The sequence below is a fragment of the Lynx rufus genome, unplaced genomic scaffold (assembly GCF_022079265.1).
Source record: "Lynx rufus isolate CCGP_SWC_20201006 ecotype Redwood Valley unplaced genomic scaffold, mLynRuf1.p SCAF_5, whole genome shotgun sequence".
Taxonomy (NCBI): Eukaryota; Metazoa; Chordata; class Mammalia; order Carnivora; family Felidae; genus Lynx; species Lynx rufus.
The window spans coordinates 10,372,394-10,516,572 of NW_025814867.1; the positions used below are offsets into that span (position 1 = coordinate 10,372,394).

General features: G+C 47.1%; 2 protein-coding genes across 2 annotated transcripts; one reads left to right on the forward strand and one right to left on the reverse strand.

Annotated features, from left to right (window-relative positions):
- The first annotated feature begins 539 nt into the window (after window positions 1-539).
- GASK1A (golgi associated kinase 1A) lies at window positions 540-62,287 on the forward strand. The gene is made up of 5 exons (XM_047099616.1): window positions 540-545; window positions 41,957-43,228; window positions 59,432-59,554; window positions 61,300-61,403; window positions 62,077-62,287. Exons 1-5 carry the CDS (start codon window positions 540-542, stop codon window positions 62,285-62,287), a joined length of 1,716 nt encoding a protein of 571 aa, XP_046955572.1.
- Window positions 62,288-79,239: 16,952 nt separating this feature from the next.
- On the reverse strand, window positions 79,240-81,555 carry POMGNT2 (protein O-linked mannose N-acetylglucosaminyltransferase 2 (beta 1,4-)). The gene has a single exon (XM_047099775.1). The coding sequence runs from the start codon at window positions 81,454-81,456 to the stop codon at window positions 79,714-79,716; it is 1,743 nt and encodes a 580-aa protein (XP_046955731.1). The 5' UTR covers window positions 81,457-81,555; the 3' UTR covers window positions 79,240-79,713.
- Window positions 81,556-144,179: the final 62,624 nt, after the last annotated feature.

Consider the following 144,179-nt stretch of genomic DNA (forward strand, 5'->3'; position numbering starts at 1 on the left):
TGGAGTTGTGGGGACCAGAGGCCAAGAGCTGGTCAATAGGAGGTTACACTCTCTCCAATGCTCATAGGTTTCTTTCTCAAGCTGCTATAAAGAGAGAGAAATAATGGAATCTTAAGGTTGAAAGGGGGGAGTTGGGGCACCTGGGTGGCTCAGTTGGTTAAGCGTCTGACTCTTGATTTCAGCTCAGGTCATGATCTCATGGTTCGTAAGTTCGAATCCCACCATTGGGGTCTGCCCTGACAGTGTGGAGCCCGCTTGGGATTCTCTCTCTCCCTCTCTCTCTTCTCCTCCCCAGCTCACGTGTGTGCACTCTCTATCTCTCAAAATAAATAAACGTCAAGAAAAGGAGGTGTAATCAGAGGTACAGGATGTGAAACTGAAAAGTATGGAGATTTTTTTACTGCAAAATTCCACGTTCAGGGGCAAAAGTATTGCCAGAAGAGGGTAGGGGCCAAAGCCATCAACTCAGAGGGTTGTTACAGGTCTGCAGGAGTCTCTTGATTTTAAAGGTGTGTGTGACAGCATTCAGGCTGCTTGCGATGGAGGTGAGGTGAGCAGAGAGAGAAAGTACCTGCTGTCTGCTCTAGCAGCCTAAGGATGCATCAATGTTTGCTCCACTGCCCGTGTGGGCTTCCTATCCTTGCAAGCCTATAGTCTCCTGGCTTCTCATCCTTAGTTAGGAAGAGGACTTGAGTCCGAATTTCATTTGAGTCAGGGTCCACCTGCCAGAGAGAGGGGGTGGCCTGATAAGCAACCTCTGGCAGCAAAATGGCCTTGGAGATCTGAAGGTTTCTTTTGCTTCAACCTCTGAAGGAAGGGTCCTGTGGTCCAGAGGCTGGGGGCCCAAGGTACAGCCCATCACTGACCAGAACAAGCACTGGAGGAGGTGGGGGGCTGATCCTTTGGGAACTTCAGTTTCTTCTTCTGTAAAATGAGAGATTGAAGTAGATGTCCTCTGAAGTTCCATTTAGCTTCAAAAGTAGATGGTACGTGAATCATTTTGAGGTTGGATCCCAATCTGATGTTGACTTCTCAGCATGTACAATTATGATGGTGCTAGGGAGAAGTGGCTCTCAGCCCTGGCTCAGACTGCTCCCCAGACCAAATCCAGACCAGAACCAGACCAAGGGATTTGTTTTTAAGGCTGCCCAGGTGACCCTAGTGTGCAGCCAAGACTGAAAAGCACAGGGCTAGAAGGCTGAGGGAATAGGAACTGCACTTCCCCAGATATCCCTGAATCTGTAGAGCTGCCATCCCTTGAGATAGTCCTAAAATAGAAGGTGTCAGTGAACTTCATCTGCAAATGATACATCTAATATGTCCCTCTTGCAGGATCGTTCCACAGAGAAACCTCTCATAATTCATTAAAACCGAGATGTGAACTTCCCCAACGTGTTTGAATATGGTAGACTTTATCCAGTAATTCCTTAACACTGTCATATTACTGATCCAAGGCACGTCAAACGAGAAACTCCGGGTTAGAAATATAAAGCTGAAAGTCTGGTGTCCTTAGATGTCTTTTTGCCAAAGTGAACACTGAGCTGCAGGACCTGTGAGGGTATTTTTTGATCATCCTGAAGGGGTGTGGGTCTAAGATTGGGAGACACTTGCTATCTTTCCTTACAATGATGGCAGGTGACTTGGTGTGTGTCACGACTCAGAACTCGGATGAAAAATATTGATAGAAGAAGTTAAGATTATTATTGCCAACTTTAAAAAATGTTTTCTTCCTGGGGTGCTTGGGTGGCTCAGTCAGTTAAGCATCCGACTTTGGCTCAGGGCATGATCTTGTGGTTCATGAGTTTGAGCCCCACGTCGGGCTCTGTGCTAATAGTTCAAAGCCTGGAGCCTGCTTTAGATTCTATGTCTCCCTCTCTCTCTGCCCCTCTCCTGCTCATGCTCTGTCTTTCTCTCTCTCAAAAATAAATAAACATTAAATAAAATTTTTAATAAAAAAAATAAAAATAAACTGTTTTCTTCCTGATCATATATATGCCCATACTGCCAATTTCTATAGGTAACCATGTATCATTTTGGCATATTTCCTACTCTGATTATTATTATTATTTTTTAAATGTTGAGAAAGAGACAGAGCATGAGTGGGGGGTGGGGAGGTTGGGGGGGTGCGGACAGAGACAGGGAGACACAGAATCCAAAGCAGGTTGTCTGAGCTGTCAGCACAGAGCCGGACTTGGGGCTCAAACTCACTGAGATCATGACAGGAGCTGAAGTTGGATACTTAACCAACTGAGCTACCCAGGCGCCCCTGAGTATTATTTTAAAGAGATGAGATTATACCAAACATGCAGTTTTTTAGTTTGATTTGTTTTACTCCACTTTTTGTCAAAACACATTCCATGTCTGCATCTCCAAAAAATACTCAGAACCATACTTTCAATGCTCAGCACCACGGTTTTGATAATCATCTCTCTGCTTGTGGACTTTAAGTTGTTCCCACTTTGGAGCTGTTTTCAGTGGTGCGTGGCCAGCTTCTGATTATCCGTGGACTTGGGGATATCCAGGACTGAGTGCCTGGATAAGTGGAAATCAGACAAGCTCACAAGAACAAATTATTTTAGCCTCTTTAGAAAAGATCTTACTGCAGTTACCTTCAAGGGCCCAGAGTGTGGGTGTGGGAGGCATTTCCTCTTGTCTGTCTTCACTCTACACTGCAGTATGTCATCAGACAGGCAGCCATGGAGGGAAGAGGGTCCCAGGAGAACTCACACATGGGTCAGTTCTCCTCAAAGGAACCAAGAGCTAAAATCGCTGGTGGTTAAGACTTAGAAGGGAATCTCTAGGGGAAGGAGCTGAGATCAGAGAAGGGATGTGACCTTCTCAGGGTTACTCAGAGCTCTGTTAGAGCCCAGTTCTCCTAGTCCTCCATAGCCTCTTCATGTACTTGAGGCATTTGGTGCAGCTTGGAGTGGCAAAGGAAAGGACACAGGGTTTAAAATCAGAATGAGGTTTGTGCCAGGCTAGGCTACCACACGGCCCTGGGTAAGCACTCCAGTACTCTGAGCTGCAGGCCCCTCTGTAGCATGGGCTTATAATAACAGACTGTTACAGGGGCACCTGGGTGGCTCAGTCGGTTAAGCGTCCGACTTCGGCTCAGGTCATGATCTCGCTGTCTGTGAGTTCAAGCCCCGTGTCCGGCTCTGTGCTGACCGCTCAGAGCGTGGAGCCTGCTTCGGATTCTGTGTCTCCCTCTCTCTGCCCCTCCTCCACTCACTGTCTGTCAAAAAAAATGAACAAATGTTAAAAAAAATTAAAAAAAAATAATGGATCATTACAAGGAGCAAATGGAATCAACAAAAGTAAAACGCTTGATGCCCCAAAGGTGCTTTAAGAATGAGGGCCTTAAAGAAGATCCACAAAATAGTTTTCTTTTTGTTAGAACCTAAATAAAACAAATGGTGAGGAAGTTGCTGATGCATTTTCGTCCACGACTAGTCAAAGAGGGGCTACTGGGACACTTCTGTAACTATGGATCATATGCAGACAGATTCTATTCTAAAGCAGTTCTCTTGCTCCTTTAAGGAGGAAATACCCAGCCTTCAGGAGATACTTGCCCAGTTTGTGTGCCCTGGGCCTCCTTGCTGAACACTGGATGAGCATGCAGTCCCCACTCAGCCACAGGCCCCTGAGGTCTAATGCTGGGGTGCTCCAGCCAATCACCTGGCCCAAGTTTCTCAGGCTCACCTGAAGAAAAGAGGTGAAACTCATTTTGGAATCAGAACTGGGAACAGTGACATTCCAGCCCTTGGAGCCCATGGGGAATTTGATACCCTTTCTCTTGTGGGCACCCCTGTAACCTGCTGCATAGATGAGCCAGGCTCTGCACAGGACTGGCCAGGGAGCAGAGGGTTGTAAATAATCCACTGGCCCTAATTAGCTGAAGAAGAGGCTGGTTCACAAAGCAGTCGGTTGGCAGTGGGGGTGGGGAATAAGCTTCACAAAGAGATGAGTTCATTAGTTGTTTCAAGGGCCAGAGAAAGAAATGTGCTTCAAACAGGCTTCAAAGATGGCGACAGCCCCCTCAGAACAGACTTGGGAGGCCCAGCCCTCCCTCCCACCCAGAGTACCAGTGTAGAAACAGAGTGCATCAGGGTTCTTCAAGGCCCAGGTGCTGTGAGAAACCTGGGCCGTCTTTGCTTGGATCCCTTTTTGATGTGATTGTGGATGTGTTTCCATCTGGGGAGCTTGGGGTGCCATCCCCCTGTTGTCTGGATGGGCCTACACAAGTCTGCCTCTGAAGGACCATCTGGCCCGAGAGTGAGGATAAAACAGTGGTTTGTGGGTGAGCCCCCGGCTGCCCTTCTTCTCTGTGTGGGCCCCCACCCCCAACACACACATACAGATACAGACCCTATTCTTTGAGGTGGCCTGGGATATGGCTGTATTCCCCGGGGGCCCAGCCAGGTGGCCCTGGAACTGCTCACTGAGTGGAAGCTGGAAAGTGCTTTATGATAGCAGCTGGTGAATTCAGTGGTGACTGGGTGTTAAGAGTGAAAGGGAGGGAGAAGGGGAAGTGGAGGGTGAGGAAACAGCAGGAGCCTTACACTGTTCTCTAGGCCTTGACTGGTTCTCAATGAACATGTATCTCTTCTAGGCAGGGCTTGAGTCTGTCCCAGTGGCTTTGGAATTCTCAAGTGGCCCATCTAGAAGGCCATGAAAGAGGAATTCACAATCTTCTGTTACGAGTGTATCCGTGTTCTCCCTCTCTCTTTGCTGCCGTGCCGTTCATCCATCCATTCAGAAAATACCCGCTGTAAGCCAGACATAGTGCTAGGGCAGAAAATTCAAAGACGAGTGACAGAGACCCTGTCCCTGGGGAGTATGTGGTCTGGTGATGCCATCTGTGTGTGCGTGCCCATGTGGGTGTATATGTGGGGCACAGCAGATGGTAAGTTCAGGGCGGAGGGAGGCACAAAGAAATGTTTCTGTCCTGTGAGCTAAATGCTCTGATGCGGAGGCAGAGAAGGGCGCTTCTGAGGAGTGGGGAGGCAGGGGGAGTGTCTAAGGATGGCTGAAGAAAAGAGAAGCCATGATTATCTATTAGAATAGCTAAACAGCAAAACGCCCTAACAATTTCAAGTGCTGGCCAGGATGCGCAGTAACTGGAATGCTCACACGTTAAAGGTAGATACGTACGGTGATAGAACCACACCGGAAAACAGCTTGTCAGTTCCCTGTAAAGTTACATACGCACTTCCCACAGAATCCAGCAACCCTCTTCCTGTGTATTTACCCCAGAGGGATGAAAAACATATGTCTACACAAACACCTGGATCCAAATGCGTACACTAGCTTTATACATAATTTCCCCGAACTAGAAGCAAACCAAATGTCCTCAACTGTAGGTTGGACCAACAGGGTGAGATCCAGCCATACTGTGCAGTAAAGACAGCAATCTACTGCTACACACAACAACGGGATGAGTCTCAAAGGCACTTGCTGTGCGGAAGAAACCCATCTCAAAAGGTTACCTACTGTGTGATTCCATTTATCTGACATTCTGGGCGACATGAAGCCACAGGTAGTAGAGAACAGGTGATGGCTGCCGGGGGCTGGGGATGGAGAGGCTGTGACTCCAAAGGCAGGGCACGAGGGAGGCCTTTGGAGGTATGGAACTGTTGTCTCCTGATTGTGGTGGTGGTTCTATACATGTGTGTGAAAACTCCTAGAACTGTCCACAAAGATTTTAGTTGTACTGTACCTTAATATAACAGAACAACAAGAAGGGAAGGCAGTCTAGCAGAAGGAACAGCATGTGCAAAGCTCTGGAGGCAAAAGTGAGCTGTCAAAAGTTGGCTGAAAGTGAGTTAGGGGGAACCTCCTGGAAATAGGGCTGGAGACAGAGTTTGGCTCTTGGGCATGGGTGGATTTGTGTTAATTATCCGGAGGGCAGCGGAGGGCAGCGAGGCCAATGGAAGAGCTTTTGAGCATGGAGAGGTGAGATGGGTTTGCATTTTAGAGAGCAGTTTCAGAGGGAGGGGAGGCTACAGGGAGTGGAGGGGAGTGTCTGGGAAAGGAAGGTGATCTGGAAGGACATGAGGGAGGATGGACCCTGTGACTGGCCGGGAGGGAACAGGTGAGAGGGATATATTTGGGCTGGAGAACCGCTAGTCCTTGGTAACCTCAGATAAGGAGCCTGGGCAGGTCAGGAGTGACTTGTTTCTTGTTCAGGCATGTAGGTATACAGGCCTCTTGTCTGCCGTCTTTCTCTCTCTTCATTTTCATTTTTATTTATCTGATGGTGCCCTTTAGTCACACTCAGAAGTAATCATGATGTAGAAGTAACTGACTTAAAAATGATGCCAATCATTTTAATTCTAGAAAACACATTACTATGTTATATTCTTAAGACCTACAGTGAAGTGTTTGACTTTTCTCCCCTAACCTTCTAAATTGGTTCTGCCCTTATAATCATCAAAGTAGGGTAGGGGCAGTCGCAAGAATAAATGAGTATGGTATTGGCTCTGTTGTCCCCGCCACCTTGCCTGTGGTCCTCAGTGCTCCCTGCCGGCCAGTGTGTGGCTCCTTCATCTCTCCGTCCCCAACTTCCCCTCCTGCCACGGGCTTGACTTTGGGTTTCTACTAAGTGGCTGCAGGAAGGGGCTATGTCACATGCTGTTTACTTGTGGGCAGTTTTTGTTTGGCTTTCGAGGGTGTTTGCTTGCAATGAGCAAACAGCCTCTTCCAGAGAGCCATCTGGAGAATTCAAATGCTTTCATTTTGGCTCGGGCAACAGGTTCATGGCTCCATGTATAAAAGCCAAGTCAGATAGGGATTCTTTCAGAAATGTTATCAGCCAGAAAACTGGTGGAAGACATCAGAGGGGAGAGGACTAGAAGAGAGAAAGGGAGAGAAAAAGAGAAGCGTCAACGCCAGAGACGTGTGGATGTGAGATGAGGGGACTGAGGCTCAGAGACAAAAAGGACTGGCCCCATGGGGGAGCAGGCAAGAGCTCCTCACAGCCTGTGATCCTGGCGCTCAGGGGACGCAGGGCCCTGGGGCTGTCTCGGGCACGGTGTCCTGGGCTGCTTTCAGCAGTGTGTTGCCCTCTGGCAGAGCAGTGATGTTTTCCACTGTCCTGGCCGACGAAGTCTCACTGACACCGTCTCTCTCCGTGCTTCACATGCCGGGCATCAGCCCCGTGCTCCTGCTGTGGGGGGCGGGGGCGGGGGCGTTAACAGCAGAGCAAACCCGGCTGATCCAGTGGCTGGCCTTGCCTCCGTCCAGACTGGTTTTGCACCAGTGCTGGGCATTCACTCCCAATGCATCAGGCACTGGCGAATTGTCAAGACATTCTGTCTCTTATATCTCATTTTCCACATTTCCTGGAAAGAGATTGTCCATGTGAATCTACTCCTTCATATACATAAACGAGCAGCATATACCTCCTTCAATAATCTCTACAATCCAGCTAAGTACTTAGGCGGGCAGTGTTGTCTATGGCCATCTTCCCATCCGGACTGTAAACTGAGGGCAGTAATTTAAAAACTTTTTAAGATCGCTTTAGTACTTTTAAATGCTTGGTGCCATGCTTGAGGTGGGAAGAGAAGACCCAAATATAGCCAAATCAAATATAGTCAATATCAGAGGGTCATAATTTCAAAAAGCAGGGCACCGAGCGTGGCACCGGCTCACTCTTTTCCCCAAAGGAGATGAGCGAATTCCAGCCCCAGGGAAAACGTGATCACCGATGACCACCCAGATGGAAGGAAGCAGGGGAGGGAGGTCAGGTAGGGAGGAGCAAAAGTCTCAAGCTGTGCCCAGGCTGGGGTGGGGCTCGGGGTTGTGTTGTCTGGGATTCTGGACGCACTGGAGGTGGCGGCTGTAGGCAGTGTGAGGGCTCGAGGCTGGGATGGCTAGTGAATGGGCCATTTGGGCGTCCATCCCTGTGCTCTGAGGAAGGTGGGCAGGGCACACACGCTTCTTTCTCTAGGACAGAGTGGCTCTGTTGTCTGTCCATACAGAGGCTCAGTGTGTACCTCCTGGGGGAACTGGACCCCGGCTCAGGGACTGGCTGGCGGCAGGGGTGGCCTCCTAGACAGTCTGAGCACTCCCTCCCGGCCTCCCTGTGCACCAGCCACTGTCTGCAGGGCCCCGGGCCCAGTCAGCTCACGCAGTCAGTCACCGAGTTCTGTCTCGCCCTCCTCCCCCTACTACCCTCGCTTCGCCTGGCACTCTAGAGATCCTGTTGCAACTACAAAGACGCTATTGTATTCCTTTTTTCCCCCCCAGAACATTCTCTCTTGAAACTCTAGTTAAAATCCCATCATTTCCCTTTGGGGTGGGGGTGCAGATGGCTGACTGGGCAATGCCACTCTGTTTAGTCACTTCACTGAGAGGGGGGAAAGGCTCCTGGCCCTTTGTTCACATGCACTCACCCCCCTTGCAGTGGCGCTCACTCCCAGGGTGGATGGGTTTAAACTGTAATTGTCGCAATAGCTTACTTGATACGGTTTTAAAGCACGAAGGGTTCAAAGGGTGCTTTTCCCCCTCAGATTTTTATTTAAATTCTAGTTGGTTAACATACACTGCAATATTGGTTTCAGGAGTAGAAGTCAGTGATCCATCACTTACATGCAACACCCAGTGCTCATCACAAGTGCCCTCCTAATACCCATCCCCCATCTAGCCCATCCCCCACCCACCTCCCTCCACCAATCCTCAGTTTGTTCTCTATTGTTAAGTCTCATGGTTGGGATGCCTGGGTGGCTCAGTCAGTTAAGCATCTGATGTCCGCTCAGGTCATGATTTCATGGTTCATGAGTTTGAGTCCCCCTGGTGAGCTTGAGCCCCGCTTCGGGTGAGCTCTGCTTCTCTCTCTCTGCCCCTTGTGGGGTTCTCACTCTCTCTCTCTCTCTCTCTCTCTCTCTCTCTCCCCCTCTCTCTCTCTCTGCCCCTCTCTCACTTGTGCCCTCTGTTTCTAAAATATATATATATATATATCTATATCTCAAGGTTTGTTTCCCTCTCTCTTTTCTTCCCCCCTCCCATATGTCCATCTGTTGAGTTTCTTAAATTCCATGTATGAGGGAAATCATATGGTATTTGTCTTTCTCTGACTGACTTATTTCGCTTTGCACAATATGCTCTAGTTCCATCCATGTTATTGCAAATGGCAAGGTTTCATTCTTGTTGATGGCTGAGTAATTACATTGCATATATATATACACCACATCTTTATCCATTCATCAGACGGTGGACATTTGGGCTCTCTCCGTAGCTTGGCTCTTGATGATCCTGCTCTAAACATCGGGGTGCAAGTTTCCCTTCAAATTTGTATCTTTGTATCCTCAAAAGGTGATTTGTAATCGGAATTAAATTCAAACCCTGCTTACTACCTTGGGCAAGTCACTGGACCTTTAACCTCAGCCTCAGTTTCCCCACGAACATAATACCATCCCCTTGTGAGATTGTGTGTTTGACGCTATAATGAGGAAAAAGCATTTCATATCATGGTCATCAGCATATACCAAGTGTGCAATTAATGAGAGCTGTGATTACATAGTTCCTAGACAACAGACAGGGCTGCAGAGGCCTGAGCCTCTACAACTGTTAGTAGGATCCCTCAGTGCCTCAAGGGGAGTAGGAGTGGGGAGTAGCCTTGGACCCTAGCTCCAATGCATAAAGGGTTCTAGAATGCGGGGGTATATGCTATAAAGGGGATTCCGTTATATCAGCCCTCCCTACAGTGGTGAACTAGAGAAAGATGGAATCAAGTGGTAGAAGTAAAAGGGTACGTCGTTCGAGGGTTCTTGACCCTAGTCCCTAGTCTATGTATGGACCCGAGTCCATACATAGAATTCAGGGGAGCCCTACACCTGACTGAAGAAAAGTTACATCTTTACTTTTACTAAGGAAACCCCTAACTGAAATGCAGTGTTTCTTTAATAAGGAATCTAGGCACGAACCAGAATAGTGTTAGCAGAACATGTGACCTTGTCACCAGGAGGAATCACGGATATTTCATGTCATGACAGTGGAGACACGGACTTTGAAGCATATTCTTTTCTCCTGACTGCTTTGAAAGTGCACTTGTTATTAGATGTGCTGGTAGATATGTTATTTAACGTATTGATAAAGAAGAACGTGTATTATTATACCATACATTTATTTTTTAGGTGACTGTCCTAACTTTATTTCAGCATATAGTATATTCAATACAATGTATTCAATATAATTGATTGCCTTTGGAACCCTATGTCTTTTATTTTGTACATTTAAAAAAAGCATCCTGAGAAGGATCCATGGCTTCACTAGGTGACTAGAAGCGTCTTTGGTGCTAAAAAGATTCAGAACTCCTGCTTCTGTGTAGGCATTCATCTGTGTGATCTGATCTTGGCAGTGTGCTAACGGCCCCCTTTGCCTAAAAGTATCTTCTCTCGGCCTCTACTCCAGGATCACTTAAAAAATAATTTTCAACAAACTTCTTGTGTGTACTAGGCACTCTCCTGGGTGTCAAAATATAATTTCCTCTCAGTACTAATAACAACATATATTTGCACTGGGCTTTGTGGCTTTCTTATAGATTATCTCGTTGAATCCTTAATCCTTCAACTGTTAAGGCTGGTGTCATTAAACCCATTTTAGAGATCAGTAATAGAGTAATTTAGAGAACACTGATGCTGAGTAATGGCCAGGTCACACAGTTACCAATAGGAAGGACTTCACGGCGGGCCCTCCAACCACCGATGCGACTGTTTCCAATCGATTAGCCTGAAAATTTTCACAATTTAGATGTTTCACCTTGATACCTGGTCTTTGGAAATTTTCTGTTAAAAGGAAATATCCTTGGAAATTAGTTCGTTGTGGAGAGTGTTGTGCTGAGAATCTGAGTCCCAGGTATATCGTCTTCAAATATAGGAGAGCCCTGAGGGTGGGCTGGGTGCGGATTTGGGAAGGCCTGGGAGCAGGACCGCCTTGGGGAATGGTGTGTGGGGGCAGGAGACACAGGTGTGTTAGAGCAGGGTGTTGGGGATAAGGGAGGCCAGTGCTGAGCGAAGGAGCCCCGACACTGAGGGGGAGCTCTTAAGCCCAACTCGACTCTCTCTGTGTGTTTAGCTTGAGGAGCCTCCAAAACATGGGGGGCCGAGCCCCCAACATCTAAGCAGCATCTCCACGAGGACACAGGGAATCCCTGTTTCTGGACCAAGAGCACGTGCGATGGACAAGCAGAGTGTTTCTTTGTATCGTGAGACTTGCTCCTGTTCTGGAGCACTGAGAGGGTCCTTGAGGCACCCCTGGGCACTTCCTGTTGTCTCTTGTCCCTGCCTATGGCTTTCTGCCTAGTTTGTGAGCCCCAGGAAGACAGCAGCTCTCCTGTAGCACCCAGTGTGGATGCAGAGGAGGTGCTCAGCAAGTGTTTTAATTGGGTGGTAGCCTCCCATATATCACATTTAAGTCTTTCCAGAGCTGTCCAATATAAATTCTGGAGGTGATGAAAATCCTCTATTCTGTGCTGCCCGTCATGGGAGCCACTACCCACGGTGGCTGTTGAGTACCTGAAATGTGACTAGTGTGACCAGGAATGAAGATTTCAAATTTTAATTAATTTAAATGTAAACAGTCACATGTGATCAATGGCTCTTATATTGAGTGGTACAGCTCTGAACCAATTAAGTATAAACTGATGTGCAGATAGAACCCAGGCTGCTGGCACAGTGAATGAAGTAAGCTGGGTATAGTGGAAAAAAAAATCAATCTGCTTTGTTTTCTCAAGTTTTATTGAGCCATGGTCAAAGAAGTGTTTATCTTCTATGAAAGACAATAAAGCTAGTGAGATCCCAAAGGCAAAGGTCTTTCCTCCTCGGTGTTAGGAGACAATAGGGAATGGCGGGGCCTGCAACGAACTGTAGAGAGCATGTTGTTGAAAGCGAGCCGTACTCTACTCCATCTGTGCGAGAACATGGGCCCAAGCTGTGGCTGGAACTTCCTCTTTTCAAGGGAAGCCCCAAATCTGGATTTTTTTATGTGAAATATCCTGGTTTTTAAACATTGGTTTGAATTTAGTAAAAATACTTCAGGCCAGGCAAAACACATCTGTAGGCCAGATTTGGCCCATGGTCCCAGTTTACAAAGTCTCCTCTACGCCTTATCCTGAAGACGTCCATTTGACCTGCTACAACTGGGATTGATTTTTTTTTTTTTAATTTTTTTTTCAACGTTTATTTATTTTTGGGACAGAGAGAGACAGAGCATGAACGGGGGAGGGGCAGAGAGAGAGGGAGACACAGAATCAGAAACAGGCTCCAGGCTCTGAGCCATCAGCCCAGAGCCCGACGCGGGGCTCGAACTCACGGACCGCGAGATCGTGACCTGGCTGAAGTCGGACGCTTAACCGACTGCGCCACCCAGGCGCCCCAACTGGGATTGATTTAAGACAAGACTGAGGTGGAGTCTTCCCTTGGTGTCTTTGTTGGCTCAGTTTCCCCTGTTGTCATGGGTTTGGCCAGAGAGGGGAGAAGTGTGTCTGGAAAACCGAATCCCCCCCACCCCCCACCTCTGCCCCTTCTCTGGGGTTGTGTCCTGTCTTCTGAGCAGCCAGGGAGTAGAATACTCTTGAAGGCTGGAATGGGATGGCCTAGAGAAAAACTTGATGTATGTTTTTAAGCAAGAACTCCCGGGGCGTCTGGGTGGCTCAGTCAGTTAAGCGTCCAACTTTGGCTCACGGTCAGATCTCACGGTCTGTGGGTTCGAGCCCAGCATCGAGCTCTGTGCTGCCAGCTCAGAGCCTGGAATCTGCTTCGGATTCTGTGTCTCCCTCTGTCTCTGCCCCTCACCCACTCACACTCTGTCTCTCTTGCTCTCAAAAATAAACATTAAAAAAAAAAAAAAAAGAAAGAAATCCCTACTCCTTTCCCACCCCAGCTCCACTCCTGGGCCTGAGAGCAAAATATATGGCAGTTAATACAAGGGCAGCCAGAGAAAATTTCTAACAAATGACAGGGTCTCCAAAATTCCATCTGGCCTGTGGTGTTTCCCACACTGGTGCTCTTGTGAGCTGGAACAAAATGGTAATTCAGTTATGGATACAGAGAGGACTCTTGGGGCCAGCAGGACTGCAAAGGCCCCATCGTAGAATCAATGTAGAGACAGCAGAACAAGGGCGAGCAGGGAGGGAGAGGTAAAGGACTATGTTTAACTCCCTCTCAACTCAGGAGTGGGCAGAGGCTTTACACCCCAACCTATAGGGCATGCATTCTCCGTGCAGATTCCAGAAGCCCTACCATGGAGGTAACCCCATGGGTGTTGCTAGAAAATTATGAGACTAGTAATAGTAAAAATGTTAACACTGATCGAACATAGCTAGGTGTCAGGCTTTGTTTTGAATGCTTTGCCTACAACAGCTCATATAACTCTCGCGGTGCTCAGTAGAGTGTTTTTATTTTTACGAAGTCACATTCTTTTCCCACCAGAATGCCACCATCATAAGGGTAGTGACTTTTGTCTGTTTTCGTCACGGCCTGTCTCTTCTGCCTGGAGGAGTACTTGGCTCAGGAGGTTCTGCTAAATGAGCTAATGAATCGTCCACCTTACAAAGGAGGTAGTCTTCTTATTGCCGTTATACAGATGAGGAACTTGAGGCCCAAGGTGACAGCAATGACACAGTGGAGCTGGAATCAAAATCCAGGCAGTCTGGCTCCGAGCCCATGTGTTACTAACAGACTGGTGATGGCAGGCCAGCCTGGTAAACGGTTGCCTCCCTCTGGGCCCAGAGAGGACACTTGTCAAACAGCTTGGGGACTCGAGAAAGGTTGTGGTGGGCACATTTGTTCTGGGGGCTGGTCCTGCGGTTAGGGGCTGAGTGCGGGTCTCGGGGACCATTTGGACGTGGGCTGCTCAGTCCCTTTCTTAGCCTATGCCCGTGGTCTGGGGCCATCCATACCGAGCCTGAGGACTTGTGGAGTCCCTGGAGAATGTGCACAAACCCTGAGAGACTGTTTGTCTTTCGATGACAGATAGGTCACTCTGTCCCTGGAGCAGAGACCTGGCGGCTGCATGTGTTACAACCCTATGTAGAACCTCACATTCCATGCTTCCTTCATATGCTGAGCAGTGAGTCAGAGCTGAGGTTAGAACTTGGGCTAGAATCCTGTTCCCTCAGGGGCAGGGCTGAGGGTCCCTGTGGTGGGCAGCTCCGTGAGCCAGGGTTCTTTGCTTGGGGCAGGAGGCACAGAAGTTTTCCTTCTTGTCCAGCCTCCGCCCTCTAAGATCCGTACCTTAGGTGACCAACTGCAACCGCCTGTGAGAGGGTCACAGGAATGTAGTTTTGTGTGTGACCCACAGAAGTGTTTCAGATTGAGCAACAACATTGTTTTCCAAAAATACACTCCCTTGGGCTTGTCGTCCATGGGCTGCTCTGACCCTCACCCCACAGACTCTTCCCTCTCCAGCTGAACCTCACGTGACACTGCCCAGGGAACACGCCTCCCCCTCCTCCCAGCTGACATTTATTGAGCATCTACTAGGAGCCTGAAATCCTTGTAAGCATTTGACGTTTGTCTCACTGAATTTGCCTAACTGCCCTATAAGGCCGTGTCTTAGGTTGGCTTCTCCCCAAAGCAGACCTTGAGACAAGGATTCCAATGTGAGTAATTTATCTGGAAGATGGCAGTATAAGACAGCAGCAGGTGAGGCTGAGGGGTTGGGGAATGGAGAGTGAGACCAGGAGGCAGCTGATGCAGGGTGCTGGAAGGAGCAGGTTACCGCTGTGGCCTGGAGCTTGTTCCTGCTGGGGACTTCAGGGGGACTGTGTAGAACATGCCTCAGAGTCGTCCTACCTGACAGCTGAAGCAGATGGGAACTTTACCCACCAGTTCCTGTCTGTCATGGGTTGACGGCTGATCCTGGGGGGTATTAACTTCCTGGCGGGCATATTCCAGCATCCAAAGCAAGCCTGAAGGCAGAGAGTCAAAGCCGCTTGTGGGAGGGGATATGGGCAAGGCACGGATAGCACCCACTATAGGTAGGTATGTCTATTTCCCCCATTTTACAGGTGAGAAAATGGCAAGTTCCATATTAGTGGGTCACTACCAGATTATTTTTTAAGAGAAGGGAAAGGAAGAGAAGGAAAGAGAAGGGAGAAAGACAACATGAGTCATTCCATTGCTTAAGGGTGTCATTTCATGAAGCTTTTATTTCAGTTATACACACACACACCCACACACTTTGGGTCACGTTGTCAAATGTATTTCTGTGCATATTGGTGAAAAGAAAGTTTGAAAGCCAGCGGGCAAATGGCATAGCTGTGGCAGTCAGGACCTGGTAAGAAGCAAAGAAGGTGAGTAACTTGCCCAGGGCCACACAGCAAGTAGGCAGTATTGCTGGGATGACGGAGCCTCTGTGCTGAACTGCTGTGCTGTTACTGATCACTTCTGAAGTCCTTTAAGTGGTCCTGGTCATCTCCTGGTTGTTCATCTCTGTGGGAGGGCGCTGGCTGTGAGCACAATTCTGTAGAAGGAACACCTGGAAGACTCAAAATTTCAGGAGTTGGTTGGATGAAGGACCAGCTGTGGACTGTCCTGGGGACCTGAACCCCAGAATGAGAAGAGGCTGTAGGAGAAGAGGTGGGGATGGGAGAGGGGAGGGGGAGGGGAGGGGAGGGGCAGAAGAGGTGGGGGGCAGGGGAGGGGTGGGGAGGGGCAGTGCCAGCAGGACAGGCATGGTTCTGAAACCAGTCCTCCTGAGAGAGGTAATGGCTGCTGCATGGCATCTAGAGGTTGGACCTGTAGGGAGTTCTTCAGCCCAGTTTCTCCTTTGTCGTGGTCCGTTCTTCACAGGATAATAATAATGGCAGCTACCGTCTTTTGAACTGTTGCTGTGTCCCTATGATTTCTTTATGAGTTTTAGACACATTAGCTCATTAAACACCCTCATCAGTCCTGGGAGATAGGTGCCATTGTCTCTACTGTTGTAGAAACAAGTGAAGAGCTAGGACACCCTGGCCTTCTCCCCCAGCTGGGCCTGAGGGCTAATGTGATACGCATGGCTCTGTAGGGTGACTCCTACTGATGGCTCTTCCTCTCTACTGGTTCACCACCCCCTCCCCATGACTTTGGTGCTAACCTGGGGGTTTCTGGTGCAAATTCACCTGATACCAGCTCTCTGGCCATGACTGGCCCTGATTTGGTCTCTGTGGCCATCGATGATGCCCAGATTTTCGGGAGGGGGACTCTACCATCATTGTCGGCTTTCTTAGGACATGAACTCAGGGAAAAACCTGTGGTTTCTTACCGCGTCCTGACTGCCACAACTATGTCATTGAACGCATTGGCTTTCAGACTTTTCTTTTACTGATGTGCTTAGCAATATATTTTGCATTGCGACTCCACATGTGTGTATGCATGTAACTCATAGGTTTTTTGAAATGATACTTATCCCTGTGAGATACATTAACTCATGTTTCCTTTCTCTCTTTTCTCTTTTATTCCTTTCCTTTCCTTAAAAACAAAATCTGATAGTGACCCAGACACTACATGGATTTCAGCCCACAAGGTGACAGTCTATTGAACTCCCCCCTCATTTTAATATGGCCATTCCCCCCTTCTTGAGCTTGGTTTAGTTTCCCAGGAATGAGGCCAATTTTGGAGGCAATGTGCCTGTTGTTGCATTTTCAAATCACTGTGCCACCCTGCTGACATCTACTCTGAATTCTGGACGGAGCTGGTGCACACTGATGCTTCTCCACGGGCCAGTGCCCTCCACCTGCAGCCAACCCCAGGGTGAAGGTGGTCAGGAGCCCCTGACCTGGACCAGCTGTCAGGGCCAAGGCCATCTCCCTGCTGTTCCATCTGGGGTAGGGTAGGAGGTGGTCCTTTGAGTCTTCTAGGCTGCCTCCACCAACTGCCTACCCTGACAGAGACACTTAGATTCCCAAGGTGGGCATGCTGGACATGGCCTTCTTAGAACTGGGCTGCCCAGGGACTTCTGCAGTGGGAAGACATCTTAAGGAAGGCCATATGGCCAATCTCTACAGCAGACAGTGTGGAGGTTGTATTAATTTCCTCTTGCTCCTGTCTCAAATTACCACAAACTTGGCGGCTTAACACAGCGTCCATTTGTTCTCTTACAGTTCTGGTCAGAAGTCTGAAATCAGTGTCACTGGGCTCAAGTCAAGGTGTCGGTGGGGCTGCTTCCTTCTGGAGGCTTTAGGGGAGAAGCCGTTTCCAGCTTCGCTTAGCCACTGCATTTTTTGGCTTGTGGCCCCTTCCTCTACCTTCAGATAGCATCACTCCTATCTGCTTCACTCATCACATTGCCTTCTTTTCTGTAGTGAGATCTACCTCTGCCTCCCTCTTGTAAAGACACTTGCTGGGGCGCCTGGGTGGCTCAGTCGGTTAAGCGTCTGACTTCAGCCAGGTCACGATCTCGCGGTCCGTGAGTTCGAGCCCCGCGTCGGGCTCTGGGCTGATGGCTCAGAGCCTGGAGCCTGCTTCCGATTCTGTGTCTCCCTCTCTCTCTGCCCCTCCCCCATTCATGCTCTGTCTCTCTCTGTCTCAAAAATAAATAAACGTTAAAAAAAAAATTTTTTTAAAAAGACACTTGCCGTTCTGTTTAGGGCCCACCAAGTAATCCAGGATAATCTCTCCATCTCAGGATCCTTAATTCAATCACACCTGCAAAGCCCTTTCTCTTTCTTTCTTTTTCTTCAAAGTCCCCCTTTTCAACACAAACTCCGCAGTTTCAAGGGATTAGGTCCTGGATATCTTAGGAGGCCATTACCACGTTTACCACAGTAGTCATCCAACCTCCACTTTGAGGACTGTGAGTTACTCTCTGTCATCAGCTGGCCCAGTCCTGCGCGGTCGGGCTAGGGCTGTGTGCTCCTGAGGGTCAAGTGAGACCAATGTGACCTTCAGATGCTTTCCCACTCCCATATACCAAAACAAGGCAAATCAATAGTTACTCGTTATTTAACAAATAAATGCTGTGTTCTACTACTTCCAGAGTTAGGATTATAGCTCTTTAATTAAGTTCCTTTTCGGGTCTGTGGAAATACAGGGAGCTGCAGAATCTCAGAAGTGGAAATAATTTAGAGCTTGTATAATCCAGGGGTTTCAAACTGGTGGCCCCTGGGTCAAATCAACTAGATTCTCCAGGTTTGGCCTTTGATGCTAAAGAGGGAGGTGAAGGAGCCTAGGAAATCTCTCAAGACAGAAGCTATGCATACAAGTCCATGAATTTCCACATAATTCTATTTTGCATGTCAGAAAGTGAACTTTGGTCCAGCCATTTGCATCTCTTCTTTAACACAATGAATTTCTGAGAGCTAGGGAGGCTTTCCTGCTAGCTCTGACACTCCCAGGTACAGGTAAGTGGATAAGCTTCACACAGTCCTCAGGAATGCAAATAGGAAAAACACATTAATACTTGGTAAACACTGCCGTTCTTAACATTTGTTGTTTTACAGTGCTACTCCCATGAGATTAACTGTATAATCATCCAACAAGTGTCTGGGGTTATAGACAATTTAGTTTTAGTTGTACTGGGGGGCAAAATGGGGCAGAGAGGACACTGAAGACTACTTTCTCTTGGTTTCATAGTTTTACTTTTTAAAGTCTTCTTCTGGACCCATTTCCTGAACTGAATATTACTTTTTTTTGAAGACAGGGAAATTTCCATTCTTTTGGACCCCACAGCACCACGGTGCACCAGTAGAGGTACCCAGTAGATGCCTGTCACAGGAGACAAATGGAGTTTAGCCTACATTTTCCTGCCTGGGAGAGCTCTCTCCTTGGCTCTTCATCCCCCTTTCCACCTCTGCCCCTCCCCTGCCCACCAGATACACCATTCCAGATGCCCCAGTGTTGGGAACGCCCAGCATTGGATATTCACGTTGACAGAACTCTGTCTGACCAGAGCTCTGGCATTGTGGGACCAGTCCAGAAAGCCTGTCCTGGGTCATATGCAGAGAGAAGTTGTACTTCATGACACAGGAGAGGAGCAGAACCTTTCCAGTGTCTCTTCTTGGTGGAACTTGGTGGGGATACACAGTCCAGGATAAGAGATCATTCCTTCTAACACTCGATGCAACTCAATCCAAACAGCATGTGGTCACATCAACCCCGAAATGGGTTTGGCCCCACCAGACCAGGGCAGGAGGCCAGGACAGAGGAAAAGGAGCCAGATGTTACGAAATACTGCTCTGTGCTCAGAGGGCTCACATAGCCCTTAGCAAGTATATGGGCAGGGATACAGTGGTTGTTTATATATTTATGAACACCAAGCTGCAGATGGGGAAACATTGATCGACCCGATCCCTTTCACAAGAGAAGAACTGAGATTCAAGTTGCAGGAGGCGAGGGGTTGTTGGTGGTGTATAGCTGACTTCCAGGAACACCTACTTTTGCCAAGAGCCTCGGTGAGAAATTAGAGAAGGTGAGGAAGGTAGGGGCGAAGGTGGGAACAGGTGGGCCTCTGGGGGTGTAATTAGACCGTGGGCACTGGGGACCTTTGGGGCAATCATACATGTACTTTAAATTTTGTGTGACAAAGAGAGGGCAGTCAAACTTGCTTTGGAGAAAGAATTTCTGAGAGCTGGGGAGGCTTCCGCACCTTGGGTCCTCTTACCCTGGAGGCTGCAGGGATCAGGCCTGCTGCCTCTCCCCTCAGCCACCCTCTCTCCCACCTGAATTGTTTCCTGCCGCTCTCGATGCAGCTCCCTGACCTGTTTTTCTCTTGTTACACACACCTTCCTTTCCGTTTTGGATTCTTTTTACTACTAGAAACTTCGCTGATTAGAAATCTGGTGTTAATTATTGCTAATCTCCTTCCAAATGTTAATGGAACGAGGTAGGTCTATGTTCAAACTTTCCTCTCCCAGAATCCCCTGTAGATGGTCTGGTGTGTGTCTCAAGGCTGAGTGTGCTACAAGAATTTCCCAACTTGAGACCAAACACTCAACATCTGTTCTAATGTTGAAGGAAAAACTGATGTGTATTAGTTTCCTTCTTAAGGGATTTTCAAGGGTAATTTTGATCAAGACTTAATTTTTGCCTACTTTGCTCTATTAGAATCTAACTTTCCTGGAAATTGGAATGCCACCCTACTACAAATTGTATGCTTGCCTTTGTGTTTGGATTTACAGTTGTGTTGATCTAAGTGATACGGTGCTGTTTATCCTTTAGTATAGCATTTCTCTAACACTGTAGACTCCTGGGGTTCCAAGAATCTATGCCTCAGTTCAGATCTGTGCTGTTCAGGATGGTAGCCACCAGACACATATTGAAATGTGGCTGGTCTGAACTGTGATGTGCAGTATGTGTGAAATACACGTTGGGTTTCAAAGATGTATTACGAAAAATGTAAAATAACTCAATTTTATATTGATAAAATGTTGAAATGATAATATTGCAGATGTATTTGGCTAAGTAAAAAATATTATTAAAGTCAGTATCACCTGGCTCTTTCCCCTTTTTATTTAGTTATTAAAAAACTTTTTTTTTAATGTTTATTTTTGAGAGAGAGAGAGAGAGAGAGAGAGCGAGCAAGTAGGGCAGGGGCAGAGAGAGGGAGACACAGAATCCAAAGCAGGCCCCAGGCTCTGAGGTGTCAGCACAGAGCCCGACGCGGGGCTCAAACTCATGGACCGCGAGATCATGACCTGAGCCGAAGTCGGATGCTTAACTGACTGAGCTACCCAGGTGCCCCTCCCCTTTTTAAAATGTGGCTACTAGAAAATTTAAAATTCCATACACAGTTAGCATTATATTCTTATTAGACAGTGCTGAGTTGAATAAACACTGGCTCACAGCAGAATCTCATTGTTCAGTTCTTCCATTATTTTCGTTTTGAGAGAGAGGACGAGAGTGCGTGAGCGGGGAAGAGGGGCAGAGGGAGAGGGAGAGAGAGAGAATGTTAAGCAGTCTCCATGTTCAGTGCGGAGCCTAACACAGGGCTGGAATTCACTATGGTGAGATCATGATCTGAGCTGAAATCAAGAGTCAGATGCTTAACCGCCCCAGTTCTCATATTCTTAATAGTCAAAGCCAACAATTCCCAATCTCTTGTTTCCTAACCTTGTTTCCCCTGATTTTCATTTCTGAACATTTGAGGACTACAGGTGTTCATTAGACTCTGATTTTCTCATTCAAATGTACCTGTTCTCTGATTCATTTATTTCTGACAAGAGTCTCTAGATTGTTGACCTCAATCTTGGTGATTTGCCTGATTTACACAAGAAAATATTTATTTTATTTGGTCCCATATCCCCTTCAAATCATCTTCAGTACACTGGGGGGTAAGTATGCATTTTTAAAAAATAACAGATGAGCGTAGTCAAACTCAGATTACTCCTTGCCAGAGTCATTTTTTGTACGAAGAAACAGACTATTTCTAGATTAGAGGTCTCCAGGGCGGGGCTTATGCACCTCAGGGATACACTAGATAATTCACTGTATTACAGTATAAAAAATATTAAAACTTCTGTTTACACTTGTTTTACCTGATCCTTTTCAAATTTTTCATTTCTTGTTCATGTTTTACAATGAACATATTCATTTAGCACTACCTGCTTACAGTTTGTAAATATTGGGTAAACTAATGTGGGAAGTATTAGAGGGATGTGCTCAAAATGTTTACTAGTAAGTGTATGTCATCAAAAGGTTTTGAGACTACTGGTCCAAAGAAGGTAATTTCCCCCCTAGTGTACATTGAATCCCACCACTGTGTTAGTGACTCTTTTGAATATATGCAATTCATTCATTCATTCATTCATTCATTCTTGAGGATCTACTAGGCAGCTGTTGCTTTGGTCCTGTAATTTACTTGACTTCTGGGAGCCTGGATTCTGAATCTGTTGTTTTCCTACCGGCCTCATGGCTGGCAGAAGTTTTGGCAGGCCTTGAGGTGTTTGGGGGTGAAAGAATGAGTGACAGAGGCCTTTTTTCCTGGGCTTGCCAAGATGGTCTTGTAGTGCTTAGCATATTTTCACCGAGGACTAATGTCTGCCATTTCTAAATTTAACATTCTTCTCTTTACTTTTTTTGTAAGTTGTGTTTTCTGGGGCCCTTCTCCCTGTTTCAGTTCTTTTCCTAGCTGAGAACCATCACTTGTTGCAACTTATTTGGTCTTCATTCCCATCCCAAGCACAAGCTGTTGTTATTCGTGCAACCAGGAGGTTTCTGTCACATCGCAAGGTGATTGCATCCCTGAAGTTATGTTATGGAAGCTAAGCAGCAGAACTGGCCAGACATTCATGGAATCATGTGCCTGGGGCGAACTAGACTTAAATCCGAGCCTCACAAGAGCTTCAAGTCACCTCCAAGTAACCTTCAGTCCCCATCTCAGCCATAAATCCCCCAAGGTCAAATATCTATGGTGCCTTTACCTGTTCAAAATGCTTTTCTTCAGGGGCGCCTGGGTGGCGCAGTCGGTTAAGCGTCCGACTTCAGCCAGGTCATGATCTCACGGTCCGCGAGTTCGAGCCCCGCGTCCGGCTCTGGGCTGATGGCTCAGAGCCTGGAGCCTGCTTCCGATTCTGTGTCTCCCTCTCTCTCTGCCCCTCCCCCATTCATGCTCTGTCTCTCTCTGTCCCAAAAATAAATAAACGTTGAAAAAAAAATTAAAAAAAAAATGCTTTTCTTCAAAGGTGCCAAAGAGAGCATTTACCTGGGCAGGTTAAGGAAGGGCGGGAGGACATAAAAAGAGATTTTCATTTTGAAGAAGGACTTTTCTCCGTCCTTAAGAACCCACTGTGTAGACCACCACTTACAAGACTAAGCTGGCTTATTGGACTTCACATCCACCGAACTGCTGCAAATAAAGATTGTGTGAAGCCAAAGGACGTTGTTGAAAGGGGCACAAAATCCCAGGTTCCTTTGCCATGCTTATCCCCTCCCTAAACTCACTTCTATCTCCCAGGGCTTCCTTCATCATTCTGTGGTAGAGTGAAAAAGTACGTGGGTTTTGGGAAAAATTCAAATCCCGTCTGCCACTGACTGGCTTTGTGACCTTGAGCAAGGTCCTTCTCTAAATCTTTCTCTACCGTTCTGTACAATTTCTATAATTGTAAAAATCATCACATTAGTACATACACTGTGGGGAGTGGCTATTATTAATCGAATCTACTGTATTCACCTCTCGAGTCAGATATGCTCAATTTCCTGGCTATAGTCTTTTATTTTTTTACTTGAGATATAGCTGACACACAATGTTATGTTAGTTTCAGGTGCCCACCATTGTACCTCAACAAGTCTATCCCTTATGCTCGCCGCAAGCGTATTCCTAGCTACACTCCTAAGAAAGCTTGAGCTGGAAGAAACGTGGGCACCACCTGGTTCTGGAAGGAGCAGGAGGCTTAGAACCTGTCTGGTTTTGAGATTAAGACATAGACCTAATTTAAGGAAAACAAATTTTTTATTATTTTTAAATTTATTTTAGAGAGAGAGAAAGAGTGCCGAGCAGGAAAGAGAGAATCCCAAGCAGGCTCCACCCTCAGCACAGAGCTCGACTCAGGGCTCGATTCCATGACCCTGGGATCATGACCTGAGCCGAAATCAAGAGTCAGATACTTAGCCAACTGAGCCACCCAGGTGCCCTGAGAATAAGAAATTATTAGAGAACTGCTTCTGATGTTCCCTCTCAAGTATGCACAGATCTGAGTGGGTCAAATGGTGGCATTCTCTCACTGATACTCTTTTATTTAATGAAGTAGGACATGAGATAAAGTTATTTTCACTTTGAAAGAAAAGTAAACGTAGCCTGGAAATGTTTTTATTTTCCCTTAATTTTCCCCATTGAGAAAAGGCTGCCATCTACCCTTGATCTCACACAAGCCTTATTTCACAGGTGAACTGAGCAGTCTCAAAGGGGTGAGCCTCCTTCGAACGCAGGGCCTGCCCCAGGGACCCAAAGGCAGTCTTTTACGACCCGGGCTGGAGCAGAGGCGTTAGGTGGCAGCCTCTTCCCAGAGTGGCACAGTGATTAGGTCAGTGGTTCTGGAGCCAGACTGCCTGGGTTCACGTCCTGGTGCTGTCCTTGCTGGCACTGTGAGCTTTGGGTCACCCTGATTCTCTATGCCTTGTTTTCCTCGCCTGTAAAATGGGACAGTAATACTAATACCTATCTTATAAGACTGGCATACAGATTAAATGAGTTAAGAGAAGTAAAGTTCCTCACACAGCCCCAGGCACACAGTGAACCCTGAATAAATGTTAGTCATCATTGCTTTTTTTTCTTTTCTTTTTCCTGGAAATTGGCTGGGCCAAAAATTACAGGGGCAAAAGTGCTTTCTTGCCTTGAAGTTGCTGATGTGGAAGGAAAATCACAACTCTCCAATGAAGCTGAGCAAGGGGGCCTGGCTAGGTGGTGGCTTAGGAGACAGGCAACCTGGGCTTCTGCCCACAGTGGTACAAAGAGCTCCAGGCCCCCAGGACCTAGCAGATCTTACTGGGAGAGGGACGCTGTGTGCCTAGAAGTTCTAATGGGCTGTGCCTGTCGCCTTTGCCCCCAGAGGCTTATGCCAGATCAGTTTCCCCCGCCTGGAGCCTGACTCTGGGTTCAGCCAAGGAAAGCAGAATTTGACCAGGTCTAGCATGCAGTATGACTCACAGGACTGACATGTGGTTTTAATCCGGCCCTCTGAAAATATGCTTATGTATTCCCTTTCACTCTACTCATGGTTTTGTTATGAAAATTATTCAACTGTTCTTTAAAAAATGGAACAGAAACTCCAAATTCAAAATCTCTGCCAGTCTTAACTCAGAGCCTGAGTGATGAGGAATCAGTGATCAGCCGGTAGGGATCGTTTTGTTTAGAAGAGAGCAGAGGTCAGAGGGCAGAATGGAGGGGTCTTTCACACCTTCATTTATTTTATTTTTATTTTTATTTTTTTTTAATTTTTTAATGTTTTTATTTATTTTTGAGACAGAGAGAGACAGAGCATGAGCAGGGGAGGGGCAGAGAGAGAGGGAGACACAGAATCGGAAGCAGGCTCCAGGCTCTGAGCTGTCAGCACAGAGCCCGACGCGGGGCTCGAACTCACGGACCGCGAGATCGTGACCTGGCTGAAGTCGGATGCTTAACCCACTGAGCCACCCAGGCGCCCCTCACACCTTTAATAATGATTCCGGAACCAGGGCCAAACATGAGTTTTATTAAACGTGCGCATGGGTGCGTGTGCACACACACGCACATGCACACACGCACACACACACACACACAATCACATGGCTTCCTTCTGCCTGTTCTCCCACCAAGGAACACTTTACAAATACTTTGTAATTTTATCTGTTTTGATGGAGAGAGGAACCTGTGACTTCTGTCTTCTCTCCACCTCTCCTGCTCAGTGTGTTATTCCATCACCCGTGGCAGTTGAGTGGAGGACCAGGGTTTTGTCGTCCTTTTCTGACATCTGGGAGTTGAGAAAAGATGGCTTTGCCTCTGTCTCTGTCAGTTGGTTCCCATGCAGCAGCCGGTGGGAATCACAGTTGTTAAGCACAGGGGGACGTCAGGGTTCAGAGCGGGGAATTCTGGGAAGTGGTCTGGGGTAGAGAGGGCTAGGGCCCAAAAGTAAATCCTGACAGGATTTTCTCAAAGTAGAACATTCCTTTCTCTGTGACCCTTTAGAAATGAGAAAAAGTCTCCTGCTGGCTGTTACAGTACAAACTGTAATCGAGTCTTTTCCTCTAGTGTCCTTGTTTCTGAAATTGACTCTGTGCAAAGGCCACCAGTTTGTACTGGAATTCTTCAAAAAAGTCCTTCTCAAAGGTCTCTCCGGTTTCCATCTCACAGAAGGCTCCCTCAATGCCATCTGCCCATCTTATGGAATAAACTTGTTCCTGGGATGTGTTTGTGACCAGGGTGTACTGTCATTATCTTCATCACAGCCTGAGTCCATCTGTAGTGACAGCACTACGCCCTTATTAGTCAAGGGAAAAGCACTGCACTTCATTACTAAACTGCCTTGCTGTTATCTGACCAGGGGCACACATGGAGCCCAACAGAAACCACTAAAAAATATGTATTAGTTAAGTTTTGCTGTGATAATGCTGCATAATGAACAACCTTACAATCTCAATGGCTTACGATATACACCTACAGCTTGGTTCAAGGTCTATGTGTAGTTCAGGCCCAGTGGGTATGGCTGGTTTAGCTCCAGGCGGGGGATGGGGTTCAGGTCCCTTCCAGGTGCCTCATCTGGGGCCTATGCCTCTCATACTGGAGGACAAGTTTGCAAGGAGGAAGGTCAAACCACACAAGCACATTCGAAGCATCTATTAGGATGTGGCATATGTGATGTCCACTAATATTCCACTGGCAAAGCAAGTCATGTGGCCAAAGTCAAAGACGGTGGGTGGGGAGGTATATTCTCTTTTCAGTGAAACCATGGCAAGGTGAGGAGGAAGGAAGAATAGTGAAGAAATATCACCAATATCACTGCCTTTCATGTTGAAGGGCTATTTTCCACCCTCTATGGAGGCAGTGATAGGGAGTTTGGGGGTGGCTCCTGTCCCCAGCACAGCACTTTCCTGTGGCCTGGGTTCTTTTCTACTCTCCTGGCTTTCAGTGGCCTGAGCTCTTTTCTACTCTCCTGGCTTTCCTTCCCACAGTTGCTGTGGAACCCAAACCCCCACTCTTGTCAAAATCTCAGTCTGTTCCTTTTAGTCCCTCTACATATTTCCTTTCTGGCTCCTACCCTTTCTCTCCTCACCTTCCAACATGTTTTTTTTTTTTTAATGTTTATTTATTTTTGAGAGAGAGAGACAGAGAGTGAGTGGGGGAGGAGCAGAGAGAGAGGGAGACACAGAATCCAAAGCAGGGTCCAGGCTCTGAGCTGTCAGCACAGAGCCTGATGTGGGGCTTGAACCCATGAACTGTGAGATCATGACCTTAGCCGAAGTTGGACGCTTAACTGACTGAGTCACCCAGGTGCCCCTTCCAATGTGTTTTTAAGCCAAGCAATTCCTTCCTGTTCCATCCTTGATATCTTTGGATGGACAAGACCTTTCCCATTGCCAAGGTGGTCTCCTCTTAACTTACATTTGTAGTTTTATGATGAAAGAGTTTCTCTTTCAGCCTCTGCCTTGAACTGTGCTCCCAAATATCCCATTTCTTACTCTGACATTACAATATGCCAAGTGCAGGAAAAGGGATGGGTATATTTTTCAGATCCCAGAAAGGTAAAGGGTGTTCAGAGAGTGGAGGCAGAAACATCGATCCCATGACTCATTTAAATGTACTAAGCTGGGGCCCCTGGGTGGCTCAGTTGGTTGAGCATCTGACTTCAACTCAGGTCATGATCTCACCGTTCATAGGTTTGAGCCCCACGTCAGGCTCTGCGCTGACAGCTCAGAGCCTAGAGCCTACTTCAGATTCTATGTCTCCCTCTCTCTCTGCCCTTTCCTGCTTGTGTTCTCTCTCTCTCAAAAATAAATAAATAAACATTTTTAAAAAATAAATTTAAAAAATAAACGTACCAGGGGCGCCTGTGTGGCTGTCAGTTAAGCGTCCGACTTCAGCTCAGGTCATGATCTCACGGTTTGAGAGTTCGAGCCCCACGTCGGGCTCTGTGCTGACAACTGGAGCCTGCAGCCTGCTTCAGATGCTGTGTCTCCCCCTCTCTCTGCCCCTCCCACTCTCATGCTGTGTCTCTCTCTCTCAATAATAAATAAACGTTAAAAAAATAAATAAATAAATAAATAAATAAATAAAAATAAATGTACCAAAGCATGTAGTAGACCCTTTACATATTTTGACTCATTTATTTCTCATGGCAGTCCTTGGAGAGAGGAATTATCTCATTCTCTGACATTTTGTGACTGAGGAAACAGGGCAGAGAGGTTGCATAACTTGCCCATTGTCACACAGCTCAAAAGGGCAGAAACTGATTTAGAACTCAGCTGTGTTTTCCCCAAATCCTCCTGTTTAGCTACCCCCTTTTTTCAGTCCTCTTCCTCTGCAGCTGTGAGTGGACATGACTGCCAGGCCAGCGGGCATCTTCTCCAAGGAATAACGAGTGAGGAATGGAGGTTTGCGGAGGGGAGGAGAAACAGAGCAGCTGTAGAAATAGACAGTGAAGGTCACACCATTCCTCTTTCCAGGCCGCCAGCATCACTGCAGAACAGAAGAGATGGGGTGTGTGTGTGTTTTGGATGGGGAGTTTGGGGGCGGGCTCAGCTGGCAAGTATGTAGCAAGGGCATCCGTTGGTTGGGTCCCATCAGCGGACTTTCTAGCATATCTTGCTTCATTCCCCTTTCCCCTTCTCTACCGTAGTCTTTGTTATTCAGCTTGATATTTCTCTTCTCAGAAAGTTTTTTCAGTTTGATCAAAGCTGCTTTTCTTTTCCCAGAGCTTTACTTGGGTGGCCCTGTGGGGACATCTGCTCATGGCCGTTTTGAACTTTCTCTGTGCACAGCCGCACAATTGCCAACTTTCCCCAGGTTGTCGGAAGCCAAGTAAGGCCGAAAAGAGGATCAAAACAGTCTGCCTTCTTCAAACATTTTTTAAAAGATGATTTATTTTTCTCTAACGGTATCCCAAAGTTTAAGAATACAGATTATGAATCCAACATGAAAACATATTTTTCTTTTTAGAAGAGAAAAAAAACCCAAACAGACTTCTTTTTCTCTGCCCATTTCTCTTTTTCATTTTAATTAAAAATATTGGTATTCTTGCCAATTGTGGGACCCTGGGCAAATGTTAGCACTCTGGATCTTTCTGTTTTCTCAGCTGTAAATTAGGAATGAAATAATTCCCATGTTCCTCATCTGCATGAGGATTAAAGGAGATAATAACTGATACACGATGAAAAGTTAGTATCAGTAAGAAGTGGGACCCAATGGTTTCATTTCTTGGTGTCTCCTCTATAGAAATCCTCATAGTTTCCCCAGAGCTGTATGTCCTGTGTGGTCGGTGCAGCACTGTTTGGCTCTAATAAAAATTGGGAATGATCTAAATATTCCCCCTGTAGAGAAACGATTAAAGAAATTATGGCATCTTCTCCCTGTGAACTATTATGCAGCAAGTTAAGTAACTCTACATAGACAGATACAGAAAAAGCTTCAGGACATATTGTTATGTCAACAGGCAAGTTGTGGATCGGTCTTCTCTTTTATGCTCAAAATAATTATCACATATGGTGGACGAAAAAATAATCTCCCAAAAGACATCCATATCTTAATCCCTGGAACCTGTGACTGTTACCTTATTTGGAAAAAAAGACTCTCTGCATATCTCAGTTAAGCATCTTGAGATGGGGAGCCTATCCTGGAGCCTATTATCAAGCAGGCCCCCAGTGACATCGCATGTGTTCTTTTAAGAGGGAGGCAAAGAGGGGCGCCTGGGTGGCGCAGTCGGTTAAGCGTCGGACTTCAGCCAGGTCACGATCTCGCGGTCCGTGAGTTCGAGCCCCGCGTCAGGCTCTGGGCTGATGGCTCAGAGCCTGGAGCCTGTTTCCGATTCTGTGTCTCCCTCTCTCTCTGCCCCTCCCCCGTTCATGCTCTGTCTCTCTCTGTCCCAAAAATAAATAAACGTTGAAAAAGAAAATTTTAAAAAAAAAATAAAAAAAAAAAGAGGGAGGCAAAGAGAGATCTGATACACACAGAAAAGGAGGAGCACAATGGCCACAAATTAGAGTGATGGCGCATCAATCAGGCCGAAGAATGCCAGCGGCCTCCAGAAGGTGGACGAGTTCTCCCCTAGAGCCTCCACAGGGAGCATGGCTCTGCTGGCACCTGGATTTCACCTTCGTGAAACTGATAGTGAACACATTTCTGATGTTTGAAGCCGTCAAGTCTGTGGATGTTGATTATGGCAGTCACAGGAAGTTAATACACCGTGATATATGTGCACGTTTCGATGCAAAGAAAAGAAACAGACCTGGGAAGATGGTACATCCAGATTGTTGACTGCGGCTCCCCTCTGGGGAGGTGAAAAGATGTTCACATTTTGTTTGATTGTCTTAATATTACTTGGGTTTTTCACAGTGTTTATGCATGTATTGTGTGTGTGTGTGTGTGTGTGTGTGTGTGTGTGTGTCTTTTAAATAGTAATAAAGACCAAATTAAAATATATCTAATCAGGACAAAATTTAGAATCTCACGTCAAAAGGATTATCAGATAAAGACATCTTAGGGGGTGACAAGAATCATTTGTTTCATGGAAAAAAGGCTCATTTCCACTGGAGACATTCTGTGGAACCATGTAGAATGCCTCTCAGAATTGTCCCTCTGAATGATGGAGACTGGGCATTTATCCACTGACTTTTGTCCCATTTGGGCTGAGGGTTGTCACCAAAGGCCTTAACTTCCCCTGTGCCTCCCTGAGAGCAGGCAAGAACATCGAGAGTGAATCAGGCACTTGAGGTGGGAAGCTGGCAGTGTGCAAGGGGATTGTCCACTGTAGGGGGCAGCTGGAATCAGTCATCAGTCGGCCAAGAGGACCATAACATGGGACACAAAAAGCATCTTCCATAGAGAGAAAGCTCCTGGAGCCCCAAGCAGGGAAGAACCCCAGAACTGGAGGAGCCCTTCTCACCAGCAGACATGCAGTGCCCTAGGCCAGGGAGCGGTGTTTGTCCCTCTCTGAAAACCCCTCTTGTCTGAGGGCCCATTTCATACAGAGCTTCCTGTGTGGCAGGCACTGTGATAGTCCCAAGACACAACAGCACATGAGCCGATGTCTCACTTGTGTGAATCAGTAGACTTTATATGATCAAATATAGTAAAGAATGAAAGGGTGTGCTCAGGGAGGAGCAGCATATTATGGGAGCACATAGCTAAGGCATCCAGCCCATTGAGAGGCCTCTGTGGAAGGCTTCCCAGGGAGGTAGTGTCTGAACTGAGACCTAAATAATGAGAATGGAGGGAGAGGAGTGTTCCAGGCAATGGAACAGCATGGGTAAAGTGTAGATAGAGAGGGTCTGGCACTGTCTAGGAAATGAAAGACATTCAGTGTGGCTTAACCACTCCAGGCACTTAGACCTTCTCCAAAGAGGCTTTGAAGGATGTGACCCAGTGTGTAGAGAGTGGATTGCAGAGGAGCAGAGCTGGAGGGAGAGACCAATTAAGTATCCTAGCAAAGAAGAGGGTGTCTGGGCCTAGGGAGACAGAGTGGCCATTGAGAACTGAACTGATTCAAGAGATGTTTAGGAGGGAACATTTGCAGGACTTGGATATAGGAGGCAGAGGCAAGGGTGGAGTGGAGATCAGGCCCACATTTCTGGCTTGGATATCTGGGTGGATGGTGCTACCTTTCAGCAGGTTGGAAACTGAAGGAGGGACATGTTTAGAGGTGGGGGAGATGGTGAGTAAATTATATAAAGTAGAGAACTTCTGGTTGACCTAGTGATCCCTTCCCCTCTCTCTGACTTCTAGAAATCTGTGGGAGGTGGGCCACCTCTCTTCCTGTTCCACGGCACTCTTTAAGGGTGGTGTCTTGGGGGTGCTAAGTGGTCAGCATACCTGGAGGAGGCATCCAGTTTCCACAAAGCTAGTGAATAGATCTTGTGAAAATGTACAGAGGGAGCAAAACTCTTGGACTTCCCAGAGCTGTTTGGGTACTGTGGCTCCTGACCACAGACATTGGAAAAAGTTGGTTGTTCTGTGGCCTGCCCTAGTCACTGCATTCTGTTAGGGCATGTTCCTTTCTTCTTAAAAATGTGCCACCAAGGCCTGTTACTATCAACGTGGCTGCATAAACTGCATACTTGCCACTGTCTCCTGGAAACCATCTGAAAGCAACAAAGAGAATGGAAGACGAAATGAAAATTCCTTTTAAGGCTAACTCAGGAGACACCAGAATCCTTGGGAGCTGTGTAAAAAAGCGGTCAATTTCATGCAGAGCGGTGTTGGGAGATGTGAGAGAGGGGAGGAGAGAGCCTAGGGGTGGCAGATCCCAGAAAGCACCGATACAAATATAGCTGCGAAGCAAGGTCTCTATCTCGTCTTGTCTGCAAAAGAGGCTGTGAAGATGAGGGTGACTGTGGTTGCCCAGCAGTTCCACCTGGACCATTAAGATGAGAGAGGCAGAGGACACATGAAGAACCATGCTCACAAGGCTGATTTGCAGGAAGCAGCCTGGCCACGATTTCAACTTCATCTCAGGCCCGTCTATAGGAACCTCTTTCAATGGACTCATCCAACTTATAAGAAGAGTTTGGCATCCATATGGAGACACTGTAAGGAAAAAAGGAAACAATGAACAGCAAAATTTATGAACAGATGAAGGTCAGTCACCCTGAAACAGGTGAAAATTTTGAGCAATCGCTTCACTATGAATTTGTAAAATTCAATGAAAAAAAAATCCTCTCTGAAGGAACACTACAAAAGAGAAATGCAAGAACTCACGAAAAAAATGGTAAGATAGCAGGAAGAGGTGAAATATGATCTGGGAAGAAATGGGGAAAACTAGAAATTAACTGGAATTAAGTAGAAATTAGAAAGTACTCAAGGAAGGGGCGCCTGGGTGGCTCAGTCGGTTGGGCATCTGACTTCGGCTCAGGTCATGGTCTTGTGGTTCGTGAGTTCAAGCCCCACATCAAGCTCTGTGCCGACAGCTCGGAGCCTGAAGCCTGCTTCGGATTCTCTGTCTCCCTCTCTCTCTGCTCCTCCCCTGCTCATGCTCTGTCTCTCACTCTCTCTCCTTCAAAAATAAATAAAAACATTAAAAAAAAGAGAAAGTACTCAAGGAGAAAACACAATAAGCCAGACAGAATACAGACATGAGAAACATGAACAAACTGAAATGAAAATAGTTAGAAAGAGATCCAACATATATGTAATTAAAGAGCCTGACAAAAAAAATAAAAATAAAATAGTGGAATGGAAATCATACTTCAAACTTAGTCTAAGAAAACTTTGGCGAGGGAGGAGGGGAAGATGGCGGCGTAGGAGGACGCTGGGCTCACCGCGCGTCCTGCTGATCACTTAGATTCCACCTATACCTGCCTAAATAACCCAGAAAACCACCAGAGGATTAGCAGAACGGAGTCACCGGACCCAAGTGCAGACGAGAGGCCCACGGAAGAGGGTAGGAAGGGCGGCGAGGCGGTGCGCGCTCCACGGACTGGCGGGAGGGAGCCGGGGCGGAGGGGCGGCTCGCCGGCCAAGCAGAGCCCCCGAGTCCGGCTTGCAAAAGCGGAGGGGCCTGATGGACTGTGTTCCGACAGCAAGCCCGACTTAGCGTCTGGGAGGTCATAAGTTAACAGCTCTGCTCGGAAAGCGGGAAGGCTGGAGGACAAAGGGAGGGTGAGCTGCGGAGCCCCCGGACGACAGAGCTCAGTTTGGCGGGGAACAAAGGCGCTCGCCAGCGCCATCTCCCCCGCCCATCCCCCAGCCAAAATCCCAAAGGGAACCGGTTCCGGCCAGGGAAATTGCTCGCTCCGCGCAAACACCCAACTCTGTGCTTCTGCGGAGCCAAACCTCCGGCAGCGGATCTGACTCCCTCCGGCTGCCACAGGGCCCCTCCTGAAGTGGATCACCTAAGGAGAAGCGAGCTAAGCCTGCCCCCCCTGCCGCCGTGCACCTTGCCTACCCACCCTAGCTAATACGCCAGATCCCCAGCATCACAAGCCTGGCAGTGTGCAAGTAGCCCAGATGGGCCACGCCACCCCACAGTGAATCCCGCCCCTAGGAGAGGGGAAGAGAAGGCACACACCAGTCTGACTGTGGCCCCAGCGGTGGGCTGGGGGCAGACATCAGGACTGACTGCGGCCCCGCCCACCAACTCCAGTTATACACCACAGCACAGGGGAAGTGCCCTGCAGGTCCTCACCACACCAGGGACTATCCAAAATGACCAAGCAGAAGAATTCCCCTCAGAAGAATCTCCAGGAAATAACAACAGCTAATGAGCTGATCAAAAAGGATTTAAATAATATAACAGAAAGTGAATTTAGAATAATAGTCATAAAATTAATCGCTGGGCTGGAAAACAGTATACAGGACAGCAGAGAATCTCTTGCTACAGAGATCAAGGGACTAAGGAACAGTCACGAGGAGCTGAAAAACGCTTTAAATGAAATGCAAAACAAAATGCAAACCACCACGGCTCGGATGGAAGAGGCAGAGGAGAGAATAGGTGAACTAGAAGATAAAGTTATGGAAAAAGAGGAAGCTGAGAAAAAGAGAGATAAAAAAATCCAGGAGTATGAGGGGAAAATTAGAGAACTAAGTAATACACTAAAAAGAAATAATATACGCATAATTGGTATCCCAGAGGAGGAAGGGAGAGGGAAAGGTGCTGAAGGGGTACTTGAAGAAATAATAGCTGAGAACTTCCCTGAACTGGGGAAGGAAGAAGGCATTGAAATCCAAGAGGCACAGAGAACTCCCTTCAGACGTAACTTGAATCGATCTTCTGCACGACATATCATAGTGAAACTGGCAAAATACAAGGATAAAGAGAAAATTCTGAAAGCAGCAAGGGGTAAACGTGCCCTCACATATAAAGGGAGACCTATAAGACTCGTGACTGATCTCTCTTTTGAAACTTGGCAGGCCAGAAATCTTGGCAGGCGAGATTTTCAGTGTGCTAGACAGAAAAAATATGCAGCCGAGAATCCTTTATCCAGCAAGTCTGTCATTTAGAATAGAAGGAGAGATAAAGGTCTTCCCAAACAAACAAAAACTGAAGGAATTTGTCACCACTAAACCAGCCCTACAAGAGATCCTAAGGGGGACCCTGTGAGACAAAGTACCAGAGACATCACTACAAGCATAAAACATACAGACATCACAATGACTCTAAACCCGTATCTTTCTATAATAACACTGAATGTAAATGGATTAAATGCACCAACCAAAAGACATAGGGTATCAGAATGGATAAAAAAACAAGACCCATCTATTTGCTGTCTACAAGAGACTCATTTTAGACCTGAGGACACCTTTAGATTCAGAGTGAGGGGATGGAGAACTATTTATCATGCTACTGGAAGCCAAAAGAAAGCTGGAGTAGCCATACTCATATCAGACAAACTAGACTTTAAATTAAAGGCTGTAACAAGAGATGAAGAAGGACATTATATAATAGTTACAGGGTCTATCCATCAGGAAGAGCTAACAATTATAAATGTCTATGCACTGAATACCGGAGCCCCCAAATATATAAAACAATTACTCATAAACATAAGCAACCTTATTGATAAGAATGTGGTAATTGCTGGGGACTTTAACACCCCACTTACAGAAATGGATAGATCATCTAGACACACAGTCAATAAAGAAACAAGGGCCCTGAATGAGACATTGGATCAGATGGACTTGACAGATATATTTAGAACTCTGCATCCCAAAGCAACAGAATATACTTTCTTCTCGAGTGCACATGGAACATTCTCCAAGATAGATCATATACTGGGTCACAAAACAGCCCTTCATAAGTTTACAAGAATTGAAATTATACCATGCATACTTTCAGACCACAATGCTATGAAGCTTGAAATCAACCACAGGAAAAAGTCTGGAAAACCTCCAAAAGCATGGAGGTTAAAGAACACCCTACTAACGAATGAGTGGGTCAACCAGGCAATTAGAGAAGAAATTAAAAAATATATGGAAACAAACGAAAATGAAAATACAACAATCCAAACGCTTTGGGACGCAGCGAAGGCAGTCCTGAGAGGAAAATACATTGCAATCCAGACCTATCTCAAGAAACAAGAAAAATCCCAAATACAAAATCTAACAGCACACCTAAAGGAACTAGAAGCAGAACAGCAAAGGCAGCCTAAACCCAGCAGAAGAAGAGAAATAATAAAGATCAGAGCAGAAATAAACAATATAGAATCTAAAAAAACTGTAGAGCAGATCAACGAAACCAAGAGTTGGTTTTTTGAAAAAATAAACAAAATTGACAAACCTCTAGCCAGGCTTCTCAAAAAGAAAAGGGAGATGACCCAAATAGATAAAATCATGAATGAAAATGGAATTATTACAACCAATCCCTCAGAGATACAAACAATTATCAGGGAATACTATGAAAAATTATATGCCAACAAATTGGACAACCTGGAAGAAATGGACAAATTCCTGAACACCCACACTCTTCCAAAACTCAATCAGGAGGAAATAGAAAGCTTGAACAGACCCATAACCAGCGAAGAAATTGAATCGGTTATCAAAAATCTCCCAACAAATAAGAGTCCAGGACCAGATGGCTTCCCAGGGGAGTTCTACCAGACATTTAAAGCAGAGATAATACCTATCCTTCTCAAGCTATTCCAAGAAATAGAAAGGGAAGGAAAACTTCCAGACTCATTCTATGAAGCCAGTATTACTTTGATTCCTAAACCAGACAGAGACCCAGTAAAAAAAGAGAACTACAGGCCAATATCCCTGATGAATATGGATGCAAAAATTCTCAATAAGATACTAGCAAATCGAATTCAACAGCATATAAAAAGAATTATTCACCATGATCAAGTGGGATTCATTCCTGGGATGCAGGGCTGGTTCAACATTCGCAAATCAATCAACGTGATACATCACATTAACAAAAAAAAAGAGAAGAACCATATGATCCTGTCAATCGATGCAGAAAAGGCCTTTGACAAAATCCAGCACCCTTTCTTAATAAAAACCCTTGAGAAAGTCGGGATAGAAGGAACATACTTAAAGATCATAAAAGCCATTTATGAAAAGCCCACAGCTAACATCATCCTCAACGGGGAAAAACTGAGAGCTTTTTCCCTGAGATCAGGAACACGACAGGGATGCCCACTCTCACCGCTGTTGTTTAACATAGTGCTGGAAGTTCTAGCATCAGCAATCAGACAACAAAAGGAAATCAAAGGCATCAAAATTGGCAAAGATGAAGTCAAGCTTTCGCTTTTTGCAGATGACATGATATTATACATGGAAAATCCGATAGACTCCACCAAAAGTCTGCTAGAACTGATACATGAATTCAGCAAAGTTGCAGGATACAAAATCAATGTACAGAAATCAGTTGCATTCTTATACACTAACAATGAAGCCACAGAAAGACAAATAAAGAAACTGATCCCATTCACAATTGCACCAAGAAGCATAAAATACCTAGGAATAAATCTAACCAAAGATGTAAAGGATCTGTATGCTGAAAACTATAGAAAGCTTATGAAGGTAATTGAAGAAGATTTAAAGAAATGGAAAAACATTCCCTGCTCACGGATTGGAAAAATAAATATTGTCAAAATGTCAATACTACCCAAAGCTATCTACACATTCAATGCAATCCCAATCAAAATTGCACCAGCATTCTTCTCGAAATTAGAACAAGCAATCCTAAAATTCATATGGAACCACAAAAGGCCCCGAATAGCCAAAGGAATTTTGAAGAAGAAGACCAAAGCAGGAGGCATCACAATCCCAGACTTTAGCCTCTACTACAAAGCTGTCATCATCAAGACAGCATGGTATTGGCACAAAAACAGACACACAGACCAATGGAATAGAATAGAAACCCCAGAACTAGACCCACAAACGTATGGCCAACTCATCTTTGACAAAGCAGGAAAGAACATCCAATGGAAAAAAGACAGCCTCTTTAACAAATGGTGCTGGGAGAACTGGACAGCAACATGCAGAAGGTTGAAACTAGACCACTTTCTCACACCATTTACAAAAATAAACTCAAAATGGATAAAGGACCTAAATGTGAGACAGGAAACCATCAAAACCTTAGAGGAGAAAGCAGGAAAAGACCTCTCTGACCTCAGCCGTAGCAATCTCTTACTCGACACATCCCCAAAGGCAAGGGAATTAAAAGCAAAAGTGAATTACTGGGACCTTATGAAGATAAAAAGCTTCTGCACAGCAAAGGAAACAACCAACAAAACTAAAAGGCAACCAACGGAATGGGAAAAGATATTTGCAAATGACATATCGGACAAAGGGCTAGTATCTAAAATCTATAAAGAGCTCACCAAACTCCACACCCGAAAAACAAATAACCCAGTGAAGAAATGGGCAGAAAACATGAATAGACACTTCTCTAAAGAAGACATCCAGATGGCCAACAGGCACATGAAAAGATGTTCAGCGTCGCTCCTTATCAGGGAAATACAAATCAAAACCACACTCAGGTATCACCTCACGCCAGTCAGAGTGGCCAAAATGAACAAATCAGGAGACTATAGATGCTGGAGAGGATGTGGAGAAACGGGAACCCTCTTGCACTGTTGGTGGGAATGCAAATTGGTGCAGCCGCTCTGGAAAGCAGTGTGGAGGTTCCTCAAAAAATTAAAAATAGACCTACCCTATGACCCAGCAACAGCACTGCTAGGAATTTATCCAAGGGATACAGGAGTACTGATGCATAGGGGCACTTGTACCCCAATGTTCATAGCAGCACTCTCAACAATAGCCAAATTATGGAAAGAGCCTAAATGTCCATCAACTGATGAATGGATAAAGAAATTGTGGTATATATACACAATGGAATACTATGTGGCAATGAGAAAAAATGAAATATGGCCTTTTGTAGCAACGTGGATGGAACTGGAGAGTGTGATGCTAAGTGAAATAAGCCATACAGAGAAAGACAGATACCATATGGTTTCACTCTTATGTGGATCCTGAGAAACTTAACAGGAACCCATGGGGGAGGGGAAGGAAAAAAAAAAAAAAGAGGTTAGAGTGGGAGAGAGCCAAAGCATAAGAGACTCTTAAAAACTGAGAACAAACTGAGGGTTGATGGGGGGTGGGAGGGAGGGGAGGGTGGGTGATGGGTATTGAGGAGGGCACCTTTTGGGATGAGCACTGGGTGTTGTATGGAAACCAATTTGTCAATAAATTTCATATATATATATATAAAAAAAAAAGAAAGAAAACTTTGGCGAAAAAAACTATTTAAATCTACCTTTTCTAACAAAGTGTATCACACCAAGAAAAACGGACCCAGGAAAGTCAACACCAAGATATATTCTAGTAACATCACAGGACCTCAAAGAATACAGAAGATCACCTCACACCTGTCAGAATGGCTCTTGTCAAAAAGACAAAAGATAACAAATGCTGGGAGGATGTGGAGAAGAGGGAACCCTTCTGCACCGGTGATGGGATTGTAAATTGGTGCAACCACTGTGGAGAACAGAATGGAGCCTCCTCAAAAAGCGAAAAAAAAAATGGAACTATCAGACAATCCAGGCATCTCACTTGTGTGTATATATCTGAAGGAAATGAAATCAATGTCTTGAAGAGATATCTCCACTTCTATGCTCATTGCAGCATTATTCAGAATAATCAAGATAGGGAAACAACCTAAGTGTCCACTGACAGATGAACGGATAAAGAAAAAAAATATATATATATAATATATATTATACACAACACAATATTATTCAGCCATAAAAAAAGAAGGAAATCCTGCCATTTGTGACAACATGGGTGGACCATGACCATTATGCTAAGTGAAATAGACCAGACAGAGAAAGACAAATACTATATGGTATTTGTATGTGGAACCTAAAAATAAAATGTCAAACTCATAGAAACAGAGTGGAATGATGGTTGCCAGGGCTGGGAGAGGGAGGAAATGGGGAGATGTTGGTCAAAGAATATAGAGACTTTCAGTTATAAGGTGACTGAGTTCTGAGGACCTAATGTACAGCAGGTGACTGTAGTTAAGAATACCATATTGTACACTTCAGATTTGCAGAGAGTAGATCTTAAGCATTCTCAACACACGCACACAAAGGTAACTATGTGAGGTGACAGGAGTGCTAAATAACTTGGCTGTGGTGATCATTTCATAATGTATATGTATATCAAAGTATACACTTTAAATATATACAGTTTTATTTGTTAATTATACTTCAATAAAGCTGGAAAAAATGTAGAGGAAAAGAAAATTCTTATGGCAACTAGACGGGGTAAAACATCCATCTATTCAGTGGAGCAGGACCCACAAGCCATTCAGAGAAACTGTGACAAAATATTTTATTTCTAGTCAAGATTTCCTTCAGGTATGAATGCTATAGAAAAACGATTTTGAACATGAAGGAACTCAGAGAATTTTGTTCACATGCGCACTGCTTAAGAAAATTATGGAGTTTTGGCTTCAGCTAACCAAGAAATAATGAAAAACTAGGGCAAAGGGGAAGGGAGCATGCAAAGAATGTATTTCACTGAAGAGCTAAGACCTGAACACATATGAGTATTGGACTAGTGGGATAGAAGGTACAAGTTTTATATTCTAACAATTTAAAAATAATACAAATATACAAATTTGGAAGGGGGAATCCAAGAAAAGGTGGCAGAAAGAAAAAACATGCTCTTCATTAGTAACAGCTGAGAACCAAGGGATATCATTTAAAGCTGCCAGATGTAGTAGAAATGTAAGCATATTTAATTGTACAAAGACAAACATTAAAATAGATAATGCAAGTGATTAATATTGAATAACAACAGAGTGGTAGGGGACAGAGGAGAGGGCAGGTACTAATTTTATGGTTGTTCATACTAGGGATTCAGAGCTACTGTTCAAAGAGGTAGATGATTAAGGGCAAACGATCAACAAGGTGTATACCACAAAACAAAAGTAAAGGTAACTGAAAACCTACTGAAAGAATTCCAAATTAGAAGTACGAAAATATGCCATAAAAATTTATGACAAAACAAAGACTAAACATGTACAGTATATCAAGCAACATAAATGGACCAAACCTACCTAGTGAAAGAACACAGAGCTATTTTGGTGGAAGTGTGTGTGTATGGATGCATGTATGTGTCTATGTATATTTGTGTACGTATGTGGGGGTGGGGAGGTACAGAGCACACAAAGTCCTCTCCTCAACCTTTAGCCTATGGTAGACCATGAAGAGGAGAGAGATTCCAGATGGACTCCAGGTTTTGATAGCCCACATTTATGAGGAAGATCTTCTCTAGGCTTTGTCTCCCTGCCCTGTGTCCCTTGACTAGAGTGGAGAGAAATCAGAAACCTGCTTTCATCTGATTTCCCCACTGTGATTAAGCCTACTGGTCCCCACCCTGTCGTGCCTCAAGCAGGGTGTTCAGCCTTGGGGCTGCATGGTCCTGGGACATAGACCTACCTGCTGGCTCACAGCAGTATAGGTACCTTGGAGTCTGGAGAAGAGGGGTGGGGCCTGAGAACTTCCCTTTCTGACAAGTTCCCAGGGATACTGATGCTACTGGTCCAGGAACAATGTGTTTAAAAATCACTGTCCCAGGGGTGCCTGGGTGACTCAGTCGGTTAAGCATCCAACTCTAGATTTCAGTTCAGGTCATGATCTCACATCTCATGAGTTTGAGTCCCGCATCAGGCTTCATGCTGACAGTGCAGAGCCTGCTTCGGATTCTCTCTCCCTCTCTCTCTCTTCTTCCCCTGCCCCCACCATGAAAATAAGTAGATAAACTGAAAAAAAAAAAAATCACTGCCCAGAGTGTGTCCTTGCCCGCACATGTGGAGCAGGTGCTACCACGTCGGTGTGCCAAGAAAGCCAGGGCATCCAACTTCCTTTTGAGCAGGTGGTGCAGGCAGAAGTGCCTAGGCAAGGACTTAGTCACATGGTTACACCTGGCTGCAGGAGAGGCTGGGCAATGGCGCCTGTAGTGGGGCAGTCTGTGCCCTAAAAAGGGAAAAGGGAAAAGCTTGCTTGTGGGAGACGATTAGAGGTTTACGGAGTGGGCCCTAGGATTCACATGGAGATGAAGAGAGAGGGTCCAAGCACTCAGTGGTGAGGGACGGATGTGAAAAAAAGATGCTTACGGTGCTTGGTTCTTAGTGTCATAGCGGCCCTTTATTCAAGGGGGAGGAGCCCAAGGCGGCCTGCAGGCATCAGCAAAGGCCGCCCGGGAAGGCAAGGCAAGAGCTCAGCTTTGAAGCAGGACTGCACTTGGCTGTGGTTGCCCATTCCTGCCTCGAAGACAGCTAGGTGTACTCCGCCATCTTTGCCCTCTTTGTGCCCCCAAGATGTTCATTCACTGTCCCTGTTGTTTTGTGGGTTGGGCCGGATGTTTTCCCAGGTCTCAGACTCTCTTTTTCTATCCTGTCCCCCAGGCGTCTTGGCTCTGGAGAAAGCTGCGTGGCAAAAGGCGGCTGGTGATGGCATTCTGCCTCCTGATGACTCTGTCTGCGGTGGCTGTCACTCGCTTCCCCCCACAGCATCCTGCTACTGGCCCAGACCCTGGTCCCATGGAGCCCCAGGAGGTAACGGGTGCCCTTGGCCCCCACAGCCGGCAGGCTCTGAGCTCCAGCTGGAGGCAGCGGGCAAGAGACCTAGGGCTCTGGAGAGGCTGGGCCTTGCCTAGCCCCATGTGTGCTGGGGAGCAAGGCCACAGAGGGCCAGTGGACAGAAGCAGGAAGTCCCTGGGAGGGGACAGCAGGCGTCCAGGGAGGGTCAGGAGGGACATTACTTTGGCATCTCTAGGAGATTTGAGACTCAGTACCCGGCGTCTTGTGCTCCTGGGGGAGGATGAAGTTAGGAGTCCAGGAGCCAAAGACTTGGGTCCCCCCTGGCATGATGGTCTCATCAGAGAGGCACAGAATGAAACTGGCACCCTGGTTGGCCCCCTCACAGGACATGGCATGACGGCTTTACAGGCTTGGAAAGCTACCGCTGGACCGACCCTCCGGTCCCACCCAGCAGAAGGCAGGAATCTTCCAGGATTGACTGGTGGGCGACAAACAGGGCATCCCACACCATCTGCAGGGGCTCGTCGGTGGCCTGGCTCTGTTGGGGAGCTGCAAGGATCTGTCTGGTGTGAGGCTGAGGCCCCTGGTCTGTTGCCCGGCTTGAGGACCAGTGGGCAGGCTCCCCCGTGGCTCACAGAGCATGATGTGCAAATGCTCCGGCTGTTGGCCCAGGGGGAGGTGGTGGGCAAAGCCAGGGTGCCTGGCCATGGGCAGGTGCTGCAGGTTGGCTTCTCCAATGCGGGTGCCTCTCGGGACATGTCTTCTGGGCTCAGCCATCTCTGCTCCCAGGGGCTCTGCGGCCTGATCAAGAGGCCTGGGGACCTGCTGGAGGTCCTGGCCTTCCACGTGGACCGTGTGCTGGGGCTGCACCGGAGCCTACCTGCTGTGGCCCGGAACTTCCGGAGCTCCCTGCTGCCCTACCGATACACAGATGGCAGCACAAGGCCCGTCATCTGGTGGGCGCCCGATGTGCAGCACCTGGGTGATCCAGACGATGACCAGAACTCTCTGTCCTTGGGCTGGCTCCAGTACCAGGCCTTGTTGGCACGTGGCTGCAGCTGGCCAAGCCAGGCCCCCTGCCTGAGCCTCCACCACGCCGAGTGGGCACGCCTGGCACTCTTCGACTTCCTGCTGCAGGTAGGCGGGGCTGGGCATGGTGAGGCTGGAGAGCAGCAGAAGCAGGGGATTGGGGATGAATTGAGACACTGGAGTTGCCCGCTTGAGGATGGTTGGTGACTCCCCCTCCAACCTTTGTGTTTTGACCACCACGCACCTGTTTTTGTTATTTTTCTGCTTTTGCATTTATTCATCCAGTGGTATGCTGGAACCAGCTCATGTGGGCTTACAAGAGCTGACTGCTAAAATTTTTAGGAATTTTGTGAGCTGGTTGAGAAACACAGGCATTATTAAACATTAAATTCCATCAACTAACAATATGATAAGTTATTGTTGAAAAAAAGGTAATAAATGCTCAGAACCCATTAATTCCTAATGATTTCACTGTATTTTACTACAACCTATGCTTTTTAGGTTATTTGCATTTATATAGTAAATATTGTATGATGGTGAGCTACTGCACATCTCCTGTCAACTCCACATTCGGTCATGTTGGTAGCTTGAAATTGGCCAGGGTGGGAGTATTTACACCATGGGAGTCAGCAAATCCTACAAATATGGACTCCCCACTACTTCCAAGAGCTGGTTGTTAAACATTTATCTGCACATCACTGTTGATAACGTTATATCCTTGAATCAACTAGGATTGAAGGTGGTTGCCTAGTTTAAAAAAGAAAGGAAGTAATGGGGAGAGGGAGAGACATAGAAAGATAAAGGGATGATACTTGGGCACTGAAAAATGAGAAAGGACTCCAACCACAAGGTCAACTGAGGTCCTTCCTCTGCCAGAAGTTAACCCTGGAGTTTCTGGGGATCCTAGGGAAGGATTGGGCAGTCAGGACACAGGAGTTAACTGGGGGACTGCAGGCATTGCCTATTTACTAACTGTAAACAGCATGGCTATTCTGGGGCCTGTGCACTGGATGTCAGCTGAGACATACGTGTGGAAATGTGTCCAGAAGGATATAAAGACAAAAAGGAAAGACAAAAAGCTCAAAATGGGTGAATATGTGTACTAGATGCAGACTGAGCCAGCCCCCGTTTCTGTAGCGATGCCTATTGAAGAAAGACACCAACATGAGCCCTAGATTCACCTACTGGGGTGAGTGGATGAGCCACAGGACAGGATTCAGGCAGCCAGGGGATGTCATGCTGTATTTGGTCCACACAGGGTTGGCCCACAATATGTTTTCAGAAAATTCTTAGACAACATGTAATACTTTGGAGATTTCCCATAAAAATCCAGCTTCCTTTGAAACACTGGATGGTTTAGTAACATTGGGCCTCCCTTCCCATATGGCAGTAATCAGCCTGAGCTGAGTAGTCATGCCATGCTCTCCTTTTGGCCATAGGCCCTACCTCCCTATTTTCTGACATCCACCTCCTGCCCCTTCCCCAGAACCATGAATGCTACCTGTCAGTCAGTGGATATTTGTTTCCAGTCAGTGAGCTAACTGGTCTCCTGAGGTACTTCAGGCTCCTCCAGTCTGTGTCTCTAAGCTTTGTGGAAAGAGGAGTGTGGAGCTCAGTGATCAGTATGGGCTGATAGATAGACCTGGGCTTGAACCCCTCACTCCCAGACCCCTTCCTGCTGTATGACACTGAGCAGATTACTTTGCCTCTTAGACATTCACTTTTCTTACATCTAAAATGGGACTGGATGTCCTGACCTCACTCCCTTGGACCTGATCATTATAATGTGTGGTAGCTTCTAATTGCCAGCACCTGCATCTGTGGGCTTGCTCTGGGTGACATGTGACAGGCTGGGTGCTGGGGAATTAGCGCTGTCCAGATAGTGTGGTCAACCAACCAGGTTGGGAAGGAGGTATTTCTCAGACATAGGACTTATAGCCTGGGGCAAACAGGGAAGACTGGTCATGCTACTTCTAGGAGCAGCCTCCGGGGACTGATGGGAGCCAGTGTATAAAGAAAGCCCTGGCTCCCTGGCTGGGATGGCTCTTCAGTGTGTGTTATAAGTGTCTCAGAGTTCCCTGCAGTGGTCATTGTTCACCCTCTCTGTCTTACTTCTCTGCTCCCTGCTTATGTTTCTGGATTAGCTCACACACACAAAAATGGTTATCGCTTGAATCCTTGTCTTGAGGTCTGTCTCTGGGAGAGCCTGGCCCATGTCAGACAGTAACACTGACCTTGTGTGGTTTCTGCATGCAAGATGGTTCATGTAATACAGTGCCCGGAGGGTGGCACATGCGCAATTATAAGCAGGCACTGTCCCCAACACTTTATAGGAATTAACTCATCCAATCCTCATAGCAGCCTTACAAGTGATATACATTTATTCCTATTTAAAGTTGAGAAATTAAGGTCCGAGAGGTTAAATTACTTGCCCGAGGTCATGGCTGCTGAAGTTGACACAAAGCCTAATGGTTGCCTAATGGTCTGCCTCCAGAGCTCACCTTCTTAATCACAGAGTCACTATTCAGCTGGCCATGAATGAGGCAGGAAGAGGGGACCCTTGCAGGGATGCCTTGGAGCTGTGAGACTGGAGGCGCCTCCTCGCACAGCCCCAGCCGAAGTGCACGCAGCAGTCTTCTGCTCTACACAGAGCTCCTCTGTCCATCTCCTGGAGTTGCGGTGTGGGACCCTTCCTCAGCTGCCAGGTCCTGTCGTAGGGACGGAAGTCTTGGCAGCCAAGGCACACGCTGGTTGGGTGTGTGGTCTGACGCTACCTGGCTGGCCTTGTGCCACCTCTTCCTTGGTTTGCTGAACACCAGTCAAGTCAAACACCCCTGTCTGGCTGACGCTGCCTTCCTAGAAGCCACTGGCAAGTCAGAGGGAGGCGAGGTTTCAGGATGTGGGTTTCCCAGCACGGGAACCTGAGGTGCCTCCTGACTGGGGACTGAGCACAAACTCCATGTACAGTCCACTCTGTGGTATGTTTGCTTGTTTGTTTTGTTTTATCTAATATAAACCCTTGCTTTTTTGTGTCTGTGTATCACAACATACCATCTACCCAGACACAAAATACACAAGCACTGCACACATACACATTCTTTATACTCCCCACAAATCATACCCTGTGCGTTGCAAATCCCATCTAAAACCTTGCATTAGTTAGTGATTGCTGAAATAATGCTAACAAACTTCTCTAAAATCAATGGCTTAAAACACCAGCTCTTTAATTCTTTCTCCAGGGTCTGTGGGTCAGTTGGGCTCAACTGAGCTTAGCTGTAAGCTGTGGGGGGTGGGTTCACGTCTGCCCTTGGTGTCTCATTCTGGAGTGCCGGCTGAAGGGGCACCAGTTCCCCGGGGCAAACCCTTCTCCTGGGAAATGGAAGAAACCCTAGAGTTCAACCACATTGCAAAAGCACATTTAAGGCCTCCACTAACATCACTTCCTCTAGTATTCCGTTGGTCAAAGCAAGTCAATGTCAGGGAAGGGAAGTACAATCTGCCCAGACTGGAAGGGAAAGAGGAGCAAATATTCGTTGGGCAAAAATGAAATCAGTTACACATACCCCAAACGCATACATTGTACACTTCTAAATGAACCTTATGTCCCCACATATTCCATAGCCACCCACACATGCATACCATTCACATGAACCATACACCCACATATACTCCATATGATGCCCAAACACTGCTGTGGGCAAGTGGGGCTCAATCCTGTGGAGAACTTTGAGCGAGTGTGTAGAATGTGCACCAGAGTTGTCTCACTCAAGGGCCAAAGCTGGGCTATTCACCCCCTAGCTCCCAACTGTCAGAGGTTGAGACTGCTCCTAAGGGCATTGACCTCCTAGGAGCACTAGCAGCCTGGCTCATGTGCTGGCCAGACAAACAGGATCCTTCAGCCAGAAAGGAGCTAAGGCAGACAGCCACGGCACTTACTGTAGAAAGCCATCGATATGTACAGGAATAGTGAGTGCCAGGGGGTAGGGGTGGGATACTAACAGCATCTTCTACTCCTAATGAATAAATCAAGAACATGTTTTGGAGGCCAGTATGACCAGGAGGATGCTCTCAGTTTATAAGCTGGTCTCTCTAAGAAAGATACAGTACTAATAGTGAGTAGGTACCCTCCACTGCACCCCGGGCTGTGTCATAGGAAGAAGTAGGACTAAGAGAGAGCTCACCACTTCTGAATAGATCAGTGAGAAGCTGCTTCTACTCAGGTGGACAAAGTGGGTGGGAGAGTGTGTATGTGTGTTTGGTGGGTGGGGCTCACAAAACTCTGCTTAATGTCAGGGGCCACCTACAGCCAGAGTTGCATTCAGTCTGGTAAAAGGTAGAAAGTCCTTCTCCTCCTGGGACAGTGATGATGGAACAGCCAAGCATGGTCAGGAAAAGCTAATGACCATCACATTCACTGTAAGTCAAATTCAACCTGAGAGGAGTTGTGCCTGGGACCTAAAAGAGCCTTCTACTCAGTGGCCAGAGTCAGGGTAGGAAGTGCTGGGTTGTTGGGCACATTTCTTTTTTTTCTTTTTTAAAGGGCCTCTGTCTCACACTGTGCTTCCTCTGAGAGGGCGTGTGATTGGCTAGATGGTGGGCGAGTTGTGGAAAACTCAGACAGACTGAGAGTTGGTGATGTTGGCTCATAAAAGTCTTTCTGCAACTTCTGCTTATGAAGGGTCTTCACGTCCCCAAGAGTTGATATCCGAGAAAGCCTTGCCTGCCACCATCCTGGCCCAGGCCATCATCTTTTCTTACATGGACTAACACAACAGCTCCCTGATTTGTCTCCCTCCCTTCACTTATGTCCCCTCCAATCCAGTCTCCTTACAGAAGACCTCCCCCAGGCAGACCCCGAGTCTAGGATTCCAGTGCGGTAGTTTATCTGAGAGACGATCTCAAGAAACACCCATAGGGAGATGGGAAGTGACATGGGAGGACAGACAATCAATAAAGGGCATGATATAAAGTAGGTCACCACTGTGAGTGACTAGGGAGGGCTTAGTTCCACAGAAAATTTCTGAGAAATGGTATGAAATACATGTTCAGAATTAGCCCACCAAGAGGTGAGGGACTCAAGGCATTTATAGCCAAATATCCCATCAATCTTTGGTTGAAGGCTGCTTCTGGAGATACGGATTCCCTAGAGTCTGGAGAAAGCCCCCAGACAAAGCTATACAGCAGCTGGAATTTGGAAGGTGAGCTCTGAAGTTCATAAAGAACCGTTCAGACACAGAAAGCATGCTTCTTTTACAATCATAAATCAGATTGTGTCACACTTCCCCATTAAAATAAGGTAAGGCCTCTCAATGCCCTCGGTATCGGGTTCTTCAAGGGCCCATGTTCTTCAAGGACCCTAGCATCTGTCCCCAGTCGCATCTCTTGGCACTGAGCCGTGGTCAGTTTCTAAACACACCCAGCTCCTTCTGGTGCAGGGCTTCTTGCTTGGACTTGCTTCTGACTCTTCCTCCCCAGGTTTCAACTCTCCTGACCACCCCTTATAATTATTATTATTCTCTTTCTCTTTCATGGCATCCTGTCGATTCCCTTTCTGATTCCCAGCACAGTTTGTAAATATTTTATTTATTTGTTCATGTATTTACCATATGTCTGTGTTTTGTTCACCACCACATCAGCATCTAGCACAGAGCCAAGGTCTTGGTTTGATCCTAGATAAGCACTATGAATGAATGAATGAATGAATGAATGAATGAATGAATGAATGAATTAGTGATGAGTGAACTCCCAAGATCTCTGTATGATTTCCAGTCTGGGTGCTGCTGTGTTTTTCTTCCTCAAGTACCACTTCTTCCTCTATACGGAAAGGAAGCCCAAAGCTTTCTACATTTCTTATAGGGTCCAGAACAGAACCACAGAGGTAGAAAACAACATTTGCCATGATCTTGCCTTCTAGCTGTTAATGAACTTGCACTCCCAGAACAGATGACAATGTGTAACGTTGCCTGATGCCCTCAACCACTGTTCCAGCACTTGGCATGTGTTCATGCATGACAACCCTTAGAGGCAGAAAATATTCTTAGCTTCATTCTACAGATGGGGAAACTGAGGTTTAGAAGAGCTAAGGAGCTTGCCCACAGTCACAACCTGTTTCATCCAGGGCAGTCTGGCCACAGAGTGCATGTTCTTGCCCTCTTTGCTGTACCGAACTGGCTCTAAAGAAATATTTATTGAGTCTCTTCAATATTTATTGGTCCATTTCCTTCCCAAGGAACCTGTTTTCATTTATTTGTGATCCTGTGTGCATTCTTTATTTTGAGTCCAAATCTATGTCTTCAATTCATGTGTACCCCTCTGGCTTAGTCTCCTGGGACATGAGGTATTCTGTCAGTTAGAGAGGATCCCAGAACTGTGATCACTGCCGACCGTTCAGGCTTCCAACCAGAGATGTGACATATCATAGTACCTACCATTTATGAAATGCCTACACCTGTGTGGCAATGTCTACTGCAAACCACACCCATGAGTTCATTTAAATCCTACAACAGGCCCAACAGATGGGAGCTATGTTCCTCCCCATTTCACAGATGGCACAGCCAACTATGGAGGACTGAAACACCTGCCTGGATGAAGGTGTGTAAAGGGTGACATTGAGGATCCTTACATATATTTAAAAGCAGGACCTCCATCAGGGTGAGGTATGAGGGGCAGAATTCTACGTTGGTCCCCAAGGCTCCCCACTCCACTGGCATTAACCCCTGCCCTTGAGTATGGGTGAGACCTGTGAATATGATGGAATAGCACTCCAACGACCAGGTTGCCAATCATTTATCCTTGAGTTGATCAAAAGGAACATTATCCTGGGTGGGTCTGACCTAATCAGGGGAGTCTTTCAAAGGAGATGAAGCATCTAGAGAATTTCCGAAAGTACACAGCCATGCTATGAACTATCTGGTGGAAGGGGAGGCCTCTAGAAGGACCCTGAGATCCCTGGGACCTAGTGCTACGACCAGAAAGAATGGTTTCTGCCAACAACCTGAAGGAGCTTAGGAGATGGCCTTGAGCTACAATGTGACATGGCCCCTGGCCGACACCTGGAGTTCAGCCTGGTGAGAACCTGAGCAGAGAACCCGGCAAAATTGTGATGGACTCCTGACCCACAGAAACTGTGACATAATAATGGGTTCTTCGAAGCCACTAAGCCCCTGGTAATTTGTAATGCAGCAATGAAAAATGAATTTATGAGCCCAAGGCACATACATTTTGGGTGTAGGGCCGGTGCTGCGTGACCTGGACAGTGAGCGCCTCCCTCCGTTTCTTCAGCCTCACCCTAGTCCTGTCTCTGTCCAGATTTTTTTAACTTGTTTTTTCTTTAATTGTCTGTTCATATTCTTTGCCCCATTTTCTTTTGGATTATTGGTCTTTTTCTTAATGATTTCAAGAGCTTTTTCTTGAGGAAGGCAATTAGCCTTTTGTTTTTGTTATATTGTAACATTTCTCTCAGGTTCATCTGTCATAAGCTTTATTTAGAGTCTGCTGTGCAGAAATTTTAAAAAATGTATGTTGTTAAAATTATCAAGCTTTTCTTTTGTGATTTCTAGGTCAGTATATGCTTTAAAAGGCCATCCTCACTTCAGGGTTATTTTTAACTTCAGTCTTCCATGTGTTTTCATCTCTCTTTGATCCATCTGGAAGTTATTTTGGAGTAAGAGATAAGATGCAAAACAACGATTTTTTTTTTTCAGATAGCAACCCAAATGTCTCAGCACAATTGTCGAATAATCAACCTTCCCCCCCCAATCTGAAATGTTGCCTTTACCATATAGCCAATTTCCATATGTATGTAGGTCTATTTCTGGACTCTGTTCTGTTCTACTAAAGGTTCTGTCCATTTATATGCCAAAATCACAGTTCTAATTGCTGGGCTCTATATTTTGTGTGGATAACCAGTAGGGATTGCTCTTCCTCATTTCTCTTTCTTAGAATTCTCCTGACATCCTTGCAGGGTATCTACTGTCATATGAAATTTAGAGTCCGCTTGTTACTCCTCCTTCCCAAGTCCTTTTGGGATTTTATTGGGATCAAATTATATTTGTGTGGACTAATGTAGAGGGAAATTACATCTATATTAAAATATAGCGTCATTCTAGCCACGAATTGGATACTGTTGGTTCGCAACCCACTTTGGACCTTCCCGGGAGTAATCTGAAACTAGCCCCTCTATGTGGAAGGCACTGAGGGACCAAAGAAAGAGGCAGGCCACTCCAGGTTGGTAGGTGGCAGGTTTAATAAACAAAGAGACCTTACAGACAAGGCTTGTCTTGGGCAACAACAAGACAGTGGATCCTGGTGTCCACCTGCCGAATCTTAGAAGTTCATAAAGAGGCCTTACCTGGGTTCCGTCATGTATACTGCGCAGGTGTTCTCATCACCACGTCACCATCTCAAGGCAATGTCCCTGGAGCAGCCTCTGGGAGCAGGAGAGGCAAGTGGAACCCACATTCCAAAGACAGGGGAGGGGACGAGGAGCCTGTGCGTGCCCAGGTCCAGCTCTTGAGTCAACAGGCAGACGTTCAATGACGTTCCCCAACAGATACGTCTCTCCATTTATTCATGTTCCTCAGAAGCATCTGCATGTTTCCTTTACTTTCATGTGGGGTTATTCCTGGGCATTTCATCTTCTTGTGGCCATTTGAAAATAGGATCTTTTTTTCCATCATACGTTCTGGCCGGGAGCCCCAGGTCTGCATGAAGGCTATTATTTCTGTGTATCAGTTTGGTTAGTGGCCACACGCTAACTTTGTATTGCTTCTAATGGTTGCTCAGTTTATCCTCTGGCTTTTCCAAGTATACCCGCATTTCATCTGTAATGAATGCACTTTGTCTTCTCATTGCCTCTTACCTCATTACATTTGCTGGTGCTTCCAGGGCAATGGTGAATATTCATGGAATGATGGACATGAGTTGTTGCTACAGATCTGGGACCCTTTCTAGGGTTTCGCCATTAAACATAATCCTAGTTTTCCACTAAAGATATGATGAGGAACTATTCATTATTCTTGCTTTATTAAGAATTTCTAGGGGTGCCTGGGTGGCTCAGTTGGTTGAGCGTCTGACATCGGCTCAGGTCATGATCTCTCAGTTCATGGGTTTGAGCCCCACGTCGGGCTCTGTGCTGACAGCTGGGAGCCTGGAGCCTGCTTCGGTTTCTGTCTCCCTCTCTCTGCCCCTTCCCCGCTCATGCTCTGTCTCTTTCTGTCTCTCAAAGATAATTAACGTTAAAAAAAATTAAAAAAAAAAAAGAATTTCTAGGGGCGCCTGGGTGGCTCAGTCAGTTGAGCGTCCGACTTCGGCTCAGGTCATGATGTCGCAGTTCGTGGGTTCCAGCCCTGCGTCGGGCTCTGTGCTGACAGCTCGGAGCCTGGAGACTGCTTCGAATTCTGTGTCTCCCTCTCTTTCTGCCCCTCCCCTGATCATGCTCTGTCTCTCTCTCTCAAAAGTAAATAAACATTTTAAAAGATGAATTTTTATTGTCAGGAAAGGATGCAAAATTTTATGAAATGCCTCTGAAGTATCCGTGAAAGAGATCTCACTATTTCCCTTCTGACGTATTATGTGAGGGCTTCTGTGTAAGGTGTTCTGACAGTGACTCCTCCTAGCTTTCTCAGTTGGAAACATTATTTGCTGTAAGTGGATTTATCTTTTGATGGCTGTGGTTTTTTGCACTGATGTCTTTTTAGATAAGATCTAGTTCTCCTCAGTGCATCTCCTCAAAGCCCATCAGCCAGTCTATTAACCTGCATCTTAAGCTGGTGCCGCAACTTCTGGCCTCGGGCTTGGGGCAGATGTGGCGTCCAGATGTTCCTCCCCAGAGCCTCCAGGAAGATTGCTCTTTGTCAGGACACGTGGAGAGCACTGCAAGGTGAGTCCTTAGAGAAAAGTGGGAGCAGTGCCCATTAACCCACTCCTCTCCCACTCTGACCTCCCCAAAGAAACCTCAAGAATTCTCTAACCAGCCAGCCGGGCAGGGTGGGACCAGACCACTGGCCTCCGCGGAGAGAGATGCTGCCATCCTGTGGCAGTCGGAGCCCCAGGCAGCGAGCCTGCCCAGACAAGAGCCACCCTTTCCACCCGGAAGGACCCAGGCCTGTGACTACTCCCAGCTTGGGAGAAGGTCCATGAACAGGGGGCGTGGGCCATCAGGACAGCAGGTGGCTCTTCTGGAATCCATTAGACCCAGATCAGGCACTGGCTGAGGAAACTGTCTTGGCTCAGGAGCTTGCTAGGTCATTACAGGACTCTGGCCACCCTTCATACCCTATGCTGGCTCCCCCTCAGACCTGCCCTCTCCCACAGCTGGACCTGGTGTCCCTCCTTGGCAGACTGCATGTCTTGCCCCACCCGGATGTCCTGTTCAGGGGCCACAGAGCCAGGCCTCCCCCTGAAAACTTCTGGTGTTGGCATCTTGGGCGGGGAGGCAGGGTGTGATAGGCAGGCTTTAAGTCATCACAGTCCCATGCTGTCAGTCAGCCAGGCACTTCAGTCACTCATTCTTTCACTCAAAAAAACCTCAACTAAATCTCTGGTTGTGCTAAGCAAGTGCTGGGTGCTGGGGATCAGACTGAATCATGTCTTCATCTTTGCCATCAAGGGACTTGGGATCTCTGGTGCCACACAGTCCCACTCACTGGTCAGAGCCAGACTGCTCGGGTTTGAGCCTAAGCACCACCACGTCCTTGCTAGGGGGTCTTAGGCATGTTACCCAGCCTCTGTGACTCAGTTTCCACATCTTTGAAATGGGGATGATAATGGTGTCTACCTCTTGGCTAGTGGGAGGGACTAAATGAGTTGTGACATGTCAAGCTCTGAGTGGCGCCTGCCACAAAGTAAGGGCTTTACAACTGCTCAAGTAAAAGTGAACAAAAGCCTCAATCCACGTCATGATTGGGTGACACTGCTAGGCTGGTCAGAAAAACCCAACTGCAAAGGTTCGTCCTTATTTCTTGGGAACTCCTCATTATTTCAAAAGAGGGAAAAAGAATCAAATCCTGAGGGAATGTGGGAAATGGAACTTAATCTTGGCCTTGTGTGGCTGCTAGCCTGCTGCTGTTTAAACTGAATTTCTCTTCAGTGGAAAAAAAGAACCAGACGGTGTGGCAAAATAATCAAACTGGCGACTGGGCCTGGCCAGGCCCTTGCTGTTAAACATTCCAATGAGTATAGAGTTTGAGAAGCCAGGAATATTGTATGGGCCAATATTCCTTCGTGGCTTCCTCTGGAAACATACACTGCCACACATCAAAATCTGCACAGAATGGCCTGGAGATGGGGTCGGAGAGGGTTTGCCAGGAGGAAGGGGGTTTGGTTGGCTGTGCCTCAGGCATATTATGAAATCCAGAGCACCTACTATGTTTCGGTCTTGCCAGCACTGCCCTGGCATTTACTCTCCCAGCCAAAGAGAAGCAAGCAGGTGGGTGTCTGTCTCACAGACATGTCCATACTCTGGAAACTAGGCCTGCCCGTAAGACGAGAGTGGCTACCCTATTGTTAGCACTTTATTTCAAACTCTGGGTCTCTGACCTGTGCCACTGGGTGAGGCTGGGGCTTCCTGGTGTGTGTGTGGGTAGGGGAACCCCTGAGATTCCTGGGGGTCTTTGGGCCTGCCGCTCCCAGGGCAGACACAACAGAAGGTTCTTCCACAACAACCACCCCCTGCTTTACATGTATCGTTACCCTACGTGAGCCTCAGGGCAGTCCCATGGGAGTATCCCCGCCCCATTTTGTTGATGAGAAAACTCAGGGGTTTCGAGGTTAAATAACTACCTCAGGTCAAATAGCTAGGGCATAGTGGAGGAGAGGGCATGATACAAGCTTCAAGTGGGTTTAAAACCAGTTGGAAGGCTGAGAGGTCTCTGGTGGCTAGCTGTAGGGCTCCTTCCTCAGCCCTGTCCCGATCAACACTTTCACTCGCAGCTGGAGTGAGGACACTGCAGCTAAAGATTTCCACACAGAGCCCTGTCGTGATTCACCTCCCACCCAGTCCTGGGCTTGGGGATCAGTGCGTCACCATCTTCCATTGACCACTACTGGTCCAGGAGTGAGCGTGTTACCTGATTTGGTCCAGTCAGGCTGAAGGGAAGGTTGCTGGAGGAGAGGTTCATTTCCCCTCTGTCTCTCTGTCTCTGTTGCTCTCATTTGTCCTCTCCCCCACCCTCTCGTTCTCTCTGGACATGTACAAGGAAACACATACCCACAGTGGCCACCTGCAAGCTTCCAAAGACTATGCTGGGCTGTTAATATTGGCGGTGGTGAGTGGAGAGCAGAAAGAAACCCGAGTCCTTACTATGTCAATAAGGAGCTGCTAAGTCTCCAGCCTGCCCTATCTTGGGACTTGCTGCCACAGATGATCCTAACTTTCCTTACAGTTGAAGGCATTTTGAATCAGGTGTTTCTGTTACTTGTGGCTGCTGTTATCCAAAGCCCAGGCAGCCAAAGCAGTGATGGTCCGTGTCAGGGGTCCTGTTAATGTGCTCACTTCACGAACAGGGTGGGGGTTGTTTTCACCCTGGCCAAGCTGGACCAGGGCTTTGTGCGTTGGTCTCTAGGCTAAACTTGTCTTTTTCAGTAGTGCCTGTGGGTGTCTTTGGCCCACTGGCCCTGGAAATCCTACCTAACCTGGCCTCACACAATTGACCTCAGCCTGTTGGGGGCGATGGTCTAGGTCTGACATGCAACTTCTCCATCTTGAACTGTTGCAAAACAGACAATGTTTTGGGACAGATGTTGGGACTGTTTAACACTCCCGCTTCTGGACATCTGGTTTTGTGAGGTTTACTGAACCATAGTTATTTTCTTGTTTGTGTCGAAAGAGATCAATTTTGTATTTCTTCAGAATATATGTGAGTTTTCCTACAAAGGGATATGGAAATAATCAAAGGTCCGCACACAGGACCTTTTACTGGCCGGCACTGGGCTGGGCTGGGTGGCCTGGGAGGTGGCTTCGACGAGTACTACATCCTGGAGGTGACATTGTCCCGCTTACCCCCATTTATGGGGAGGGGCGGCTGCCACGGGCAGAGGGACGCAGGATGGCGGTGCTGGCTCTGGTTGGCTGAGCAGCGAACCACAGAAGAGAGACACGGGCCATCCAGACACCACCATGCCTGCTGCTGCCTCAGTTGTTGTCGTCATGGAGGATGGTGGGCTCTGTGTCTCCTCGTTCTTCCTCTTCCTCCTTCATAGTTTTGAAAGCTGTTCTCTAGCAAGGGTAAGACCAAATTAATTAATCCCATAAAAAGTAATGATGGAGACCTCATTTGACCTCTATAACTGGCTCACTCTTCCTGATCTTCAGGGAGGCAGGGCAGGATAACACAGAGGGCTGGGCTTCAAGCCAGGCAGAACCTGGTTCAAGTCCAATCTATATTACTTTTTACATTTATGGCCTTCCTGTGTCTGGGGTCAGCGTCCCCCTGGGTAAAGTGGGATAACGGTGTCTCCCTTGCAAAGCTGCAGTGAGGAGTGAATGAGCTAGAGGAGGGTGGCAGTGACAGTGGCAGTGGTCGTCTGAGTGTTTTGGCTTTTTTTTAATAGGTTACTTTATTTTTTTTTTTATGTTTGTTTGTTTGTTTAGAGACAGAGAGCTGGGGAGGGACAGAGAGAGAGAGAATCCCAAGCAGGCTCCGCGCCATCAGTATAAGGCGCAACACGGACTCCCACGGACTGTGAGATCATGACCTGAGCCAAAACCAAGAGTCAGATGCCCAACCGACTGAGCCATCCAGGCTCCCCAGTGATGTTTCATTTGGACACCAGTTCTCCACCGCCCACTGGGTGTCCCACAATTCCATTCTGACACTATCTGCCTGGAGTAAGTGTCGTATTCCACGAGTTAAAGGGTTCAGTCCTACAAGACTGTTCCACTTCAGACGCCAGTCAGAAGTCCTGGGCTACCCACACTTCTGACCAACTGGCTATAAATCAAGGGTTCTCATGACTCCCTGCTCAGGTTTGATCATTTGCTAGAATGGCTCACAGAGCTTGGAAAAACACTTTACTTACATTTACTGGTTTATTTTAAAGGATACAAATGAACAGCGAGATGAAGAGGTATGTGGGGTGAGGCCCAGAAGGGTCCCAAGCACAGGAGCTTATGTCCCGATGGAGCTGGGGTGTGCCACCCTCCTGACACGAATGTGCTCACCGACCAGGAAGTGCTCCAAATCTCGTTGTTCAAGTGTTTATCACCCGATCTCCAGCTCTCCTATCCTTCCTGGAGGTTAGAGATAGGGCTAAAGGTCCTATCCTCTGTTCACTTGTCTTCTGGTGACCAACCCCCATTCTGAAGCTATCTGGGACTCCCCTGAATCATCTCATTAGCATAAACTCAGGTGTGCTCAAAGGGGCTCATTATAAATCACTCAGGAAACTCCAAAGGTTTTAGGAGCTCTGTGCTAGGATCAGGGCACAGAGACCAAATACATCTCTTATTACACCACATCATCATCATCTCTGAGGGAGAGACACCATCGTTGCTTTATCAGACTAAAACCACTGCTGCCTTTGCTGTAAGTCTGTGGCTGTTCTGCATCATCACCACTGCAGGGAGGAGGTGCCCTGATCCTGCCAGAGCTGAACCGTGTGCTAGAGAGGAATCACAGAAGGCTCCCGGGGACTGAGGGAGGGAGCAGGCCCTCTCTTTCTGTGGGGCCCCTCACCAGCGTGGTGCCATCTGGCTTTCTGCTTCCCTCGCCCTGACTTTCACTCACCTCCACGCTGAGTCTATCCCTTCTGTTGCCTTGGTCTGGACAGTTGCCCCAAGCAGAGTATGTTGCCTGGAGCTGATTTCTAGATTCCCAGGCTGGCACCTTTCCTCTCCAGTGGTGTTGCCAGGCTTTCTAAATTAGTGTAGCCATTCTGCAGAAGGGGGCCTGAGTCTCCATGCCGCACACAAGGCTCTTTCAGGAACCGGATTACCTTTGCATCCTGAGAGTTAGCACCCGTGTGAGTCACCATCCTGATTGGGAGAGCCCAGGGGTCCCTGGGCCCTCCCTCTCCTGCGACCCTGACACCACCTGGGGATTTACAAGGACTCAAACCCCAGGTCCCACAACCCGGGAGGATCTGGTAACCTTCCTAGGATTTAGACAAATCCCAGGCAGCTGATCGTGTTTCACATACCTCGCACGGAGGGCACGTCTCACACCCTCAGCCTCCTGCTGCTCCCTGCGTCACTTCTCTCTTCCCCTCCTCTCTCTCCTCCCCCTTCCGCAGCAACAAGTGGATTTGTCCTCTTGTCCCAAGCACAGCAAGTCCTATGGAGACCTCACCTTCTGTTGTTAGCACTCATCAAGGTATTGTATCCAACCAAATTTCCTTCCCGGCAGGAAAAGGGGTGCGTCTCCTCCAGCTCGCCCACCGTGTGACGCCCCCTGCTGCCCCCAACCTCACCCTGTTTGGAATCCACTTCCTGGCACATCCCAACCTTTTCCACACCACCTCCTGCTTCCACCTATCCCTTTCCTGTCTTTCTCCCTACAGCAAGACCCGCCCTCCCATCCTGAGGACTCTGCCACTTCTGTTTTGATGCCTTCTCCCTTCTGGACCCCCTCGCATTGGATGCACACAGTAGATAACATCCTCACGTAGGTCAGGGCTGGGCTGTATCCGTGTTTCTGTTTAATTCCTGACTTGCAGGCTGTAACTCCTTCCTTCTGAAGAAAGCTACTGGAAGCAGGTGCGTGGGATGTATTATTGTGCGAATTCTATGACACTCTAAAATGTCATGTGTGTCTCCATGTGTGTCTGGAGGGGCTGGGAGGCAGAACTCCTCAGAACTGTCCCCACACCATGCCTGAGGATTCCCCCTTGAGGCCTCCAGTGTACAAGGAGCCTGTAAGGGGAATGCCTTCCTCCTTCTCTGACTTTGACTCAGGCCTAACAAGGGCTGCAGCTTTTACCTCCAAAGAAAGGAGGAATCCCTGCTGTCGCATTTGCCGCGTAAGGAAAAAGTGGAGTTGTGTGTGAATTTCCCCTGGTTGACAGATGGTCAGCACTGGGAGGCCCAGTGGCCTTAGGCCAGAGTTTGGGGCAGCGACACAGATTCGGCAGTGGGGATCAGTGGAAATCCGGGCGGGGCTGAGGCGTGAGCAGACAGGCCCACGGCCAGCAGGACGAGCTGGCTGGAGGAGCAGACCAGAAGCTCCCTCCCCAGCTGGAGGCCAGCCACGAGCTGACCAGCACCAACAGCCACTGTCCCCAGCGTGAACCCCCAGGGGTCAGGCGGCCCGCGAGCCGGGCCCGGTGGAGGCAGGCATCGAGCCACACCCCCTCAGAGGCTGGATGTCCTCATAGGTCCATGACCGCCTGGACCGCTACTGCTGCGGCTTTGAGCCCGAGCCGTCAGACCCCTGCGTGGAAGAGGGGCTCCGGGAGAAATGCCAGAACCCGGGCGAGCTGCGACTGGTCCACATCCTGGTACGTCCCCTTGTCACCCAGACTCGGCTTTTCATGTCTCCTCCTTCGGTTCATGAGCTTCAGAGATCATGTGACACGGGGGGGTTCCCAATCCTATTCTTTTTAGCAGAAGCCTTTGTTTGAATTATGTTTCCAAGAGGCCATAGTATGGAAAACTGACCCAAGTGGGGCTTTGCAAATGTGGTTGAGGTGGGGATGGTGTGGGGGCTGGGTTTTCATCAACTCCACTGTCCCCTTGAGAGTCCACAGGGAACCCCTAGGACTCCCAGAAGCAGGTGTGAGGACTGTGTGTCTAGTCAGCCACCCACATTGTGCCAGCAGCTGTGGAAACTGTGGCCTGGACCGGGGAAGGGCGTTTCCACGGCCGCATGGCTGGTCAGCGGCAGTGACAGGGCTCCCTCCTAGGGCCCAACAGCTCACAGGCCGGTGCTCGCCAGAGGAACACTGCGCTGCTTCCTGTTAAAAGTAGAGCCCAGGGTGGGAAGCGATGTGCAGAGGCCATCAGAGACAGGACTGCCATGGCAGAGCAGTCTCTTCTGTCCAAGGAGCGAGGGGCCGCCCTCTGGAAGGGCTCCTCTGCCTTCTCCCTACCCAGTGAGCTGAATATCGAGGCCTTACTTTGGCCAGTTGCTTTTGGAGAGAGTAGCTGTCAGCACGGTGCCCTGGGCTACCTTCAGGCAGGCCACACCAGCCAGGAGGCCAGGGCTGCCTCCTGAAGCTGCTGGGTGGTAGGAATTCTCCATCTCCTGCCCTCAGAGCTCTCTCTCCTGTTCCCTGGTAAAAGGCAGTTATCCCTGGGAGAGGTAAGGCTTTTATATCCATCAGTTACCCCGGGGGGTAGCCATTTCACAGATCCCTTAGGACAGCAGTTTTCGGAGGGAAGAGTCATTGGGCTTTAAGAAATAGATGATCCCTGATGTGTGGAGAGGGGTGAGGAGGGAGAAGAGTCGGAGAAGAGGAAAAGCTAGGATCCTAGAGGCAAGAGTTCATATGTTAAGCCTAGGTTAATGGAGAGGATTATGGGAAAACACCATGGAATCCTGGAGAATATATAGGAATGGGGTGTGTGCACAGGGGTGGGAGTAGGGAGTGGAAGATATGCCACGCCATGTTTTTGAAGGATTAAAGAATTCCCTTTGGCCGGTTTTAGTTTTGAAAGCGTTTAGGAGTCGCTCAACTCTTCTGCTGTGGGGCTAGAGTATGCTGCCTGGGAATGGAAGGCGTTGTGTGTTCTTGGTGATGCTCAGGGGAATGTGCAGGTGCTCAGGACGCGTGAGCATGTGTGAGCATGCACGTATGCGATGTGCCCTGAAGCCACAACCCCACTGGGTAGGCCATCTCTGCACCTGCCGGTTCTCACCCACACGCCTCACCCCTTCAGCCAGCAGAACAGGAATCAACCCCTCTGCCTTGTGGTTTCACAGGGGGCTCTGGGGCTTGGCACCACTGGTCTGGGTTGGAACTAACCAGCTGCTTCTCAGCTGTGTGACTGTGTGCAAATTACTTAACTTCTTTGTGCCCCTGATGGAGCTAATGCTAGCTCCCCTTCTAAGGCTGCTGGGAGGGTTCACTGAGATGGCAAGATTACTGCTCAGCGTGTGGGGGCCATGAGGTAGCAGGGTGGACTGTGGGACCGTCAGCTCAGGGTCCCCCCCTTCTGAGCCCCTCAACCCCGACAGAGCCCAAGGGTGCCAGCTAGGCCGCAACCTTACCCACCTCTGTCTCTGCCCATCTTCTTCCCTGAGGTCCGGAGCAGTGATCCATCCCATCTGGTCTACATCGATAACGCCGGCAACCTTCAACACCCCGAGGACAAGCTGAACTTTCGGCTGCTGGAGGGCATAGATGGGTGAGGGTCAGCGGGGTGGGACGGGGGTTCGGAGACTGAGGCTTGATGGCCCTGCTGTAGACTGTGGGGCCTTAAATCACGGCTCCTATGAAGTCTGCAGTCTTTTAGACAAAGGCTATTGGATCTGAGCCTCAGGAGGGGGTGGGGAGCCCTGGGAAAGCTGAGGGGACACAGCCAGCAGGCCCTTCAACTTCTGGGTGGAGTACCCCCACCCCTAATAGCCAGAGGGCCTCCTGGCCCAGCGGAACACTGGCAGCCTGCTAGGGCCTGGGGAGGCCAGCCCTTCCCTTGCCCCAGAGGAGGAGCTAGCCTGGGCAGCCTACCTTTCCTGCCCACTCATGACAGGTAGCTCGGCCTTCTTAGAACTCTTTCTGGCATCTGCCAAGCACAGCAGGAGGCATTTCTCCTGGGGTAGCAGAGGTGACTCCCCCAGCTTCTCTGTGGGGTGGGATCCATCCTGAAGCTCTATCCCCTGCCTGCTGTCACAGCGGGTAGACGGGAGGGTTCCCTGATAATGAGACAGCAGGTGGGCCCTGGGACTTTGCAGGATGACTTTGCCAGGGTTGGCCAGCTGTGCGATTTCTAGCCATCTGGCTTCACCTGTCATGGAAATTTTCTGAGATCGCTTTTGCTTTTCCTTTCTGTTATGGGGCTCGGGGGACCTGACCTCCAGGTTTCCTGAGTCTGTCGTGAAGGTTCTTGCATCAGGGTGTCTACAGAATATGCTGCTCAAGTCACTGCAGATGGACCCAGTGTTCTGGCAAAGCCAAGGCGGGAGACTGGGACTGACGCAGGTTCTCCAGACCCTGGAGCGGCGAGGACAGGTGCTGCTGGAACACATCCGGAAGCACAACCTGACACTCTTCCAGGATGAGGACTCGTGAGCTTGTGCATTGCCCAGGCAGAGCTCCTGCCTCACTGGCGGGGTGCATCACAACACCACTCGAGTGGATGAGCATCCACGCTGGTGGCCACATTCTCTTGGGCCCCCCCCCAACTTGAAGACAAATGGGAAAAGCCAGATTGTCACAGAATGTGTCACCTGCTTGGGATGGTGAAGGTGGTTGTGGGTGTTGGGTGTTCAATCTTACCACAGTCCTTTCTGTCTTTTCAGCTCTGGCTGTTTACTCCCTTGCACCAATAAATATTTTCAAGAACATTCTATGAACCGCTCCAGATACTGTAAAATTGTGCATCCCACACGCATATATAGAGTGGACGTGAGAGTGCCTGTGTGTGTGTGTGTGTGTGTGTGCACAGGTGTGTGTGAAGTTTCTGGCTGAAAACACCAAGCCAGAATCTTCAGAATCTTGTCAGTAAGCAAGGCCCCAAGCTTCCAGCAAGCACTTTTGTGTCCTGATGTGAACAGGTCTGCTCAGCACAGATCAGCGGATGCATAAGCAGACACTGTGTGGCCCCTCCCAGCTCACTCAGTGCATGTCAACCACCCCTGGCACCGGAGGACAGGGCCCAGCTCTCTGAGCTTAGCCCACTCGGCAAGACACCATCCCTAGCCCTCCCCTCAGCACTGGCCTCTTCCTCCTTCCGGAATGGTAGGGGGCGGGGGAAGCCTCCAAGCCCAGCTCTGCCCAAGTCCACAGAACTCCAGGGTTGGGCCCCATGCCCCTAGGCCATCCTCAGTTGAGAATGGCTCCAGCTCAGGGGCACAGGCCTCTCGACATACTGTTCCTCAACACATACCCCTTCAGTCCCTAGCTTCCACCTCAGAAAGTCTTGTTAAATATATGCACCCTTAACACCCTTAATTTTTTTTTTTATTTTGATTTTCAGAGGCCTGGATTTGAATGCAGGAGCTCTGGGTTCAGATCTGGCCTTGGCCACTTAATGGTTAGCAACTGACAAGTGTTTATTGAGCACCTGCTAGAGTAACTAGTAACGTTTACTGAGTGATGACTACGTACCAGTCGCCATGACAGTGGTTTATGTGGATCAAGGCACACCTAACCTCGCGACGACTCGACGGGTAGGTGTGATTATTAGCTCCATTTACCGATTAGGTGTGATTATTATTATCTCCGTTGTACAGATGAGGCACAGAGGGGTTTGGTAACTTGTCCAGGGGCACCCAGCTCATAGATGGAAGGGTTAGAATTCAAACTCAGGCCGGAGTTGTGCTAGCATGTATTGAGCCCAGGACCACCACTAAAGGGTGCTCCCACCACCCTGCCCAGTGGCTCCGACAGCTTCTCTTCCTCGAATCCCTTTGGATTCGGAGCAGATGATGAGGCAGGGACGATTCTGTGGAATGTGGAGGAGCAAAGTCCGACCCCAGCCAAGCACAGTCGCGTGCATCTGGCTCCCTGCCCATTGCTCTTTGCTCGTTAAAGTCTTCTCCGTCTACAAACTGTGTCTTTTCTGCAAACTTGAAACTTCATCCACTTTCTGTCCTTCTCAGCCTCAGCGCGCGCTGCTGGCCCTAAGCCTCCCCCAGCCATTGCTTCTAGAATGAGAAGGATGTGCCAAGCAAAGCAAACAGCTGGGGATGGAGAATTAGGACCTTCCCATCAACCTTAAGAGGCTTCGAGGACAGCCGAAGGGTCTGGTGAGGCCACCACAGTCGCCGGCCACCATGCTGCCTGATTGGCCTCACCCCACGCCCGACCGTTTCTTTGTACTTCACCCTAAAGGGTCTGTTTCACGATGGAGAGGCTGGTGACAATAACAGGTTCACGGCTCTCTAGATGCAATGCCAACCATCCCCCAGCTCTGAAAATCAAAAGCCTTTTCATACATTTGGTGCCAGAACTCCTGTCCCAGTCAGCGTGGATATTCATACATTGTGTTGCCTTGCAGAAATACCAGTGTGTTCTGTTATTGGGTGTAACCTCAGACCCTGCGGAGAATATTGCATAATACACAGTACAGGCGACATATTAACGTTTCTATATCTGAAAAATTCAGGATTCTGAATGACATCTGACCTCCAGGGTTTGGTTATAGGGTTCCAGACCTGTAGTAACTAATTTGTTACCCACAAGGCATGGTGCTAAGGGGCTTTATACAGAGGATTTCATGAATGCCTTACACTCCAGCTGTATGATCCTCGCTCTACAGATCAAGAGCCTCAGCTGGGGAGGGAGTACATTGCCCGTGGCCAGACAGATGGAGGTGGCGGAGTCTGCCCATGAACCTGGGGAGCGCTACCTGGCATGAAGTGAATACGGATGGTGGTCTGCACCGTGCAAAGGAGCTGTACCGTGTTCCTCATCGCAAAGCCTCAAAATAACTCCATAAGGTAGGCATTATTGCTCCCATTTGACAGAACAGAAGACTGAGGCTCAGAGACATTGAGTCACTTGCCCAAGGTCACAGAGCAGGTAACGTAGGCTGGGACTTGAACCCAGCCTCATTTAACTCCAGAACCCCTGCTCCCACCACTATAGCATCCTTCCTTCCTTCCTACTGTCATTCATTCACTCATTCAAGAAATCTTAGTGAGATTTCCCACACAGAATATAGAATTTGGAAGGAATCAGTGTGTGTGCTGCATTGTGGTGGCCGCATGTATGCCATTTGGCCATCAGAGCAGGTGTCCTGGCTTTCTGTCGGCAAGCAAGGTCCCTGTCACTGGGGATACAGGAAGTGTGAGGGCAGTGATGTGGGCAAGAGGGGGTCAGAGCTGAGTCGGCGGGGGTGCAGCACAAGGAGATGTGGGAGGCGAGATCTCTGTGAACGCTGCGAGCCAGGCTTCCCATGGATCAGGGCTTTCAGAGGAGTGGGCGGTCCCCACTGAACCCCAGAGGCTCACCCACCAGCTCAGACAAGACACTTCCCGCAGTCCCCACTCCTGGGCCACCTGAGGGTCAGGAGCTTCCTCTCCTCTTCTGCTCCAGGCTTCCTCTCCAATCTGCCTTTCCAGGGACCCTGGCCTTTCGTCCCCTGGAACCTGCCCCTACCCTGCCCCAAGGCCTCTCCAGTGGGGAGGATGGATTACTTATCATCACCCTGAAGGAGTTCTTCCCCTCCTGCCCCTCACCTCCTCCTCTTTGCTTCACGGGCCCTCCTGTCCTCCCTGGCCCACCTCCGGGCCCACCTGTGGCTCTGGTTAGCACTGCTCAGGGGATGCTTATTTGGGGAGTGGGGCCTGCTAGGGCATGTGGGTATAGGGGCCAAAGGTAGAGTAACCTGTGCAACATCTGGTATTGTCCAACCGATGAGAGAAGTCACTTCATGGAGGGAGGCACAGGAGACAAGATAAATGAAGTCCCTTCACGCCGATGGATGCAAGAATATGGATTTAAAACAATTTTTTTAATGTTTATTTATTTTTGAGAGAGAGAGAGAGAGACAGAGTGTGAGCAGAGAAGGGGCAGAGAGAGAGGGGGAGACACAGAATCTGAAGCAGGCTCCAGGCTCTGAGCTGTCAGCCCAGAGCCTGATGCGGGATTCCAACTCACGAACTATGAGATCATGACCTGAGCCGAAGTTGGAGGCTCAACCAACTGAGCCCCCAAATATATGGATTTTTTTTAATTTTATTTTTATATTTTTTTAAAATTTATATCCAAATTCATTAGCATATACTGCAACAATGATTTCAGGAGTAGATTCCTTAATGCCCCTTACCCATTTATCCCATCCCCCCTCCCACAACCCCTCCCATAACCCTCAGTTTGTTCTCCATATTTATCAGTCTCTTCTGTTTTGTCCCCCTTCCTGTGTTTATATTATTTTTGTTTCCCTTCCCTTATGTTCATCTGTTTTATCTCTTAAAGTCCTCATATGAGTGAAGTTATATGATTTTTGTCTTTCTTTGACTGACTAATTTCACTTAGCATAATCCCCTCCAGTTCCATCCACGTAGTTGCAAATGGCAAGATTTCATTCTTTTTGATTGCCAAGTAATACTCCATTGTATATATATACATATACCACATTTTCTTTATCCATTCATCCATCGACGGACATTTGGGCTCTTTCCATACTTTGGCTATGTTGATAGTGCTGCTATAAACATGGGGGTGCATGTGTCCCTTCGAAACAGCACACTTGTATCCCTTGGATAAATGCCTAATAGTGCAATTGCTGGGTCGTAGGGTACTTCTATTTTTAGTTTTTTTAGGAACCTCCGTACTGTTTTCCAGAGTGGCTGCACCAGCTTGCATTGCCACCAACAATGCAAAAGAGATCCTCTTTCTCTGCATCCTCGCCAACATCTGTTGTTGCCTGAGTTGTTCATGTTAGCCATTCTGACAGGTGTGAGGTGGTATCTCATTGTGGTTTTGATTTGTATTTCCCTGATGATGAGAGATGGTGAGCATTTTTTCATGTGTCCGTTGGCCATCTGGATGTCTTCTTTGGAGAAGTTCTATTCATGTCTTTTGCCCATTTCTCCACTGGATTATTTGTTTTTTGGGTGTTGAGTTTGATAAGTTCTTTGTAAATTTTGGATACTAACGCTTTATCTTATATGTCATTTACAAATATCTTCTCCCATTCCATCGGTTGCCTTTTAGTTTTGCTGATTGTTTCCTTGGCTGTGCAGAAGCTTTTTATTTTGATGAGGTCCCAGTAGTTCATTTTTGCTTTTGTTTCCCTTGCCTCCAGAGATGTGTTGAGTAAGAAGTTGCTGCGGCCAAGGTCAAAGAGGTTTTTGCCTGCTTTCTCCTTGAGGATTTTGATGGCTTCCTGTCTTACATAGAGGTCTTTCATCCATTTTGAGTTTATTTTTGTGTATGGTGTAAGAAAGTGATCCAGGTTCATTCCTCTGCGTGTCGCTGTCCAGTTTTCCCAGCACCCCTTGCTGAAGAGACTGTCTTTATTCCATTGGATATTCTTTCCTGCTTTGTCAAAGATTCGTTGGCCATACGTTTGTGGGTCCATTTCTGGGTTCTCTATTCCGTTCCATTGATCTGAGGTGTCTGTTCTTGTGTCAGTGCCATACTGTCTTGATGATTACAGCTTTGTAGTATAGTTTGAAGTCTGGGATTGTGATGCCTCCTGCTTTGGTTTTCTTTTTCAAGATCACTTTGGCTATTCGGGGTCTTTTCTGGTTCCATAAAAAATTTTAGGATTATTTGTTCTAGCTCTGTGAAGAATGCTGGCGTTATTTTGATAGGGATTGCATTGAATATGTAGATTGCTTTGGGTAGTATCGACATTTTTAACAATATTTGTTCTTCCTATGCAGGAGCATGGAATCTTTTTCCATTTTTTTGTGTCTTCTTCAATTTCTTTCATAAGGTTTCTATAGTTTTCAGTGTATAGATTTTTCACCTCTTTGGTTAGATTTATTCCTAGGTATTTTATGGTTTTTTGTGCAACTGTAAATAGGATCTATTCCTTGAGTTCTCTTTCTGTAGCTTCATTGTTGGTGTATAGGAATGCAACCGATTTCTGTATGTTGATTTTATATCCTGCAACTTTGCTGAATTCATGAATCAATTCTAGCAGTTTTTTGGTGGAATCTTTTGGGTTTTCCATATAGAGTATCATGTCATCTGTGAAGAGTAAAAGTTTGGCCTCCTCCTGGCCTTTTATTTCTTTGTGTTATCTGATTGCAGAGGCTAAGACTTCAATACTATGTTGAATAACAGTGGTGAGAGTGGACATCCCTGTCTTGTTCCTGACCTCAGGGGGAAAGCTCTCAGTTTTTCCCAATTGAGGAATGATATTAGCGTTGGGTTATTCATATATGGCTTTTATGATCTCGAGGTATGCTTCTTCTATCCCTACTTTCTTGGGGGTTTTTATCAAGAAATGGTGCTGTATTTTGTCAAATGCTTTTTCTGCATCTATTGAGGGGATCATATGGTTCTTGTCCTTTCTTTTATTGATGTAATGAATCACGTTAATTGTTTTGCAGATATTGAACCAGCCCTGCATCCCAGGTATAAATCCCACTAGGTCGTGATGAATACTTTTTTTTAATGTATTGTTGGATCCGGTTGGCTAATAACTTGTTGAGGATTTTTGCATCCATGTTCATCAGGGAAATTGGTCTATGGTTCTCCTTTTTAGTGGGGTCTCTGGTTTTGGAATCAAGGTAATGCTGGCTTCATAGAAAGAGTTTGGAAGTGTTCCTTCCATTTCTATTTTTTGGAACACCTTCAAGAGAATAGGTGTTAACGCTTCCTTAAATGTTTGGTAGAATTCCCCTGGAAAGCCATCTGGCCCTGGACTCTTGTTTTTGGGCAGATTTTTGATTACTAATTTGATTTCCTTACTGGTTATGACTCTGTTCAAATTTTCTATTTCTTCCTGTTTCAGTTTTGGTAGTGTATATGTTTCTAGGAATTTGGCTATTGCTTCCAGATTGCCCATTTTATTGGCATATAATTGCTCATAATATTCTCTTATTGTTTTTATTTCTGCTGTGTTGGTTGTGATCTCTCCTCTTTCATTCTTGATTTTATTTATTTGGGTCCTTTCCTTTTTTCTTTTTGATCAAACTGGCTAGTGGTTTATCAATTTTGTTAATTTTTTCAAAGAACCAGCTTCTGGTTTCATTGATCTGTTCTACTGTTTTTTTGGTTTCAATAGCATTAATTTCTGCTCTAATCTTTGTTATTTCCTGTCTTCTGCTGGCTTTGGGTTTTGTTTGCTGTTCTTTTTCCAGCTTCTTAAGGCATAAGGTTAGGTTGTGTATCTGAGATCTTTCTTCCTTCTTTAGGAAGGCCTGGATTGCTATATAGTTTCCTCTTATGACTGCCTTTGCTGCGTCCCAGAGGTTTTGGGTTGTGGTGTTATCATTTTCATTGACTTCCATATACTTTTTAATTTCCTCTTTAACTTCTTGGTTAGCCCATTCATTCTTTAGTAGGATGTTCTTCAGTCTCCAAGTATTTGTTACTTTTCTAAATTTTTTCTTGCAGTTGATTTTGAATTTCATAGCACTGTGGTCTGAAAATATGTATGGTATGATCTCGTTTTTGTACTTACTTAGGGCTGATTTGTGTCCCAGTATATGGTCTATTTTGGAGAGCGTTCCATGTGCACTGGAGATTTATTCTGCTGCTTTAGGATGAAATGTTATGAATATATCTGTTAAGTCCATCTGGTCCAGTGTGTCATTCAAACCCATTGTTTCTTTGTTGATTTTTTGATTAGACGAGCTGTCCATTGCTGTGAGTGGGGTGTTGAAGTCTCCTACTATTATGGTATTACTATCGATGAGTTTCTTTATGTTTGTGATTAACTGATTTATATATATGGGTGCTTCCACATTTGGCACATAAATGTGTACAATTGTTGGGTCTTCTTGGTGGATAGACCCCTTGATTATGAAATAATACCCTTCTGCATCTCTTGATACAGTCTTTATTTTAAAGTCTAGATTGTCTGATATAAGTATGGCTACTCTGGCTTTCTTTTTTGACCATTAGCCTGATAGATGGTTCTCCATCCCCTTATTTTCAATCTGAAGGTGTCTTTAGGTCTAAAGTGGGTCTCGTGTAAACAGCATATAGATGGATCTTGTTTTCTTATCCATTCTGTTACCCTATGTCTTTTGATTGGAGCATTGAGTTCATTGACGTTTAGAGTGACTACTGAAAGATATGAATTTATTGCCATTATGATGCTTGTAGAGTTGGAGTTTCTGGTGATGTTTTCTGGTCCTTTCTAATCTTTGTTGCTTTGGTATTTATTTATTTATGTATTTATTTCTGTCTATATATACATATTTTTTCATCTTTTCTCCCCTCAGAAAGTCCCCCTTAAAATTTCTTGCAGGGCTGGTTTAGTGGTCACAAACTCCTTTAATTTTTGTTTGTCTGGGAAACTTTTTATCTCTCCTTCTATTTTGAATGACTGCCTTTCTGGATAAGAATTCTTGGCTGCATATTTTTCTGATTCAGCACACTGATTATATCTTGCCACTCCTTTCTGGCCTGCCAATTTCTGTGGATAGGTCTGCTGCAAACCTGATCTGTCTTCCCTTGTAGGTTAGGGACTTTTTTTTTTCCCTTGCTGCTTTCATGATTCTCTCCTTGCCTGAGTATTTTGTGAATTTGACTATGATATGTCTTGCTGATGGTCGGTTTTTGTTGCATCTAATGGGAGTCCTCCGTGCTTCCTGGATCTTGATGTCTGTGTCTTTCCCCAGGTTAGGAAAGTTTTCCGCTATGATTTGCTCATGTAACCCTTCTACCCCTATATCTCTCTCTTCCTTTTCTGGGACCCCTATGATTCTGATATTGTTCCTTTTTAATGAGCCACTGATTTCTCTAATTCTTAAATCGTGCTCTTTTTAAAGATTTAAGATTTTTTAAATCTTTTTTTCTGGTTCATTATTCTCTATAAGTTTGTTCTCCACATCACTGATTCTCTGTTCTGCCTCATCCATCCTTGCCACCGCGGCATCCTTCTGTGATTGCAGCTCAGTTATAGCATTTTTAATTTCATTCTGACTAATTTTTACTTCTTTCATCTCTGCAGAAAGGGATTCTAATCTATTTTCGACTCCAGCTAGTATTGTTATTATTGTGATTCTAAATTGTGGTTCAGACATCTTGCTTGTATCTGTGTTGGTTAAATCCCTGTCTGTCGTTTCTTCATGCTCTTTCTTTTGGGGTGAATTCCTTCATTTTGTCATTTTGAAGGGAGAAAAGGAATTAATGAGGTAGAAAAATTAAAATAAAAAAATATTAAAATTAAAAAAATGTTAAAATTAAAAAATTTAAAACACACACAAAAACCAAATAAATGATGCTAGATTCTAGGTGTGTTTTTCTCTGGGTGTTGAAAGTGGTTTGACAGATTAGAGGGCAAAAAGGGGGGGGGGGAAAGAAATCATTTGAGAATTTGAAAAAATGAATACACTGAAGTAGACTACAATGAGATGATGGGAGTAAAATAGAATTTGAAAAAATATACACAAAAGTAAAGAATGAAGTAGAAAAAATTAAAGAAAAGTAATAAAAATTAAAAATAAATATGAATCTTTTCTTCTTCTGTATTCAAGAAAAAGAAACAAGAAAGAGAAAAAAAGATTAAAAAAAGAAAGAAAAAGAAAAGGAAATCGTTTGAAAATCTGAAAAAGTGAATACACTGTAGACTAAAATGACGGAAGTAAATAGAATTTGAAAAAAGTTACATAAAAGCAAAAAATATAGTAAAAAATTAAAGCAAAATACTTTTAATAGAAATTGAAAGTAAAAATGAAGTTTTTCTCTCTCATTCAAGAAAAAGAAAAGAAATGAAAAAGGGAAAAAAAGAAAAAGAAAGAAAAAGGAAATCATTTGAAAATTTGAAAAGGTGAATACACTTAAGTAGACTAAAATAAAGTGATGGAAGTAAAATAGAATTTGAAAAAATTTACACAAAAGTAAAAAATATAGTGATAAAAATTAAAAATATTTTTAATGAAAATTTAAAATAAAAATGAGTTCTTCTCTTTCTGTATTCAATATAAAGAAATGTAAAAGAAAAAGAAAGAAAGAAAGAAAATTGAATAGATGGACCTGCTAACAGATTGAAGTAGGACTGAAATTGCTTCGTTGTCCCCTAGAAGTCAGTCTATGTAGTGCTTTAGAGTCCATAAATTAAGCAGGTGGTGAGACTTGTGTTGAAGAGCGAGGTTGGCGCAGTTGGGTGGGGTCAGTGTAACGGCTCCGCTCTCCACTAGATGGCGCTGCTGGCCTACTGGGGCGGAGCGTTGCTTGTAGGTGCGCATGCGCATCCGCTGGAGCGGTTAAAATGGCGTCACCCAGCCACCCAGGCTGTTCTCCTGGGTCAGCAATTGTGCATCCGTCCTCTGTCTTCAGCTTTCGTCCACTCCCTGCTCTTTCACTCTCGGTGACCAGGTCCCTGGCAGTACCTCTCTCCTGAGTTTTGTCTCCGATGCGGCTGTTTTCCCCAGCCCCTTACTTCCGAAGGACCTTGACTTCGACCCGTTCCGCCCCTCTGCGGGAGGGTCTCACCGACCAGTGGCCGAATGAGCAAGGGCCGAATGTCGGCCACAGCCAGGAACGCTTGCTGGGCCCTGCTGCTGCCGGTGCCCTGAGACTGCGGCCAGGTGCTGCCCGCCCCAGAAAAAGTTCACGAGACAGTGTAGCAGCAGCATTTCAGGGATTATGGAAAATCACAACATGCATCTGGCACCAGGCTTCACCCTTAACGACGTTGTTCCAGCACCAGCGAATGTGGCCGCCTTCCGGGGTCTGCCGGGACCAGGTGGCTTCAACAGTCTCTACCAAATGTCCTTCCAGCAGTGGAACCGCTTTTCCCCACGTGGCCCGTGAACCTCCCGGACCCCACTCTGCTCCTGGGGATTCGCCCTTCCCACCAGAGCACCACCAGGTATCGAGCTGAGGAGTTGCAGCCTTTGCGCTCCCCTTGTTTACAGTCTTAATAGAATTAAACCCTCTCCTTTCTCCCATTTTAGTTTAGTCCCTGCAGCTGTTTCCAATTTTCCACTTTCTCTCCAGCTGCTTTTGGGGAGGGGTGCTTTTCCCGTATTCTCTCCCCCACCCCCCCCCCCCCCGCCCCAGTCTCCGTCCTCTCTTGGCTCACAAAAGCACCTCCCTTCCTGCACCTTCTCGCTCCCCAAGTTCACTTCTCCGTGCCGCGTACCTGAATTCTGTGGTTCAGGTTGTGCAGATTGTTGTGTGAATCCCCCAATCAGTTTTCTAGGTGTGTAGGATGGTTTAGTGTTGGTCTGGCTGTATTTCATGGACGCGAGACACACAAAAAACTTCCATGCTGTTCCGCCATCTTGGCTCCTCCCCAAGAATATGATTTTTAAAGTTTCTTGTGTGTGTCTCCCCAGCATCATTTTCTAGAGGATCATTTATACCACAGACCCCGCATAACACCAAGGAACAAGGGCCTCACCTCCACATGTCCACGTGACTGACACAGGGCGTAACCAGGGAGGCTAGTGCATAAAGGCAAATCCAATGGTGAATGCTTCTTGCACAATTGATTGCCTCATTCTAGTGAACATTTAAAACACACACACTCACACCAGGCATCTTGCTGACTTTTGTGGTGGGAAGGAATAGATACATTCTTTCTTTGCCCTGCACACATTGAAGCTCTGTCCCCACACAAAGACACATCTAGCCCTGGGGGGTGACAGTGGTGGATGTGTAATTTGGATCAGGTCGTCCAACCCGCCCTCCTAGGAAGGCTTCCTGTGCTGCCCAGGCTGCATATGCTATTACCCAGACTCCCTTGCAGCCCAGCAGGTCTCGGGATGCAAATTAGATGCCACTATTTGGATGCACTCATGGGACGGTTGGAGAGTGAGGTGGAGGACGTCTTCTTGCTCCTCTCGGCTATTTTCGGTCACCGGCTCTGTGGTGACTGAGGTGGCTGTGACAGTGGCAGCAGCTGCGACAGTGACCGTGGCACCCTGAGCCTCGGACCGGAGCTCAGCTTCTGGCTCCGGAATTCACAGCTCCAGTAGCAGCCTCCAAGGCTGTGCAGTTCCCTGAACTCTTCCTCCAGGCCCAGCCTGGACCCTGCTCCTCTCCTCCTCCCAAGGATTTGGTTTTTTTTTTAACTTTTGACATAATTACAAATTCATAGTGGTTGCAAAGATAGTACGGGGAGGTCCTGTGTATCCTTCATCCAGTTTCCCCGAGTGGTTACATCTTCCGTAAGTATCGTACAATACCAAAACCACGAACTTAACACTGCCATACTGTACGTGCATGGTTCCATGTCACTTTGTCACGTGTAGGTCCCTTAAGTCCCACGGCAATCGACATATGAAACTGTTCCAGCACTACAAAGGTCTCCCTCCTGCTACCCCTAGGTAGTCACACCCACCCCTTTTATTCTCACCCACCCTAACCCCCCGGCAACCACAAACCTGTTCCCCATCTCTACCATTTTTGTCATTTTGAGAATGGTATCGAAATGGAATCACACAGTATGTAAACTGTGGAGACTGGCTTTTTTCACTCAGCCCAATGCCCCTGAGATCCGCGCAGATTGTTGCTTTTATCAATAGTCTGTTCCCTTTTTTTTTTATTACTGTTCCTTTTTATTATTTAGTATCCCGTGGTGCAGAGGGACCACAGTTTGTTTACAGCTCACCCACTGAAGGACAGCTGGGTCATTTCTAGTTTGGGGCTAATACAATTAAAGCTACTCTAACATTCTCATGCAGAATTTTTTCCCTGGGGTAAATGCCCACGAGTGCAGTTTCATGGTGATATGTTTAATTTCCTAAGAAACCGCCAAGCTGTTCCCAGACTACATTTTACATTCCTATCAGCAGTGCACACGAGACAACCAGTTTCCCTGCATCTTTTCAGGCATTTGGCTTCGTCCCTACTTCTTACTGGAGCCGAGGCATGTGTGAGGCTTCCCTCCCACCAGTGCCTCTGGTTTCCACTCGGACAACAGGAGCAAGGGGCACAGGGATTATTAACCTTCCCCGCCTCACACTTTCCATCAGTTGGAAGAAGGTAGTGTTGCCAAATATTTGTTCCACGAAATTCAAGTTGGAGTATTTTGTATTTTGTTTGCTACACCTTAGCCATCCTAGAAAAAGGCTGACCTAGCTGAACCTATGAAGTGTGATAGCGCAACATCCTGGCACAGGTTATTTCCATAGGATGTAAGCTCCCAGAAGGCAACTGCCCCTTTTCGTGCTTTTTATTCCCCAAGTCAGACAGAATTATCTCAAATTCTAAATTAGTTGTGTGGCTTCATGAGGTTTCCTTTGGGAGGAGAAATGAAAACTCCTTTATTTATTTCTTTTTTCTTTTTTTTAAAATATAATTTATTGTCAAATTGGCTTCCATACAACACCCAGTGCTCATCCCAACAGGTGCCCTCCTCAATGCCCATCACCCACTTTCCCCTCTCCCCCACCCCCCATCCACCCTTAGTTTGTTCTCAGTTTAAGAGTCTCTTGTGGTTTGCCTCCTTCCCTCTCTGTAACTCCTCCTCCCCCCTGGTCTTCTGTTGAGTTTCTCAGGATCCACATATGTGTGAAAACATAGGTATCTGTCTTTCTCTGCCTGACTTATTTCACTTAGCATAATACCCTCCAGTTCCATCCACGTTGCTACAAATGGCCAGATTTCATTCTTACACCATATACAAAAGTAAACTCAAAATGGATGAAGGACCTGAACGTGAGACAGGAAAACTTTTTTTAAAGGCCCTGGAGTCCGGCAGCCAGTATGGCTCCTGAAGGGAGACGTCACAGCGCCTTTCCGCATGTGGGTGCGGCCTTGGTCTCTGCCCGTGGTGCTGACCAGGAGGGCCTGGTCAGACTGTCACCACCTTCAACCCAGGGACAGGGAGAGCAGGGCCGCACCCCCCGCGGGAGGAACAGCAGCGTGTCATTGCCTCCCTTCCACCCTCTCCCGCATCTGAAAAGGACTATGTGCAGGCCTGATGCTACCCCCCTGTCCTGGGAGGGGGAGGCCCTCACGAAGACACCCTCCATGGGGCCATACGTGCTGTTGGGAGACGCCTGGGGCAGAGGCAGGTGAACCTAGACTGCCTGACCACACAGGGGTGGCCGAGAGGGGCGGCCAGAGACTAGACAGTCAGGGGCTGAGGAGCACCCCTCCGGTGTCTGCTTTGCATCAGGTGTCCAGGTGTGCTCCCCTCCCAGCCTCGCACTGGCCTGCTGCCACCCCCCCCCTCCCCCACAGCCAGCAAGGTGACCTCAGAGCTGGCTCACGGGGTGCGGAGGGAGCCCTTGGTTATTGTGAAGGGCTTGTCGGAGGGGCTTCCTGAGCACCCCAGATCCCAGCTCTCACGCTGCCCTTCCCTTCCCCTGATCCTTTGATGGGCCGTGTTAAGACACAAATTTAAAACAAACAGTAATGACAAAATGTTAATACCCTTAATGTTAAATACGCTCTTATGACTCCCATATACTAACAAGCAATTCTTGCCTACTAAATCTCCAATGTTTAAAAAAACCACAAATATGGGGCACCTGGGTGGCTCAGTCGGTTAAGCATCCGACTTCGGCTCAGGTCATGATCTTGCGGTTTGTGAGTTTGGGCCCCACGTCGGGCTCTGTGCTGACAGCTTGGAGCGTGGATGGAGGCTGCTTCAGATTCTGTGTCCTCCTCTCTGCCCCTCTGCCGCTTGCACAGGTTCTCTCAATCGCTCTCTCTCTCTCAAAAATAAACCTTAAAAAAATTTTTTTAACTGCAAATATGGGGATGATGGAAATAATCTACATCTTGCAAGGGCGTGGGGGTACAAAGAAATATGTATGAGTGAAACTCACGGAACTCTACACTGAAGATTTTTGCACTTCAACTACGTGGCAATGAGAAAGAATGAAATATGGCCCTTTGTAGCAACGTGGATGGAACTGGAGAGTGCGATGCTAAGTGAAATAAGCCATACAGAGAAAGACAGATACCATATGTTTTCACTCCTATGTGGATCCTGAGAAACTTAACAGAAGACCATGGGGGAGGGGAAGGAAAAAAAAAAAAAAGAGGTTAGAGTGGGAGAGAGCCAAAGCATAAGAGACTCTTAAAAACTGAGAACAAACTGAGGGCTGATGGGGGGTGGGAGGGTGATGGGTATTGAAGAGGGCATCTTTTGGGATGAGCACTGGGTGTTGTATGGAAACCAATTTGACAATAAATTTCATATATTAAAAAAAAAAGATCTATGCACTTCACTGTAAATTAACTAAACATCAATGAAAGAAATATGTTAAAAACAAAAAGAAGAAGCAAAAGAAAAAAGTCAGTGCTGTCGAAGGGCCTGGGCTGGGCTGTTGGGCACATAGGTCCAGGTTCGTGCCAGGTAACAGATGCTGTGATCTGGGGAAAGGGTATCCATTTTTTTTGTGAGCCCGTCCAATGGAATGGTCTACAGCCAACCAGAATCTTGTTTTCAGAGAATAACTTTCAGTGACATGGTGAAGTGTTCATGTTATAATGTTAAGAGAAAAAAAAAAACCAGAGTTATAAATTTGTGAAAAGCCATTTGGACACAGGCAGAAATCCATCATTTCACTGAAACAGTGAACCATTCATGGCGCCTCTTCTACATCATGATCCACGCACATAAACACCCACACAGAGCCACTAGCCTGTGGGCAACCCCGTGCAGGAGCAGAGTATCAGGCCATGACGGGGGCACGGCTGGGGTTTGGGGGATGCGGCAGGCCCTAATTACCAAGGAGCTGGAGGAGACACACACTGAATTTTCCAGAAGAGTTGCCCCTTGAGCCAAGGTTTTGTTTCTTTTTAGGTAAGGTATAATGTACGTAAAGTATATAAAGTACACGAATCTCAAGTATAAGCTGATGACTGCTTACACGGATAATCGCTGTGTGACCACCGCCCAGCTCGACATTCCCAACCTCCCCAGTTCCCTTGTGTCCATCTGTCTTTACCCTTCCCAGTAGAGATCCTGACTTCTACTGCCATAGATTTTTCTTCTTCTTCTGGCACTTCATGGAAATGGAATCGTACAACATTTATTCTTTCACTCAACATTGTATCTGTAAGATTAACACTGCTGCGTATACCCAGATTTCTTTTTTTTTTTTTTTTAATTGCTGTGTCCTTGGCATGAATCTACCTGTTGATAAAACTCTGGGTTTAATTTCTGGCTGTGTAGAGCCGTGAAGATTTTATACATGTCTTTTTGATGACATAAGTACTCGTTTCTCTTGGGTATACTTAGCAGTGGAGTTGCCAAGATACAGGGTAACGATGTGTTCAGCGTTAGTGAAAACCCACCAAATGGTTTCCAAATAATTGGGTCATTTTACCTCCACACTGGCGGTGTGTGAAACTTCCAAATGAACTGAATCTTTCTGTGTGGATGAACGTGGCAGTTGGAGAAGGTGGCATATGGAGGCTACAGTTAGGGACAAAGATACTCTGGGTAAGAGGAATGTCAGGGAGGCACAGGTGGCCGTGAGAATGTGCCACTTTAGATCTCTTACTCTGAACCCACCACCAACCGGCACCGAGGCCATGCTTCCCACAGCAGCCCTCAGCCAGTGACCAGGCTACTCATCTAATTCACTTTGGCTCCAGAACTCCTGATCGGCTTGGTGCGACAATCTGAGAACTGAGCTACAGCCTGGGACTCTACCTCCTGGACCCCCTTTCTGTCCCTCCCAGGAGTCAGACTTGCAACAGGTTCTCTTCTCTCAGGACACAGTTGATCTTGGCTGTTTCCACGGAAGCCAGACAAAGGTGGAATGTCAGGTGTGCTATTTGGCAAAACTGCTCACAGTAAAACTGACGTCTGACAGATAAGCTACATCTGCACTGGAAGGGCTGTGAATGAACTAAAATATCTGGTGGGACGCCGGAGCTGGGGGCTCCCCCGAGTGCAATGGCTTTAGAATCCGGGATGTTCCTTGAGGGCCCTGGGAACTAAGACCGTTGTTTGAAAGAGAATGGCTCCTATGGGGCTTCTAAACCAGTGGCCCCAACTACTGACATGGGTCTTGCCCCGTCACCCTCGAGCAGGCACTTGCGGAACAGGGCGAGGATGGCCCCGGGGCTGCTGTGAGGGCTCCTCCTGCAGAAGAAAAGTGCTTTACGCTGTTCTGCTGAACGTCCTGTCCTATGTCCTTCTAAGGGGACCCGATGCCAAGTGTGGTCTGCTGTGGTCTTGGGAGTCCTCTGCAGCCTAAGAAAACCCCCTGGTGGACACTGCTCTTGCTCTCCACAGCCCTGTCCCTCCCGCTTCCAGCCTCGTTGCCCCACTTAGCCGGAAGTGCGATATCCGTCCAGCGATCAAGAGGAAATCCAACCAGCCTGTCTCACGTCACAGTCCTCGGTGCTTTCCCATCACCACGTCGCCTCGGGTGACAGCTGAGGTTAAAGAGCATGTGGGTACCGACTAACAGCCCGCTTCCTGCTGTCCAAAAAAAAAAGACTGGACCAAGATGTTTATAATCATTTAATGAATGTTCCACACACACCTTCACTGTGCTACAGGCGAACTTCATGATGACGGAAGCTGATGAACCACCCACCCAAGCAACCACGTGATCTACTCACAGTTTCCAAACACCTGGAGATCAACCAGAAGGATTCCGTAGGGAACGGCACGATTACTCGGCCAGAGGCTCCTTAGGGTTCCTACTTTCCTTCTTCCTTCTCCTCCTCCTCCTCCTCCTCCTCCCGCTAAGGACCTTCTCCGTGGTCTGGATGCTCAGGATGGGAGAAGGGGGCTGGGAGGGTCCCATCATACCAGGGCAAAGAGGACTGTGGACCCCACACTCCAGATGCAGTAAGATGACATGGGGGCACAAGCCTGGGGCAGGCCTGCTCAATAAATAAACAATTCCCAGAAGCCACCACACGGGGCTAGTGGGCCCAGGGCCACTGAGCTGGAGGAGCCACGCCCCCACCCAGGCCTGGCCACGGCACGCTCGCTACGTGTTGCACACCAGCACATCTGCGAAGGGTCCCAGGAGGATCTTGTTGAAGATGCAGCGGACCCACACCAAGTAGGTAGTGAAAGGCTTGATGTTCTCGGTGAAGGTGTGGTTCTGCAGGGCCAGGATGTAAGGCACATAGGTGTTCTCGCCCTGCTCCTGGAGCCACACCTCGTACTTCACCTCCCTCACCTTCAGGTACTTGAGGTTCCACGGGATCTGCCAGGACACGGTGAGGCGCGCCTCGGAGGCGCCCTGCACTGACGCCTGGCACCGCGCATCCCGGACCTTGCCTGGGTAGAGGCCGACAGTCCACTTCTGCTTCCGCGGCCCCGGCCGGCCCTTTACGACGCGCCGTATGGTCTGGATGAGGGATGGGATGTCCACCTTGGTGTCCTGGTAGATTCGGAAGAGCCACTCAGGGTTCCGGCAACAGAGATGCCGCGGGACCTCGCGGCTTTGCAGGATACGGGCCTGCTCCGCCCGGTCTAGGTGAGCGATGCCCCCCTGGTCCCAGGGCCGTTCAGGGTGCGTGACTGTGTTCTCCGGCATCATGTTCCGCCAGGCTACGTACTGGAGGTCCATGCCAGGCAGCGTGGCCAGCGTCTTATAGGGCGTATAGTGGTCGGGATTGACAGCATACGGGAAAAGCTCGACCACAGTGGCCCCACGGGGCAGGAAGAGGGCAGTGACCAGCTGGGCCCCGTGCATGCTGACCAGCATGGAGGCGTTGCTGACCAGCCGCACGACATCTGCAAAGGCGTGGTCCTCCAGGGACACCGTCACCGTCTTCATCTGGAACTCCTGGGCCAGGGCCAGCAGCAGCTCTGCCTCGTTCAGGATGAGTCTGTTCTGGGTACGGCTGAAGACCAGAATGTAGTCTTCGCCTAGGGGAGCCCCTGCCCGGCTCACGTTCAGCTTTTCCATCATGAACCGTGCGAACTGCCGGATCTCGTTGCCCGAGACCAGGACGTTAGCCTTCGGGCCCTGGGGCTGGACGAAGCCATACTGGTACCACGTGGTGACCTTGGAGAGACCCACGAAGGCATGGGAGAAGCACAGCAGCCGGCCCAGGGTCCTGAGCTGTGCCCGCAGGAGTGGCTGCTTCGGGCTGAGGAGCTTGTAGAGCTCAAAGTGTGCGCCCTCGCTCCAGCCCTCCATGAAGAAGAGCCGGGCCTCGTGGGCCAGGCCGGGGAACTGCCTCAGGGTGTAGAAGAGAGGCAGCAGGTCGTCGTGGAAGACGTGCATGAGGTTGTCGGGGTTGAACCGGTTGGCGAGGAGCGCCACGTCGGGCACGAACACGGGCTTCGGCATGAAGCGCAGGGCGGCGGCCGGCAGCTCCACGAAGTTGAAGTACTGGGTGTTGTGGTCCTCCACGGTGGACAGGTCGAGCAGGGCCGGCTGGAAGCGCCGGGAGCCCAGGTTGGGCAGCATGACGGACGCGTTGCCGTGGAAGAAGATGAACTCCTCGGCCTCGCTGGAGTAACACAGCCACTCGAAGCGGCAGAGGCGGTCAGTGTGCGTGCGGCCCGTGCACACCATGTGTGTGCCGCCCTCCATCAGGGTCTGCAGCGCCCTGGGGTAGTCGATCCTCAGCGCGGGGCCCGGCTCTGGGGCCTGGCGGCCGAGGGCCAGCTCCTCCTCCAGAGCGGCCGCATGCTCACGCAGCCGCACGTGCTTCCACAGGACCGCTGCCAGCACGGACACCAGGAGGGCGTTGAACACCGCCGACAGGTGCATCCTAATGCCACCACGGGGCCCTAGTGACAGGACAGCCCCCGGGGAGTGCCACAGGCCTGGCGGGCTCGACCCATCTCTGCGGGCACGCTGACGATCGGCAAAAGCCTGCGGGAGACAAGGAAAAGGGAAAGGTGTCGGCACGGTCTGTCTGCGGTCACCTTAGGCTCCTGCGGCGTGTCGGGCACTGTGCCTGCCACAACGCTGGATTCTCTTTTTGTTTTGAGAGCGAGCGTGTATGCGGGCACCGATCAGGGGAGGGGCAGAGGGGGAGAGAGAGAGTCTTAAGCAGACTCCAAGTTCAGCGTGGAGCCCCACCCGGGGCTGGATCTCACGACCCTGAGGTCATGACCCGAGCCAAAGTCAAGAGGCGGGCGCTTCACCGAATGAGCCCCCCGGGCGCCCCGGCACTGGATTCTTGAACCATCTTGCGCGTTCGAAGGTGTGGTAGATTAGACGGCCGTTCCAAATATTCACTGCCTCCCTTCCCCTCTGCCTCCACAGGGGGAGTATACATCCCTGCATCTTGACTTTGGGCTTGACCGCATAACTTGCTTTGGCCAATGAAGTGTTAGCAGAGAAGGCATAATCGGAGCCTTGAAAAGAGCGTGTGTGGCTGGCCTCGACCTCTTTATACCTATGATATTGCCGTGAGAACGTGTTCAGCCTAACCTCCGGTCCCAGGAGGAGTGACACGCGTGTGGAGCAGCGCTGCTCCGGCCAAGCCCAGTGTAGCTCATCTGACCCCCAGGTTCAGAACCAAGATCATCAGAACCACCGGTCAATGCAGGGACGTCTGAGCTGGGTAAGTGCTTATTGTTGTCCATCACGGAATCCTGCGGCTGTTTATTATGAAGCACCACTATGGCCACAGCTAACCAGAGGACCTGTGATGAGAGGCCACGGGGAAAATCCCGGGTAGGGACCTGGCATTGCTGGACTTTTCCTTACGTGGGACTGAAGGCCTGTGAGTGTCGCTGCCAGGCTGTACCCCAGGACCCCAGTATGCCCCTTCTTAGGACACACAGCAGGTGCACCTGCGAGATACGGGGGACCCTCTGCTCTTGTTTAAAGCTCCCGTTTGGAAATCATGCCTTTCAGAGTCCCATGAAAGGACGGGTAGGTTTGTGCCCCCTCCGTGGTCCAGTAATAGAACTGTGTCTACACGTCACCACTGACACCCCGACAGAGAGGCCTGGCTGGGCTACACCACCTGCTCCATTTTTCTGCGCTCCGGGGAAGGGTGACACTTGCTGTGAAGCCCAGGACGGCTCAGACTGACAGATCTCACGCTCAGGCCTCACAGGAGGAGCACGCGTAACACCTGATGCCTACACGGCACTGCGCTGGGGAGGGACGGAGCTGCCCCTTGATTCCCTTGGGGCTAGCTTTGGACTCTTGGTGTCCTGCAACTTCCCTCTCCCTGCGATCACAAAGATCAAAGTGCAGTCCTGCTCAGAAAGAGGCAGTGGCTTAGGCTGGGTTCCCTCAGAATTGGAATCAGGGATAAGGGTTGGAGTCAAAATAGTTTGAGAAATTATCCCAAGAAACCTGTGTAGGAGAGTAGGGAATTAAGAGGGACAAGGAGTGAAGCCAACAGAGGGCACATCAATGAGCCCGTCGCTACTCTGCGAAAGCCAGGCTACTCGTCTACCAATTCCTACCCAGCATCAGTTGACAGTCATTCCTGGGGACACTGTCTCTTCCAGCCTATCCTCATCTAAGGGTTGAGCACGCACACATTCGTACATATGCACATTATATTCCCCACCAAAACATTTCACAAAGATTACTCTGACTAGCTATAATGTACTCCAGTGTTTCCTTTTCCAGCCCGATATTCTATTCTGTTTTAAAAGGTGGGGAAGGGGGGGGTGGGTGGGTGTTCACCTTAATTGATTTTACAGCCTAACAGGGTCGGCAATTTGCTGTTTAAAAAATACTGGTCTAGACCACAAATTCTCAAACCTGCCTGGTTGTCGACATCCCCAGAGGCACTCACTAAAACTGTATATTCCCAGGCACAGATCCTGGAGGTTCTGATTCAGTAACAGGTCTGGAGTATGGCTCAGGCATCTTTTCTTTTTCCTGTCCTCTTGCAGATTATTTGAATTAATTTTTATCTATATATACTGTTTTTGAGTGTATTTCTTGGTACAGATTCTCTAGTGGTTGTTTTAGGCATCATACTATTGACATGCAACTTCGCACAGTCTACTAGTATTGACATTTTACATCTCGACTAAGTAAAGAGACCTTATCTCTGTTGGGCTCTTTTACCCTTCTCCCTTGCAATCATCTTCAACATTTCCTCTACAGACATTAAAATCCACATCAGACAGTATTACAAATTTGGTTTCAACTGTCAAATGTCATTTTCTCGAGAGGGAAAGGAAAGCCTATTACATTTACACATATTTTTATTCTTTCCATTCTTTCTTTGTCCCAGGTTTTCTTTGGTTATCATTTCTTTTCTTTGGAGAACCTCCCTTCATTACCAGTGTAGGGAAGTTTGCTGAGAACAAATTCTTAGTTTTCCCTCAAGTGACAAAGTCTTGATTTCACCTTCATTCCTAAAGAATATTTTCACTGGGACAGAACTCTGGAGTGACAGTTCTCTCTGCACTCTGGCCTCCACATTTCTGATGAGAAATCTACTGCACCTAAACTGCCATTCCCCTGGACATAATGCATCCTTCCTCTCATGTGGCTCTGAAGAGTCTGGTTTTCAGAAGCCTGATGATTATCAGGTGTCCTGGTGTGGGTTTCTTTGGGTTCACCCTGTTAGGGCTTCATTCACTCTTGAATCTGTAGGTTTGTATCTCTCACCAAATTTGGGAAATTTTCAGCCATTGTTTCTCTGATACTTTTTCAGCCTCCAGGTACATGAATGTTAAATATTATATATATATAATTGTAAATATTTATTATATATATAATTATAAATTGTGTGTGTGTGTGTGTGTCTTTTTAGGTCTCTAAGGCTCTCTTCAATTTTTTTCCAGTCTATTTTCTCTCTGTTGTTTAAATTGGATAATTTCCATTGTTTGTTTTCATGTTCACTGATTTTTTTTCTTCTGTCATATCCATTCTCCTATTGAGCCATTCCAGTGATTTTTTACATTTTGGTTACTACACTCTTCGGTTCTCAAATCTCCATTTTGTTCTTTATATGTTTCCTTTCTTTGCTGAGACTTAGCCTGGGCATTTGGGGTATAATGTTATGATACTCTGGAGCTTATATTAAACCTTCTATTTTAGCAGGTTTTTGCAAGAACCATGCTAGTGGGGGAAGGAAAAGGACACCGTTGGATGAGAGGAAATCCACGCTCCCCGTGTGGCCTCCACCAACAGCACCCTGGCAGGGAGAGTGAGAGACACAGCAGAACCAGGGAGTAGGAAATCTCAGCTCCTCAGCTGGCCTCTACTGACACCCAGGGGGTACCTCATCATCACTGGATGGGGGTCGAAGTCTAGGCTCCAGTGACACCTCAAGGGGACTGTCGTGGTGGGGGGAACATCTTGTTACCTCTGGGTGGTGGTAAAGGTCCAGGTTCTCATCCAGACCCATCGGGGGAGGGTAGGTTGGGGTGCTGAAGGTGGGGGTGGGTACCTGGTTGGTTACCACAAAGCAAGGATGGATGTCTAAGCTGTCCATTCAGCCTTTACTAGAACCAGGAGGGAGGGGAGAAGCAATTTTCCTTGGTGTTTTGCAGGAATAGGGTGTTACTCTCCAAAAGGTTTGTTTCGTTAGGCTGTTCCTTTTCCAGTCCTTTGACGAGAGAGAGCGAGCTTTCCTTGGGGCTTTTTCTGGTCGATGCTCACTGGCATTTCTGGGTTGTGGGCTTCTTTGGCACCCAGTCTGGGATACATAGGAGGCAAATAGAAAATCCAAGGAACTCAGCACTGTGTTCTTCTCTCCACCTTTCAGTCTTCTGATGTTTTATACACAATGTCCTGTATTTTTAGCTGTATTAGTGGATGGGTAGGGATAAATGTGTCTACTCTGTTTGGACCAGCACCCAAAGTCTCATTGGTATCTGCTTTTTTACTAAGCTCCCAGGTGATTCTGGGGGGTACAACCACATTTGAGAAACACCAAGTGGCTCTTAACCAAAGAACTAGGCCATGAATCCCAAGAGCCCCCAAAGTCTTAATGTATTCCAGCATCAGTTCAAAATTGTAAGTCCAAAGTCTCATCACCATGGGATATGGTGAACGAGGGCTTCCTGGAGCCTTGAGTACCTAGTGGTTTGCAGACCCTCATCCTTGGGGGCCGAGGGTGGTGGTAGGCAACAAGGACACGAGGCCAGGGTCGTGGGCCCCCACTTACCTCCACACAAAACCAAGCACCTTTAATTTCATATATTTAGAGGTACTCTAGGGGGTTGAATAATGTCTAAATTCAGGTCTACCCAGAACCTCAGAATGTGATGTTATTTGGAAAATGGGTCTTTACACACACAATTATTTAAGGATCTTGAGATGAGATCATAATGGATTAAGGTGGGCCCTAAATCTAATGAAAGTGTCCCTAGTGACAGAAAGTGACAGAAAACACAGAGGAACGGAGCAGGCAGCCATGTAAAAACAAAGACAAGCGACTGGAATCATGTAGCTATAAACCAAAGACCACCCAGGACTACCAGGAGCCACCAGAAGCCAAAAAGGGGAAGGGTTCTCTCCTTGAGCTTTTTTTTTTTTTTTTAATGTTTTATTTATTTTTGAGAAAGAGAGAGACAGAGTGCGAGCAGGGGAGGAGCAGAGAGAGAAGGAGACACAGAATCTGAAGCAGGGCCCAGGCTCTGAGCGCTTAGCACGGAGCCCCACACGGGGCTCAAACCCACAAACTGGGAGACCATGACCTGAGCCATAGCTAGACAATCGACTGAGTCACCCAAGTGCCCCTACCTCCTCGAGCTTTCAGAGGGAACACGGTCCTGTCAATACCTTCGTTTTAGACTGTTGGCCTCCAGAACTGTGGGAGAATAAATTTCTGTCATTGTAAGCCAAGTTTCTGGTAAATTTGTTACAGCAGCACTTGGAAACTCATACGAGTACCACAAAAATTTATTTAAAAAACGGAGTTCTGGGGGGCCTGGGTGGCTCAGTTCGTTAACGTCCGACTCTTGATCTCCGCTCAGGTCATGACCTCATGTTCCAGGAGATCAAGCCCTGCGTTGGGCTCTGCGCTGGCAACACGGAGCCTGCTTGGGATTCTCTGTCTCCCTCTCTCTCTCTCTCTGCCCCTCTCCAACTCATGCACATGCTCTCTATCTCAAAATAAATAAATACACTTAAAAAAAAAAGAATAAAAACAGGGCTCTTTGTTCTTAGGAAGGCATTCCACTGTTATTAATTTTTTTAAGTTTACTTTGAAAGAGACAGAGAGGCGTGAGTCGGAGAGGGCAGACGGGACAGAGACAGAATCCCAAGCAGGCTCCACACTGCCAGCACAGAGCCTGATGAGGGGGACAGGTAGCACACCTCGGTCTCAGGGCACCGACCGCACCAAGAAGTCTGACCAATTGGTCTGCTCTGTTGGAGACCCCTGATCTCAGGAATTATCACATCACACCCTACACCAACCTGGCTTTGAGTTCCTGCCGCATTACCGGTGGTCGGTGGCTCCCAGAGGAGGATGTGTGCTGTCCAGGCAAGTTTAAGGCTAAAAAGCCAGACAGACTCGGGTTCAAACCCCAGCTCTGTGACTTCACGGCACGGCCTTTCTGAAGTCAGGTTCCCCGTCAGCAAAAGCGAGAGCACAGCACCCACCTCACAGGGTTGTGGAGAAGGTCAGAAATGGTGTATTCGTTGAACCTCATGAATACTGATAGCTGACTGCTTGTCACGTACAAAAACAGCAATTTCACGCAATTAGGGTCAACCTAATAAGTGTCTAGCAGAGGGGAAAAGGGAAAAAATTGAGGCACCAGATGGTTAATAAAGGGCCACAGGGGTGCACAATGAAGTTTGGCATTTTAAAACATTTTGGACACACTTGGCTGCCTTCGTCTGACTCGAAGCAAAAGATGATTGGTGCTGAGGCGGGAACTGTCACTTTTCATTACAGTCATTTGAAACAAAGGATTTTAAATCTAAGAGGATTCCTCCCACAGACGGGGACTGAGATAGGACATGCTGTCCTCTGTTGGCATCTCGGGCCAGAGTCCGTCACCAACTCTCTACTTGGGCTTCCAAGTCTAGTGCATTAATAAAGGACAGAGGGGGCACTATTTCTACCCAGGATCCATGCTCCTTTCCTCTTCCTACTAAAACCCCAGGTTTGTTCAGAAAGCCACCCCTCCCCCTGATACCCAGGAGGTGCAGAGCAAGCCAAGACCTACCTCCCACCTCCAGAGGGCTGATCAGCAGAGAACAAGCCTCTGGGGCCAGTTACTGGCCCAGCATAGCATGCTACCTGAGTAGAACCAAGTAGAACGGAGGGAAGGAGTCACACCCCATGTTCCCACCCACTGGACACAAAAGAAGGTGCTGTCCCATGGCCGCTGCCTGCCATCTGCTGACCAGCCTGAGAACAAGGATGGCACGATGGAGGAGAGACAGGAAGGACCCTAGTGACATCTCAGAGCTCTATAACTTGGACTTCCTGCTGTGAACTTTCCTTATTATGGAAGCCGGTTTGGGTCGGGGTTTTGGTTCCTCTAAACTAAGAATAATTCAACTCTGTTGTTGTACATGTTGTGTGGAGCAAACACATGGGGGTCTGACCTGTGCCTTCTGTTTCTGAGCTGTGCTCTAACCTAGTGGGGCTGTTTGGTATCAGTTTCCCCATGACCCTTCTAACTTGGGTAAACAAAGCCCTCCAAGAAACTCTTGTATTAGAAATTAGAAACTATGGGGCACCTGGGTGGCTCAGTCGGTTAAACATCTGACTTTGGCTCAGGTCATGGTCCTGCAGTTTGTGAGTCTGAGCCCCACGTTAGTCTCTGTGCTGCCAGCTCAGAGCCTGGAACGTTCCTTGGATTCTGTGTCTCCCTCTCTCTCTGCCTCTCTCTCAAAAACGAATAAACATTAAAAACATTTTTCTAAAAAAGAAAAATCAGCGAAGGCCAGAATGTCAATGGCCTTGGTGCTAGGTCAAGAAATCTGAACTCTATCCTATAGGCAATGGGGAGCTACTGTAAGTCTTTGAGCAGAGTAGCCCAGAGATGGGGGAGAACAGAGGTAGAAAACCCAATGACAAGTTCCCAGCCTCAGTGTCCCTCCACTCAGTGTGGGAGAGGCAAGCCTAGGAGTTAGAATGGGGTGCCTGGAGGGGGAGCTTGGCATGAACGGAGTACAAAGAGCGTGTTCCTTATGGCAGTTCAAGTCCCGAAGTCTGCAGATGACTAACTTTAAGCAAATTCCTGTGGATTTGAACCCTGTGGATTTAAAGCTACTCCCTTAACAAAGCTCCCACTCATTCAATCCCATTGGGCCTTCTTGGTCTGTAAGGAAGAAGGCAAAGTCACAGCTATCCTGAGAGCCCACAAACTTCATGTCCTTCATGCAGGTCTTCAAGGCTTTTGTGGAACAAAGGCAGAGAACTTCTGGTCCAGCCCCAGAGTGACGGAGAGGACACAAGCCGCTGCCTTCTTAGCTGGGTTTTGCCTGTGCTCCGGTCAGCCCTTTTAATCTCCAGGAGAGGATCTCTGCAAGCCCAGAACACTACGGCCAAGAAATCTGCTTAAAGGTCAATGTTTCCCTGTCTTTTCAAACTTAAGCACCCACCAATAAAGAAGAGAAACTCTTTAATGCTCCATACTCAACTGTAAAGTCCAGTATCCCCTTCTTCCAAGAATCCCCTATTCGTCATGATTCTCTTTACAATGTCTACCCCCAAGATTGAAGGATTTCATCAACCTTTACCTCCTGAAGTTGGTATTTTATATCTGCATCTGCATATGTAGAATCATACTGCTGCATATACTTTTTCAAAAACATGTGCCCCCTCCTGGAAATTCCCTACCCAGCCCCACCAGCTAAGAACTACTTTGCTATTAGGCTGAATCACATTAAGTTGCTGGTACTTGACCAATTCTGACCAGTGTCCCTGGTTCTTCTGTGGGAACCAACTATCCTAACCACACGGACAGTGTCCATACCACTGGACGGACAGTTCCGAGGCTGCTCAGAAGAGAAAACCTGTGTCCTCACATGCCCATAGCAGGAGTTCTGACATCTCTCTAGGGGGTAAGAAGAGAAAAAAAGGACACAGAAAGAGCCAGGGGGAGGGAGAGTTAATTCATCCATAATGTCAGGAGAGGGAAAGAACTGAGAAAGGAAAGGAAGGGACAAAAAAGGGCTTAAGAAGGGAATGCAGAGGCCGATGAGCACGGTGTCTCACTGGGGAGCTGGAGAGGTGGCCCTGAGGGCCTCAGCTCAGATCTGGGTCAGGGAACTGAAGAGGGACTCAGGCTGGCACAACAGGAGGGATGTGAGCAGAACAGCTGGGGGTGGGGGTGGGGCGGCAGGAGTGCACTCACACGCAGGCAGCTCCTAGTTCTGACCAGCGGGAGAGCCTGGGAGCAGTGACGGCATAGCTGGCACTCAGGTGGCACTCAGGTATTGATTCCTAGTATCATCCTCTACTAAGGAACCAGGGCTCTGTGAAAAATAACTGCGTCCAGGGCTGGGGCAGGGAAAGTACAAGATGAGCTTGGAATATCTCGTAGTGCCAGAATGTAAGGAAGTTCTCAAAAAATGATGAGGACATATCAAAAAGGCACAAGGAGGCCCCAGCGGCTAGATCTGGGACAATGTAACAAAAAGCAATAGGTATTGGGGCGCCTGGGTGGCTCAGTCGGTTAAGCGTCCGACTACGGCTCAGGTCATGATCTCACGGTCCGTGAGTTCAAGCCCCGCATCGGGCTCTGTGCTGACGGCTCAGAGCCTGGAGCCTGCTTTGGATTCTGTGTCGCCCTCTCTCTCTGCCCCTCCCCCACTCATGCTCTGTCTCTCTCTCTCTCTCTACATATATCAAAAATAAACATTAAAAAAAATTTTTTTAAAGCAATAGGAATGGATTAGAGCCCAGAGAACACAATAAGTATGCAAGAGTCAATACTGATATGAATACACAATTGAGTAAATAAATAAGGACAAAGGAACAGATCTTTCTTACAGTAGAATTCCAATTAGTCAATGTAGAAGCAGTGACGGAAACAGAAAATCACCATTTGGCCAACATCACAGTAATAATGGTTCCAGGCAAGACCCACTGCCGGACTGCTAAAATTAGTGCGTGGAAATATGACGAGAACTAGGATATTTGCATAGTCTCAAACTGTCTCCCTGTGAGATACATATCTATTACGAAGGCAAAAATAGAACTTTTACGGCACAGGAGCCTGGCAGACAGCCCCTGAAACAAGTAATCGACGTTACCATCACCAGTAATAACTTACTGACCTCATGTACCCCTTGACAATGATGCACTGAGGAGGGCACCTCACTTCTGTCATCTTCTTACCCAAACACACGACCTCGATCTATAGTTCTAAATAGGGAAATTTGGTCTAGCTCCACTGTTAGCTCTGAATATAGTATAGAGAAGTTAATAGAGAAAACATTAAACCCAAATTGAAGGACATTCTACAAAATACCTGACCAGGACTCGTCAAGAGTGAAGGTCACAAAAGACCAGGAATGACTGAGAAGCTGTCCCAGATTGAAGGAGACTAAGGAGACACGCCAATTTTTTAAATTGTTTTAAAATTATTATTTTTAAATTTAAATTCAGGTTAGTTAACATATCGTATAATGATGATTTCAGGAATAGAATTTAGTGACTCATCACTTACATATAACACCCAGTGCTCATCGACACGACAATTAAACACAAGGTAGGATCTTGCACCAGAAAAAGGACATTAGTGGGAAAACTGGCAGAATTTGAATAAGGTCTGTAGTTTAGGTAATGGTGCTATGTTAATTTCCTGGTTTTGATCATTACACTGTGGTTATGTAAGATTTAACATCAGAGGAAGCTGAGTGAAGCATTTTCTGTAACTTTTCTGTAAGTCTAAAATTACTTAAAAAGTCATAAAAAGTTAGAAAACTTAAGAAACAAGAGAACATTAGTGTTTATAGGTAAAATGACATGTATGTGGTTTGTTCTGAAATACTCCAGCAAAAAAAGCACAGAGGCAGATGGACCAAGACGGTAGCAAATTGATAATAGTGAAAGATGGTGATGACGGCCTTTCTGTGGTCCTCTTTTGTGTCTGACATTTTCCGTAATAAAAAGTCAAAAAGTTAACAATAAAGAATCAAATAAATCCCTGCTGCAAATGACAGAATTCTAAGGAATGGATAAGTAATAAGTGAATATTTAGAAAATATAAGATAAACAGAGCCCTCCCTGGAGAGATGGGAGGCAGATGCACGGGGCAGGCGCTGATGCGGGTTTTGTTCTGATCACAGACGGGAACTTGTCCAACAGCAGCTAAGGCTGCAGCGGACACACCCAGGGAACGTCAGGGAGCAAGAGCTGCAGGGACACGAGGAAAGACCAACCTCTAACCTGCACGGGCACCTCTCTAGGTGGGTGTGTGCCACCTGCCCCTCCGCTAGGCCTCCCTGTGGCGAAATGCGAGCTTGGCAGCAGGCAGGTGGGGAGTGAGGTGGGGCCACAAGAGGAAGGAGGCCGGGGCTCTCCTCTGGACCTGTGTGAGCAGTAGCCAATCCCAGGGAGGCCCTAAGCTCAGAACTGGGATCAAGCTTATGGGAACTGGAAACATGGGGTTCAGGACGTGGTGAGGCAACCAGGCAGAGGCCAGCCTTTGAGCCTGGGGAGGAGAGAGGACTATGTCTAGGTAGATGCTAAGTGACCACCCCCTTCCCTGCCGGGCCAAAAGGATGCTGACAGAAGACAAGACAAATACAGACTGGACCACGGGGCCCTTCAGGCTCGCAAGTTGCCTTCCAAGGAGGAAAATGGGAAGGAAGGTTTGCTGGGGATGGGCAGAGCATTTCGCTAGAAATCGTGCGGTGGTTAAAGCACGGGGCCCAGAGGCCAGACTGCATGGGTTTCTAACTTGACCATGTTCAGGCCAGGCAGCCTGCACCAACATCTGATGAGAAGAGTTGCATAAATACCCCACTCCTGTGGAATTGTTGAATCACTATATTGTATACCTGAAACTAACACGGCATGTTAACTATACTGGAATTAAAATACGAATGAAAGAAAAAAGAAAAGAAAAGAAAAGAAAAGAAAAGAAAAGAAAAGAAAAGAAAAGAAAAGAAAAGAAAAGAAAGAAGGAAGGAAGGAAGGAAGGAAGGAAGGAAGGAAGGAAGAAAGAAAGAAAGAAAGAAAACCCCATCCTCCCCAGGTAGGAGAGTTCGGAGGCACGTTCTACACCGGCACCAGAGTTCCCTGACAGATTAGGCGGTTGCCCACACCATAATCCGCCTGAGGCATGCCCCTTTTCCCTTCCTGGTCTCAGTTCTTCACGCCCTTATTCATGTTTATTGGGATGCAGTTCAAATAATCTACTTCTCCTTGAATCTTTGTCTCAGGATCTGCTTCTGGGGGAACATTAACTAACCCAGTTATTACTGTATTTTGCCACTGTGAAGACAGATGACAAGCCACCCTTGCATTTTCACCTGCTGTGAAGTAGCCAAAGTGCAGTAGGAAAAAACCAACAAGTACTTGGCCAGTCAATGGTTATTGTAAAGTATCTTTCAGTCTGTTTCCCACACTCCCTCTGTGTCCCCTTTCCCCGGATCCCCCAAATGCACTGCAGCAGCCCGCATAAGCCAGGAGAACTCAAGGATCGGGCAAAATGCTCAGAAGAGTTTTCAAAAGATAACAGTGGAGGCACAGAGCACGTCAATCAGACCCCTAGCACTAAACAACATAAAAGAGGCCTTTCTCCATCACCATTTCAAAATGTTTCTGGATGAAAAAACTCCAGGAGGAAATTCAAAGTGGTGGAGAATAACCGGGCCAAGTTTGCTTACCAGAAAACGGAGCCGGTGATGTCCCCTTTCTCCAGGCCAATTTTCAGTGCTCCTGGAGAGGGCACTAGTCTCAGTGACAATAAGGCAGTGGTAGGGAGACCGGGACGGTGAGGGAGAACTCAGGTCACCCTCCTTGGCACTGGGGACTAAGAAAGACACTCAGCCAAGCTGCTGCCTTCTGCGGGACTGCGGCTCGCCAGACGGGCTGACAGGGCGTACTGTGTCCAGTCCTGATGTCTGACCCACTGTTTAGTGCCACTCTGTGCGCCAAGAGCCTACTCAGAATGATGGTGATCAGGGATGAGAACTCCTTCAGACTGAAGGCCTCCATGCCCGACTCTGTCACCTGGCTCTGCTGAAATGGGTGGAGGGGCCAGAATCCCAGCATCACAAGGTACTTGCAGTGACAGGACGCTCCCTCACACGCCGAAGCAGTCCATCCTCCTTTGTACTTACTCTCCTGAGACCTCACAGCTCAAAGACAGAGCTGGAATTCACCCCTCCTTCACCTGCTGTCTCTAATCCTCTCTCTCCGAGTGAACCCGCTTCTGAGCAGGGGGCAGCCTCCACCTCGTCTGCAGTCAGATGTGGAAAGCACCACACACCTATTGGTTCCCGCTGTCCCAGTGCCGTTCGGCGTCCCTTACGTGCATGCATGACCCCACTGATTCTTTCCTCACCACCATGTGGCATGATGGTTCACTCTGTCCCCATTTTTTCTTTCCAGAACAGTCTCAGTGGCAGGGCCACTGGTCAGGACCTGTCCACAGGTCAGGACTTGACCCCACACATTTCCACCTGGACTACCTCTCAGAGATGAGAGCTGCCCCAGTGGGGTCTTGTCATGAGGCTCCTTGGACAAGGAAGAGGAAAGACGGTAGCCCTCAGAGGCACAGGTCACCCAGGATAGTATATTTTGTCTCCTCCTAGTGCCCCCTGAAAAATGTCCTGTCCATCTAGGATCTGTGGGTGGGTATGAAGGTCCGGTGATCTGTGAAGGGCCAGGGAAACCACCCCTGTCTGAGCAGAGCCTCCAATGGGATGGGATCTGGGGAGGCCGGAGGGTCTCTGACATGGGCCATTCCACACAGAGAATAAGAAAAGAAAAATAAACCCTTTTCCTGCTTGGGCAAGGCTAAGGGCAAGGCCTCCAGCCTGGCCCTTGCTCCAAGCCTGCCTTGCCTTCAGGGGTTCCCAGAGCCTCTAGGTACAACATCCCATTTGGTGCTCCCCTCAACCCTATGAAGTATCATTATTCCCAATTCTCTGGTGAGGAACCTGAGGTCAATGAGGTTCAACGACTTGCCCAAGGCCATGCAAGTGTGAAGTCTAGATATTAACCTAGCGTCCTCTGACTCTAAAGACTGTGCTCAAAACCATCAAGACACAGAAGACCTGGTTTTAATTGAAGTATGGCAGGGAATGAAGAAGAAAAAGAAACACGGCATTCAAAGGACTCAAATCCGGGAGGGGCGAGCCCAATTAAAGGCCCACACATCCCACCCTGCTCAAAGGCCACACTCCAGCCTGGGCTGGCTGGGTGGGGCTGGTGGCTAAAGGACTCTGTCAGAGAGTATTCGCCCTCTCTGCTCTGCCTCCCTGGGATGCCGCTTCTCCCCTTGGGCAGCTTCCTCTCACGGTCGTGACATGGCCACCACCCTCAAATGAAGCAACACGCTTCCCTGGTTTATATCCAGCTACAGGCAGAAAGTTCTCCCTCCCCATGGAATAACTTGTCCACTCAGCCAGCTGATATGGTTAACTCCCACCCAGCCACCTCCTGGACCAATGACGGCTGAGGAGCTGAGAGCCCTCGGTGCTGCAGCAGGGAGGAGGCCAGGGGAGCGAATGCTGGTGGGTGACGAGATGTGTTGCAACTCTTAAAGGAGACAGGCTTCACAGGGCACCCAACGACCTTGGTCCTCGTTTGCTTGTTCTTCCTTTAGAAAGAGGAGAAAATACAACTTGGAAAAACCACCTCTCCCCACTACTCATCTCACCCACACCCTAAGTGAAGATAATGCGGCTTCTCCATCACTTCGGGACCACACGCCAGATGCCCTACGGTGCACTTCCTGTCCCAACACACTAACTACTGAGGATATAACCTGCCCTTAAAACCGATCCCCAGATTACTGCCAACCATCAAACATAAACCCACTCTGACCTCAAAACATATGATCAAGTCCACGCAAAACAAAAATCCGCTGCCCGTGCAAAATGGGCACCACATCTCTTTACTTTGCAGAACTTAAAAAGTAACCCAACTTTAGCAAATTTCTCTTTAAACCCATCTTCCTACAAGAGGAGATCTATAATATTTCCGCCCCAGATTCTCCAAGGCCTGTCTGCCGACTGAGGGGATACAACTCTTCCACACGAGGCACGGAGTTGCCGGAAAAGGAGGGCCGCGTCCCTGCTGTTTTCCCCAGTGAAGTCCTGTCACAGGCAGATGAAGAGCCGTCCTGGCTGGGGGAAAGAAGCCAAACAAAAGGACCGACCCGAACCTTGATTCTACTCCTGAAAAGAATGACCACGGTGGCACCTTCTCTGCTTGTGGGGCTGGAAGGCTGATTACAAACCTGTGTTCTTTGGAAATAAACTCATTCCATGGAAAACGCAGTCCTGATTGGACTCTTAAGGTGTTGCACCAACAGCTTGGATCAGGTTTTCAGCCTGCCTGCTCCGGGCATGAAGGCCTCAAGGAGGGGAGGGGTCTGTTAACTTGTATGGACCAGACTACACTAGTCTCAAGTTACCTGTCAATCACTTTGTCCCAGACAAAGCCTGTTCTGGGGCCGTGGACCCCAGAGGTGAGGGGCAGGAGCAGAAAGCAGGGAAGGATACACATGCTCACACAGCACAAGGCTTTGGGGCTTGCAGCACACGGAAAGAGCCCTCGCCTACAGCTTCCATCTCCCAGCAAGGAGACAAGCTGGGGACACACCCCCGAAGGGAACCCCTCCTGGAAACATCTGCCGAGGCCTGGATCTCTGGCCCATGGTGGAGAGCTGTGCCCTGGAGTCATTCCTGACAAAGGGTCTTAGAATGACCCTTCATTCTCTTAAAAATAGGCTTGGGAGGCACCTGGCTGGCTGTCAGTTAAGCGTCCGACTTCGGCTTAGGTCATGATCTCACAGTTCGTGGGTTTGAGGCCCGCATCGAGCTCTGTGCTGACAGCTCAGAGCCTGGAGCCTGCTTCGGATTCTGTGTCTTCCTCTCTCTCTGCCCCTTCTTCCCTCCCTCACTCTCTCTCTCAAAAATAAATAAACATTAAATTTTTTTTTTTTTTAAATAGGCTTTGGGGGCACCCGGATGGCTCCGTTGGTTGAGTGTCTGACTCTTGATTTTGGCTCAGGTCATGATCTCACGGTTGTTATGACTGAGCCCCAAGTCAGGATTGGAGCCTGTTTAGGATTCTCTCTCTCCCTCTTCCTCTGTCCCTCCCCGGCTCTCATGCCTGTGCGCGCTCTCTCTCTCTCTCTCTGGCTCTCATGCCTGTGCTCTCTCTCTCTCTCTCTCAAAAAAAAAAAAAAAAAAAAAAGGCTTTGGTTAGATATAGACAGGCATGACTTATTCAATGACCAATATGGCACAGTCACCGACCAAGCAAAATGGACGCCCACCATGGCCCCTCCCTGGTACAGGTGCCACAGCTAGCCCTTCTTAGCTTCCGGCTGACTCTACCTAAGTATCAGGAAGGTGGGTGGGAGATGACCTATGTTTATCTATATCAGTCCTTATGAATATCTATTCATGGACCTGAGTCCAAAGACTTAAGACGACATGAAGAGAATGGGAGAGTGAGGCTTTGCATCAACCCAAAAGAGAGTAAAGAATGTGCAAGAAATACAAAAATGGAAAAAACAAAAACAAAAACACCTCTATCCTCAAGGTTCTCTCTGTGGCAGAGGGGACAAGAGGCTGTTAAAACCTGACGTGATGCAGCTGTCACAGAGGAAGGGAATGTGTGCTTTGGAACACTACTGGAGGGGGCACCTTCACTGCCCAGGGAGAGGAGGGACCATCACCACAGGATGCTGTCCTCCTGTCCCAGGAATGTCAGGGAAGCATTCTGTACACACCACAGGCTTTCCCGGTTCAGTGGGACCGACCCAACTCCTCATGTGATCACCCCCTGGGTCATCCTGATAGCGGTCAACTAGCCTTGCTTAAAAATCCCTGTCGCTCACCAGTCTTGCCCAAAGGGCTCCCGAGAGGAAGAGCACCATCAGGTGGGTAACAAAAGAATCTGCTTAGGAAGGTGCAAAACCCTGGCAGATCTCCCACATCATGTAAGTGCATCCAATCTGGGCTAAGTGCAGGCATCGGGACACACAAGACTGCAGTGGAGATTTAAATCCCCCTCCCTAGCGGTGGTGGCCAAGAATTCTTCCCAGGCCACACAGCTCATACTTACCTTCCTTTAGATCCCAGGTGTGAGCTGGTTTTATGATCTTGGCAGATTAACGCCTCAAGCCTCAACTTCCTCAACTGTAAAATGGGAATAATAACCTCCTTAGGGTGCTGGGAGAACTAAACGAGCTAATGCACATAAAGTACCTACGTAGGCCTCAAAACACATTAGCTGTCAGAACTGTAATTCATTAGGGTTCCTCAAATTAACAATGAATGAAACACAGGTTCTAAACCAGCCATACAACCCCAAACCACTCCTAAAGGGGCTGAACCCCCAATGGCTTTGGTGGCACATTCACAGTCCCTCCCAGGTTCCCCCCGTCTTCCTAATGACTTGTTTCCCTTCTCCTGCGAAGAGGGCCCCCGAGCAGCCAGTTCTCAGCATGAAATTAACAATTTCAACCACCACCACCTCCAACCTCGTATGTCGGCAGCGTACTAGAAACTGCTGTACATTTCCTCATTTCATCCTCAAACCAACAATAAGGGGCTAGCATAGCACTATTAACATGTTCCCCATCTGCAAATCAGGACACAGAGGCTAGGAAAAGCTAAGTAAATGTGTCCCAAGCGCCTCGGCTTGTACGGAGTGAAGTCCATACAAGGAGGATTTGAACGTGGAGCCTGTCAACATTACGTATGTTAATAACAGCCCAGGTACCATCTGGCCCCCATCTTCTCGGCCTTCCAGGGCATGGATTTCCAGGGGATGCAACTGTCATCACACTTAACTCTTCTCTGCCTTTTCTACCTCGGGCACCAGATTTGGGGACCCAACTGGTATGGGGCACAAAGCACTTAGCGATTCAGCCAGGAAAAGTGCGACAGAGCACAGTGAGGAAGCAAGCGTCTGCGAGCCAAGGACAGGGGCCTCAGGAGAAACCAAAGCTGCCAACACCTCGCTCTTGGATTTCTAGCCTCCAGAAGCGTGAGAAATAAATTTCTGTTGTTCATCACCCAGTCGGTGGCACTTCGTTATGGGGGCCCAAGCTGATACACATAGGTACCACCAGGCCACTTTCCCGACACGACTTCATCAGCTTGACCTTTAAACTGGGCATTAGGTCTCCAGGTCACATGCCCCCCCCCCCCCCCCGGCTTCACCCTCCCCATTGGCCCCTGGCTCTAGTGAGCATGTGAGTTTGCACCTCTTGCCCCAGGCCTAGAATAACCGGAACTCTTACTCCTTACTAGACCACGAGGCCCCTGTGAGTGGCTTTTCTGTGCCTATGTCCGAAGCTGGCCAGGGCCCCCCAGAAGTGAAGCCTGCACCCATGCTGGGTGACCAGCCCAGAAGATGAGCCCCCACAGCAGGCAGCCTCTCACCCAGCTGCCCAGCTCTGTGTCTGCAGGCATGGTGGCATCTTTGACACCTTCCTCCAGTGCTTCTTGGAACAGAGGGGATCCTGGAAAGGAGGGTGCACTAAGTCTGTGCTCTAGGAGCTGAGTGAAGCAGTTTTGGGGGGCAAATTGAAGCATCCTTCTATCTGCCTCAGTTTCTGAAGTGCTTTTTTAGGCATTTTTTTAATCTCGTTTATTTCTCGCCCCCCCCTTTTTTTTTTTTTTTGCCTGACACGGCCTGTACTGGTAATAGCAGAAAGAGGGGCAATTTAGAAGATCAGAGTCTCCAGCACCTCCCTGCGGCTTGGTTCATGGTTGAGTACCCGGTATCCAGCCAGGAAGGGCCCCTCTGTTACGCTTTCAAAATGGAGAAAAGAGACAACTCTTAAGACTGTACCGATGATAGTCTACCAATGGCGGAGTGAAAAGTCTGATTCTCTGCCAGATGCCAGGGCCTGGGTATGCAGCAATGAGGACATGGGAAGCCAAACAAAATGGAAGGATCAATCGCTGTCCTGGCTAGCTCAGGAAAAGAGGATGCTGGCTTCTGGGCAGAGGGTGGAGGTTAATTCTACCACCACCTTGCTTTACTGAGTACCTACCGTGTGCCAGGCACTGACCCTAAGCCCCTTTCCTACACCTTTTCCCTTAAGCTGCACAAAGCCCTCTAATGCAGATACTATTATCTCCACTTTCTTTTAATACGAAAAAAATCCAACTTTAGTGACATTAAGAGGCTTGCTGTAGGTCTTAACAGCTCAAATGGGGGCACCAGGATACAAACCAATGACTGACTCCAAGTCTTACAGTGCTTCAGACTCGGAGGTACAATCAGTGACACAGAAGCAGGGTAGACGTCAGAGCAATGAGTTTTTTATCACTCAAGGGCAGAGCAGGTGTGAATGGCTGCAGAAATGCAGACCCACAGGCCCTCAACTGTAGCTTAGCAACCCAAGGCTCTCCTTGTAAGATTACTCTCCTCCCCCCCTCCAACTCCCCACCCCGTGCCCACCAGCAGAGACACCCAGCAGCGGCAGGTGGCTCAAGGGAGCTGTGGTCATTCTCTTGCCCCAATGAAAGTCTGTGTTGCACATGGTGGTGACAATTATCCCACCTGCCCTGGTGCTGTGCTGAGAAGGTTAATCCACCAATTTAAAATTACAAAACCACCGCATTTTAGAGCTAAAAGAGCCCTTAGAAATGATTTGCTCTAACTCTTTATAAAAGAGGTCAAGAGAGGCGGCGTGAGCTCTCACAGGCAGCCAAGATTAAAACGGCGGTTGTTCTCAGTCCAGAGCTCCTCTCCTCGCAACCCAGGGCTCTCGGGTGGCCCTCCTCCCAAAGGAAGAGATCAGGCCCAGAGAAGAGGTTGAGCTCTGGAACTCTTCCCAGCCCCTAAACAGGATCACTTCTTCTCCTCATCAAGCTCTCGAGGCCTCACCCTCATTGCACCCTTCCCCAGCCGTGTGGTCCGGGGATGAGAGCCACTAGGGGCCACGGGGCTGCCTCTTCCTCATCCCCCAGGCTCACCCAGTGGATGCCTCCTCCAGCCTCATCCAACATCACACGTGGAGAGAAAGCACAAGCAGCCAGGCTGCGGGGTCCCACCACCTCTCCACGTGGTCGGAGAAGGCCCCTGCTGTGACCCTGGAGGCTGCCCTGGGTCACAACGGGGCTTCAAGAACCGCAAGAACCACGGGCAGCAGAGTAGAAGTAAATGGCACTGGTTCTGGAGCTGAGATGCCAGAGTGAGCTCCTGTCCTGTCATTTAGCAGCTGCATGGTGCTAGACCAATTCTTCCGTTTTTTTTTTTTTTTAACAGACAAAAAGTTGTGCATAATTAACATATATCAGTTGATATTTAGAGATAGGTATGTACTTGTGAAACCATCACCATAATCTATGCCATAAACCCATACATCGCCTCCAAAAGTTTCCTCCCACCCTCTTGTGACAGACACACTTAATATAAGATCTACCTCCTTGGCAAATTTTAAAGTATATTGTTAACTATAGGCATTATGCTGTACAGTAGAGCTCTAGGACTTGGTCATCTTGTATACCTGAAACTTGATACTCTTTGACTAATGCCTCCCCGTAACCCCTCATCCCAACCCCTGGCAACCATCATTCCACTCTCTGTTTCTGTGAGTCTATTTTAGATTCAACCTACATGTGGTATCATGTAGTATTTGTCCTTCTGCGTCTGCCTGGGCCAATTCTTAAGCCTTCATGTCCTGGTCTGAAAAACAGACACAATTACACCTACTTCACAAAGTGGTTTTGCGAATTCAAAGAGACAACACAGGCAAAACACAATGCCTGACAATTATTTTTATAGTATTATTATTATCGCAATAATGCTTTACCTCCCATTCAGTGGCTCTGACACATGCCCGAAACAGTGCTAAGTGCTTTAGAGGAACGATCTCATTTATTCCCTCCTACAAATATAAAATAGGTGCTATCGATTTCATCCCACGTTTGAAGAAGTATGCTCAGAGTTGTTAAGTGAACTGCCCAGTGGCACACAGCTATTAAGTGGTGGGGCTGGGATTCAAACCCAAGTCTAACTCCAAAGTCTATGATGACATTTGTTGCTTACGCCTTTCATGTTCATTATTTTATCCAATTTAAAAAACCCGTCAGGTGTTAGGCAGGTCCTGGGGGAGAGTATCCACTGACAACCAACCCGAGAGTGACGCGGACCCCTGGGGAATGGCGCATCTGGTAATTTAATTTTCCAGTTAGCTCAATATTCACTAGAAGCCTCTCTTCATTGCTAAATATTTTCTAAAGCCAGGCCCAGAGCGAGAACTTACCAATCAGAAGGAAAGTTCAAAACCTGGTGTAGCTGCTCTAGCACTCTGACACATCGAGCCCACCAGGACACTCACATGGCCACGGTGTCATGTGGGGGAACTCAGTAACCAGTACCCCATCCGCCCCTTGGCTGAGGATCTCCACTCTGCTTCTCCCTGCCCTCCTGAGGGCCAAGGCTCAGGAATTGATGTGCTGGCCATCCCTGGGGAAATGGGACCTGTATTCTTTTCTGGCTCTGCCACTAACTGGGACTCCCGATTCCACATCTGTAATGGGAAAGGATGAACTGGGTTCCAATCTCACCTCTACCATGTTTTATCTTAGCAACCACAAGTGCTAAGATTTGCTGCACATTCACTGTGTACCAATCCTGACTGAAGACTTGCACGGCATCATCTCATTTAACCTTCCCCAGCAACACTGTGATGAAGGTACTTTTATCTCCACTTTGCAGAGAAACAGAGGCTCAGAGAGGATAAATGACTTGCTCAAGGGCACACAGTTAGTAAACGAGAGCCAGGATTTGAATGCCCAGCGCATGTAACAGTAAACATTTGGTGAGTGAACATTTGGTGCTCCAAGCCTCTAAGTCCTATCAAACTCACTCCATAACCTTTCCCATTCCAGGCCTTGCTTCCTCCAAGAGTAGGCTCTGAGAGTTGGTTGGCATAAAGTAAGCAGACCCTAGCCTCCCAATACCAAGTGCAGGGCTCTGGCCTAAGGACCCCTAGATCTCAGCAGCTTTTCATCAGTGCCCAGGAGACAGGGTACTACACACATGGAATGGGTCAGAAATTCACTGGGTCCCTCCAGAAGCTACCCAGGTACTGTGAAGCAGGCCGTGGTGGGCTTTTATCACCAGGCACACAAAAGATACCCTACCAAGCCCCAAAGAGCCCGGGGATCAGCTGCAGGCCTGCCCAGGTACTGCCTTCCAAAGGAGCCCAGGAGGCCCAGGTCCCCTCCGCGCACCTCGCTGGCTCCCCGCCAACCGCGCCTCACCGTCGCGCAAGCAAAGGGGCGTGAGGACCCGCTGCCAGCGCCAGCTGCGAGCTAAGGGCTTCAACCCGCGCGCCTGGGGGCGCCGCCCCGGCCCGGGCGGCGTCTGGACCCCAAGGGTCCATCGCCCCTCACCTCCGCCCCCATCGCGCGCCTCCTTCAGTGCGCATCACACTCACTACTCGGTTCTGCAAACTTCTCCGGGCTTCCCTTCACCCCAGGGCCCGACGCTCTCGTCGATCCCTCCCGAGGGAAGTCCGGGGCCGATCCCTCAACTCCAAGCCCAGCCGGATCGCGAAGCCCTCGCCAGCCCCCAGAGCGCGCGTCTCACCTGCAGCCCGCAGGCGGGGCTCCGTGGCGTTGAAGCGTCCCGGTGGGCCCTCCGCGTAGTCGGCTTTGGCTGAATCAGCCGCCGCTGCCGCCTCCTGACCCCGCCCCGAGCCCGGGAAGACCAGGCATGGAGGGCAGGTCCCGCGGCACCCACCCCACCGCCGCCGCCGGGGCTCGCGGGTGCCCGCCTTGCGCCTGCTTGGCTGGCGAGCCCGGCGCGGCAGCCAGTGCACGTGCGCAGGCTCGCGAGCTCAGCTGCTCGGACCCTAGGCCAGAACCACCCCTTGGTTAACGGAATTCTGGGAATTGTAGTTTGCCTCCGAGAACAGCCCAAGCCTTCAATCCGCGGAACCCTGGAAGTTGTAGTTTCTCCCCGGAGAGGCGCAGTTTTACTTCGTGTTAGATTTGTACGATTATGGAAGTCCTGGTAATAAATGTAAATGCAAGTTAAACCAACAATTAGATGTCACTTATAAAATCAAAGTAATCAAAACTTTCGCATATTTTAAAATATATCTATTACTACAAGTACAAATAAATACAAAAGCACTATTCCTCTGGGGCGCCACTCCAATTCCCCACGCCCATCCCATTGGACTTTCCTCAAGGGCAAACATTCCTAACTCATGGCTGGGGCATCCGGCATTTACTGCCCACTCTCGAAATATACATATGCCCTATTTCTTGATGTATTAATTTTAGATCTCTTGGCTTTTTAGTAGGATAGATGAGGATTTCATTCATTTAAATATGTGCACCAACGATGACTACCTTCACTGAGTTATGAGACATTTCTTTTTTTCTTTCTCCACATTTTTATTTAAATTCCAGTTAGTTAGGGGCGCCTGGGTGGCGCAGTCGGTTAAGCGTCCGACTTCAGGCAGGTCACGATCTCGCGGTTCGTGAGTTCAAGCCCGGCGTCAGGCTCTGGGCTGATGGCTCGGAGCCTGGAGCCTGTTTCCGATTCTGTGTCTCCCTCTCTCTCTGCCCCTCCCCCATTCATGCTCTGTCTCTCTCTGTCCCCAAAAAAATAAATAAACGTTGAAAAAAAATTAAAAAAAATAAATAAATAAATTCCAGTTAGTTAACATACAGTGCAATATTAATCTCAAGAGTAGAATTCAGTGATTCATCACCTACATACAACACCCCGTGCTCATCACAAATGTGATCATCACTTTTTGATACCCATCACCTATTTAACCCATTCCTCCATCCACTCCCCCCTGGTAACTATCAGTTTGCTCTTTATAGTTAAGTCTGTTTCTTGGTTTGCCTCTCTTTTTCCCCCATGTTCAATTGTTTTGTTTCTTAAATTCCGCATATGAATGACATCATATATTTGTCTTTCTCCAACTGACCTATTTCACTTAGCAGAATACTTTCTAATTCCATTCACATCACTGCAAATGGCAAGATTTCATTTTTTGCTATGGCTGAGTAATATTCCATTGTGTATATATATCACATCTTCTTTATCCATTCATCAGTTGATGGACATTTGGGCTCTTTCCATACTTTTCCTATTGTTCAAAATGCTGCTATAAATAAACATCAGGGTGCATGTATGCCTTCGAATCAGTATTTTTGTATACTTTGGGTAAATACCTAATAGTGCATTTGCTGGATCCTGGTAGTTCTATTTTTTAACTTTTTGAGGAACCTCCACACTGTCTTCCAGAATAGCTGCACCAGTTTGCATTCCCACCAATAACGTAAGAGGGTTCCCCTTTCTCTGCATCCTCGCCAACATCTGTTGTTTCCTGTGTTGTTAATGTTAGCCATTCTGATAGGTATGAGGTGATATCTCAATGTGGTTTTGACTTGTATTTTGCTGAGGATGCGTGATGTTGAGCATCTTTTCATGTGTCTGTTAGCCATCTGGATGTCTTCTTTGGAAAAATGTCTATTCATGTCTCCTGCCCATTTTTTAACTGGATTATTTGTTTTTTGGATATTGCATTTTATAAGTTCTTTATATATTTTGGATACTAGCCCTTTATCAGATAAGTCATTTGAAAATATCTTTTCCCTTTCCATAGGTTGCCTTTTAGGTTTATTGATTGTTTCCTTCACTGTGCAGAAGCTTTTTTTATCTCGATGAAATCCCAATAATTTATTTTTGCTTTTGTTTCCCTTGCCTAAGAAGACATGTCTAGTAAGAAGTTGCTATGCCCAATGTCAAAGAGCTTACCATCTGTGTTCTCCTCTAGGATTTTGATGGTTTCCTATCTCACAGTTAGGTCTTTCATCCATTTTGAATTTATTTTTGTGTATGTTGTAAGAAAGCAGTCCAGTTTGCGGCACCTGGGTGGCTCAGTTGGTTGAACGTCGGACTTCGGCTCAGGTCATGATCTTGCAGTTCCTGAGTTTGAGACCCTCCCTGGGCTCTGTGTGGACATCTCAGAGCCTGGAGCCTGCTTCAGATTCTGTCTCTCCCTTTCTCTCTGCCCCTCCCCCACTCACGCTCTGTGTCTCTCTTTCTCAAAAAAAATGAATAAACATTAAAGAAAATTTTTTTTAATGAAAGTGGTCCAGTTTCATTCTTTTACATGTTGCTGTCCAGTTTTCCCAACACCATTTGTTGAAAAGACTGTCTTTTTACCATTGGCTATCCTTTCCTGCTTTGTCAAAGATTAATTCTTTTTACGTTTATTTCTTTATTTTAAGAGAGAGAGAGAGAGAGAGAGCACGTGAATGGGAGAGGCAGACAGAGAGGGAGAGAGAAAGAATCCCAAGCAGGCCCTGCCCTGCCAGTGCAGAGCCTGATGCGGGGCTTGAACTCACGAACCGTGAGATCATGACCTGAGCCAAAACCAAGAGTCAGACACTTAACTGAGCCACCCAGGCACCCCAAAGATGAACTGACCATAGAGTTGTGGGTTCATTTCTGGGTTTTCTATTCTGTTCCATTGATCTATGTGTCTGTTTTTGTGTCAGTATCATACTGTCTTGATCACTACAGCTTTGCAATACAGCTTGAAGTCTGGAATTGTGATACTTCCAGCTCTGCTTTTCATTTTCAAGATTGCTTTGCCTATTTGGGGTCTTTTGTGGTTCCATACAAATTTTAGGGTTCTAGCTCTATGAAAAATGCAGGTAGTATTTTGACAGGGATTGCATTAACTGTGTCGATTGCTTTGGGTAGTATCGACATTTTAACAATATTTGTTCTTCTATTCCATGAGCGTGGAATGCTTTTCCATTTCTTTGCATCATCATCAATTTCTTTCATCAGTGATTTATAGTTTATGAGACAGCATTTCTATCAAACTGGTTAAACCCTGTCATTTATAATTATTTTAAGTGATAATGCTTAAGTGCTGAGACAGTAAAAGTTAATAGATTTATGCAGGGCAATTTGACACTAGAGTCAAAATCCTTTAAAAACATGCGGACTTTCAACCAAGAAATTCTCATGATTGTGGATGAGTACAAAAGCTAAAAACAGTGTTGTTTGTAATAGTAATAAACGGCTGGGCTGGCTATATTAATTTCAGATAAAGTAGCATCAAGAACAAGGAAAATTACTAGGAATAAAAAGGGATACTATGTAATGACAAAAGAATCAACTCACCAACAAGACATGATAACCCTAAATGTGAATGCACCTAGCAACAGATCCTTAGAGTAAATGAATCAAATACTGATGGAACAAAAAGTAGAAACAGACAAGTCTGCAATGATAGGCGGAGACCTCAGCATCCCTCTCTCAACAACTGACAGAACAATAAGACAGAAAGTCAGCAAGGATATAGAAAAAAGCTCAACCCCACCAAAACCAGAAGGAAACTAATGGACATTTACATAACACTCCACTAAACAACAACAAAACACACATTCTTTTTAAGCACCCACAGCATATATGTTAAAATAAACGGTATCCCAGGCCATAAATTTAAAAATTAGCAGAACACATAAACAAATATTTTACTGAAAACATATACATATAGCAAATAACCATATGAAAAGACGTTCAACATCACTAGCCATTAGGGAAGTGCAACTTAATGAGATATCACTACACTCCTATGAGAAGAACAGCTAAATTAAAACATAGTGGCAGTACCATGGTGAGCTTACAAAGAACTGGGTCTCAGTTCCACACTGCTGGTGGAAATAGTTTGGTAGTTTCTCAAAAACTAAACATGCGCTTGCCATAGGACTCAATTGCACTCCTGGGCATTTATTCCAGAGAAATGAAAACTCGCGTCCACACAAACCCTTGTATCAACTGTTCGCAGATGTTTTGTTTGTAATACCCCAAAACTTGAAAGATAGATAAATGGTTAAACTCAATAGATAAGTGATTAAACAAGACAAATGAATGAATAGTGTATCCATATCATAGAATACTATTCAGCAATAAAAAAGGAATAATACATTCAACAACTTGTGTGGATATCAAAGGCATTCTGAGAAATGAAAAAAGTCACAAAAGATTCTATGCTCTAATTCCAGTCATATAACATTCTTGAAAGGACAAAACTATGGAGATGGAGAACAGATTAGCGACTATCAGCAGTTAGGGATGGGGTAGAGGGGAAAGTGGCCTATGACTGTACAGGGACAGCAAGAGGAAGGTCTTTGAGAGGATGGAATAGTTCTGTATCTCTTTGTGGTGGTGGTTACGTGAACCTACATGTGTTAAAATGACACAGAACTACGTACAACTTTATACCAATGTCAAATACCGGGTTTTGCTATCGTACTATAATCATACAAGATGTACCAGAAGGGGAAACTGGATGGAGACGTTCCATGGAAAGAAACTCTCTGTACTATCTTCGCAACTTCTTGTGAATCTATAATTATTTCAAACTAAAAATGTTCAAAAGAAGAAACAAAAGCATGGAAATTGCTTAATTCCTCAGCCATACAGGATGGCTTAAATAAAGCCATGAACCATCTAAAAAGTCATTAAAAAGATGTTGTAAAATAATATTTACTTAATGCTGTGAAAGATGTTTCACACTGTATCATATTTAATGAAAAAAGTACCAAAGCATTCAATATAATCTCTTTTTTAAAAGAGTGTATTTGTGCCTAGAAAAGATATCAGCACAGAGAATGGTAAGATTACAGGTGATTTTTATTTTCACCATAAGTATCGTCAGTATCCGTCACCATACAATGTTGTTACTATATTCTCTATGCTACACGTTTCATCCCCATGACTTACTTTATAACTGGAAGTTTGTACCTCTTAATCCCCTTTATTTTGCCTGCCCCCCCCTCCTCTCTGACCGCACCAGTTTCTTCTCTGTATTTAAGAGTCTATTGTGAAACAATCCTAAAATTTATATGGAACCACAAAAGACCCCTAATAGCCAAAGTAATGTTGAAACAGAAAAATTAAAGTAGACTTACAGTATCCTGGGGGATCGGGCTAAGGTTGCCTTTTGCCCTTAGCAAAGTGTCATCATCCGGGCAGCTGAGCTCCTAAAGGAATGTCACTCTGCCTGTCTCAAGGACTTGTCAGTGGGCTGCAGACAGTACGGAAATTTAATTTTTCATTTGCCTTTGTTTCCCACATCAAAACTGCTTGAAGAGGTGGTGTTCTGGTTTGCAGTCAGTTGGTCTTTTTCTTTCAGAACCTTCTGGATCTCGGCGTGGCCAAGTTCCTTCTGTTTCTGAGCCTCCTCCATCGCCTGCTACACGATCCCCTCAAACCTGACCATGATCTTCCCCATCTCCAGGTGTTTCACGTGGAGCGCCTCAAACCTGCTCCCCAGCAACAGGTTCTCCCTTAGTGTGGCTTCCACGGCCGCGTCCAGATCATTCTGCCTGTACTGCGGCACGTCCACGATGGGCCGCATGGGGAGCAGCCGGAACCTACGGTGTGGTGAGAACACACCGAGGCAGACCCAGCAGGGGGAAGCCCCGGGAGCTCCCAGAAAGTCAGGTAGCACGAACTTCCGCTCAAGTGGGCTGCTGGTGGAGGGCGCATGCGCACCCTGTGCCCTGCTGGCCTCCGTCACCTCGTTCTTGTCCGAGGGCTGTCAGATTTGAGGTATAAGGGCCAACTCCTTAAACAAGGAAGGCCCATACTGACAGAACCCGCCTTGCCCCGTGCCTGGAACCTCTGCTGGGTCTCGGAAGCGCTCCTTCTCGGGTCTGAGGGGGACTCTGCCCCCGCTGAGGAGGGTGCATACCCCCCGCCTTCCGCCTTCCGCCTGCTGTGGGGCCTCCAACGGCCTGCGGCACCTGCGGTGAATTTCCGCCCGCCGCCTCCAGGGCCTATGCAGCCACCGGCACGGGCGTGACATCCCCCAGGTTGGAGGCACCTGTCCGCGTCACGTGAGTACCCTGCGGCCACGACCCCACCGGCCTGCCCCGGTGCACCCTGGGGGCCCGGCCTCTCTGCCACCTCCTATCCCCTGGGGATATACTTCTTCCCTGCAATGAACATGTCTTGTTTTGCGATTTTTAATTTAAGTTGTTTTAATGTGTTTTCTACAAGAGAGCTAGCGATGGTCAGCTGATGGAGAGAAACACCAAGTGGCCCGAGACCAACCCGTTTACTAGACAGGGGAAGGGGGCGGGGGTTCTGGTCAAAGCAGTGTCTTATGGTTAGGATCCCAAAGGACATGGCCTATGGGTCCCCTAGGAACCGGTGTTCAGACAGTGATGTCTCATTTTATGAGCCCAACATGGTTTTAAAAACTATTCTGGCTGTGGAGCGTTAGGTAGTGTTTTATTTGCTGATACGAAGCTTTAATAGACTGGAAAAAAGTACTTTCCTTTGCAGTAAACTCTCAAGGTGAACCGGGTAGCTGGCTTTTTGAGGTCCAGCCCAATACTTCCAATAAATCAAGCATTTATACAGCACTAAGCTGGGTTTGCCCCCAAGGCTGAAACCTCTCCCGTTTTCTGGGGGTCACATTCCCTTTCTTTTGCTCTAGATGACTCCCAGATCCATATCTGTAGCCCTGAGTTCCAGACCCACATTCTAGGCATAGCTCTACCTGGCTGGAGCTTGTCTTAAAATCTATGTGATGTAGCAGTTGTCAGATGTAAATGAATGATCCCTAAGGTGATTCCAGCCTCCGGCCTTCAAGCCACCTCAGTTGATATCCTAGACATCATAAAGCAGAGATAAGCTGTTCCTTCTGTGTCTTGTTTAAATTTTTTTTAAGTATGTTTTTTTATTTAAAAAAATTTTAAAGTATGTTTTTTTTACTAATTGCTAAATACGTATACATAAGAGTGTATAAAATGTATACACAAAATTCAAAGAAAAACAATAAAGTAAACATTGAGTATCTACTATTCAGGTTACCAAAAAAAAAACAAAAAAACACTTTTGTCAATACTTGGAGGCTCCTAGTGCTTTTTGCCTGAAAATATCCTTTTCCCTCTCCCCAGATGTAACCTCCATATTTACTTTTATCAATGTTCTCTTGCTTTGTTTTATAGTTTTACAACCTATATATGCATCTCTAATGACATACTGTTGATTTTTGAACTGCATGTAATGGAACCATAGTCTTGTGTATTTTGTTTTTACTTGCTTCTGTCACTCAACAATATTTTGTGAGATTCCCTCATGTTGCTAAGGGTCTATTTTCATTTCTGTAGGGTATTCAGTTGTATGACTGTATCACAATTTATTCACTCCACCATAATGGGTCCGTTAGTCATCTCCCGCTTTCACATATCATAACTTCTTTTTCCCCTTCCCCTCAGGATCCACATGTGAGTGAAAACACATGGTATCTGTCTTTCTCTTCCTGACTTATTTCACTTAGCATAATACCCTCATTTAAATTTTTGACCTAGGGAAACCACAATAAGTAATAAATGATTTTTGTTATTTTTAAGCCACTAAGTTCTAGAATGTGGTTATATAGTAGCATCAGATAATTAATAACTTTTTAAAAAATTTTTTTAATGTTTATTTATTTTTGAGACAGAGGGAGACAGAGCATGAGTGGGGGAGGGGCAGAGAGAGAGGGAGACACAGAATCCGAAACAGGCTCCAGGCTCTGAGCGGTCAGCACAGAGCCTGATGCGGGGCTCGAACCCACGGACCGTGAGATCATGACCTGAGCCGAAGTCGGACGCTCAACCAACTGAGCCACCCAGGCGCCCCAATTAATAACTTTTTATAATAGTTATCTACTGCTGCCTAACAAACCGCCCCCAAATTTAGTGGTTTAAAACAACAGTAATTGTGTATTGTATCTCACAGTTTCTTTGGGTCCAGAATTTGGAAGTGACTTAGCTGTTTGGTTCTGCCTCAGGGTCTCATAAAGTTGCTGAAAGCTGACTGAGACAGGAGGATCTGCCTCCCAGGGGGCTAGAAAGTTAGTTTCTCTACCTGTGGGCTTCTCTATGTAACCTCTTGAGCAGCCTCATGGTGGAGTGGCTACTTCCCCCAGAGCAAGTGATCTGAGAGACCGATGCAGAAGAATGCCTTTTGTGACCTGGCTGCAGAAGCCTCACACACTGTGTCTTCTGAAGTAGTCTGTTGTTCACATAGGTCAGAACTGAATCCATGCGGGAGGGGACCGTGCAAGGGTGTGAATACGAACAGACAAGGCCCTTGGAAGATCTTCTTGGAGGCCGGCTACCCACCGCAATAATGATGTGTCATCTCTTCAGTACCTATTATGTGCTTGGCTTTAGATGGGAATGATCTCACTTCATCCTCACTACAGCCTTATGTGCTAGGTTATGTTTGTCCCTAGTTTATAGATGCGAAAATTGAGGCTAAGGGTCCTTAAATATCTTGCCCAAGGCCATGTAGGTAGCAAATGGAGGAGGGAGATGAGACCTAGCTTGAGGGGACTCCATCCCAGCCTCTCCATTCTCTCCCAGGCCACTTTCACCCCTTCTGCTCCCTCTCCTTCCTCACCAACAAGTTGTACAAATTCCTGCAATGTTTATCCCCTCTCCCCCTACCCTCTTCTAACCTTGCTTCTACTGTCCTCATTCAGGGTGGTCCTCCAGAAACCTGTTATAATTCTACTCCGTTTGAAAGCTATGCGTCTGTTAGGATCTTTTTTTTTCCACGTTTTATTTTTATTTTTGGGACAGAGAGAGACAGAGCATGAACGGGGGAGGGGCAGAGAGAGAGGGAGACACAGAATCGGAAACAGTCTCCAGGCTCTGAGCCATCAGCCCAGAGCCCGACGCGGGGCTCGAACTCCCGGACCGCGAGATCGTGACCTGGCTGAAGTCGGACGCTTAACCGACTGCGCCACCCAGGCGCCCCTGTTAGGATCTTTAAAAGGAGTCTTTACACTCAAAGCAAATGGAGAAAAAGGAAGCCAGATCATCTCAATGGAATCTGTGGCCAGACCAGAAAATGAGGCAGGACCCGGGAGAGCTGAATTGAGAGAAGAGGCAGAGAACAAAAGTCCTTCCAGCCAACCATTAATCCAGGGCTGCTTTCTCTGGATAGGCCAATAGAAAGAGGTTTTGAAGGGCTTTACAAATATGCTTTCTAAAGTTTAATAATTACTTTTAAGAAAATTTAATTTCTGTAAGATTTATTATATGTTTTTAATTCTAGGTTATATATGCCCATCTCACTGTTGGCATGATGGGCAGTTTTGCTAGCATTTGAGCTTACCAAGTCCGCTCGCCTCCCATGGTGAGCACTCCCAGCCAGCTTGAGCAGGAGGTGTAAATAGGGCTTTCCGAAGGCTCCCTGCTGTACATTGGCTTGTATAGATAATTAAGTGCTACCTAGGGAAGAGCATAATTATAAGACACATTCATTTCCTGAAACTAAAGCTTAAATAATCGCATTGCCTTTAACAAATTTTAAGTTGTGGAGGAAGAGTGTAAAATGTGCATCATTCAAAATCACCCCATTCCTTATCTCCTCTTCCCCAATACTGTTCTTTCTTTTTTAAAATTTTTTAGGGGCACCTGGGTGGCGCAGTCGGTTAAGCGTCCGACTTCAGCCAGGTCACGATCTCGCGGTCCGTGAGTTCGAGCCCCGCGTCAGGCTCTGGGCTGATGGCTCAGAGCCTGGAGGCTGTTTCCGATTCTGTGTCTCCCTCTCTCTCTGACCCTCCCCCGTTCATGTTCTGTCTCTCTCTGTCCCAAAAATAAATAAACGTTGAAAAAAAAATAAAAATAAAAATAAAATTTACATCCAAATTAGTTAGCATATAGTGCAACAGTGATTCCAGGAGTAGGTTTCTTAGTGCCCCTGACCCATTTAGCCCATCCCCCCCCCACAACCCCTCCAGTAACCCTCAGTTTGTCCTCCATATTTAAGAGTCTCTTAGGTTTTGTCCCCTCCCTGTTTTTACATTATTTTTGCTTCCCTTCCCTTGTGTTCATCTGTTTTGTCTCTGAAAGTCCTCATATGAGTGAAGTCATAGGATTTTTGTCTTTCTCTGACTAATTTCACTTAGCATAATACCCTCCAGTTCCATCCACGTAGTTGCAAATGGAAAGATTTCATTCTTTTTGATTGCCGTAATGGAGTAATAAGTTGTATATATACCACATTTTCTTTATCCATTCATCCATCGATGGACACGTGGGCTCTTTCCATACTTTGTCTATTGTTGATAGTGCTGCTATAAACATGGGGGTGCCTGTGTCCCTTCAAAACAGCACACACATATCCCTTGGATAAATACCTAGTAGTGCAATTGCTGGGTCATAGGGTACTTCTATTTTTAGTTTTTTGAGGAAAGTCCATACTCTTTTCCCTCTTCCCCAACACTCTTCTATTCCATTTGCTCCTGCCAGTGACTGTTATTTGACTTGTCCTGCCTGCGCAGGTTTGTGGAAGAAGATTTTATTCTAAATGTGAGAAGAAAGCAAGACACATCCTTTTTGCCTTAGTGGCAAATGCTCAAGTTATATTGAAAAAATAGCCCATTTAGTCTACATAAATGGGAAATACATGACTGAGGATGGCATTAACTGGCCTCCCCACACCCTACAGGGCTGTCCTGAGTCAGTTTCCTGTCTCTCTCTGGTGGTTCACTTGCTCAAACAGATGCAGCCACCCCTTGAATACAGCCGCTTCTGAATCCCTCAACTCAGTAAGTTATTCTCTCCAGCCTCGCATCTTGAATTTCTTGGAGGATAATTTCACTGGAAACTTTGATGGTCAAAAATAGAATACATTGGCTAAGTAAAATAAGCCAGAGAAAGACAAATACTGTATGAGCTTACATATATGTGGAATCTTAAAAAAAAAAATCATAAATAAAGAGAGCGGATTGGTGGTTGCCAGAGGCTGGAAGTAGGGAGTGGGCAAAATGGGTGAAGGGAGTCAAAAGGTGCAAACTTCCAGTTATAAAATAAATAAGTCACGGGGATGTAATGTACAGCATGACAGCTACAGTTAATAATACTGTATCACATATTGGAAGTTGCTAAGAGAGCAGATCTTAAAAGTTCTCATCACAGGAAAAAAATTCTGTAGCTATGCATAGTGATGGGCATTAACTAGAGTTATTGTGGTGATTATTTCACAATATATACAAATATCAAATCATGTTTGTATCACTGGTATATGAAACACATACAAATCATGTTGTACCCATGAAATGCTGTATGTCAGTTATACCTCAGTGAAAAATAATTGCTAAAAAACATAGAGTACGTCATAACACCTAATGCTTGTGAGGATATGAGGGAAAAGGTGCATCACACACCATAGGTGAGAATGTGAACCAGTGTGAATCAAGGACTGTGTGGAGCTGTTGGCGTCAGAGGGCTGCCTGAGGCAGCTTAGATCAGTTAGGACTTTGTGTGCTTGTGTCTGAGAAATAGCCCAGAGCCCTCTAAGAGGGCTTTCAAGGACCCAGAATTAGCTGGCCTTCTTGCTTCCCCCTATCTTTAGTGCGTGGCTTTCATCCTCAAGATCACAAGAAGGCTGCCACAGCTCTTGCCACACAACAGAGACCCATGTAGGAAGTGCAGGAAAAGGAAATTACAAAACTTCTGCTTGCATCTTATTGGCCATCTCTATCTGCAAGGCAGTTGCAGAAATGAAGCTTTTTTATTATTAAGGGAGGAAGGGAATCCTGAATATTGGGTACATTACTGTCACCCTCTGCCATGAAGTGCAGCCTTTTTGAAGGACAATTCAGATATAGCTATCAAAATTTAAACTGTTTTTTTTTTTTTTTTAAGTAGGCTTCACACCCAGCATGGAGCCCAAACCAGGGCTCGAACTCACAACCATGAGATCAAGACCTGAGCACAAGATCTTACAACCATGAGATCAAGATGAAAAGTCAGATGCTGGGGCGCCTGGGTGGCGCAGTCGGTTAAGCGTCCGACTTCAGCCAGGTCACGATCTCGCGGTCCGTGAGTTCGAGCCCCGCGTCGGGCTCTGGGCTGATGGCTCAGAGCCTGGAGCCTGTTTCCCATTCTGTGTCTCCCTCTCTCTCTGCCCCTCCCCCGTTCATGCTCTGTCTCTCTCTGTCTTAAAAATAAATAAACGTTGGAAAAAAAAAATTAAAAAAAAAAAAAAAAAGAAAAGTCAGATGCTTAACCAACTGAGCCACTCAGGTGCCCCTCAAAGTTTAACAATTTAAATGCAATTTACCTCTTGACTCAGAAATCCCCCTGCTAGGAATTAACCCTGGAGATGTGTTCTCACATCCGTGCATATGCTTACACACTACAAGCTGTTACGTGCAGCAGGAGAGAATTCGTGGAAATGCAGTGTCTGAGTGCAGTGTCTCAGTCAATGTCAGACTGTGACCCATCAGATTCCCAAGGAGTAGGTGGGTGTGGGTGGGGTCTTTAAAGCCAGAGAACAAAAGTAGGGAGAAAAGCATAGGGAGAAAAGGTGTTTCCCTGCAATGCCCCAAAATAACCACTCAGTAAAGTGAGAGGTAGACAGATCATCTCTGAGACCAAAGAGGGTTGCTTCAGTCTCTAAATAACTACGTTCCTTTTGTACTTTCCCGGGTAGAGGTTGCAGGGGAGGCAAGGCTCAGCATATGGCTGTTAACACCCAAGACTTTGAAAGACAGCCGAATCCACTCTTCATCTTCAGAGGAAAAAGCTGAGACCCAGAGACGTGTAGGGGCAGCAGTGATGGAAGTTTTCTGGGTCTGCCTGTTGGGAATTGGGAATTGTCTGCTTTATGATAGATTCTCAGACACTTTGAGGTCCCTTAGTGTCATGCTCCTGACTCAGAAGGGCAGCCGGTGGCACTAAATTGGCATTTCGTGAATGGGGGCTGCCCAGCCCTCCAGAAACTTGGGCTGAGTCTTGAAGGGCCCCTGCCCTACTATAAAGTCACAGAACTAATAGCTCAAAGCAAAGGGCTTCCCTGGTGGCTCCATTTACCAAAGACTCCTTCTAAGGGAAAACCTGAAGAGACCCCTGGAAAGGATTGTTGGAGATCTGTATGGGAACGGCTCCATCTATAAGGAGGAATACGGCCTGAGTTATCACCTAACTACAGCTTTGTATCTTCTCTAAATTAATAAGGCATTTGGATAAGAGGGGTTCAAAGTGTGATATTACAGAGAGCGGGAAGGAAGGACAGAAGGACAGGAATGGTCATTTTTATAGCCCCGCCTGTTCGAATAGCCACTTTAGGATGGAGACTTTCATTTGAGAGTCATCCTGGGGAAGATTACGTTTATACTGTGCTATGCATTAGTGGCAGGGAACATACATACTGAAAATGATTGGCGCCTCCCTCGCCCTCCTCTCCCCCCGTGAAAACACGGAAGGCCTCAGCAGGTAGGGGGAGGGAACCATCACCTGGGACATCTTCCCACCTTTCCTTTCTATCTGACTCTCAAACAGAACCCACTCTGACTTCTCTCCCCACCTTTCCTGGATCCTGGCTCTGGGGTCTTTTTCGGCTGAGGGTGGAAGCAGGGATGCTTTGGAAATCTTTTGGCATGTGTTGTGGTGAGGAATTTCAACAACTTGAAAGCAGCAGAGCCGAGTGAAATTCCAACACAGATGGTTCTGTCAGACTGGAATCTGGGGGCCTTTCCCCTGGCGGTCTCGGGACAACACTATGAGGTTGTTCTGGGTCCGCTCCATCTACGCAAAAGAACTTGCTGCCCTCTCCACTTCCCTAGCACGTTCGTACCACAGACACTGTCCAAATACTGTATCTGTGCCAGGCACTGTGCTGAGCACGGGGGATCAAAATGAGGCAGGACTGAGTAGGTATGGCCAGCGAGTCCCGGCTTGTCCCTGGCAGAGTCACGACCTGGAAAGTTCTGCCGAGAAAGGCTGGGAACATTTAGAAAGACTCCAACAGGATGCAGGAACAATGCCTTGAACAGAATATGGGCGAAATAGGCCAGGGATTAAGGAAGGCATTTGTGATGAGCACCAGGTGATGTATGGAATTGTCGAATCACTGTCTGTACACCTGAAACTAATATAACACTGTATGTTCACTAACTGAAATTAAAATAAAAACCTTAAAAAAGAAAGATTCTTAGTTGCAGACTATGAAACCCCTCTGGTTGGCTTAGGCAGAACGGGATTTATTAAGGGATATTAGGTGACTCACAGATCCACCGGGATGATGAAGGAGCAGACTCTGAACTGGGATCCTAGGAACAACCGCGGTGTCTGAGAACTGAACTGCCAGGGGGACTGCTGCCTCCCCGCCTCCAGGATCATGCTGCCCCGCCGTGACACAGAAGCTACCACTGCCCCTGCCAGCCACAGAGAACCACTCCTCTGCCACCATTGCCCCATGCAGGGGTGCTACCTGATGGAGTTCTCTTCCTTCTTGCAGGTTCTATAGGGTGTGCCTGCTTGATGGAGCCCAGGTCCCACGTGGATCTCTAGCTGCAAAGAGTGTGGGATATGGAGTTTGTAGTTCTCCATCTCCTGCGGACAACATAGGAGGAAGGGGTTAGAGTGATACTGAATGAGATGTTGGCGAGATGTCTTTGGTACCTGCCACCCCCTCCCCCAAGCACCTCTCGTAGTTGTTTTTCAAAAGACAGTCCCTTTCATGAGAGGAATTCTACTGCCAGATTTTTAAGACCGTTTTTCCTACCCTATTACATGGCAGTATGAAAATGAAGCAGAATAAGGCTGTGAAGCTATTAGCACAATATGTGTCATGGAGTAAGTGTTTAATACATGTTAACTACTAACCAGTAAGGCGGCACCTTCCAGCTGACCCCTCAAGATTAGGGAGAAGTTGCAACTCAAGGCACTTAAGGAGAGCAGGCGAAGAGGCAGGACGGGCATAGGATCCATTAATGAAAGTGTTGATCTTTGCATTTATTTTCCCCCTGTGGTCCATCCCACTCCTCCCAGAGTGTCTTCACTTAGTACAGCTATACCTGTTGAAACCTCTGAACAAGCCAGCCCTTCACAGGACTCCAGGGTTGTCTGTCATCCCTGACTTGGTTTCTGCTGTGTATCTCCATGAGCCTTCACCGATGTTTAGTCTCTTGGCCAGAGGTGGCATGGCTGGAGAATGCCCCACATCCAGGTGGCCCTCTGAGAGTCAGCGAGATGGGTGATGCCCCTGCCTTGCACGATGCCTGGATGAGCTTGGAAGATACTAGTGAATGCCTAGTTGTCTAGTTGCCCAATGAGACTCTGTTTTTTTCTAACAGCCTGAACAATCTGCTGTGTACCACATGGGAAGTCTAGCAAGAGAATAAGCTGATGGTTGGGGCATTAGTTTGCAGAGGCCCGGCTGTGGGCCCGTTGACTTTCCCCCAGATGCTGTGTAGAACAGCAGTGCCCACTGCTAGAAATCTCCCCACTCAAGTCAAGGGGAAGCTCTGGGCTTCCACTTCACACAGGAGACACTGCTTTTCAATAGCTTCCTTGCATCAGCAGACACTGTGCAGTATATCATTGCAGGTATTTATCAGTATCTTGGGAGATCTTCAACGTATATTTTCAGACTACATAACCTCAGAGAAGGCATTTGGGCCAAATTACATCATCAAAGACAAGACTGAAAGCCTGCTGGCTTTGCTTCCTTTATTTTGGAAAAGCTCTTCTTGTCTGATTGAATCTACCTGGTTCATAGCCAAGCTGGATGGAGGCCATCATCTGACAGACATTCTAGATGATTCTAGAGGAAAGAGACATCCCCTGTTTGTCCTGCTCTCATCATATTGTCATCACCCCTTCCCTAATTCACAGGAAAAATTGCCAGCCGTTGGCCTGACTTTGAGGGGTGTGGGAGGAAGCTATGCTCTGGAACTGGCTGTGGCCTATATTTGGTTCTTTGATCCTGACTCGTGAAAGAGATATTTTGTAAAAGCAGAAATAGTAATAAGGCTGATTTGGGCGATGTGACCTAAAGAGCAGATGATCTCACTGGCACATTAAGATTCACCAGTTCAGAAGAGGAAGATTATTCCTGAAGATGAGGGAGAAGTTTCTTTTTCAAATTATTTTATTTAATTTCTAGTTAGTTAACATACAGTGCAATATTGGTTTCTGGAGTAGAATGCAGTGATTCATCACTTCCATACAACACGCAGTGCTCATCACAACAAGTGCCCTCCTAATACCCATCCCCCATCGAGCCCATCCCCCACCCACCTCCCTCCATCAACCCTCAGTTTGTTCTTTATCATTAAAACTCTTATTCTCTCTCTCTCTCTTTCTCTCTCTCTTTCTCTCTCTCTTTCTGAGGGAGGAGATTCTTAAACCAAAAATAGCTTGTTAGAGCAGAAAAGTCATTCCTTCCCCAGGGCAGGGAAGGAAGTCCAATACAGGCTGCTCATTTTCCACATCTGCCCTATGAAGGTTTGCACGTAGAGCTTCCTCCACATTCCTTCCCCGATTCCAGGCCTCCAAAGCCTGATTAACACACTAGATGGCGCATAAACACTGTTCAGATTATCCACACCTACAGGGACCTCTCACCCATCTGTGACTTCCATTTATTATATCATTCTCTTAAGTTGGGTTTCCCCAAAACAAGAATGTGAGGGCAAACAGATTATTTCAGAGGTGGTCCCAGGAAGCTCCCAGCAAGGAGTGGAAAAGTAAAACAGGGAAGGGAAGGAAGCCAACATAGGGTGAACTGGGAAACAGTGGCTCAGTCCCACTGGAGAACTCTGGGGACTATATAGAACACTCAGCAGAGTTACCTTCCACAAGTTGGGGAGGAAGGGAGGATTTCACCCTCCAGCTCTTATCCATTTTTGCAGGAGCTGTTTCTAAGAGTCTCATCTTCTGCCCCACACATGTGGGCAAGCTCTCAGATGGAGAATCTCAGGCTTCCCTAGGAAGCCTTCATTGTACAAAGGAATTAGGGAAGGCTAGGGGGATGTGGTTAGGCATCACAGCATCTGCTGTGTTTTCCCTCCTTTATCCACCATCAGGTCATCACTCTGTGTGGAGCCCTGTGCCAGATACTGTAACTTCAATGGAGAATAACAGATACTATTCGTGAGCTTCTGGAGCTTAAAATCTAGCAGAGAAGTCCAATGTTAATTAAATAAGCATGCCAGTATATAATAAAAATCATTGAACAGGTGAGGTGGAGAAAAAGAACTGAGAGCTCTGGGAGATGATGGCAGGAAAACATACTCTAGTTTGAGGAATCATGGAGGGCTTTCTTTGAGGTAGATGTGAAAGTTACCTAAGTAGGGGTGGGGAAGATATGGGAAGAGGATTTCAGGCAGAAGAAATAGCGTGTGCAAATGCCCTGGGACACCAGGGACCTTAGTCGTGCAGTTGGAGATCAGAGAGCAAGAGGGTGATTTGGGGCTAAATAGGATTAAAGAGGTAAGCATGAAGCGGTGTGAAGTTCTGTGTAAGCTGTGCTCAAGGTTTTGGTTTCTAGGAGCAATGGAAGCCATTGAAGATTGTTATGCTAGGAAGTGATATAATTAAAAGTTTTAAAAGATTTTTTTTTTAAGAAGGAAAGATAGCTGTTAGGCAGAGAATGGGTCAGAGTGGGAAAGAGTAGAAGAAGGGTTGATGGTGGCACTTCTGCTCCAGCCAAAACAGAGTAACAGGAACCTGGTTGATTCTCCAGCCTGAAATACAATCAGCCAGAGCATACGGAATAAGGGTTTTTAAAACATTGAACATAAGTCAGTAAAGCATAGTGATCCCTAAGAGAGAGTCAACAAACGCCACAGAGTTTACAGTGATCCCAGCTTACTGCAGAGAGAAGTGTTTCTAGCCCATGGTGCAAGGAGAGGGAAATCGGGCAGAGAGCAGAGTCAAGAAGACAGGGCCAGGAGTCTTGGGAAGCCAGAGCATCTAGAGTTCCAAGGACAGAGTACTAGAAAGGAAGGATCTCAAACACATAGAGAGAGGGTTCTAGAGCTCTGCATAGGGGCCCCCTGGAGTTTTCAGTTGAGTATTGATTCATGTATGAGGAATCTCTCAAAGACCAAAGGAAGAACCTCCTGAGAGGATTGAGGGGAGAGTGCCCAGAGCTCACACAGGGCTGAGAGATCTAAAACCTCTGTCTGAATAATTAATAAGACAAGCGGACAGAAAATCAGTAAAGATACAGAAGACTTGAATAACCCTACCAACCTGACCTAATTGATATTTATCGAATATACTACCCAACTATAGTAGCATATTCACTTTCCCAGGTGCACATGGAACATTTACCAAGACAGACAATGTTCTGGTCCATAACACAAGACTCAGTAAAGTTAAGAGGACTCGACTTAAAAGTGGGTTCTCTGACCACACTGGAATTAAACCAGAAATCAGTGATGGAAACATACCTAGAAAGTCCCCAAATTTTTGGAAACTAACATACTTCCAAATAACTCCAAGGATCACAAAGGAAAACAGAAAATATTAACTGAATGAAAACAAAATCTCAACATACCAAATTTCGTAGATGCCACTACCATAATACTCAGAGGGAAATTTATAGCACTAAAGGCCTAGATTTTAAAAAAAGAAAGGCTTCAAACTGATGACTTCAGATGCAGTTGGTGGAGGGGTGGGCGGTCAACAATACCTTGGACATGGGTCCCCGGGAAACCCAGTCTGCTTACGCTGGAGCTCTACTGTGACAAGTGGTGCCTGTGACACCATCTCCTGTCCACACGGCTTATACTCCTTGGGATGTGCAAGTCTGGAAATAAAAGTTTCTTTGAGAAACTTTTCATATTTACTGAAGCAATAACATGTTCACTGCGGGCAAACTGAAAACCACTATAAGCTACAACAATGCAACTTAAATTACCCTTAATTTCACCAGCCAGAGGGCACCAGCGTTGGCCTTTTGCTGTATCACTTTCCAAACTGCTTTCCCGGTGTGGGTACACCAGCGTGCAAAGTGAAGTCACGCTGTACACACTGTTTTGTAACCGCCTTTTCACTCGCCAACAGTGTCACGAGTGTCTTGGTAAGAAGAGTCTTCGGGAAATGACAGCAATTCTCACAGGAATCGCTGAGGTTGCTGGCTCATGAGCCTTGGCCCAAACCATTTTCCTTTAAGTGCCTTAAAGATGAATGCAGTTTTAAATTGAAATGTTCTATTTTTAATAAGCCCGTGATTTTCTTTGTTTCCATGGGTACATGTTTTTACTTAATGTATTGGATTCCACTGGGGTGACTCTAATATGCCAGTAAAGGGAGCCCATTGGTCATTCTCAGGTCATAGAGAAATTGTTTATTTTATAGAGGTTAAAGAAACTTTAGCAGTGATGTAGTCTAACCCCCTTATTTTATGGGTCAGAAAATTGAGGTTCAAGCTAGATGGAATTGGATTTGGCTAATAAGTCCTGGAAAATGACACATCTTAAGACCCCAGACATGGTTAGCACATTTTTCAAATGCTTTCGTCTTGTGGGAATGGTATAACCACAAAGATCTGAGGGCGTTGTGACATTGTGACAAGATAAGCACCCCTGATGTGAACACCCAATTAAAGGACACCCCAGCTGTCACCTTCCCTTTGCGGGAAGCCATACAACCCCAGTGGAAACTCTGGTCATGGGAGCTGATGACAGAATGGGATCCCTGAGGTCTGGGGCAGCAGGGGTCAGCTCTTAAAGAGCCTTAAAAACCAAACAAAGAGCGGCACCCGGGTGGCTCAGTCAGTGAAGTGTCCAACTCTTGATTTCGGCTCAGGTCATGATCTCATGGCTTATGAAATCAAGCCCCGTGTCCGTCTCTATGCTCATAGCATGGAGCCTGCTTGGGATTCTCTCTTTCCATCTCTTTCTGCCCCTCCCCCACCAAAATAAATAAATAAACATTCAAAAAAAATAAACAAGGGGTGCCTGGGTGGTTCAGTCAGTTAAGCATCCAACTTCAGCTCAGGCCATGATCTCACAGTTCGTGAGTTCGAGCCCCACGTCAGGTTCTGCGCTGACGGTACAGAGCCTGCTTCAGAGCCTCTGTCTCCCTCTCTCTCTGCCCCTTTCCTGCTCTCTCTCTCTTTCTCCCTCTAAAAATAATAAATAAACATTTAAAACAAAGAGTTTCAGGCTTCATTCCTCTAGCAGGAATCACCTGGGATCTTCTTAGTATGCAGATTTTGAATCAGCGGCTCTGTGAGCAGAGCCCAAGAACCTACGTTTCTAATAAACTCCCACATGATACGATGCTGGTGGTCTGAGGGGCACACTTTGAGTTGCAGTCTTAGGTCCCTGCGGTCACCAGCCAATGTGGCTACTGAGCATGTGAAACGTGTCTAGTGAGTCTGAGGAGCCAGATTTTTTATTTTATTTAATTTTACTTCACTTAAATTTAAGACCTAAACATACCCAATTTGTTATTGAAAAACTTTTAAGCGTGTTTGGATTCACTTGAGCATGTGACTCAACAATCTCAACTGTAAATTTTATGACATCTCAATACAGATCAAGTATGTCCGATAAGCATGTAGCATCTGAATTTGAAGCGCTTGAAGTACAAAGTACACACCAGAATTCAAAGATTTAGCATGAAAAAGAATGTAAAATGTCTCATTAAAATTTTTTTTAACATTTATTTATTTTTGAGACCGAGAGAGACAGAGCATGAACAGGGGAGGGGCAGAGAGAGAGGGAGACACAGAACCCGAAGCAGGCTCCAGGCTCCGAGCGGTCAGCACAGAGCCCGACGCGGGGCTTGAACTCACAGACCGCGAGATCATGACCTGAGCCGAAGTCGGCCGCTTAACCGACCGAGCCACCCAGGCGCCCCGTGTCTCATTAATACTTATATTAGTTACACGTTGAAATGGTATGTTGGATATATTGTGTTTAGATATAAATTACTAAAATTAAGTTCACCTGTTGCTTTTAACCTTTTATTTTTCGTTTTTTTTCCTTTCACCCCTTTAAAATGCAGCTGCTAGAAAATGTAAAATTACATGTATGGCTCCCATTGGTGACTTGCATTCTATTTCTGTTGGGCAGTACTGCCAATGAAGGGAGATGTTATTTCTTACCTTTCTTCTAAGGAAAATTCCTGGGAGTAGCTCTTGGTTTCTCCATTTGGAGAGTTGTAAGCACATGGTGATTCTCCCCGATTCCTCATCCCTCATTCATGGGCAGATGAAGGCATCATGGGGAAATGGTGTGATGTGTCCTGGGACACTACTCTGGCTGATGGAGGGAAACATTTATCTGAAGAGGCCCATGGCTCCATCTTGCCTTGACCTGCATCTGTCCATAGGCTACACCTTGCTAGGAAATTTCATCAATTCTCCTTGTGTTTCTAGCCAAGACAAGAAGACAAATGGATGCATCTTTAAGACATGCACCTCGGGGAACTCAGAGCCCAGGCTGTCACAGCCCACTTTCAGGTTCACCTGTAACCATAGCAACTCTATTGACGCAAGTTGCCACGGAACATAATTTGATCTGGATCCGATTTTTTTTAAAAAAAGAAAGAATGGAAAAACACTCAGCTTTGTCTAAGGAGACTATCTGGAGATGGAATCTCTGGTGATATGCTCTTAACTACCATATTCATTTAATTACTTTGTGATTTCCTTGGGGAGGTATTTCTGTCAGGAGTAACTTCCTAAGAAGACGGGGGAGTGTTTGCCTGGAAACGGTTGGTGTTAAGGAATCTAATGGCTCACATGACCTTGAGCTGTTCTTAGGTGGGAAGATTTTCACCATGTCCCCACAAGTCCATCTCATTTCCACTATGTTAGTTCAAATGGGGGAAGTATCAGACTCCTCATTTCAGAGCTGGAAGGTGCTTGGATGGGAAAGTAAGATGAGGGAGGTAAAGAAGAGATCGGAACCCACAAGGGGTTTAGGTCTTGGGTGTATACAACCAAAATTAGGGTGGGGGGCAGACAAAACTAGGAGGGCATGAGAAGGAGATAAAATCAAAGAAATAATGGAAAAACCCTATAATCTTACATTTAAAAAATTTTTTTTAGAGGGAGCACATGCATGTGCCCTTGTGTGAGTGGGGGAGGGGCAGAGAGAGAACAGGAGAGAGAGGATCTTAAGCAGGGTCCATTCTCATCGGGGAGCCCAGTGACGTGGGGCTTGATGCAGGGTTCCAAGCTGTGACCCTGAGATCATGAGTTAAGCCAAAATCAAGAGTCCTACGCGCAACCAACTGAGCCACCCAGGCAGCCCTGTAATCTTACATTTAAATAGGAAATGTCAGTAACTCATTATTTCTTTTGTTTCTTTCTAAAAAGCAGTTTTTTCAAGCTCTATTTGCTGAAAAGGTCTAGTAGCAGTGGCCTTCATGTCTGAATTTTAGTCTCTAAATGCCATTTCCCACTCAAAGGTATCAGGGCTTCTTGACAAATGGCTGATTCCATACCCGAGGCAGAAAGGGTACCAGATGACCCTGAGGCTGGTAGATTTGCTAGAAAAGGAGGAAGATATCAAATGTTAATGGAATCTCATCAAACACACCCAGAGGTCAACTTGAGGGTCTCCCGCTGGCTAAAAATGGAACAGTTAGATACAAAATAGTAATGCAATGGGCTGCAACTGGAATTGACAGAAAGTAAAAGATAAACTGAGAGGGTCCCACCACAGCACCTGGGACTTGCTGCCTGGGCATTCTCTGATTGCTAGACTCTGTGTGGGCCTGTGTTGGGGGCAGGCCAGAAGTTCCAGGGAGTCCGTGACCCCAGGCAAACTTCAACTACTAAGGAGAAGGAGTTAGTGCATAAATATGTGAGCTTCCCAGACTCTTGATGGGACACTTCTGAGGTGGGTCCCCAGCAAGACAGACCTCCGTTGTGCACAGCACCAGTACCCCCTGAAAATCTGATCATCATCGTATTCTCTGTAGGCTTTCCTCCTTTCTTGGACTCTCTTGCAATGCTTTTTTTAGGATCGCCTTCCAAATAAACTATTTATACCCAAATCCTAGTCTCGGGGTCTGTTTGGGAGAATCCAACATGACACAGATTCTCTGACAAATTGTGACTCAGTGAAGTAGGAGCATAACCACTCTCTAGGTATCAGTCCCGAGATATGTACAAATGTCAGGGAAGATGTCCAGGTGGCAGTTTGTTTGCAAGACTTAATATAAATACGACGTTGCTACCTTTTCTTTCGTTGCCATTCCTGGTTTCCTGTGTGCTTTGGTCATTTCTCAACCAGAGGAATGGATTATTAATCTACACTGTAAGTAGAAGCTTATTAGACTCAAAAACTAAAATTAAATATGCTTTATCAAAGTCTAGGAGCAGGGGGAATAAGAGAGGAATTTCCTCCCCTGAGGAAAATTCCTGTTCATACAGGTGTCAAAATAGCTGTCTAAAGAGGGACCAGGCCACAAAAACAATCTGAGCAAGGCCAGGGTCAAATAGGCATCAAATGAGCAAATCAGCCAGTCAATATTGCCTCCAACTGCTACATTGCTTTATGACCCACCTCAAACATAGTGACATAAAAAATGTTCATTTTCCTATGACCATGGATCAGTATGTCAGAAAACCAGAAACAACAAACCAAAAACAGCTTCTCTCTTCATGATATCTAGCACCTGAGATGGGAAGTCTTGAAAACTGAGGGTAACAAGAAGTCCGGGTTTAGAAAACAGTTGAACTGGGTACTTCGAGTCTGATGATTGATGTCGGCTATTAAACGGCCCTGAACCAGGGCTTACAGAAATGACATGTACATGGGCATGGACTTCCTCACACCATAATGGCTGTGATCAATATATTGATATAACTCAAGGGGCGCCTGGGTGGCTCAGTTAAGTGTGGGACTTCAGCTCAGGTCGTGTCTCATGGTTCGTGAGTTCAAGCCCCTCGTCGGACTCTGTGCTGACAGCTCAGAGCCTGGAGCCTGCTTCAGATTCTGTCTCCCTCACTCTCTACCCCTCCCCTACTTGTCTCTCAAAAGTAAACATTAATTAATAAACAAATAAATAAATAAAATAAAGCAACTCAAAATATCAGGAAGAAGGTATATTGCCAGGTATGAACTTCACTCGACCTCACATATGCCTTTTGCATTAACGTCACAAGTTAACCCAGAATCAAAGAACTCTAAAGGAATGCATTTATTGCCAAGGATGAGCTTGAAATATGAGGACACCAAAGCCATGAGACAACCTACCAAAGTTTGGAGAGGATAACTAACCAGAAAACAACCAGGAAATTAAACAACTTACTAATTACAAATACTAACCACCCAAACACCCTTTCACCCTGCAGTCGACAGATGGAGGAGTATGGAATGCCTTGCCAAGATAAAAATGGGTGGATGGCAGGAGGCTTGGGTGGATGGCAGGACAAGCCTCCGTCCAGAGACGACACCTGGCCCCTGGGCGGCTGGTCAGCGTGGGACCCGGTCAGACAGCCTAGGAGGGTGGGGTGTGCCCGCGGCCCATCTGAAGCTGCCACCCCCGCAAGACTTGGGGGCAGGGAGACTGCCACGTCTCTGAAGGCGATGAGGCCGGTTGTGGACCCACCCGAGCTCCGATGGCCCGGACGTTCCCCGCTGGCCCAAGCAGGCTGATGGGGTGAGTGCTGCCTTACCGACGGGCCCGCGGGCACGGTTCAGGGGAGCCAGAGACCTGGCACAGGGCAGGAATGCGGGCAGAGCCGGTCACGGGAGCGGGCTGTTGCTGGAACCAGTCACGTGCCTGAGTCCAAGCGCGACAGTTCAGCGGGGCACACGTCGTCCCCGTCCCCAACGCCCCCCGCCCCCAACTCGCGCCCAGGGCGGAGCCGGGAGAGCCCGGGCTCCCTTCCCGCTGGGGGCTGGGGGCTGGGGGCTGGGGGCTGCGGGCTGGGGGCGGCGGAAGGGGCCCTGGAATAGCACACACCTGGGACCCCAGCGGTCGGCCAAGCCAAATGGAAACTGCCTGTTGTCCATGTCATCGTGCCGCCTCGGCCGCGCAAAGCGTTGGCCGCCTCGGGCTCCCTGCACCCCGAGTCCAAGCGAGCTGGTTGGAGCCGTGCGCCCCCTGCCGCGCCACACGCCTCCTGACTGGCCCCTTGTTCGGAGGCCTGGCGCGCCCCCTGCCGCCCGAGGCCGGCGCGCCAGGTGTGGCCGGGACACTGCTGCACTGGCGCTCGGAGGCAGGTCACGGGGGCCAGGGAGCCCTGGACCCGGAACAGGGCCGCCGTAGGGCGAGGCCAGGGTGCCAGGAGCGGGATTCTGCCCGGTTCCAAACCGTGTTTGACCCCAGGGCGCCTGTACTGCCCCTGAAGGCCAGGCTGGAGGAAAGACGACTACCTTGGGAGAGCGGAGGGCCTGGGTGAGTGGCCTGGGCTTCCCGCGGCAGGAGCCCCCGGGGGCCTTGGTTGCTCTGGGCGCCAGGGCCCCTATGGGGGAGGGAGCCAGTTCCCATGGAGGCCGACCGGGGCCTGCTGACAGCTGTGGCCATGGCGGTGGCAAGAACTTGAGGGGCAGCTTTTGTCTGGCAAGAGGCTATGCAGGTGCTCTGGGAGCTGCCCCGGGGGTCCAGGTGCCCGAAGGGGGCTGCCGCGGTGCGGTGCGTGCAGCACTTGCTCAGGCCAGGCAGGTTCAGGGGAGCCCGGGACCTGGACCCTGGCAGGTGTGTGGAGAAGCCCTGGGGTGGCATCTGCCCTGGGTGGGTGGCAAAAGACACCTGCCGGCTTCCAAGGGCTGAGGGGCACAGCCGCCCTTCCCTCAGCAGCTAGGCAGAGGGGCACTAGTGTGGATTGCCTTGCCAGGATAGCCTGGATGCCTGGTGGGACTAGCCTCCAATAGGAGACAACATCTGGGACCCTTGGCCACTCCTCAGGGTGTGATTCAGTCATAGTGACCGACTAGGCAGATGGGGCGTCCCCATGGTAGACTTCATGCTTCCACCCCGGCCATTTTTTGGCCTAGACAATGATCGGAAGATGGCATCTTGGAGGTATGCTTTGTAGCCCTCATTTTCCAAAATTTCTTACCAAAGTAGTATGAAAAGTTTAGTCTTTTCAGTCTTCAGTGAACATGTGGTCAGGTTGGCTTCTAGAGAACAGTGTCTGTGTTCTCCCAATAAAGTGTGAGGTGCATCCAGTTTTAATCTGTGACTCCTGCAACACCAACACCAGCTCATGAGATAAGACTTTTCCAGCACTAATAATCACGGTTAAGAGATTATTTATCTTTTGGTCTAGGATCTTTTATGACAAATCCCTAAGAGCTGGCACGGCTGGATAGAGTGTGTTGCTTGCAACTACATGTACTTGACCCGTAGTCCGTGTACTTTCCTGGCCACCAGGGTGCACTTGAGCCAGTGTATTCTCCAGATGGTAGACCCCAGAGAGAATATTTTATTGTTTGCAAGGCCAAGCTCACAGGACATGTAAATAGATAAAAGGAAAAACCTCACATAAAGGACATGTGGTAAAATGCTATATGGAGTCTAGCCTGATGTGAACTGTGAACTTACCAGTTTGTGAGGCGAGCTCCATAAACAGGTCAATAGGGCCTATGCCTGCGTTCTTCCCATGTGGTTAATTCCTTTTCATGAGAAATGACACTGAAGACAATGGCAAAGAAAATGTGACCATCTCTAGGTAGAACAGGATCAGTCAAGCCAAGAGTACTCTATGGAATTTACTAGTGTCGCTAAGCCCAAGGAACTGGTTCCACAGTTATTTTCTTTTACTAGTATAAATTTAGTGTGAAAACACCTCTCACCATTCTTGCTTCTATCAGACCTACAGGTAGAGAGCTGGGAGTAGACGGGGTGCTAACAGGGTGGGGACTATTACCTTCTGCCAGCTTTTGTCTGAGATTGTAAGACTTCTCAGGTGTAGCAGCATCCAGCCAGTAAAGTTTGTCCTATTGTCTATTCCAACTGCTGGGGAGGAAAAATTTACCTCTACTTATCAAGGTTCCCTTAGCTGGTTTGAGAATTTAAGTGATATGAAACAGATTAATAGAAGACAAAACCACAAAATTTAACTATGTGTGAATGGAGGCTGAATGCTAAATTTGAGAACAAAAGGCAAGCAGCTTTTTCACTTATTATTATTATTATTTTTTACTAAAAAAATGTTTTTATGTTTATTTTTGAGAAAGAAAGAGAAAGAGGGGTGGGTGGAGGGGCAGAGACAGAGGGAGACCCAGAATCTGAAGCAGGCTCCAGGCTCTGAGCTGTCAGCACAGAGCCCGACGTGGGGCTCGAACTCACCGACTGGGAGATCATGACCTGAGCCAAAGTCAGACACCCAATCGCCCAATTGACTAAACCACCCAGGTGCCCCAGCTTTTCCACTTTTTAGACAAAGGAACAATCTGTGAGGAATTAACATGACAAAGAAAATGAATATTTGGGAGCTTCAGTTAGTAAGGAAATCTAACAGAATTTGGGCTGGGGAAGTAAATTAGTAAAAGTAACAAGATGGGTTTCTATAGCTTTCTTGGCTCTGAATTCTGTTGTCTCTGGTGACAAGGATGACTCCTTACTTCTTGGTACAGGGAGGGTGCATTTCCCATGGGAGATTTATTTCCTGCTTTCTGGAGACAAAGAAGGCAGGTCAGGGAGTTGTCTTGCCTGGGCTGTTTCTTAAGTACTTTTAATTCAAAACAATCAACTTGCCAATGTGGTCCATTTACAGTCACCTACCCTTGGCCCCTCCATGTTCATTTGTGGAGATTTGGGCTTGGGAGTAGGCAGATACCTTTGGACCTACAGTAGTCCCACCCACGACCCAGCCTGTCCTGACACTTGCCCTGTTCCAGGTCTCTGGCTACCCTAACCTGTGGATTCACCCATGTACAGACTGCAATTTTTCAGCCAGCCCTTGGCTACGAGGACCCTGCAGGTCTGTGAAACTCAGGCCATTCCCAACCACCATTAATATCTCCAGGGGGTAGAAAGCCCACCCTGAATATCTTTCTGAGGGGTCAGCTTTCAACTGGCCACAGTCAGTCTCCATTTAGACTGGCTGCCTGCTGGGGTCCCAGACTTACCAGTAATTAAAGCTCCCAGGTATCTCTTGTTGGAATATACCCTGGTCAGTCGGCCTGCCCAGCCCAGTCCCAGGCAACAAAATGCAGATTCCCCCAGCTTTGCCTTCAGAGGGAATAAACACATTTGTGTAGGTTAAGTGTTGGAATTAGGCAAATGCTATGGACCCCCATCATTCTGCTTCTGAGACCTAGCCTTTCCCAACTCTTGCTTACTTCATTTCCTGGCTACCCTAAACTGTGCTGCCGAGGCATGTCCAGTTCAAAACACTTGAGCCAGCCTGAGGTAACCGGGGACGACCACAGGTTTAGTGTGGAGGGGACAACCCTGAACTGGAGCTCACCAACCGTGAGATCATGACCTGAGGCGAAATCAAGAGTCAGATGCTCAACTGACCTAGCCACCCAGGCAGCCAGTTCTTGAAAAGGGAGGGCACTTTTATCATAGGATTTTAAGAAAAAGGAAAATCTCTCAGAGCCCCAGCAATAATGCACTATCCACCATTTGCAGCCAATGAAAAACTGTCGCGATCTAAGCTTCTTCAGTGAACTTGTGTTCAAGCAATCCTCCCCAGTTTCCTCCTAAAACCTAATCAAACCTGGGACGCCTGGGTGGCTCAGTCGGTTAATCGTCTAACTCTTGATTTCAGCTCAGGTCATGATCTCATGGTTCGTGAGGTGGAGCCGCACATCAGGCTTTGTGCTGACAGCTCAGAGCCTGGAGCCTGCCTACGATTCTGTCTCCTCTCTCTGCCCCTGCCCCCTCACACTCTGTCTCTCTCTCTCAAAAATAAAATAAACATTAAAAATAATATAACAACGGGGCGCCTGGGTGGCTCAGTCGGTTAAGCGTCCGACCTCGGCTCAGGTCGTGATCTCGCGGTCCTTGAGTTCGAGCCCCACGTCGGGCTCTGTGCTGACCGCTCAGAGCGTGGAGCCTGCTTCGGATTCTGTGTCTCCCTCTCTCTGACCCTCCCCTGTTCATGCTGTGTTTCTCCCTGTCTCAAAAATAAATAAACGTTAAAAAAAAAATTAAAAAAAAAAATATAAAAACCTAATGAAATCTGACCTTCCCTTTGTCTCTTCGGACTTGCCTATGGCTTGCCATAATTTGCCTGTCCCGAATTACAGTGCCTCTGTTATTCCCAAATAAATTCATTTTGCTAGTAAAATAATTGCCTGTTGCATCTTTAAGGTTTATATTAAATGATGTCGGAGAAGTGGATCCAGAGAAGATCCCCAGCAACTCAAAGGCCTGTGAGCAAACAGGAGTGGGTACCCACAGAGCCCACTGGCTAGCTCACTACTTTCTAGTCGACCTTGGAATTGGTATTGCCAAAATTAAGTTGTCAGGACCTCTATTTAATGGTCTTAAAGAAAATTAAGTGTTTATATAAGTCAAATATAGTCCCAAAAATATAGCAGTGAACCTAAATGTTTTTTTCAGTTCATAGGATCTGAACCTCTGATAAACACTAATTTAAACTTGTTGGTTTAAGAAAAAAAGGCCTGTCTTCAGAGTTCAACATTAAATATAATGCAGAGAAACAGGCTTTTCTACCTGGGTTACTAATCAAATAAATCCATACTATCTTCATAATACAAAATTTGTCAACAAGAGAAGTAAGATGATGGTTAGCTGTTTAGTGCCTAATCCCGAGTATATTTGCTGAAAGCAAATAATGTTAATAAATGTTAATAAGACCAAATTTTATACTAAGTTAAACTAAATGATGGATATTTATTGAATAACTAAACCATTTCCAAATAACATAAACATTAAATGCTAAACATAAGTGCCTATACTCTTGGCTTTTTAATTTTCACAGAGACACAAAAAATATTTGGATCTATCAATAAACATGTTTAATGTCACCTTGAAAAAACTGAAATACATTTACAAGTTTGCTAATCCTACTGCAGGGTGCTAACTTATGATGGCATATGATTGCCTGCTTCCTAGTTTTCACTGAAAAACCCCCAAGATTACAAATACTGTAAAATACTGGAAGAAGAGCTGAGAACACATAATGAACAACGACAAAAAGAACACAGAATAATTAGCATAAATTATAAACTCTGCACAAACTGCACATTTCCTGCTGAATTCAGGCAATGCAGCAGGCGTCCCTTGGAAGATGAGAAACCACGTGCTCCCATGAGACCTTTCTCCTCCTCTGGAAGGGTTGGTTACAACTTCCTGTTTTTCAAACAGAGTATTGATGAATTATGATTAACAGCTATGTAGAAAATACCTGTATTATGTATATCCACATAGATAATGGATAATATACTTTTGGTTTTACCTACACTTTATAAATATTGTAGATTACAGTAAAACCTTGATTTGCAAGCATAATTCATTCCAGAAACATGCTTGTAATCTAAAGTACTTGTATATCAAAGCAAATTTCCCCATAAAAAATCATCAAAACTCAGATGACTCCTTCCACAACCCAAAAATACTCATATAAAAATGATTATTATACTGTAATATAATACAAAATAATAAAGAAAATAAAAAATATAAAGAAAAATAAATTAACCTGCACTTGCCTTTGAAAACCTTCATGGCTGGTGTGAGGGAGACAAGAGAGAGGAGGGTTGTTGTGCAGGACTTTCACTGTCACTAAGAGAATCGCTGCTCTCTGTTGGCTCAGTGGAATCCTTTTCTTTTCTTGATTTCAGCTCTTTTCTTGATGCAACTTTAACAAGGAACCTATCCAACGAAGCCTGCTTTTGCCTCCTTTGGAGGAGTTCGCGGAAATGTGATATTGGCGTTAAACAGATTCATCGCTCGCACTGCGACAGCCTTATGCGGTGGTGCCTTTCTACAAAATTTTACACTGTTCCTCACATTTTACACATCTCCCTAATCTCCTCTGAAGTGAGGGGTTCCTCCATCTTTTTCTCCCCTCCCTCTGCAGGCGAAATGCAGACATAGACTTATAAAATCCCGCAATTTCAGCCACGTGCATACCTCATTCGTACTTCTCCATGATTTCCTTCTTAACTTGCACCGTAATCATCTCCTTCTTACTGCCTTTCTTTTCAACCTTTTTCTGCATGGGGGCCATTGTATACGCTCACACGGATGTTGACTACAGTACAGCATTAATAAACTATTGTCATATACTGTATTTAATGTAAGTGGCAATAAAGCAGCAGAGGAAAGGGTCTGTGGAAAAGCAGACCCTATGGAAAGCAAAGGACTGTCCACAGGTGCTTTGAAGTGACAAAAATACACTAGTGCCAGTGGTGGGCACCTTCCAGTGTTCTGAAAAACTACTGATTTCTGCCAAACACTGTGGCCTGAGACCGAGGATCCAAGCATGGGAGAGGATCACCCGCAATCCTGCAGAGAGAAAGAGAGAGTGAGAGAGAGAGAGAGAGAGAGAAGATCCATTGGCTCAGTTGTGAGCATGTGACATTCAGCATCACATACTACTCGTATGGCAAGACATCGCTCGTTTATCAAATTAAAATTTATTAGAAATGTTTGTTTGTCTTGCAGAACACTCACAGAACAAGTTACTCGCAACCCAAGGTTTTAATGTATCTATAAATTAAAAATAATTTCATAAAATGCAGAACAGTATATTCATGGCATATACTGAATATAGGAAATACACATCAGTTTATTAAACTTCTATTTCAGTTATTTAGATGGTTTTCTTTTTTTTTAATTTTTTTTTAACGTTTATTTATTTTTGAGACAGAGAGAGACAGAGCATGAACAGGGGAGGGTCAGAGAGAGAGGGAGACACAGAATCTGAAACAGGCTCCAGGCTCTGAGCTGTCAGCACAGAGCCCGACGCGGGGCTCGAACTCACGGACCGCGAGATCGTGACCTGAGCCGAAGTCGGACGCTTAACCGACTGAGCCACCCAGGCGCCCCTAGATGGTTTTCTATATACAGGTACATGCTGGACCATAAAGTAGACTAATTTCTTACTTTGGAATGATCCAACATGTTTGAAAGCCCCCACTCTTATATCACAGTTGGCTGAGGAACAAAAGTGTCTGAGCGCCAGCTGAAGAGGCCAGAGTGAACGCCACCAGCCACCTGTCCTGTCCGCCCACGGTGGGAACTCCTCACGGCCAGGCTGTCATCGCTCTGGGATAGGCTCAGACTTCATTGCCTGGTCTTTTCAGATTGGCAGCCAGGCAGCAATCTTTGTTTAAAGGACCTTACTTCCCCCCTTTCTTACAGCAGTTTGCAGAGCCAGGAATTCTGTTGATAGCTTCCCGGCTATTTATAGCTCTGTCACCAGTTTAGAAGTGGTTCCATTTTTCAAATCTTTACTCTGCCCACGTGACTTAAGAGAAGCCTCTTCCACAGTAACGTGGGGATCCTGTTGCCCTGGCCTGTCCTATCACTCCCACTCTAACGGAGCACTGTCAGCATGAGCCCACAGATGCCAGTGAATCTCATACTTCCATTTCTTTTTTTTTTTTTAATTTTTTTTTTCAACGTTTATTTATTTTTGGGACAGAGAGAAACAGAGCATGAACGGGGGAGGGGCAGAGAGAGAGGGAGACACAGAATGGGAAACAGGCTCCAGGCTCTGAGCCATCAGCCCAGAGCCTGACGCGGGGCTCGAACTCACGGACCGCGAGATCGTGACCTGGCTGAAGTCGGACGCTTAACCGACTGCGCCACCCAGGCGCCCCTCATACTTCCATTTCTAAAGAAAAGCCTGTGTGTGTTTTGGTGTGTGTTTTTTAAACTATATAGAAATTTCTATTAACCTCAGGTAATGCATAAGCAATTAAGCTATCCTCTGAGAGTAAATCTGTAACAACCATCGTGCATCATATCTAGATAAGGTATATAAGTTTTTGAAATTTGGAACCTAATAAAGTTGAAATTGTCAGCAAAAAAAAAAAGTTTTTAAACAAAACCACTAGAAATAATAAGCATGAAAGAAAATGGGCATATATGAAAAGTAAGGAAAACAGGATTTTTTTTTTTTTAGATAAGGAATGGTATGAAGGACATCCTTGTGTGTGTGCGTTTTGGGGTGGGAGTAGGAAAAAAAAGTAATTTTTTCCTCAAGTAAATACAGTGTTCCAGAATGAGAAAAAAGAAAGGACAGAAATAGATATAGAAAGTTGCAGGGGCACTTGGGTGGCCCAGTCAGTTGAGCGGCTGACTCTTGATTTCAGCTCAGGTCTCTGTCTCCCCTCTGCCCCTCTCCTCTGCTCATGTGCACTCATGCCCTCTTTCTCGGTCTCAAAAAAAAAAAAAAGAAAAAGAAAAAGAAAAAGAAAAAAGGTGTAGAAGGTTTGTGGAAAAAGAATCTTGAGAAAGGACTTTCATATCTGGTCAAGTTGGCTAAAAGTTAAATTGTTATTATAAGGGTTTTAAAATTAAGCCTTACTACCAATAACATACTTATGTAAAACTAAAAATGATCTCTTATCTGTTAAAAGGACAAAGTTTTCTTGGACTATTGGTCTGCTTTTGATAAAATATTGTGAAAGGTTTTACCTTTTTTTTTTTTTTTAACATTTTATTTATTTTTGGGACAGAGAGAGACAGAGCATGAACGGGGGAGGGGCAGAGAGAGAGGGAGACACAGAATCGGAAACAGGCTCCAGGCTCCGAGCCATCAGCCCAGAGCCCGACGCGGGGCTCGAACTCCCGGACCGCGAGATCGTGACCTGGCTGAAGTCGGACGCTCAACCGACTGCGCCACCCAGGCGCCCCAGGTTTTACCTTTTAAAGAAATCTAATTAGAAAGCAAAGATTTTGTGTTTTATCAAAATAATTTCTTGTACTTCATGTTAATCTTTACCATCAGGTGTTTGATTACTCAAGTAAACTAAGTCTTCTGGATATTAAGAGAGCTAAGTTTTAGCAACAATGATGTAACAACACATTGTATTTGCCTCGGAAATCTTTGTCACTTTGATCCAATAGGCAAGTAAATATTGTTTCAAAATGGTCTGTGATCCTACCCGGTCAAGTGTCCAAAACCTTTTGATACTTTTTGACAAACTTCCCCAAATCAAATTCTAAAATTAAGTTCTTTTGACCTAAAAGTGACTTGGAGAATATAAAAGGGGAGATGTTACGCTAATTAGCATTATTTGATATGTTATATTACATGGGCGGCAATGTGAAATAAGAATACTAAGCCTCATTTTTGTGGTATTTGTATATGCATACATTATAAGTGTTCTAGAAATTCTATAAAATCCTGAAATTTCTAATGTCCTGCTACAATGTTATCAATCATAATTCTGGTTCTCTTGAGATGTTTGTCACGGAAATAACCAAATTTCTTTGTCAGTGATCTAACGAACTCTCCTCAGATCTCTAACCGTTGCTATTTGTACGTCTTTTGTCAGCTACAGATGATTGTTTCAAGAGCTTCCTCCTGAAAGCGACTCATGACGAAGACTTTGACAAATGCTCTGGAACACAGGTTTTGATCAACTGAAGATCACAGCACTGCACTGATAAGAATTTCTAAAACTGTCATGGAAAACTGACTGCTTTCATATTCTGCTTTCCAGAGCTAAAGGTCCCCTTTTCTCCTCTCCTTTAAAGCTCTCTATAACGTAGGGTAATTTGGTAAAGTGTACCTTTACAACAAAGGTTGAAACATGGATCTTTTTCTCCCTACCCAATCCCTCCGGATTCTGAAACTCTTCTCCAGTGTTCTCATGTTTCACGACCATGCGTGTATTTGCAGAGACTTAGTAAGAATCTTTTCTCCTTGTAACAGAGCTCCCACCCCCACCAGGCCCCTGCTCTTTGACCTGCAGTCGATACAAGGAGATACACTTCGACACTGGAAAGGCCTAATTGCTTCTACTAAAAGGACAGCACTTTGGTCGTCATCACACTGCTGCTCCCAGGAGATGGGGACCTTAAACATCGCACCTTGCAACCTGGGGACTTCATCTACTGGAAAAGACATCTCCGCAAAGACACTCTTCAACTCCACTGGGAAGACCCATAGCAGCTACTGTCAACCAATGCTTGTGCCACCAAACTTCAGACTCTTGGATTCATGTGTCACATCTAAATTTTTTTTTTCAACGTTTTTTATTTATTTTTTGGGACAGAGAGAGACAGAGCATGAATGGGGGAGGGGCAGAGAGAGAGGGAGACACAGAATTGGAAACAGGCTCCAGGCTCTGAGCCATCAGCCCAGAGCCCGACGCGGGGCTTGAACTCACGGACCGCGAGATCGTGACCTGGCTGAAGTCGGACGCTTAACCGACTGCGCCACCCAGGCGCCCCTCATGTGTCACATCTAAAGACAGCACCAAACCCTGGCTGGACCTGTACCCCAACTGGTGACCTGAACGTAAAGATTTCTAGGAATTGAAGCCAATGACAGCTGAAGGAGACAGCTTTCCCAAGATGGCCAGGCCAAGCCAGTATACCTTTTTCTCCCCACTGCTTCTTACTTTGTTATTTCCCCCCCCACGCCCCTTACTTTTGAAAACACAATGCTCTTCTCCACATTTCTCTGTCTAGTGCAAAAGGCAGAAACCTCTGAATGTTGGATCGGTTGCCAGAAATTCCAATCTGTTTATGATGTCAGAGGCCCCTTGGCCTTACCCGTAATTATTTTCTCTTCAGTCCCCAGGCCCACTGCTGACTTACCTATAAGCCCATGGAGGTTACCTGTCAGGTTAGGTTGTTACGGCCAGGTGTTCCCATGCTTGTTTCAGCCTTTCCCCAGTTGTAACTGTGCCAGCTCAGGTAAACACCTCAGCCTCTGTCAGCCCCCCTTCCCTCACTCCCCGCATCTTTTCCTTACCTAAATACAATCTGTTTCCCTGCACGCAGGGGGAAAAAACCAGGTCTAGACTCCTCTGTGAGGTTTTTAGGAAAAAAATCCCTTTAGGAGGGAATAATCTTTCACAGAATGTCACCTCAAACTTTCTGAGCTATAACTTGAAAGGGTCAGTCAGGACATTCGGCTAGTGAATCTATCAATAACCAGACCTGAGCTGGCGTCCCGAGGCTCTACCTGGTTCCATTTGTGTTTGTTCTGGACAGCACTTCTCAGGGGCATATGAATGTTGGCAGCTGGCCACTTGGAGGTCAATGCTCACTGGAACATTTCACTGTCCCTGTTAATATGCATAGCAAATCAGAAGCCTCCCCTCCTGTCCATTGAGCCTCCATGGCCGCTACATGGGAACTTCCAGGACACATATATGACTCTGGTTTTCCTCCCTGGGCAGAGACTTTCTCCCATACATTGGAGGAAATGCCAACCAATGCAAGATCGGGAATCTTTCCCAAACATTAGGAGAGCTAGCTGGCCCCACAACCAAAGCACTAACAGCCCAACAATGACCACTGGACTCTTTGGCTACAGTAATTTTGGATAATGGCACAGCCCTTGATTATCTACTGGCTGAACAAGGAGGAGTCTGGACAAGAGTGAATACCGCCTGCTACACGTGGATAAATTCCTCTGGGGAAGTAAATACCTACCTGCATAAAATCAGAGAATAAGCACTTTGGCTGCAAAGAATTCTGCCTAATGACCTATGAGCCTTAGATCTATTTAACTATCAATTTCATCTTTTTGAAACTAAAAATTTCTGGAACAGGAAAAGAAAGAAAACTCCAACTGGCCTAGACAAATTCGAGCTCAACCACCAGGGGGACGCCTGCACAGCTGAGCCATAAAGTGCTGGACAGTTACCTCAACTTCATTATAACGTTAGGGATGTCTGCCCTGGGGCAGGAACATAAGCTTCGTTAACATAACCTATGGTGCATATATAGGTATGTTTTCTAAGTGCACATGCACAAACCTATGTTCGCCTTTTATATGCAGTGATGAAACTCCCCCTCTGAATATTCATCTCAAACCCCCAAGTTAAAAGAATTGGTTCAACCCTTCTTGGAGAGTCATGGCTTTGGAAGTTATTCCCCTTGATCTCCTTAGTCGCTGCAAATAAAGTTTCCTTTGTGTGACAACTCCATCTGGTGTAGTCCATATCTGCAACTTACCAAGAAGCAAATGTACATCATTAATTCGGCCACAGGATGGGACACTAGTCCTTCCAAAGAATTCAGTATCTCCCCACTCTCTTTAGGACAAGATCCAAAGGAGTTAACTCTGGAAAAGAGCATGCTAGTGTATGTGGATGACATCTTAACAGCCAGCCCCACTCACATTCCTGACAAAAATACTGTGTTTATGTTAAAGTTCCCAGCCAGAAAGGGATAGAAGGTATCAAAAGAAAAGGCCCACATTTCTAAGCTGTAAACGACCTGGGGCTTATTATTTCCAAGGGACAAGGAGGCCTTCCCCAAGAAAGAAAAGTGGCAATATGCCAGCTAGCCCCACCAAAAACCCTCCAACAACTGCATGGGTTTTGGAGAATGGCTGGGTTTTGCTGTATCTGGATTCCTAATTTGGGGCTAACTGCAAAATCCCTTGATGATAAACTCCAGGAAGCTGAGACAGATCTGAGTGGGATAAATCATGTGATCAAGCCTTCGATACAGGGAAAGCCATACTTACGAAAGCCCCGGCCGTAGTATTACCAGACTATGACAAGCGTTTGATTTGAATGTGCATGAAAGACAAGGAATAGCTACAGGGGTGTTAACCCAAAGCTGGGCCCTCAAAAAGAATGACAGTTTATTTCTCTTAACAGATGGACACAGTGGCAAGGGGTTGGCCTCCCTGCCTGAGGGTCATAACAGCCACATGCCTCCTGATGAAAGGTGAAAAAGCTAACCATGGCTCAGCCTATGACAGTTTGGACCCCATATCAGATCTCTGGTTTACTGGCAACCAAGGGGCATCGGTGGCTGTCTCAACACAGAATACTGCAATATCAAGCCATGCTGACAGATACCCCTCAGATGCAGCCGAAGCCGGGTCATACTTTGACACCAGCCCACCCTACTTCCTGACCTTGATCAACCAGCCACCCATAGTTGCCCAGAAGTAACTGATCAAGTTTACTCTAGTTGCATAGATCTCCAAAGTGAACACCTGGCCAGTGCAGAAGTCTGGTTTATAGATGGCAATACTTTTATAGAGAACAGGCAAAGAAAGACAGGTTATGCAATGGTGTCCCTGAACACCTTCGTAGAGGCAAAGAGCCTGCTCCCAGGCACCTCGGCCCAAAAGGCAGGATTGCACTAACCAGAGCCTTGGAGTTGGGTGAAGACCGAACACTAACTATCTACACTGATTCTACCTATGCCTTCTCCACAATCTGGGCCCATGGAGCCATATGGAAAGGAAGGATTATTGCATAGTGGAAAGAAAGAAATCAAACACAGCAAAGAAATCCACACCCCACTAGAAGCAGTGCACAAGCCAAAAAAAGGTGGCAGGAGTTCACTTTAGTGGCCACAGGAAAGGAAATTCAGAGGGAATAAAGGGAAATAAATCAGCTGATGCAGGCACTACCCACTCTGTGCCTTTATATAAATTCACTCCCATATGTTCTTGCAGGGAGATAAAGAGCTATCAGCAGTCCCTAATAATCAGAGGACGGATGGTAAATAACAAATCTGGATACCTAAGCACACTGCTTACGGGTTTCTTCAGAGTGCAAGTGACTCAATTTGTTATGGCAAAGAAGCTTTACGCTCACGGTTGGCAAAGGTTATAAACACTCCAGGGATAAAAGTGACTACTGAGAAAATAGCAACCAGTGCATCTACTGCAGGACAAACCAGGCCCCTCTAGTCAGGGCAGCTCAGATTTGTGGGACACTACCTGGGGAAGACTGGCAAATACCTTTTGCTGTCATGTCCCTGGTCCCTGGGGTTTCAAATACATCTTGGTATTTGTAGATACCTTCACTGGATGGGTTGAAACTTTTCCCTGCAAGACAGAGAGGACAAATAAATCACCACGGCCTTTTGAAAAGAGAATTTCCTGACTTGCGTTACCCAGGTTGGGGTTCTAAACTCACTTCTAAGGCAGCAAAAGATCTGCACATTCAATGAAGTTTACATTCCACCTAGAGACTTCAGTCCTCTAGAAACACAGAACGCGCTAACAGAACCCTCAAAAAAAGACCCTGGCAAAGTTATGCCAAGAAACAGGAAAAATGGTTAAAATCATTACCGATAGCTCTCACCAGGATAAGAGCCACCCGAAAGGGTAAAGTAAAACATAGCCTGTTCGAGATGACTTATGGGAGGCCCTTTCCTGAGAGCTCCGTCTCTTCCTCACCATCAGACCCCCAGGTTTCTCTGGCCATGAAACATGTAACTAATCCCCAACACATGGTGGAGGTGCTCAACTCGTAGGGAAACTTTCGCCTCCCTCTACCTACTAAAATTAACCTCTCTCCTAGCAACCTGGGGATTGGGTGTACCTCAACACTTGGAGGAGTGGGTCACCACAGGACCAACGACACCCAGTATGGACAGGGCTCCGCTTGGTACTAACAACCACACTTTCTTCTCTAAAACGAGAAGAGGTCGTGCCTTGGATGCACCACTCCAGAGCAAAAATGGCACCCGCACCAGCGGCTCGGGAGGAGACGCCACCAGCACCAGATGACAAATACAAACACACCTGGGCGCCATTCGCTGACCTGGCACTTCTGTCCCAGCGGCACCCATGGGACGAATAGGGGTCCTCACGTCTGTCCTGGAACCATTTTACTCTGCACTAGCTCTGCTGTTCTATTTCTTCAATCCTATTGTCCATTCAAAAGCCCCTCGAGTGGATGAAATCATTTCCTCTGCTGTTATTCACCATAAACACTCCAGCTCATTGTTCCTACGTAGGAAAACAGCTGATAGAGATAGTTTTCTAGTCTTCTTTCCTCTGCCCCCACTAACAACACCATCGCAGCCTAACTTTTTTTGTGGTATTACTGAAGACATACAAAAACTATGGAATTTTACTAACTATTGGGATTTCCCAGAGCAGTCTGAGATGAGGCTTAGGGCTTACACTTCCCTCATAGGAACACCTGCTCTCTGGATGAGTCCTTCAGAAGTGAAGTTCATAAATGAAATCCAGAGTCCCAAGCCCACTAACAGGTGTCCAAATTGCACCTTCAATCCCGTTAACAACACAACAAAGGAACCCGATAAATCTGGTTTAGGGCCGTTCACAAGGTATACCAATATTGCTCCTCAAACACATTAATCCCTAACATTAACTGCGAATCAGATAACAAGGACACAGACTTTCAGTCCCCATTTGGCCTGATGGTGTCCGGGTTTCCTCCAGCCCTCAAGGCCTTCCAGGGTGTCTCTCATCCCAGGGAACCCAACATCATCGTGTGCGGCCCCATCCTGCCAGGGGCAGTCCAGAGTTCAGATTTCTCCACCTCTGCCCTGGGCGGGGCGTGCCCATTGGTGTCGGGTGGCACTCTGCATCACACGGGTGCCCTGTATGCCCAACGACCCCCTGTGACCCAGTCTTTCCAGACCCTTGCCTTGTTCCAGGTCCCTGGCTCCCCTGAACCCTGGGGCTGGCACATAGTAGGCATCCCTTCAGCCTGCTGAGGACAGCCAGTCCCCTTGGGCCGTCGGAGCTCCGGTGGGTCCAGAACCCCCAGCATGTCCTGGCCATGGAAGACGAAGCCCACGTCGGGAAACTTTTCCTGAGACGGCAG

Bases quoted from the DNA above. Each gene is read 5' to 3' on its own strand.
- GASK1A (XM_047099616.1), top strand. The intron at 59,555-61,299 runs GTACGTCCCCTT...TTCTTCCCTGAG, and splicing joins TGCGACTGGTCCACATCCTG to GTCCGGAGCAGTGATCCATC. The intron at 61,404-62,076 runs GTGAGGGTCAGC...CCTGACCTCCAG, and splicing joins CTGCTGGAGGGCATAGATGG to GTTTCCTGAGTCTGTCGTGA.
- POMGNT2 (XM_047099775.1), bottom strand. From the start codon at position 81,456: ATGCACCTGTCGGCGGTGTTCAACGCCCTCCTGGTGTCCGTGCTGGCA.